Below are 129,056 nucleotides of genomic sequence, written 5' to 3'. Positions count from 1 at the left end.
CTCTTCCCTATCCCTGGGGTCATCATTTGAACAAACTTGAACCTACACTACCTGAGGATGCTTCCATATCAATATGACTAAACATAGCTTTTCTGTTCTTGAGAAGAAATTTTTTCTATATGTTCCTATGTAAAACTTTCGATCCCCTTATTGGGCCCCACCCTACCCTCGGGGGTCATCATTTGAACAAAATTGAATTTACACTACCTGAGGATGCTTCCATATCAAAATGACTAAACATGATTTTCAGTTCTTGAGAAGAAGATATTTTCCTATATGTTCCTATGTAAAATTTTCGATCCCCCATTATGGCCCATCCCTATCCCCTGGGGTCATCATTTTAACAAACTTGAATCTACACTACCTGAGGATGCTTCCATATCAAAATGACTAATCATGGCTTTGCAGTTCTTCATCAGAACATATCTTCCTATATATTTCTATTTCAGACTTTTATCCTCCATTGTGGCCCCACCCTACCCCAGTGGGTCATGATTTGAACAAACTTGAATCTACACTACCTGAGGATACTTCCACATAAATATGATCAATCAGGGCTTTGCTGTTCCTGAGAAGAAGATATTTAAAGATTTTTCCAATATATTTCTATGTAAAACTTTGATCCTCCATTGTGGCCCCGCCCTACCCCCAGGGGTCATGATTTGAACAAACTTGAATCTACACTAACTGAGGATACTTCCACATAAATATGATCAATCAGGGCTTTGCTGTTCTTGAGAAGAAGATTTTTAAAGGTTTTTCCTATATATTTCTATGTAAAACTTTGATCCTCCACTGTGGCCCCGCCCTACCCCCAGGGGTCATGATTTGAACAAACTTGAATCTGCACTACCTGAGGATACTTCCACATAAATATGATCAATCAGGGCTTTGCTGTTCCTGAGAAGAAGATTTTTAAAGGTTTTTCCTATATATTTCTATGTAAAACTTTGATCCTCCATTGTGGCCCCGCCCTACCCCCAGGGGGTCATGATTTGAACAAACTTGAATCTACACTACCTGAGGATGCTTTCATATAAATATGACCAATTAGGGCTTTGTTGTATTGAGAAGAAGATTTTTAAAGATTTTTCCTATACATTTCTATGTAAAACTTTGATCCTCCATTGTGGCCCCGCCCTACCCCCAGGGGTCATGATTTGGACAAATTTGAATCTACACTACCTGAGGATGCTGCAATATAAATATGACCAATTAGGGCTTTACTGTATTGAGAAGAAGATTTTTAAAGATTTTTCCTATATATTTCTATGTAAAACTTTGATCCTCCATTGTGGCCCCGCCCTACCCCCGGGGGTCATGATTTGAACAAACTTGAATCTACACTACCTGAGGATGCTTCCATATAAATATGACTTATCATGGCTTTGCTGTTCTTGAGAAGAAGATTTTTAAAGGTTTTTCCTATATATTTCTATATAAAAATTTGATCCTTCACTGTGGCCCCACCCTACCCCCGGGGGTCATGATATGAACAAACTTGAATCTACACTACCTGAGGATGCTTCCACATGAGTTTCATCTTCCCTGGCTTTGTGGTTCTTGAGAAGAAGATTTTGAAAAGATGCTACTAATTTTTCACTAATTCTTCATTATCTCCCCTTGAAAGAGGGCGTGGCCCTTCATTTGAACAAACTTGAATCCCCTTCATCCAAGGATACTTTGTGGCAAGTTTGGTTGAAATTGGCCCAGTGGTTCTTGAGAAGAAGTCGAAAATGTGAAAAGTTTACAGACGGACGGACGGACAGACAGACAGACAGACAGACAGACAGACGGACAGACGGACAGACGGACTACAGACAAAATGTGATCAGAAAAGCTCACTTGAGCCTTCGGCTCAGGTGAGCTAAAAAATGAACAACACTCCCAGTGGGGAAAATGCAGGTTTTTTGTTATTTTTTTTTTTTTACCTGAGAAAATATTGAACTTCATTATTGTTATACGATGAGATAAGTACTTATGTTTCATTATAAAAAGATTGATAATTTTTTTTTTTTTTTTGAAAAATATCACAAAAATAATGAATATTCATTGGCAACGGTCACATTGTCATTAATTCATGAATAAGGTGTACAACATTTAACCATGTGATGTAGAGTGCTCTGACCAAAGTTAAATTACGACAAATACCATCTATATTGGTGATGAGAAAATTTATGGAGCAACATGTATACCAGAAATAGAGATTCTTTCCAAATTTATGCCCTCTTTCCAGATTTGTATTGTTTGATAGATTTTTAGAGATCAATCACTGTCTGTTATCTTCACCTTTTTCATAGTGACTTGGATTCACAATAAACATCTACAGCCTTGTAAGGGTGGAAAAGACTTACCAGATTTTCAAGTCTATACCAATAGCTTATCTTAATTTGATCTTACAATGTCGAAGTGTAGGGGAAATCTACCAAATTCAGATAGAACAGCAAAACTAGTTGCATATTTATGTACACCAAGTTTTAATTTGCAAAATTTCAGTTTATCACAGAATGATTTGGATAACATCCTGTTTATTGTACCGCCAGGGATGCTATTTTTTTTTTTTTTAGTAAATGGATTAAGATAAACCCAAATTTCAATTTCAAATGCATACAATAATTAAAATAGGGTTAATTGAATAATCAAAAAAGTGAACAGTGGTTTTAATGTCTAAATTTATTATAACTATGAATTTTTTTCCTCCTTTTTTTTAAAAATTAATTAATTAATTTATTGTTTTTGATAAAGTTAATATACTTCGAGCAATAGATAAAAGCATGAGAAATGATACACTTATAGGTATTTGTATTTAGATACACTATATGACATAACAGTGTATTTACATATAAAAAAAAATTTAGTTTGTTTACAAATTAAACCTTATTGCGTGGCATAATTCATTTTTAAATGTATCATTTTTATTTATTTTTTTTACTTTTCGCTGGAATCTAACTAAGATTGCTGCGAGATGAAATATTTCATTACAGATATATTAAACTACAAAGCAACATATTTGGTCTTTGTTCGCAAATGTATACGAAACACACGGTTTTGTTTTAGAAGGAATTAAATGGGCTATTTCAACACCACACTCCACTCCAAAAATACTCAATGTGCCCCAAATTAGCAAAATTCTGGATCCACTCCGAAAAATTCCGTTCTATCAACAGTGAACTAATTACATGCACAGCATTAATATTCCTGCAAAAATAAAAATATTAAACAAGCCATCTCAATTGCACATGTAATAAAAATTAATCCTGTGTTTTCATTCCAGGCACAAAAGTAAAAGGCTGCTAAATTAATTTTGTCAAGTAGGTCACGTCTGCTGCAGTTTGGAGATCTTTAATCTGCGACTTTAGAACTTTACACATGTTAGAGATACTTGAGGCACATAATGTCCGCTGTGATGATCAGTCTAAACATTATAGAGTTTACATAAGTTGTCTATCAATCTGATTTTGTGTTCTCTGTATATACTGACATGCAATTAAACGTATGTCTGATTATTAATCCCGTTATTATGGGGTTCATATTGTCAAAGCATGGTGTTTATGCATCATTATAATCACGAGGATACCTTCAGCCTTTCCCTACAAACTGATGACGTATCTAAGCTATTTTAGGAGCGAGTTTCCTATCTTGAAATTAGAATATATGTACTATTTTCTTATTCGCAATATCTGTAATCTTGTTTTCTTATATAAATATTTAGGCCTGCCGTTTACTGAGATTATACATTGCATTTTTAAATCTTTACACCCTGCTTAATTTGTAGGTTAAAACTGTAATTTCAACCTTTCTCCCATTTTCACAACATCCTGCATTTAATCGAGGACACCCCCTTGGTAGCTGTTTGTCATTTGTATGTATTAATGCGCCTCTGGCGCGCTGACTATGAGGAGTTGATAAAATCAACTCCCAATAAAAACATTAAGTCACATATAATGTTTATATTCACGTTTGATATTGTCAAAATTTTACACAATAAATGTTGTCTAATTTAGCCTTTACTAAACAGTTCTAATAGATGTAATTAGAATATAAAGTCCACCGACAACCTGTATTATACGTAATAACTCTTTACATGCCCCTGTGCTAAAAATAGTGCCAAGCGACTTTTAATACAATAAATAAAAAAAACGGGGCGGGACACTTTGAGAGGGGCAAGAGAGGCCATAGGGAGTTATGGTATAAAATTTCATTGCAGAAGCTCAAAAGCTTCTTGAGATATCCCCGGAAACGAAAGTGTTACACACAGACGGAATTTGTGAATTTATGACCTTGAACTTTGACTTTTTGACCTCAAAATCAATAGAGGTCTTCCTTAGGCCATAGGGAGTTTTTATGTAAAATTTCATTGCAAAAGCTTAAAGAATTCGCGAGATATCGCATGGAAACAAAAGTGTTAAAACAGACAGAATTTATGAATTTATGACTTTGACCTTTGACCTTTTGACCTCAAAATTAATAGGGTTCTTCTTTAGCCCATAGGGAGTTGCTATGCAAACTTTCATTGCAAAAGATCAAAGGGTTCTCGAGATATCGCGCGGAAACGAAAGTGTTACAGACAGAAATACAGACGGATGGACGGACAGATGGACGGACAGACAGACCCAAATTAATATCTCCCACTTTCAGTGAAAGCGGGGGACAAAAAATCCTTTCAACTAAGAATTCCCTGTAAGTGAGTTCTTTATAACCGAGTTTTGCTGTAGAAAGTCATTCTACAGTTTATTTTGTATCTTAGACTCCATTTGTATGTGTGCTCGAGTTTATTGCTAAAATTGATGCTTTAAAATACAGTTGAACTTTGGTATCTCAAACACGGATATCTCGAATGCCATGGATATGTCAAAGTGATTGGGAAGTCCTAACCACGTATTTCTCAAGTATTTTACCCTTGATATCTCGAACCCTCGGATATCTTGAAGTATTTTCTTGGTCCCATCCAACTCGAGATCACGAGGTTTGACTGTATATGATGTTGTTCACTTGTATAATTGTATACTTTTAAGGACCCTCTATACACTAATAAAAGGAAAATATATTTTGGACATTGAGAAAATTATAGTGTGTAAAGGTGTAAATATTGAGCTTATCTATCACATTTTCAACACAGGGTACCTTAATGCATTTACCCCCAGGAAAAATGGTCAAAGACAATGAAGTACTGATGAACAGAAATCACTGTTGCTTACTTAAGTGGGCAAAATACCTGCAAAAGGAGTGTTCTATCTATTCCTCTTGGCCTATTAAATTGTTATGAATGTTTGATTTGACCACAAATTAAGTAATAAACTGTACATTTCAATTTATTTTATTCTAGTCAAGATCAAAGGGCAGATTACTGCATAAAAATACCACAAATTCAGAACTCTTTAGTGTGTAGTGTATAGAGGGCTCTTAAATCTTTATTCAGAATTTTTAATGTAGCCATACATGTGACAGAGTTGAACAATCACAACTGGAGATTTGAAATTTTTCAGCTGGAGTGGGTCTCAAAACTGGAGATTTTTTGACATTTTTTTAAATTGCAAAAGACTATTCTACCCCCTAAACTTAGGAAAATTTATCTTTAAAAATCACACTGTCATCAGTATCAAAGAAAAGGTTTAGAAAATTTGGAGAACTTCAATCTCTCACAGTTTATTACTTCAAAAATTTCATTTTATGAAATTGTTGTCTAAGTTTAAAAAAATATATGATAAAGTTTTTATTCAAGTGAATTGAAATTTGGTATTCAAAATAAACCAGCTCATTTAAGTTAAGAAATTACATTAAAAATTTGGTTAAAATATAGTATTGATTTGGTACTGATATCATGGATATATTAATTTGTAAGTAAAGTAAAACATGTATAGGTTTTATGTAACAAATTATATGTCAGTAATTTGTTTTTAAATAGATATTTTATTGTCAATTTGCACAGTCAGATAAAATGAAAATATACTCTCTAAAAAAAATACAAGAAATCAGAGTCAGGCATATTTTTGTTGTTTTAGCAACATCCTGTAGTGTGATCTTTTTTTTAGGTCCAGGGGCAATGCCCCAGTAGGGGGCCCAGGGGGGGGGGGATTTTATGCTATTTTGCTGTGAATTTCAAGTGAATTAATGGGTCTCTGAGGGCTTTTAAATTGCCACTTCTGAAACAATCAATTTCAGGGTTTTTTTTAAATTTGAAAAATAGAAATACTTTTTATTTTCATAAGGATTCTCTACAAAGTTCTGAAAAATGTCATTGGAGAATTTTTTTAAAGACTTCATACTCACAGAGTATTGATAAACAGAATACTAAATTCCTCACCCCTTTTCATTTTATTGGTTAAATTCTTGAAAGTTGTTACTATACAGAGCTAAAGGATGCCAACTTTGGTGCAAATTACTCTACTGAGCAGCTTAAATAAGTCAATTCTCAGACCTGGAGCAGTTTCAGAAATTAAATTTGGTTCAAGTGGTAGGGACTATTTCTTATTCAAAGAAGTCTGAGAAAAATATGCAAACAACTGAAATAAGAGAAATTTTATTTAGTGAAATTTGTCAAATATCATTCAAGTAATTTTTGAAACATCTACCATTGAATTTAGGCAGTCTGAGTCACACTGAGAGAATGATTAACTTTTAGCTCTGACAATGAAGGAGTTTATGAAATTTTATTTGAAGTAAAAAATGTAAACTTCCGTTTTTTTAGGTCAGTTGGTCCAATCTTTGCCTTGGGAGGAATTTTGAGCAAGCGTTTGGTGGTATGCAAAATAAGTAACCTGTACAATTTTTGATTCGGAATTATCAATCAAATGTTTTTTAAATTCAATATTACATATTGGAATATATCTTTAATATGTTGGCCCACACTTTTGCATCTTTTGCATTTTGTAGCCCCATATCTGTAAGACATGCATCAGACTGACCCCTATCTAAATTTTTTGTGTGTCATTTACAAATGCTGTGCGCCAATGGTGCAGCCCAAAGTGATCCCTGTAAATGTTGCTCTTAAAACATAAACCTGTTAGTGAAGGTAACATAAGGTGTCATTACTTTGTATAAGTGATAATTCATTCGTCTTCCAGGGTTCTTATTAATGCAAGAATCTGCAGTATAGACAGGAAAATTATTTGGGACAAACTGTGCGTCTGCAGGCTTGTTGGTAGACATGCATGTCCTTGTTAGCTAGAAAATTTGAGTTTTAAACAGCTATTTAACAGTTATTAAACAGCTGTTTTAAATGCAGAATTGCCAATGCCGGCTGGTTAAGTACGAGGTGTGCAGAAAGGGGAACAAAATGAATTTGTGGGGTAAATGAAAGGTGAAAATGTCAGGAATTAATCAATTAAGACTCGGTGCTATCCTGTTGCTTTGCGTACTACACTTGTGAAGGTCACTGGTAGGATTTATGCCCATTTCTCATTTATTTTCACTTTTTTGATACCTGCATGTGCAAGAATCTAGATAATTTTACAGGCCTTTCAAAATGTGCCAGTACCCGGTACTTTTATCCGCCTGAAATTATGAATGTACCAGCCAAAATATTCGTTGGAGAAAAATTTGATAACTTTAACTTTAGTTAAAATCGCTTCAAAAGGTACCTCCTATTTTTGAAAAAGCTTCCATCTTTTGAAAACCCTAATATTACTTCCTTGTTCATAAATTACTAATACTCTATCGTAAACAAAGCAATTACTCGGGTTATGTTTAAGTGATATGACCTTATTTTGATTACCAATTACTTCATATACGTGTTCCTCCCAAGAATGTTGTTTTCTATGGTGACTTTACAGATTATCTTTTCGACGTCTGCGTGTTGGCCTTGACCTTTGGAATGTCATATGACAGTATTTTTGTGTTTCGATCCCGATATTTATTTACGCTTAGCTGGTAACGCCACTCGGCACACCTCGGCCGATTACATTTGATGTAGGGTAAAGTAGTCAGCCGAGGTGAGCCGAATGCTGGTAACGCCCACTTTTCTAACTAATGTACATGCATGTCTATGATGCAATATAGTTCTTCAGTATATACACTGTGCACAGTTCTTCAGTATGTTATATATATATATATATATATATATATATATATATATATATATATATATATATATATATATATATATATATATATATATATATATATATATATATATATATATATATATATATGAAAATTAAAAAGAACAAGGCAACAATGTTAGTAAAAATAAATAGTTAAAATAGAAATACTTTTTATTTTCATAAGGATTCTCTACAAAGTTCTGAAAAATGTCATTGGAGAATTTTTTTATAGACATTACTAACATTGTTGCCTTGTTCTTTTTAATTTTCATATTAATTACCGGACACTGTGATATTTCTTTTCATTTTTTGGATATATATATATATATATATATATATATATATATATATATATATATATATATATATATATATATATATATATATATATATATATATATATATATATATATATATATATATATATAGCCAAACCCCCTAACGCCGTCACTACCCTAACTCCGTCACTTTCGGGAAACTCCGCGGTGTTTGTAAACGAGTGCGATTGTGACGTCTTTTTTTACATGCTGAAAATCTACAACAAATGCCGAGATACAATAACAGGCAAATTCAAGAATGCATCAAAAATAAATAACAATTACACGTGATCTATTGTATCTATCATTTTTTATGTGAAATCAGTAAGTACTTTTTCCTTTATGCGCTATTCCATCGATACCTCCGACATGTGCGTCAATATGCTAATTTTTACATGTCAGTCATACTCATGAAGGTCTTTGCCAAAGGATTAATATGACATACCATATTGAATATGATTAAAAATATTTTATTTTTCGTCTCAATTTGTCCTGATATGCTACATGTTGGAGATAACGTAACGTGACGTTATTACATTATAAAATACGTTATATTAACGTTATTTTTTCTGTTGTTGATACTATTCTTAAAATATAATTTAATACTATTTTAAATCGTCAAAACTAATTTTCTATGTTTACAAGTTTAAGATGAAGGGAGAAAAAACTGAACTGGAAAAAAAATCTAATTAATACGTTGACATATTGTAGAGGGCCCTGGTGACGGAGTTAGGGTTCACTTGACGTAATGTACACGGATGTGATTCGCGTTCTATTTATAGTAGTTTTGTATAAGCCCACTTTCTGAATTTTTTAAAATAGTTCTGAAAACAATGTTTAAGTTCATTACTAAGTGTAGCAAACAAGAAACAAATCAAAAAATAATTCAGAGAGTAACCTGACGTGTTTTCCGCTTATGGTGACGGAGTTTGGGTAGTAGGGGATATATATATATATACATGTATATACATGTATATATATATATATATATATATATATATATATATATATATATATATATATATATATATATATATATATATATATATATATATATATATATATATATATATATATATATATATATATATATATACATGTATATATATATATATATATATATATATATATATATATATATATATATATATATATATATGGATAGGGGATAGGGGATATATATATCTATATATATTTATATATTCATATATGATATACCCTTTCTTTTTCTTAAGCTTACAACTTCGGGAACACGGAGTGGACCACACTAAAAAAAAACATGTCCCCAAATAATTATATGAATTTCAAAGTATCGATTATTTAGATAAAATAATAATTTCACACTTCTAAAATATTATTATTATTAAATCAGTGGCGGATTCGGGGGGGGGGGGGGGGGGGTCCCGCTCTAAGTTTTTTTTCACAAGTGTCATTTTAACAAGATATTGCATAAATGAGATTGACTATATCCAAACCCATTGTTTTATATAAAAATATGTAGCCAGCACGTAACAGGAAATCCCTTTCCGCTTGAACGCACACAATACACAGGTAGGCATGGTCCGTATAGCCAGTGATGATACAAAGGTCATAAACAAACAACCCCCAGTTACGAGATTCACAATTTTATGGGTTCAAAGTAGAAAAAACTGCCTTTATTTTCATTTAATAATGTTTAAATTCAGGAATAATTGCAAAAAATATACAGGTTGCTATATTTCAAGATGTAAGAGATAAATAAACAGAAGTATATGTCAGCATAAAAATTGTATCATTTTGAGTAAACAGTAATATAAAAATAATGTAAAAACTGGTTGTAATACATAATAACGATGTTGAAATTTCCATAATAATTGCTACTTTATAACAGAGACATACATGTACATTACCTACATGTACATTACCTACATACATGTACATTACATACATGTACATTACCTACATATACATTACATACATACATGTACATTACATACATGTACATTACCTACATGTACATTATATACATGTACATTACATACATGTACATTACATACATACATGTACATTACATACATGTACATTACCTACATGTACATTACATACATACATGTACATTACATACATACATGTACATTACATACATATACATTACATACATGTACATTACATACATGTACATTACATACATACATGTACATTACATACATGTACATTACCTACATGTACATTACATACATACATGTACATTACATACATGTACATTACATACATGTACATTACATACATGTACATTACATACATGTACATTACACACATGTACATTACATACATACATGTACATTACATACATGTACATTACCTACATGTACATTACATACATGTACATTACATACATGTACATTACATACATACATGTACATTACATACATGTACATTACCTACATGTACATTACATACATACATGTACATTAACTACATAAATGTACATTACCTACATGTACATTACATACATGTACATTACCTACATGTACATTACACACATGTACATTACATACATGTACATTACATACATGTACATTACATACATGTACATTACCTACATGTACATTACACACATGTACATTACATACATGTACATTACCTACATGTACATTACACACATGTACATTACATACATGTACATTACAAACATGTACATTACATACATGTACATTACATACATGTACATTACATACATGTACATTACATACATGTACATTACATACATGTACATTACATACATACATGTACATTACATACATGTACATTACCTACATACATGTACATTACATACATACATGTACATTACATACATACATGTACATTACCTACATATACATTACATACATACATGTACATTACATACATATACATTACCTACATACATGTACATTACATACATGTACATTACATACATGTACATTACATACATGTACATTACATACATGTACATTACATACATGTGCATTACATACATGTACATTACATACATACATGTACATTACATACATACATGTACATTACCTACATATACATTACATACATACATGTACATTACATACATATACATTACATACATACATGTACATTACATACATGTACATTACCTACATACATGTACATTACATACATGTACATTACATACATGTACATTACATACATGTGCATTACATACATGTACATTACATACATACATGTACATTACATACATACATGTACATTACCTACATATACATTACATACATACATGTACATTACATACATATACATTACATACATACATGTACATTACATACATGTACATTACCTACATACATGTACATTACATACATGTACATTACATACATGTACATTACATACATGTGCATTACATACATGTACATTACCTACATGTACATTACATACATACATGTACATTACATACATGTACATTACCTACATGTACATTACATACATACATGTACATTACATACATGTACATTACCTACATGTACATTACATACATGTACATTACCTACATGTACATTACATACATACATGTACATTACATACATGTACATTACCTACATGTACATTACATACATACATGTACATTAACTACATAAATGTACATTACCTACATGTACATTACATACATGTACATTACCTACATGTACATTACACACATGTACATTACATACATGTACATTACATACATGTACATTACATACATGTACATTACCTACATGTACATTACACACATGTACATTACATACATGTACATTACCTACATGTACATTACACACATGTACATTACATACATGTACATTACAAACATGTACATTACATACATGTACATTACATACATGTACATTACATACATGTACATTACATACATGTACATTACATACATACATGTACATTACATACATGTACATTACATACATGTACATTACATACATGTACATTACATACATAAATGTACATTACATACATGTACATTACATACATGTACATTACATACATGTGCATTACATACATGTACATTACATACATACATGTACATTACATATATGTACATTACATACATGTACATTACATACATACATGTACATTACATACATGTACATTACATACATGTACATTACATACATGTACATTTCATACATAAATGTACATTACATACATGTACATTACATACATGTACATTACATACATGTGCATTACATACATGTACATTACATACATACATGTACATTACATATATGTACATTACATACATGTACATTACATACATGTACATTACATGTACCATAAAGAAAATGTTTGAATGAAGAAATAGGAGAAGGAGTTATTGTCCTTAGCAACATTTTTTAAAGATTGAATAAATCATTAAATAGAGAAAATATACGGGGTTTTTTTTTTAATTCTTTTACTAAACAATAATTTGCATTATACCTATTTAAAATCATTCATCCAAAAGATATATTTCTATTGCGTATGCATCTAAATTAATATCAGTTTTTGCAAAACTCTATGACATCACAGGAGGGTGGAATTACCAATTGTACAAGTTTACAGTGCACTTAAAACATGACTGTGACGTAAACCTATTGTTTGTGTTGTCCATTCTATAGCTTAATGTTGAGCTAACTCCCCAAACAGTCCATTATGTTACCTGCAAGTGTCCATTCTTTTTGGAAAACTGTCCATTCTTTTAAGAATGGACAGTTTTTTTCCTAAAAGAATGGACAGTTTAAACAAACAGAATGGAGAGTTACAGGTAAAGTTTGAAATGTGCCAAAGAGGGAAACAAAAGCAAATATATTAAATACGATTTAATTTACATGTAAATAACAAAAGGAACGCGAAGATTTAAGTTAATCCAGAACACAGTGTCTGGAGGGCACCCGCTCGATTTTACACATTTAAATCCATGAATAATGCACATTACTTCAATACTCAATTTTCACAAAACTTGAATTTAAATGACACCGCGACATTTGATTTAAATTTCGGAAACATCGTTCCCTCCATTTTTCCATTTTTAGATTGAAGTACGGCTAGTATTAAATCCACTATCCAGAAAACAGTTTGCACCTAGAACACTACTCTGCTGCAGTGAACATTTCCGTAGAATTTAATTAAAATTGAAACATTTCTAGATTTGATTTGAAATACATTTTCAGGTCAAAGTTTGGCTCCTGGCTATCCAACACTCAGAACACAATTTGCATTTCACCATTACACTGCTGCAATAAATATACTAGTATCCTCAAAAATTAAATTCAAATAAAACATTTCCAGATTTGATTCGAATTCGATTATCTGTATCTGTCGAAGTTTGGCTAATTCTTTCTTTTACTCTTACTATTCTCTGTTCCTAGGTCCAAATATCACTGATTTTGTGCATCTTTTGGTTAATTCGATTTTGATTTTTTCATTTATATTCTCTCTTTCGGAGGAAAATATGTATGTCTTTACGACGCAAACTCTAAACTGATTTTGAAGAGTCGCATTCTTATAAAAATACTAGTATCCCCCGAAATCCACCTGTAAATGTCCATTTTTAAGACAAAGACCTTTTGTTATTTGCATCTGCATGGAAACACAATGGCTATTCAGCAAATTGCTGAGCACCCCAAGCTTACCTGTGACTGTCCATTCTGTAAACAGTGAAATTGTCATAGTTTGTGTGCTACCTGTTTTGTACCTTTTTTTAAAAATTCGCAGAACAAAGGAAATCATGTTTTAAGTAGGAGAAAGGCCGAAAACTGTCCATTCTGTGAGAGAAAGAACTAATCTACGGCCCGAGATTAGTTCTTTCTCTCACAGAATGGACAGTTTTCGGCCTTTCTCCTTTACGTAATACAATATTTTGAAAATTAGATTGGCTTTACTATTGGGAAAGTAGACCCTCCAGATGTGACGGTTTACCGTTGTGAACCTTACCAAAAGAGTAAAGTTTAAGGGGACGACCATTTGATGTTGGAAGGGGGAGCAAAATTTTCGAGTCAAATTATTCATTTTCTTGCCAGTCGAGGACAGATTATTTATTTTTCAACATTTTTTGAGGTCAGTTTATTTATTTCAAAAATCTGCCACCCCCTCCCCCCCCCTTCTAATCAAATGGTTGTCCCCAAATCATGCTGAAGTGAAAAAAAAAATGCATTGAATAGTGTTCCATGTGTAGATGGAAGTTACAGTGTGATAAACTTGTTAAAAACAAAAGTTCTACAAATATTTAAAAAAAAAAATAAAATACCATCAAATGATGTATAATAAAACCTAGTGAACGTTTACAACTTCGTATAATTAATTTTGGTAAAACTATTATGTATGTCCAGTAGAAGCCCTGTCAAAGCAAGAAAAAAAAACAGGTTCAATCTAAAATGCTGGAAAATTTCGAGACATTTTTTACAAAATTTTCTCGGGGGAAGGCCCCCCGCACCCCCCTAATTGGAGGTGGACACCCCTCCCATATCCTCCTCCTTCGGCCGTTTGGGCCCCCCCCCCCGAACTTGTGGATCAGCCACTGATTGAATGCAACATTATTTATCTGAGGCCTGATGTCCTTCTACGAGATAATTTGCAACTACTGAGACACGCATGCATAGAGCACTACACCGTACTTTGTTATCTTATGTAGACACGTATCAAAATGCTTGCAATAATACCTCAAATGCAATGCTCTGAAGCTTCGTCGTTGAAAAGGGGGGGGGGGGGGGGACTCAAGCTATTTTCTACCTTACTTTACCTGGGTTTCTGGGTCATCATTGAAGTATAAAAGTGTTTTTTATATGCGAGATTACAGTACCCATGAGGTTAAAATAATGATACAAGTTTTTTCAGAATGTAGATATTTATATTTGTGAATTTTTATTCTTGAACAGATTTCAGAAATGAGTCAGATGTCGTAATGTACTTTAAACGTCACATATGCCCCTTGCTTAGGGTATGTGTCGGTTTATCATACATAAAAGCAATGTGTATACATTTTTATGACATTATTTGTTATGAAATGAATAACATCAATGTTGATGAGTTTAGAGAAAATAATTCTCGACAACTAAATGAAATATTTAAAAGACTTATAAGCGTAAGATTTTTATGCTCAGAGTTGTACAGAAATTTTTATTATTGCAGGAACATTGTCAATTTTTTTTTAAACTGGATAATGAAATGAAGAGCCTTGAACACAATCAGTGTATTACAGTACTTAGCTAAAATCATTTCGGTTCAAGTACTCTGAAGTTGATATATGTAATGCCGGAGTTCTATTTGACAGTGCTCATGTAGGTCTTCAGAAGTTCCTGTGCTAAACATGCATCACTCTGCTGGAAATTGCAAAATTTGATCGGGCTCGGTATTCCAAATATACTAAACAGTATTGAAAAACCTTGATCAAGTTGAGCAGATGTTGGCCTATTTTGGTGCTTTTTTTACTTTTACCTTTACTGTGGACAATTATTTACCTTTGAAATGACAGAGAAGATACTTCCAGTCGATAGCAAAGTCCATGAACTCAAGTTAGGTTCAAGTTTTGATCCAAAATCTCGAGTTGCCTTTCACTCTTTCCGCTGTAAGTAGATCCGTTCATGCTTAGATGCTATTTTATGTTTGAATACTAACTAGAAAAAGTAAGATATTATTTACTTAAGTGGAAGCCTACACAGGTTTGAATAGATTGAATACAATATTCTGACGAAGTCTTTTGCACAACAGTCAAGAGGGGGTGGAACTGAAATATATGTTATTCTGAAAATGATTTCTACTAGTCACAAATTAATTTTTGCTGTGACTAAAATTCGTATTCTTAAGAAAATGGCGAAAAACAGTCATAAAAATTTAGAGTGTTACTGAAAAACCAAGTTACCTCTCTTTAAAAATTGTTAGATTCACTAACCGAAAAAAGGATATGAAAGATTGTAAACAAACTTTATTACTCTAATATAGTTGACTACAGTACTTGTTATGTTGAAAGTGGAAAATTCTCAAGCTAAAGAAAGAGTGGAAGTGTTATTGGCCAATTTTTAATTTACAAAAAATAGTCAACTGTCAAGAAGACAAAAATGATGATGATATTTCATCTTTTTAAATTGTTTTATCAAAACGAAGATTCCAGACACATTGAAATATTCTGCTTGTTTTATGGAGCATACTACTATTTTTATGGTTCAAACTTTTTGTCAAGGCATTTCTCTACATGTACGTATATTGCCAGAAAAGGTACTATATTAATTTTTAGTATTATTGTAGAAGCCATGTGAAGTGGCAAATTAATTCTACCAAAATTCAACACTTTACTAATAAAATAATAAATTTCACCTTCTCTGTTGATGTAAGATGTTGTAATAATGGGTAGTAATTAGTGACCCGTATGAAATGAAACTCACATTTTAAACACTTTTCTTTTAGTGGTAAATTTAAAACTCGCAATATAACTGGGGTAGAAAAATTAACAAAGTTCTTTGTTTACAGTGTAAATTATATATTACGTACATATTGTATAGTTGAAATGTTGAATAGATTAATTTCTTAAATTGTTTTCAAAGCAATGCAAATTATGAAAAAAAGTGTTTCCTAGTTTACAGTATTAAAATTATCAAAAGTTACTAAACCATTTATCATGTTTATGTCTTTGATAAACATTAATAATTGGAAATGAAGTCAAATGAATTTATTAATTGAAAGTTATTAAAAATTGTTTCCTAGATCCTACATCTATTAACAAAAAAATACTAAAAAGTGACTTAAGATGTAGTGATAGGCCGATTGTCGACGACGATCGATTGTCGGTCGTTAGGAGCTCTTCGATGCTACAAATCGATTACAAAATAAATGTCGCCGACATCGCTGACAAAAATTAATATTGTAAATAAATACTTAAATTTTATTACCAAATCCATGTGCAAAGAGTTTTAAAGTAGTGATGAATGATTAAAATATCGAAGGTGTCCATGCCATGTTGATATTTTTACCGCCATGATTGAATTTAGGGTCAGACTAATAACAGAAAAACGGTCAATATTATCTAAGAGGTTTTACTTAGAACTAGGTTTTACTATACACAGAAAAACATAAACAGTACAGACGATCTGTAAACGTAATTATAATCAGGAATTCAAGTCCAAATTCTGGATACCTACTTTTTAAACTTTTAATTATTAGAAATAAATACTACATGTAATGCAAGGTAAGACTAATATCAGTAATATTCCCATTCAATATTTTAAGTGAGATTTTTTTTACAGTAAATTCCCATTCAATATATTTGTTTGTAAAGTAAAGAAATCCTATTTTCCACTTTATTAAATGAAAAAATTAATAAACATTTATGAATATAATTAATAAAATAATTTTTTTTTGTAAAAACTTGAACTTAAAGTGTTAAATCTGAATAAGTTTAACTTTTTTAGCTCACTCAGCCGAAGGCTCAAGTGAGCTTTTCTGATCACATTTTATCTGTAGTCCGTCTGTCTGTCCGTCCGTCTGTAAACTTTTCACATTTTCGACTTCTTCTCAAGAACCACTGGGCCAATTTCAACCAAACTTGCCACAAATTATTCTTGGGTGAAGGGGATTCAAGTTTGTTCAAATGAAGGGCCATGTCCTCTTTCAAGGGGAGATAATAAAGAATTAGTGAAAAATTAATAGCATCTTTTAAAAATCTTCTTCTCAAGAACCACACAGCCAGGAAAGATAAAACTCACGTGGAAGCATCCTCATGTAGTGTAGATTAAAGTTTGTTCAAATCATGACCCCTGGGGGTAGGGTGGGGCCACAATGGAGGATCAACGTTTTACATTGAAATATATATGAAAAATCTTTAAAAATCTTCCTTCTCAAGAACAGCAAAGCCCTAATTGGTCATATTTATATGGAAGCATCCTCAGGTAGTGTAGATTGAAGCTTGTTCAAATCATGACCCCCTGGGGTAGGGCGGGGCCACAATGGAGGATCAAAGTTTTATATGGAAATATATAGGAAAAATCTTTAAAAATCTTCATCTCAAGAACAGCAAAGCCCTAATTGGTCTTATTTATACTAAAGCATTCTCAGATAGTGTAGATTCAAGCTTGTTCAAATCATGACCCCGTGGGGTAGGGCGGGGCCACAATGGAGGATCAAAGTCTTAAATAGAAATATATTGGAAAATATCTTTTGATGAAGAACTGCAAAGCCATGATTAGTCATTTTGATATGGAAGCATCCTCAGGTAATGTAGATTCAAGTTTGTTAAAATGATGACCCCCGGGATAGGGATGGGCCACAATGGGGGGTCGAAAATTTTACATAGGAATATATAGGAAAATGTCTTCTTCTCAAGAACTGAAAATCATGTTTAGTCATTTTGATATGGAAGAATCCTCAGGTAGTATAAATTCAATTTTGTTCAAATGATGACCCCCGGGGGTAGGGTGGGGCCCAGTGGGGGATCGAAAGTTTTACTTAATAACATATAGAAAAAAATTTCTTCTCAAGAACAGAAAAGCTATGTTTAGTCATATTGATATGGAAGCATCCTCAGGTAGTGTAGATTCAAGTTTGTTCAAATGATGACCTCTGGGATAGGGAGGAGCCACAAATGGGGATCAAATTTTTACAAAGGAATATATGGGAATTTTTTTAAAAAGTCTTCTCAAGTACAGTTAAGCCATTTGTTATATTGACATGGAAGCATCATCAGGTAGTTTAAAATTCATCCCCCCCCCCCTCCCGATAATCTTTTCAATACTGAACTGATTTGTGCTTTTGCCTAGCCAGTGTGCGCAGGTGAGCAATGTGGCCCATGGGATTCTTGTTATATTTATTTCATTTAAGTTAAAAATTCGATTATAATTGATTATTAATCAATTATGCGCAGCCAATTATTACCGATAATCGATTATGATTTTTTTCCAATTTCCCATCACTATTAAGATGCAACAGAAATGTTAAGATGATATTTACAATAGGGCCATAATAATAGTGAACAGACTCTGGGCGAACGGATTCATGTGAACAGGTAGATATTAGATAGGGTGAACAGACCCAATGCAGAAGCATGGGGAAGAAAATGAATTTTTTCATTGTTTTGGTAGAGCAACAATGTATAATTTATCATTTACAATGGCTTTGGATAAGCAGTAAGGATTTTCTTTGGTAATATCTACAGTGATAGCAGGTGCTCCCTGGGAATTTGTCACAGAAATCCTGAAACTCCCCATGTTGAAACTCAGATTGAATCTAATAAATAAAACCTCTCATATCTGGAGATGTGGTACACTGAGGTCTAAACTAATCATGAAATATAGCAGGAGAGCCTGGAACCTTCCAAGTCTGCCACCTTGTTATACAATATGTAAACAAATAATAATGTGACATCAGTCATTACTTTGTACAACAAAGTGTCTTAAGTGATAATATATATATGTGTTTTTCAGATGATTTCATGCCAGCATCGGTCGATACGTCACAACAAGGGCTGGTGGATGTCGGGGAGGGGCACCAGGTGACTGTGGGGTTGCCGCACGTTGAGGTAAAGATGACACTTCTATATTTAAAACTACAAGGAGGTAAAGTGTCACTTCTATTTATAAACCTATTGTTACTTATTTTCCCACAATTTTTTCTGAGTTTACGGTAGGGATGTCAACGAATAGTCGATTATTCGACTATCAGTCGAATGGACTGACGATCGAATAATGAAACAACATTCAAATATTATTATAATTAAATAAGTGCAATAAAAGCTTGATGACAAGATGGAATTCTCATCACAAAATTGAGAAACCGTCTTTCCTCAGAGACAGTCAATAAGATAATTTTCCTCAATATATCCTTTCCATGCATGTATAGAAACTACAGTCATTTAAGTCTGCGCTATTGCGATAATTATTTGTTAATAACAACTGTGTTGTTTTTCTGATAAATTACCCACCAATATATTGGGCTTTGTTTGTAAAGTTATTTATTGGACTTGATCTTATACCATGTATCAATTATCTTTCGTTATTTCAAGATTGATCAAATGCAAGGAACAAATCATAGCTGTGACATGTTTTGACACTTTGATAATTATTTAAAAAATTCGCTTACATTTTAAACTGTATAAAGCCATTTTGTCAGCAGGATCAGTAATCAATAATTGAATAAGCAGTATCTAACTGTTTAACAATTTCACAGGAACCTAACGTGTGGATAGTGTGAGATCCCCCCCCAACCTCCCCAAATTTATTACGTAATAATCTTTAAAAAATATTGGCTGACAATTTTTTATTATTTAATTAATAAAAAATCTGACTTCATGTACAGACCGATTTATGAATTCGATTGACAGGAAATCATACATACTGGAGAATAAGGTTTCTAAATTTATTTCATATAATCATGCTATCCACAAGTTACGTTGCATTCATTTGGATGTTACTTTTTAAATAGATTTAAGTCAAAGGGTTTTGAGTTATAAATACGTCATTATCAGTGAAGTTTCAAATAAAATTTTATTTTCAGAAAATGTTCCGAATATTCGACTATTGTTCGAATAAGGCAATCGAATAATCGACTAAGGAAAAAAATATTTTGACATCCCTAGTTAAGCGCAATTGAGTTAAAGTTTTGGGCCATGGGGACTTTATGTTGAGATTAATAACAGATTTTAAAGGCCAGTGGAAGAAGATGCATGGTTTAAACTATCCAGTTATCAGTTTTCACTTCCTCTGCAGTCTGCATACATTTAATTTTACTGAATACTCATTACTTTAAGATAACTACTTTGTACTGTTGAGGTTGACTTAAATTTGTTAATCTCCAGACTAATCTTAAGTATACATTCTACAATGCAATGTTCTATTGCAGTGAAGTAAAACTTGAAATTTTAAAAAACTGATTTGATAATTCAGATGTGAAGATAAATGAGAAATTCTTGACAAGCTGCAAAAATTTACATGCAATCATTCAAATCAAAACTTACTAAATATCAGCTCATTTCATAAAGAAATTAGTCTAAAACTTGTTGAAAGTGATAAATTTGTAAGTTTTACATGGACAGATTACCCTGTAGCCATATCAACTGAAGTTTTTTTGTGAAATTGTACTCCTAGCAAATGAAATATTTTGATATTGAGATTGGTGTGGCCAACTCACTTTGACATGTTTCCAGGCATTTGAGAAATCATTGAAATACCATTATTTGAGATATCAGTGTTTGAGATATTGTTTGGGATATCAGTATTTAAGTTTTCTTTTCTATATTTAAGGTCAGTTTTTGAGATATCAGATGTAGAGATATTATTGTTCTATGTATCATATCAGTGTTTGAAATATAAGTGATCAATATACCATATCAGTGTTTTAGATATCAGTGTTCAAGATATCATATCGGTGTTTGAGATATCAGTGTTCAAGATATCATATCAATGTTTGGGATAACAGTGTTCAAAATATCATATTGGTGTTTGAGATATCAGTGTTCAAGATATCATATCAGTGTTTGAGATATTAGTGTTCAAGATATCATATCAGTGTTTGAGATATCATTGTTCAAGATATCATATCAGTGTTTGAGATATTAGTGTTCAAGATATCATATCAGTGTTTGAGATATCAATGTTCAAGATATCATATCAGTGTTTGAGATATTAGTGTTCAAGATATCAGTTTTGAAGAATGATTCTGATACTTAACGTATAACTCACATAGCATGACATTAAAATATGTGATACATGGATACTTGATCTCCTCATTATAGGGCTCAGGTACCTCACACACCATGTACAAAGGGAACAAGCGCCCGAGTCCCAAGGAATGTGTCCTCATTATAGACCATCAGACGGGGGCATTCACTCTGGAGAGACTCTCCAACACCGTCAACTTAAAAAAGACCAGGTTTGTCTTGTAATCACTGTGTAGGATATATTATGTTGTTTTCCTAATATGTTCAACAACTATTACTGATGCATTGTTACTCTTCTTAAAAGGTTGAAGGTAAAAGTAAGATTAAAACTAAAAGGGTGTTTCTTTTGAATATATACTTTTTTTTAAAAAGTCAGTTGCTAAAACATTTGCATGTGCAAGTTTTGCAGTATTTTGGTAACCAATCCTTCTATGTGCAAATTTTTTTCCTGAAAATGGACAATATGATACTTAAAGATTTGTTATGAGCTCTTTTTCTCCGATGACCAATTTCACAAAAATGATCCTAACCTGAACATTTCCATACAAGTATTTTCAATGATTCGCAGTTTGTAATTTTAAAGGACAGAGAAATGACTGTTTTTGCCTTGATCAGGAAAATGCCTATATTTCTTGTCAACATGCACTTTGATTCAGTATTTTATGAAAATAATATAGCAAAATATTATGTTATAACAGAATGGAGGGCAGTAGCAAAATAACCCAGAGTAGCCGACCTTTGACCCCTGTGGATGTCAACAAGAGATCCCCTGTCAAACAGAAAGCTGTGGCCTCGTCCTCAATCAGTGTTAGCCCCCCGACCCCCCAAGTGGAGTCCCCAACAGTCACCCCAGTACACGATGACCCAAAAATGGAGGACTCTCAGAAACCAGAACAGAGTAAGACAGACTTTTTCATGAAATATTACAATGTCCAATTTAGGGGACCCTTTTAAGAACTTCAGTTATTTATTAAATTAAAGAGTTATCATTGTTGAAAATCATTTGGACCCTACCTTGAGCATCTTCGCTAGCCAAGGGTTTCCGATCCGAAATCTACTCTACAACCCAAGGGTTGTAGAGTAGATTTCGGATCGGAAACCCTTGGCTAGCGAAGATGTACCTTGAGGTAAAGTGAGAACTAAAGCTAATTTTCCTCTGTATGATTTTTTTTTATTTTAAAGCATTTCCTTTTAATTTCATTTTTCTGAATTGCATGTTTTATCCACTAAGACTTGCTGCTATAACAATCCAAGGAAGTACATGATACACAAATCAAGGATACCCCATGTCACTTTGTTGAAGTATGTTTTCTGTTTAGGTTGGATTGGATTTATCAGCAGTAGTAGTGACTCATCCAGCGAGTCTGATAACTCGGCCAGTGACTCAGAAGATGAGTCCAAAACAAATAATGGTGAGTATGCCTATACAAGTTACCCAGTATATCAATTAAACCAATTTTCTTTACTGATTATAGATCACCTGTGTCTCATCGTAGCTCTTGTGAACAAAGTCTGTCAATCATCCCTACGATTCCTTGATCTTACAAATATTTCTTCTTTTCCTTCTGAGCTTCTAAACCAAAACTGTAACAAAGTATACCTTATTTTATGGATTTCACATATTCTTAAATTAAGATTGATGTTCAAAATCAAGAGGACATAATGTTATCTATGAAACTGTGAATAAGGTTACATCAGTTTTAGTTCCGGCTTGATAAACTTTGGACCAAAACCCAATTGAAATAATTAGCATTAAAAATGCAGTTTCCAATAGTGCATTTAGAAATACTGTAAACATATTGCATTTGGTTGTGTATGCTATGTAGCACCTTTAGCAGAAAGCAGCTTCCATTAAATCATGTACATTAATTATTGTCTTGTTTATACTTACATGTAAGCAGATTAAAAATATCAGTCAATGAACTCTATGCTAACTTGTTGAACAATCAATTTCAGCCTAATATCCAGGCTAAATATAATACAATTACAGTACGTTACCTGTATAATGTAATACTTATTTTTAAATGGTTGTACATCTCTTTGAGGTTAAGAATTTATTTTGAAACAGAGAAATCAGGGCAGGGTTTGTTTGGATTTGGTTTGTTTGGTGTTACCTGTATGATGTAATACTTATTTTAAGATGGTTGTACATCTCTCTGATGTTAAGATTTTATTTTGTAACAGAGAAAGCAGGATGTGGTTTGTTTGGTGTTACCTGTAAGATGTAATACTTATTTTTAGATGGTTATACATTTCTGATGTTAAGTTTTTATTTTGTTACAGAGAAATCAGGGCAGGGTTTGTTTGGATCCCAGGCTCCATCTCTCTATCAATCAGCCCCTCCTTCCTCCAATATCCTGGGTAAGTCTAAAACAACTCACTTCTGATATCACATGTAAGTGTTTAAGACCTGTTACCCCCCCCCCCCCCCAAAAAAAAAAAACAAAAAAAAAAAAACAACAAACAAACAAACAAACACAAAAAAAAGTGAATAACAACTTCAACATTCTGAGTACAAAATGTTGAACATCTTCAACACACTTAATATATGTAATTGCAGTGTGGTGACCTCATAAATCATAAATAAATGTGTTTGTGCTGCATTTTCACCAAAACTGTGTCACTGTTCATAAATATCATTGACCCTTGCGCCTCAGTAGAGAATCAAATTTTTATAGGAAAAATCAGCATTAAAAAAAAGTTTCAAGTATTGGAAGTTATTAAAATGTTCTTGTCTCTTTCTGATTCAAATGATGACATGATCTTACTTTTCAAAAGTCTCTTTGGAAGTATTTGAAATCAAGGTGTACCTTATTTCAGACCATTTCAAGCAGTCTGTAGAGTTACAGTCTTGTCAGAGACTTCTGGTTAGCCTATGAGTGACTTAGGTAAATTCTGATCAGTCTTTCTTGCTTTATACAGGTAAAGATCTGGAGTTGAGTGACGATGACAGCGAGAGCGATTGAGGGCCTGGAAATTCTGGGAAGATTTGGAAAAGTTGTTAACAGTGATGTCATTGAGGACCCCCAGTACTGCTTTAAATGGACATCATTCTTATGTTGTTGCTTTATACACAATGTAAGGGTAGTGTATTAATGCTGAGGGATAGGAAGATTGGTAGAATGGTAAAAATTTTCACAATGAAATGTTTGGTTGGGCTGTTTGGTATTTCAGTGTTGTCACACCAGCCTTACCTAGTCCATTTTAATGTCAGTTGACTTCATTCTGATGTACATATTATACTATTTTATACCTCATGTTACGAGATACTTGTATGGATAACACTGACTTGAGACTGTGTTGTGACCATGCACATCATTTTGATTAATCCATAGGCTCAAATGGAAAACCAGTTCAGTGTAAATGGAAGATTTTTCACATAATTTTATTTTTATGTGTATTATGCAATGGAATGGGCTGAAGACTTTTTTTTTAGAAAATGGTTTGATATTATGTCCCTCTTCCTTGAAACATTATCTTGACCACGTATAGGACATTTCACGGGACAATACAAACACAATTTGTTTTGTCAAAACTTGACTGCACAGATGAAAATTTTTTTTGCTTATTTAATTCTCAGAGGTAGCATTCAAATTCTGTACAGTTTGTTGCATCCATACAATGACTTGTATTAACGATAAGAGAGATCAATATTTAACAGTTTTATTTCTTGCCATTTTGATTGAAATATACATGTATATGACATGTTCATGACATGCTTTTAGAAAAATCTGACCCCCCCCCCCCCCAAAAAAAAAATGTCCATTATTCTTCATATCTTTAAGACATGTCAGGTGGTAGTTTTATGCTTGTCCATTGTCTTTCATGCATCAGATGTTTTATATTTTTGTGACAAGTTTTCTTGTTTTCTTTGAAATAAAGCAATGAAATGTAAAAAGTCCAGTTGATGTTATAATGATTATATTTTGCCTTGTGAAAAGACTATTAATGAGGACAACATCTACAGCTATTTAGGGCAGCTAGTGATCCTATATAAGGAACACCCAAGTTACCTATATCTAGACCATCTCTAATAGAATCCCACTGCACCTACATCAAGATAACCTGTAATAGAATCCCACTGCACCTACATCAAGACTACATGTATTAGAATCCCATTGCACCTATATCAAGGCTACCTTTAATAGAATCCCACTGCACCTATATCAGGACTATCTGTAATAGAATCCCACTGCACCTATATCAGGACTACCTATAAAAGGAATCCCACTGCACCTATATAAAGACTATCTGTAATAGAATCCCACTGCACCTATATAAAGACTATCTGTAATAGAATCCCACTGCACCTATATCAGGACTACCTATAAAAGGAATCCCACTGCACCTATATAAAGACTATCTGTAATAGAATCCCACTGCACCTATATAAAGACTATCTGTAATAGAATCCCACTGCACCTATATCAAGACTACATGTAATAGAATCCCACTGCACCTATATCAAGACTACATGTAATAGAATCCCACTGCACCTATATCAGGACTATCTGTAATAGAATCCCACTGCACCTATATCAGGACTACCTATAAAAGGAATCCCACTGCACCTATATAACATGTATAAAGACTATCTGTAATAGAATCCCACTGCACCTATATAAAGACTATCTGTAATAGAATCCCACTGTACCTACAATAGCTACCTGATGAGCTGAGTCAGTGACTCTTATTCACTTATAAACACCACAAAAACAGGTATAAATGTGGTAGTGTAAGATACACGGCTTCCTACTAGCTTGGGCTAGTGGGTTAACCCTTTAGCTCAATTGGTAGAGCACTGGACTGGCATTCCAGAGGCCCCAGGTTCAATCCCCAGCAGAGGCACATAAATGTCTCTGTTACATTTGTTGCTCCATGTTGGGATCTGGGTGTGTTCTCTGGCAGGTGAAAGTGATTGCCCCCAGAACTTTGCCCCACAGGCGTTGACATTCCAAAAGAGATGAGGGCATTTTATTCTTTGGAGGGGGACAATGTGGTAGTGTCAGATGCACGGCCTCCTACTAGCTAGGGCTAGTGGGTTAACCCTTTAGCTCAATTGGTAGAGCACTGGCCTGGCATGCCAGAGGTACCGGGTTCAATCCCTAACAGATGCACATAAATGTCTCTGTTACATAAGCCCAGGCTCTTATGAGCCCCATGACTTGGAAAGGATTTATCTGGACAAAAAATATGGGAGAACCCTGATCCATGTCTGGTTACGTGACATCCTGTAGGTGAGAGCTTTGTACTATTAATAAGATCCAATATTACTGTAGACATAATCCAGGTCTCAATATAGGTAAGTATAGGGTGCATTATTACAGGTAACAGGTGCCCTTAGTAGAGGTGATCTTAATGCTCCCCCTGGATGGAACACCGGTTCTTCGCAGATTAACTCCCAGGGTAAGCCGATACCCATTTTCAGGACTAACAACACAGACTAAGTGCTTTCGCCAAATACACATAACATACAGCAAGATTTGAACCAGCGACCTTTCAGTAATTATTGGCAAAGGGGCTACATTTTTAAAAGTTTTCAAGTTAAATACATGTAAGAATAAATCTCTGCATTTGTGGAAGTCCTAAGGCAAAATTCCAGTATTACTTGGGAGGCTAGGTAAACCTCATGCAAGTACTAAATGAAGAGGTCATTTTCTAGAACACTAAAATATCCCAACCACACATAATACCAGTAAGCATTAAGTGTGATATAGTGATATTTTAATTTAAGTGAATATCAATTATATCAGCGAGTTTTGCATGGACATGGTTTTATTGGGGGGGGGGGGGGTATGGTAATATCTCGCTCGACATGTGCATGGTCTATACTTTTTTTTCGACGGTCTGTAATGATAGCCATTAACTACTGCCAGTAGCTGTTTTCCGTATATTTTTATTCATTTACCAAGAGTAAAACGGTCAAGTTAAAAATCTCGCATGCATTGAATATGTAAACGATATTATGATTATTTTATCGTCTTCTGTACTCATTATTGCCTATCTCTTTGTAGTTGTGTTAGAAATTACACATGGAGAAACGAAACGTTATTTTAAATATATGAAAATTATGAGTAAAATGTTAAAACTGTCTTTGAACTATATGAAAGTCTTAGTTGTTGTTATGTTTCAATGTAATTTTCACTTCTCACCAAATAATCATTACTTGTATGATAGGTATTCCCCAACATGGGAGTGTGTGAGATATGAAAGCGAAACATTTTTATTGTTGCGGATGTTAATTATAGGTCCAAAATTCCTAAATAAATACGAGTCTATTTTAAAAGAAATTGCTATAAATATGATGTAGCTGTAATTGACGCAAGGATATTTTTTTATCTACACGTCGCATTTATTGCGTTGTCCGTCATCGTGATATGCAGCATAGTCTGCAAAAATTATGAGCGTGATCAGAGTTATTATTACATGGAAAGGTTATTCTTTTTGTCATCTGAAATCTCTTTTCATATGTTTTGGGTATATAAAAAAAAAACTTTTCCCTTTAATGATATAACATATGTATTATAATTATAGTGAATTTTATTTCGATTAATCGCCCATCTTCTTTGACACCATGCAGCAAGAACATTTATCGGGGACGTAGCATCGTTTATTGAAAGTTTGGGGGGCAGTCAGGAAAAAAAAATCAACTTTAATACCTGAAAAAAAAAAAAAAAAAAACTTGACAAGCAAAAATAAAAGGAGGGGGGTTCCAACTTCTTCCAGTACCAAGTTATGTTTAGGAAAACAGTGGAGGGAGGGGGGCTAGCCCCCCCGATGCTACGTGCCTGTTTATATCAGTAGGTTCTTATTCGACAAAAGCTTGAGTCGAAGCATTTTACGCAAGAGCTAGGTAAGTAAAAATTAACGAAACAAAAATGAACGACATACCTAAAAACAGGTAAGAAAGTGTAGGTGTTGCATTTTGATCTTAAATGTTACATATAGGAAGGTAACAATCAGTAGGTATGGTATTTTAATCAATATATACGATTAGCATTATTTGATTGTATTGTCACGATATATGGGGTATAAATATGTCTACATGATGAAGAAAATCAAGAGGCGTGCTTCCTAATGTAAACAAACATGGCGGACTTTTTCTTTTATACCCCCGTTTCGAAAAGTAGGGGAATAAAGGCGTCCATCCCTTCGTCCGTATGTCTGCACGTCTGTTACGCTTGAGGGGCATCCTTTCTCCATAAATCCTCCTATACCACTGAGTAAAATTTGATAAGACTTTTTCAAGTGATTTTGCGGTTGCAATGTCTTGTAGGAAGCTAGGTCATGCCGTTCTTTAATGGTGTTACTAAAGAATGACCATTCACTTCTTTTAATTCTTTTAACACAAAATGTAAAAGTATGAATTTATTTTCCACAATCATTTTGCTTATTATTTACTTTTAAATATAATGCCCATTCTTGTTCTGACATCAGTCTTGTTTTATCCATGGCTAAAATTGGGATAGACAAAGTGGTCTGTTTTTATTTGGATTTGGGTAGTGGGATTCAACTTGAGATAGATTTGGACCATCACACAAGGATAATTTTGCACACTGCTCAGAGTTTGACACTAAGGCACGTCCGACCAACCCAGTCTAGTAAATGAGTGTTCTGGTCGTGTAAAATGTATGTGAACTAGACCGATTGGTAGGGTTGATAAAATAACTATTAAACATCATTTCAGTCTTTCAAATAGATATTCAAAAATTTTAAAGAAATTATATTATTTGTACAATTGTAAACACAGCCATCGCAAATCCCCACATGACACAATCTCTATTTTTAGCCATGCCCGCTGTACATAATAGACAAGTTGCGGTTGAAATAAGTATTGTTCAGTATCAATATGGTATAAATAGTTACCGAATAATATTTTCTTTATTTAATTTATTAATATTTAGGATAATAATTTCGGTAAAGTTTATTGAATGTCTTTATAAGGCTTATAATATTTGCATGTCCTGATGAACCAGACTCAAATTGGCTAGTCTAGCTCTCAAAATCCTGACACGCACGAGAGACGGTTTCAAAAGTTACAATTGTTAAGATTAGTGATTTTAAGGAGTTTGGACAGGGCTAGTGATTTTATGGTCAGGGCTTGTAAAAATTATGGAAGGTAGCCCGACATGTCTAGTACTTGTTAAAGTTAATGTCAAACCCTGCTGTGTGGCAACACACTTTGAAAAAATTACGCACTTTGAAAAAAATTTTCAAAGTGTGTTAAAATTGGGACAAAATTGTGCCGACGCTGGATCCGCCTTTGATCTACCCTAATCGAGAATGAGGAGAAGACAGGTAGAATGTCCCTTAGCCCAACTCTTTATCTTTCCTACCCAAATATATGTACAGTATATACATAACTGGTATGACATTGATATACTTTTTCTCAATAAATTGAAGTGCAAAATAGATGAAAAAATTGAGATAAGCTCTCCTGAAGAAAAAACAAAAAAACAAACCCTATTATATTAAAGAAGAGGCCCATTTTCAATGGAAAAATCATATTTGCTCCCTTTTCCCTAAGAAAAATGCAATGCTTTAAGTCCCTTATCGACCCTACATCTACCGAACTTGTTACAGACTGGATAAAATTTTTAAAAAAAGGAAATGAAATTGTGTATTAAACAATCATTCCTCCATTATTTCCAGAAGACCAATTTCCCTTTTATAACATTTACTAGAATCTTTGGGAACAAGACAACTCCTAAAAATCTTTCTACATCTCAGATCCTGAAGTGTTGTCATCACCAAAAAGTTATCCAAACAGATTTTCATAACTATTTATTATATCTAAAATTTGCAAGAATATTGACCAAGCCGTGCACATTTAATTTTTCAAAGTGTATTAATATGGTCAATATTAAAGCATTTTGAGAAGAAATATATTTTTTTCAAAGTGTGTTAACTTGGTCCCAAATTTAACGCACTTTGAAAAAAAATTTCAAAGTGCGTAATTTTTCAAAGTGCGTTGTAACACTGCCAATTAAAAATAATTACTGTACCACATGTGAGATTTAGAGGGGTCAGAGACTGCCTAAATGCTTTTTCTAATTTCAAATGGTATTTGCGTATATTGGTACCAGGTACATTTGCTACCAGGGTATATTGGTACCAGGGTTCGTTGGTACCAGGTACATTTGGTACTTGGGTATATTGGTACCAGGGTTTGTTAGTACAAGGGTATATTGGTACCAGGTACTGTGGAATCATTTTAATTCGTGGGGGTCAATGTTCATGGGCAAGCAAAATTTTACTTGTTCGTGGGTACTTAATTTCGTGGGTTACTCATTTTATACAGTAGATTCAATGAACCAAATGAATATGTTTACAAAATAAACGTTCGTGGGGATGTAGATTTGTGGGTAAGGGTGATCCACAAAATCCACGAACATTGTTCCCCCATGAACATTAGTGATTCCACAGTGATTCATTTTGGTGTGCGTGCTGCGTAAATTACGCACAAATTTTGCTCAGGATGCATTATTTCAATAAATGTGCACCCAATGGACGCAAAAAAATTTATAGAAGAACATGTATTATTTTAAATTGTTTTGGTATAATCGGATTCTAAACTTGACCGATTGCATCATATCAACGTGCTAAGCGATATGCATGAATGATTTTAACAGGTATAAGGTTGCCAACAACAGGTCAGACTTCGCAATTGCTGTTAACAAGCAGTTATCAGAAAAAAAATTTGAAAGTTAGATAGCATAGTTGAATTATCACCGATTATGTCTATACTTGTATACTGTGGAACATTTCTGAAGCGAATACTCTACCTTTGTATTTAAAAGCTGTAACCTGTATCTTTTTTTTTTTTTCAATTTTTCCTTACAAGCTAAGAAGTATAAAATTTAATCATTTTTATTTCTAACTATTTTTATTTTTTGGTTAAAATTCTTTACTTCATTCTGTTTCTGTGTATTTTATGACGTATAAAATGTGTGAGATCGTATACATGTACAATCTAAAAATAGAACCAAAGTGCGCAGTTGACAATATATTATTTTTATGACACAAAATAATTTACTCTTACTTGAACAATTAATTTATAATAAAAGTATAAACCACTCACAGCTACAATAAAACGTTTTCACTTTCGTGCAATACCCTTTATATTTCACCAGAATTTCCTCTGTAATATTTAATATACGGTACCCTTTGATTTGGACGCACTGATTTTGGCATGGGATTCATTGTTGTCATTAAGAGGGGTCCTTTGGACCCATTATAACCATTTTCAAAATGAATCACTGTTCCACAGTATATTTGGTAATCGGGTAAACATGTACAGTAGGCAAGTTTCTTTTTTTAAATTATGTGTTATGTTTCTCAATATTTCAGAACTTTTGTAAATGAAAGGTTTATACTTTAAAATTGTTTGTTTTATCTTACAGATGTGATGAAATCCTACAGATGTTTATGTGTCATGTATAAAGACTGGAATGGAGGAGGAGGTATTTAATTACATCACTAATTAAGCATTATTTAAGGTTCATCAATACTCTGATCAGAGAGATAACTCTTAATGACATAAATGTCTATTAATTCCTTTATAAGCTTGTCAAGTTGAAGTGTCTTTTTTGTCCAATTTTGCCCCGTAAGCTATATGCAATAATTGTTTGTATTTTACTAAAAAAATACATTTCTTTTGGAAAATCATAAGAGTTAAAGAAACATTTTATATGAGTGAGCAGAGGGTTTATGAACTTTAAGTAAAGGAGTTCTTGGTCTTATCTTGTCAAGGATGATAACTCCTGCATATTTGAATATACTGTTCATGTTGTCAATACATTTTGAGCAATGTTTATGAGAGAGAGAGAGAGAGAGGACCACTGAACTGACATGATTTTTCCTTTCAATGTTTAATGATAAAGTTCATGAAGTAATAAGAATGGAAATGGTACATCATACATGTAGTAAACATTTAACAAGCCTATTATATTAAATTGTGATGAAGGCTAGTTTTAATTAATGCCAATATTAAACATTTCAAGTAACTGTTTTATTAGAAGTTAAAGACACTATAATTCTAGATAACTAGATAATGGGCATATCTAGTTATTTAGATGTTATGGTATTAAGTAATTGGTTAATTAGAACTTTAAAATGAGTGCAAAAGTTGTTCTGTATTAATTCACTGATTCATACTAACATATCAAAGTCTCCCTTTTTTAAAGCTCACAGTACAGCAATTCAATCTATAAATTGTGAATGTCACTGCTTAGGGGGTTAAGTACAAGTGATTTACATATACTAAAACTCTCAAAAAATTGAATGTGGAATTCTGTCCATGTGATGTCATTAGAATGACCAATTGGCCCTCAGTTTGTGATTCTTATATTTGGCCAATAGGAAAATAGAGATAAATACAGGACGTAAATCGGAGCTTAGATTGTACACCTCAGACTCAACATTTTGTCAATAAATGAAAAATTTTACCATGTTGTTCTGGCTTACTGTAATTTAATTATTTCTAGAGAAATTTTCATGTTTTGAAATATAATCCCAAACAGACCCATTTGTTCAAGTTTTTTTTTAAGTAGACGAAAATGCTTAAGGCATTAACTTTAAACTATTAGTGCAATTGGTGCTTGAGATTTAAATTGACTTTAATCAGCAAACATACTTCACGAGAAGCAAATAGCAATGTTTCAATCTAATTTTATAATTTACTGACCCTTGCTGCAAAAGATTAAAGGATTTAATATATCGCCCTATCACCCCATTAAGAGAACACACATAATTATATGTTAGCAAAGTGGCCAAATTAACATACTTTAAATAAGCCATCATAACATGCACTGCGTAAAATGACGAGATTGTCTGGCAAACAGAATTCCAAACCAAGCTTTATAAACTTCTCTGGCTTATTTTCCAATGTTTATATTTTGGAGCTGAACTGACTCCCCGTAGAGTTGGAAATGTTTTGCATTTTTTTCTGTTCATCTCATCTGCTGTGTCTGGACACCTCGTTTGTGAGTAGCGCTGAATTATGAAGTGATATAAACTAAGTTTGGGGTTTTTTAATGATGATTCTGTGATGGATAGCTTTATTGTCCAGTACAGGAAAGCTAAAGTAGCCTCTCATCGGAGAACAGTTCATGTAAGTGGACAGTTTGTATATTAATACTAGAATCCTTAGTGGATGATAGTAGCAGCTATATTATTATATCAAAAGTCTACCATCCTCGCAAGCCAGGGGTCCTGAGTCAACATGTTGCCGTTGGACGGCAACGTGTTGACTCAGGACCCTTGGCTTGCGAGGATGAAAGTATACATGCAAGCTGGGGCAAAATTTATATTCTTACATGTTGCAACCCCAATGATTTTTTATTTGCTGAAGGATCTTGTATAATGACTATAAGAGAAAACTACTTGTACATTATCTGAGTTTTGAAAGTTTATGTTGTTAATAATGCATAAATCTCCCTAATGTTATCATAATGTTTAATACAATTACAAAGAATTTCCTGTTTATGTATAGAAAAATGTAAATATATATTGATAGCCTGGGTACATAGTTGAGAAATAATTATGCTTCCACCTCTCAGAATTTCTGTTTCAAAAAGGATATTGCTGAATGGTTGATACATGTAGAGAGTTTAGAGATGGACCTACCTGTAGACAGTACCTGTACAAAACAGTCCAGGTGGCTTAGACAAGGCACAGGCACGGATTCTGCTCCATGCCTTAGACACAAGGGTTTTTGTGTGCAAAAAACACCTCACTTTTAGACTCAGATTCTGTGTCTGTGTCTTGCCTTGTCTTGTCTTGTTAAATGTGTCTTGAGTATGCGGCTTTTCAAAAACCCATACAGGTTCCATGCCTTAGCCATGCCTATATTCCACCTCAACCTTTTGTACGGGTAATGGACTTAACATTTATCATGCTAGGTATTTCTTTTCTTGTACTTGACCACCTCTGATCGCATGACATCTTTCACGATCCGTTGCTTGAACACCTGAAATACACAACCTACATGGACTAATTATGTAACATGCCTCAACCCATAAGGAACCAAAATTGATGTGTTAATTAATTAATTGGAAAAATCACCTTAGGTCTAATTGTGACAGGCTCTGCAGTGTAGTATTTAGCTTTGTAATCACAGACATCCCTAGCCTCTAGTATATTGGTGATTTATAGTGAGTGCATTAATTGGAGTTATTTATAGGGTAATTATCTTTTTAAATCTATGCCTGCATGATCATATACATCTAAAAATTGAGATAATGATATTGAAATTGATATACTGATTCACAGTAAGGTTGAATGGGGCTGGATACATGTACATCTTAAAGCATCTGATATATTAATTGTTTGAAAATCTAAAGTGAAAATTATGTTTTGGACTCTAACTGTAGAAGTAAATGTCAGTTTTTTGACGGCTGACGGTTTGATCTCTCAAGGACCAATGGTATGTTAACCTGGATATGTAGAATGGTTGGAAACAGACACATTGCTTCTAGCTTTTGGTCTGGACTACATGATTTTTTCTTTCTTTAGCTCTTGCTACATGAAATTTTATTGACTATATAGCTTTGACCAGTCATAAGCAAGACTGTAAATTCCTGTGGTGTCTTTAAATGTTTGAAGAGTTTAGGAATTTTAATATTTCCTCCTTAACCCAATTTTAACTTAATTATGTGTACGTAGTCGTAACCCTTGTTAGGAGGTTATGTATTGAATTAATTATGTGTACTTAGTCGTGATAGAACAAAGAACTTAATATCATTTGAGTTTTATGATGGATTGTTGCTGTATTATATAATTATAAAATATTCAGTGTATTCTTATTGAGTTGTGTTTGAGTGTACTTTACTATGTTTAATTGTTGTTATTCGATATTGCATGAATGAATGCCAAATGTAAATTCAAGCAAGCATGACTGTAATTGTTTTAAAGATCAAAGGGACCATTTAAGTCAGATAAAAGCACTTGAGAGACTTTTTTCTAATTAAATTTGGAAGGGCGTACCAGTTAAGGTATTTAAAATACATGTGGATCTGCACTAATCGGAACATTATTTCAATAACTTGGATATTTAACACGGACTAAATTCTATATAGATGTGTATCTCTTTGTCAGACATACCCTGCTCTTGTTGAGAACGCCAAATCTTACCCCAGAGACAAAATAGCTCTGTCTACACCTTCTGTGACAAAAAAACTATCTGTCAAGGTTGCACGTTGGTAGGAAATTAAACATTTTTCCTATTGAGACCTTTAATCGGTGTTGATGTGTTTTGTGTATACAGTCTGACTCTGGACAGTAGATTGGTTAGGAAGAGGATTATCCCATAGACTGTCGAGGATTACTCAATACATTACGACAGAGGCCATGCCCCTTATTGTTCAGGGTGACTCTGGACAATTACTTACTCTTTAAACAGGTGAAAATCCCAGGTGAGGGCTTTAATTACCTGTTGTTACTCAAGGTGTGATTCTAGATTGTGTCGGATGACTCAGATTGTAAAAGGAGATAACTGGCTGCTTTGTTTTGAACATGATTCCAAAGGGAGATAAGAATGGTTATGTGTGGTCTGAAAGTTTTCACTTGTCTGGATATATTTAGAACTCTGGGTACTTAATACACAGATCAGGTAAGACTTACTAGGTTATTAATTAATAGTGGTCTGTGATTAGTAGGGATTAAACTTTGTGTGCTGAGCTCACTATATGGACTGTATGAGCAGTCAGTGACCATACGAATTTTGTCATGTTCAGCAAGGTAACTGTATTTTTAAACCAGGAGTGTTAATTTTCCATATACAGTCTAACCTTGTTATCTCGAACTCAATGGAAGCAGGAAAAATTTTGAGACATCCAAGGAAGATATCCAAGGATTTGAGATATCCAGTGTAAAATACATAACAAATGTACGTGGTTCGGACTTCCAAATCACTTCGACATATCTGATATTCCAGATATTAGTGTTCTAGATATCAAAGGTTAACTGTATATGTTCTATTTTAATGCAAATTTGTAGCTAAATAGGGGAAATAATTGTCTATTATTGATTCTATTTTGAAAAGCAGATCTAAATGTTCAGATGTGCTGTGTACAGTGCATACATCATTTAGCCTGTCCTTTGAGCAGTTAAGGCACATACATTGACTATACAGCATTGAAAATGATGTAAAATCGATATTAGGATTTCAAGCATCTCGATCTGTTTAATACAGGGATTGAATATTGCAATGCAATATTTGTCAGTGATATATTCTCTGTGCAATATATATTAATGGAATAATTATCAATATATTGCACAGATTACACCTGTTTCTGTCTTCATTCAGCATCTGTCTATAATTCTGGTGTGTGAATCCTGCCTGAGAAGATCTAGGAGATTTATATATCTGTCTGTATTAATTGGCCCTCTACATACTTGAGATATCATTGGAATTTTAAGTTTGTTTGGAGAAGGACTTGTTTAGTCAACACTTACGTACAGTCACTATTGTTGTTTTTTTTTTTACCTGAAGATTTAGGGATGCATAGAACTGAGAACAGAATTGAGTCTGTATATACTAGCTATTGCATGATCCGGGTTTGAACAAAAAGTATAACATATACAAAAGGACTGGATACAAGTTCTTTCATTTGACAGTAGATCCTTTCCTTATTATACATACAAAATGAATACAACTGGGAATGATTATCAAACAAATAATCGAAATATTAAATACAATCATGTTGAAAAAAGTTATATGTATTATAACTTTATAAGTTATATGTATTATAACTGTAACATAGTTATGTATATAAGATATATCAAAGACACATACTCTGAGTACAGCGTCTACGAGAGCTCTAATGTTATATAGACAATGATTACAAGGTTTGTGGAAGAGAATTACATGTACATTATGTAATAAGGATTTCAATTTTTTTGCATTCTATATTATACATAAGGGTTGTCCGTAAGGTCCGGGGGCTGGGGAATTTCCCCGCCTATAATGATGTAAACCCCAGGTTATTCTGTTATTCCCCCTCAAAACTATATTAGGGATGGAACCCAAAATCCCCTTCTACTTTTTATGTCTCGCCATGAATATGGCCGGGGCATATAGTGTTTGTCATGTCCGTCTTCCATCCTTCCGTCACACTTTGCGTTTAGCTCTGTTCAAAGCTCAGTTTCAAAGAAACTATCCAAGATATTTTTATCAAACTTCATATGCTGATAGATATTGATGAGAGCTATGCAACTGCATCAACATTTTTTGACATTGACCTTTCTTTTGACCTTGATCTCACTTTTCTTAAATTAGTGTTTAGCTCAGTTTTAATGAAACAATTCAAGATATTTTTACCAAACTTTATATGCTGATACATACTGATGAGAGCTATTCAACTGCATCAATATTTTTTACTTGACCTTTCCTTTGAACTTGACCTCACTTTTCTTAAATAAGTTTTAGCTCAGTTTAAAGATACCATTCAAGATAGTGTTATCAAACTTCATATGCTGATACATACTGACAAGAGCTATTCAACTGCATCAACATTTTTTGACCTTGACCTTTCCTTTGACCCTGACCTCACTTTTCTTAAATTAGTGTTTAGCTCAGTTTTAAAGAAACCATTCATAATATTTTTATCAAACTTCATTTGCTAATACATACTGATTTAACCTTTTCAACTGCATCAACAATTTTTGAACTTGACGTTTCCTTTGACCTTGACCTCACTTTTCTTAAATTAGTGTCAAACTTCATATGCTGATACATACTGATGTAAGCTATTCAACTGCATCAATATTTTTTCACCTTGACCTTTCCTTTGACCTTGACCTCACTTTTCTCAATTTGTGTTAAAATGTTGCATCACTAATATACCTTCGGCGGGGCATTCATGTCCTATGGACATATTTCTAGTTAAATATTCCCTGCTTTTTCAATACTTAGGGACAACTCTGATACATGATGAATTCAAAGATACATGTTCTGAATTAGATTGAGAGAATCAAGTTCTTCATATTACCAACAATTACTGTGGAAATCAACAGGTGTAAATATTAATTCATGAACCAAGAGATAAAGTAATATTAAGTTTTTTTTCCCCCTATGCATATTTTGTTAGAAAATGAAAGGAGAAGGGACTACTATAATATCCTTATTAATTTTTGGCTATTCATGCTTTATGTAATGTAATCCAAGTTATTTTTCATATGCCCTTTTTTGCTGGATTTACACACTTAAACATGATAGTGTGATTCATTGGTTAGATTTAATAGAAGATAGACTTCTTTTTCTAAGCCCCCCCCCCCCAAAAAAAAAAATCTGGGAAGAAAGAGGTCATTTAGGTGAATTCATAATTGATCTTATTTCATGCAGATGAAAAGTATGACAATATCACAAATCAGTATTTAGCCGGGCTCATCGTTCATAGAGCAATAGCCGGCTTTTGTTATGCGGTGTTCAACCGGAAATGCTGCTTCCTCACCGCCAAATCTAATTAACGAGTAAGAATATGGTACGTAAGCTCAACCACCTTTGAGGCAATACAAACACTAAACTAAACAAATTTAACTTAACTAAGAATTTCTCTAAATAAAAGAAAACAAAACATTAATGGTAATATACTTTCTACATTCTTCTTCGATTAATTATTTGTTAGAAATATGCGGAAGGTTTTCATCAGGTCTCCCTGTCTGCGTCACATTCTATAAATAAAGGTTGTGTTACCAGGCTAACACTAATGTGGGGAGCACGTGACCCGTTGCACACCTTGATGCAAAACTCCCCGCTGAGGACTCATCTGTACATAAACGTTTGACCTTCGATCTGTATCAATGTTCATTTACTTATGTATTAAACAGTGGTATAAGACCCAAAACAATAAAAAAAAAAATGTTAAATTCAAACTACGTTTTATTTTTTTTTTTTCAAACATTTTTAATTTATACTATATGCAATGTATTTTTGTGTTACATATTCTTCCAGTGTCTGAATTGTTGTTTATCTGTTATCACAATGTGCATGTATGTTTCATGTAAAACGGTCTTTGGTCACTACTCTGTAAATGAGCCCGGCTCTCTGTACTTCTGAGTACTTTGATTATTTGATATTAAGGAATCTTACAGTTATAAGAGTATTATATAGAAGTTTCAGGGTTATGAGAGAAAGGGTCTCCAGGGAGAGGGGGAAAGAAGAGGGACAAGAAAGAAGAGGGACAAGGGGGAGAGGGGGAAAGAAGAGGGACAAGAAAGAAAAAGGGAGGGTGATGGAAAAAGAATGGGAGTGAGAGAGAGAGATAAGGGAGAGAGAAATAACAAAAGAGGGAGAGGGTGATAGACTGAGAGAATTAATGAAAGGGTGAGAGAATAAAGGAAAGAGAGATAGAGAGAAAGCAGATGTGTAGGGGAGAAAGCAAGGGTGAAGTATGAGTCAGATACATCTGTTTGTGGAAGGATTAGTAGAGTTTATGATAATCTCAGTGATGTGTAGATTCCAATCTCCTGGATAACAGCTCCAGCAGGTGTGTTTTATGGAGGAAGGGTTGAGTTCTGAATATCACTGATGGAGAGTTTATACAACAGAGACTGTATGATGTCTGACGGAACCCATCTGAGAATCCAGACTGTTTGTTGCATGTTTTTAATCCAGATAAACCTCACCCTCTGCAAATGAAGCCAAGACAATATTATGTATAGCTTTTATTCAGAATTTTATTTCTTAAGTAGAGTCAAACCTGGTTATCTCAAACTCAATGGGACTGAGAAAAAACTTTGAGATATTCAAGGATTTGAGATATTGAGGGTAAAATACTTAAAGAATATGTGATTAGGACTTCCAAAATCCCTTGGACATATCCATAGTATTCAAGATATTGGTGTTCGAGATACCGAAGTTCAATTGTAGTTCTCATTGTAAAAAAAGAATTAATGAAAAGATATGTCATTAATTATAATGTGAGGATGTAAATTTTAAAATCATTGAAAGATATCTTCCTCCCTCCTTGATTTAAAAAAAAAAAATGGAACAGCAATTAACAGAATGTATGATGTTCATTTATAGAAGGAAAAAAAGTAACAATGATTTTAATTAATATATATTATAATTATATTGAATTCATTTGAAGCAATTAATAGCTTTTTGAACAATATTGTAAATTAAACCTAACCTACCTAGAGCATATATGCATTAAAAAGCATTAGACATTATTGCCACACAGTATATTCTAGTCAATAAATACTTGTATAGATATATGTATGTAATATTTTTAACATTATGCAATCAGTAACAATTTAACTTGAAGTTAACTCTTAATCCCAGTGAGGAATTTCAACACAGGAAGTTCTTATTTTACAAGATGACCCCATTATTTTACCCTTTAAAAATATTGTGGGAAAACCTTTTGGAGTTCTCTCCTATTTTAAAGTGGATTCACCTGTAGGAAAAATACCTGAGAAAATTGTTTGGGGTCTGGTCTTCTGTTAAAGCCCACACTCTCTTTATACATATAAGGCCTGAGGAATGTATGCATATAACACTGTGGTTTATGAATGAGTCGCCGAGGTCAATTTTATTACTTAGAAGATCGTGAGGTTTTTCGTTTATGCCTAGATGAGGGAGATAAAAAGATCAGGAATATATCATTAGAGTTTTAATTAGACAAGGACAGTTGTGTGTTTATGTCAGCTGTTGTGTGCATATCCAGTGATGTTTTCACTTAACAAAATGAAGAAGTCAGTCATGAGTCCCTGGCTGTTTGTGAAAGCTTAATTGGCATGTCTGCCATGTTTATGTGGAATAAAAAAGTGGGGGAGAAATTCATGATTTTGTGAAACAACATTTTCATTTTCATTGGAATGGAGAGCATCTAATTTGTGTGGCCATTATTTTTTTTTATTTAATTTTCTATGGTGCTGAATTTTTTCCATCAAAGATAGATACACAGGTTTTCAATGGTATAAATCTGATAAACTGAAACTGAAATCAAAGCAAGTCATTTCCTTGTGGATGTTAATTTGATTTACCTGGACAAGGTGAGTCAGATGACTTCAGTGAATTAGAGGCTTATATCATTTAATTATGACAGGTACATATTTATTTATAGAAACCTTATCCATCAAAATACTTATACATTCAGGGTTGGAGACTAAATACAGAGTTAAAAAATGTATTCTAGCTGACTTCATTCTAAATGAGTAACTTTCTTTTTATATGTCTTTCTCCACTGATGACGTATGTCAGTGAGCCTTTATAATAAATACAATTGATATTGGTATGCTAATTAAAGGATGGATTTATTGCATGAGAACTTACATGTAGCTGATCATTGTTGTCCAAAGAGGGAAATTTTAAATCAAGGTATGAAGTCGAAGTTGGAAAAAGGTTACGTGGACCGATTAACGTATGAAATATTGTACCCGAGTTTGCTCACTCTCCATCAGATCGATGTTTAATGTACATGACACAATAGTTACAACATTTCATACATCATGTGGATACAGTTGTCATCTTATGTCCACACTGTGGTTGACTTTTGTCTTGCACAGAATGAAGTACATAGTGTAATTGTGCACCTCTTATTTCAAAATTTGATTGGACAGATATGTAAGGTTTCCTATAGCAAAACATGGACACAGCCATTCTTTCTATAATATTGGAGATACCCATCTGTTCTCTACAAGTTTTCTTATAACACTGAATGAAATTTAATGAGACTTTATCAGAATCTTTATTACATAGTGCCATATTGTGCAGCTCCTATTTTACATTTCAATTAACCAGATATTTGGGGTTTCCCATAGCAAAAAATGAGCTGTGCCAATATAACAAATATGGGAGGGGGGTATCATTTGAGCTCAGTGCTCACAGAACCTCCATTTTTTTTATATCATCAGACTCAAATTTGTTTTTCAATTTTAATTGATTGGTTTAAAACTTTCTACTCTGTTTACCATTCATCTGAATATTGAGGCAATATGTGGTACATATGTATCTACTATTAACAATGCTATAACTATTACTTGTACAGGTGTTTTATTAGAGCCCAATATCAAAAGTTGACTGCATGTATTGTATTTTTATTATACATGTATTTTAGGATTGATTTTAATATGTATAATGAATTTTTATGTCATAAGTTTTTAACTAATTTTATCGAAGTGGCAAAAATCCATGTTTTCTTAATTAGTCCAGATAGGATAAACTATTGCACAAATCATAATGAGAAATGTTGATTTACTATGTACACTCCATATCAGTTGCTACATGTATAAAATTGCTTGGTCTTTAATAACTAGTGCAAAATCCTCAAGGGATGAAAATGAACATTGGCCTTTCTGAATTGAAAAACTTGGCAGAGTCATAAAGATACTCAAAAGATTAAGTCTTGAAATTGCTGTAATGTTATGCTTTGAGTTAAACATCCATACACAGATACAGAAGTTTATATTAACTGTAACACCTATAAGATTATGATATCTTGGATTGACCCCTGTAGCAAAAATTCAGACTTGTTGAAATCCGTCGGTCCTGTCGGCAAGGCCGGTAAAAATTTGTCTGGACCGACAACTTTTAAGAAAACGTCAGTCCAGATGACCGTTTGAAAAAATGCAAATTTAATAAAGGTCGGGGTCGGGATGCGCAGCTGAAGGTCACAAACACAGGAAAAATGGCCGCGTACGCGGCGTGTTGACGATAGCCAATTAAATTTGTTATAGCAAAGTCATAAAACGTGTCATTTATGTCTTTTATTAAAGACTTTCTATCCCAAGGAAGGAAACTTGTAAGATTGAAAGCTGTTGAAAATAATCCAGGGCATTTTGGTGCTGTTATTCATATGACTTTCACAGCGTCAAAATAAGGTACATGTATCTGGTCTGACAAAACTTTGACTGGTCCGACAGAACATTTGACTTTGTCAGACCAAATGTCTGACAATGATTTAAAAATTTTGACAAGTCTGAAAATTTTGACTGAAATTTCCCAATGCTGCCGGTCACAGCAGCCTAGTGGTAGGGCGCTCACTTGGTGATCAGGAGGTCCGGGTTCGATTCTTGTTCGTCAAACCTAAGACGTAAACATAGGTAGTGACTGTTCCTTCCCAAAGCGCCCGGCACTAAAAGTGAAAGTAACTGGTCTTTCGGATGGGACCTTAAAAACCGAGGTCCCGTGTCACGGTAGGCGTTGGCACAATAAAGAACCTTCACTGCATGCTCAATGACCCTGAGTGCCGAGTATAGGTCTAAATTTGAAGCTTTTCACCAGCATACGGTGACGTCTTTATATGAGTGAAAAATTCTTGAATGGGACATTAAACAGCATACAATCAATAAATCCCAATGCTGCCTCATGTACTGGACTGGCCCTTCCCTGAAGTATGCACTTATGTTGCTATAAGACAAATAGAATGTTTCTTTTTTTTTAATCTAATTTTTATTAAGACATGCCCATTTCTTTGACATTATGAATTGTTAATCAGCACATAAAAAACTTCTCTGAATAAGCTTGCACCAATCTTAAAAATATTACAAATGAATGCACTTTTTTTTTTACACATTATTTTAATTCCAAAAATTTAATGTAAAACACCCCATTTTCAGTATTTTATTTATATTCAAATACCAATTCATTATTTGGTGTTTTTTGTGTATTTTTTTAATGATTAAAAAAAAATTAACTGTGAGGATCGAGAATTTGCTGATATTAATGGGCAATGAAATGCATGATTTAATAGTAAGATTTTTAACATAAATTCAAATATTTCATCTGCAATTAAAGTGCCTCAGATGTGACTTAAGTTAGATAAGATTCTCATAGAATGAAGGAAAAAAGATTTTAAACTAATGCAATATATATATAGCACATTAAGATACAGAAACAAAGAAAAAGTAATGGTGCCTAGCCTAGGATCATTTGTCTTGATCGATACAAGTAACATTTTTTTCAAATTGTTATTTATTCTTGAATTGTTTAGAAAAGTAAAGTGGTTTTTAAAATTGCTTTCAGATACCTTATTTGTAGATATTTCTTATAGCAATAAAAACAAAGTGAATGTTTGTTTGGATGGTTGAATTTTTTGGAAGGAGTTACTTAAACAAATGAATCTGCCACCTTTTTTATAAGGCTGTTGAGTACAGTGTAGAATATTTCCTACGTTACTAATGAAGTGTGGCTCTTGTAAACATTTGTTTTTACTAAGTACTTCAGATAATTGAAGCTGAGAGGGGATTGTGGGGTAAACATTAGGAACAACACAATGTTATCTGGTAAACTATGTACAGTCAAACATTGTTAATCTGGACGCATGTGTCCCCGAGCAAATTGTCTGGATTAATAAAGTGTCTGGATTAATGAAACATGCCTTTTTGTATTTTGTCATTCAATGTTAATTATATTCCCCACATTAATTTTGTCTGGTAGTGAAGTATCTGAACTATTGGCGATACAGACGATTGAATGTATTTGGGTGCATAGAATTATGAGAGATGTTTAGAATTAAGGTTTCTGCACTCCTTGGACATTCTTTGAGAAACTGTTTACTGTAAATCTGCTCCTGAAAATTTCATATTTTTATTAGTGAAGATTATATACAACAGTAACCAGATTTCATGAAAAAAAATTTTCTCTCTTATAAATACCATACACCTGTCTCGCGAAAATAAGGTTTTTAAAAAATTTAGTAGTGATCTACAGTACATTTGCGATTGTTGAGAGATTGTTTTGAGTAGATTTGTTTTGAGAAGACTGATGGAGTCTGATGAGATCACTGGGAGATCACTAAGAGATCGTAGCAAATGCTGAGTGACCATTGAAAGGTGGATGAGAGATCATGTCAGTGCTCAGTAATCTCTCTCTTTGTAAAAAGGGTTTAAGGCAGATTTGAGTGTACTTTATAGTTATGCCTTCGAATTTGTTAGTGATTTTATGTTTTACACACACACACTCTCACTCAAGCACACAACACACTCATATACAATGTAAATATTAGCAAAATATTTGGATTTGAATAAGGTTTTTGAAATGTTCAAAGTTTTATTAAGGTAGAAATTACCACTTCTTTGTTAAAATTCGTTTATTAAGGAAGATTTGACTGTACTTTATAGTTACACCTGTAAATTTTGTAGTGATTTTATGTTTTACACACACAATCACACACACAAGCATACAACACATACATCCTAAAATTTCAGCTAAATATTTAGTTTTAAATAAGACTAAGTTGTATTAAGGTAGAAATCACTTCCATAATTGTTCAGAGAAAAAATGGAGTAAGGAACCTGCTAAATTTTAATCAGAAAAGGTGAGAACAGAGTTCTTGTAAAGAGATAAATTTGCTGTTTTCCCAGGATGATTCATAATGGTGCTAAGAAGGTTTTCTCTTTCATCTTAAATAATATCTTTGTTTTCACAGCCAGGGGGCTCTTTTTTATGCATCCTTGCAATAACAGAAAAGATTTACAGTGATACTTTAGTTTGTAAGCAGTAATTGTTGGTCTTAATGCTCAGAATTTGATGTTTGAATCATAAACATTACTCATTGATGAAGGCTTAATAAGTTGGTTAAATTACTCCTTTTTTTTTTAATGTATACATTTTTTTAAATGTAGTGATCCTTCATATTAAGTAAATGATATATATTTTGCATTGAAAATCTTGAAATTTTTTCAAACTCCATAATAGGTGCTTAATAATAACTCCATAATAGGAATTAGTGTCAGTCATAACTTGCTGATTATGCACAATTCAATCTTGATTTCAATATCTGCAGATACAGAAACTTGACGTGGGTGAGCATTGTGGACTATGGGCCTGTATAACGTAGGGATTTTTATTTTCAGACAAAGCTGTCTCTGTAATCTAGTGAAGGAATTTAAACATAGTGTTAACCTAGTCTTTCACATTTAAAAAGACTGAAATCTTCAGTTTCTAAATAACACAAACACACACAACAAAACTACACCCTCCCCCCCCCCCCCCCCAAAAAAAAGTTTAAAATTCTATTTGATCAGAGTAGCAGAGAATGAGGCTGACAGACATGTGAAGTGGGGTATTCCTTTTGTTATCAACATAAATCAAATCCACTGCTGCTGTGCCATGGATCTGAGAACATGGAAGAATGCCTAAACATCTGCTGTTGTCACGTCATCATTCCATTTTTATCTACACGCTGCACCAAACATGCAATCAGATTATTTCTCCTGTAATTAATAAGAAAAATATTGAGTCTTAGGGGATGACGAGACTCATTCTCCCCTATTAAAAATAAGTAACATATATTACCGTAACTGCACCCGCTGGTTCCAGTCTTGTCCTTCACAGCAAGTGAGCATCCTCCTCTCGTGGATGTAAATATGGTGAGAAAATACAATCGCTACGATTGCAGGCTTATATATTTTTTTTTTACCCCCACATTGAGAGACATTCATCGCATAACATTGGCTAAGATCAGAGAAAGATGAGTGTCTTCACACGTAATAGTTTGACAAACACCGAGTCTACGAGCTTTTCACTTGGCATTCTCTTCTCTCTTTCCCTCCTCCACAACAGAGATGTGACGGTTTGGGATATCTTGTCCGTGAGTCACACCCCCCTTTTATCCACACTGACGTTACGTGGGAGGATATTTCTACCCATTCTTTTCCTGCTGACAGGGATTTCTGACAAAGTCTTTCTCTTTTTTCGTGATTTTTGAGGGTGATAAGACGTGATCAATTCTAAAACGAATCTCACTTTTTTTAATTGAAAATGAGTTACCATGAATGGGTAAGTTGATGCGTCTCCATTGTGAAATTTTATAATTTTGTTTTGTTTTTTGATGATGGGAGTCTTGTTTACATGGAAGTATCCATTGTCTCTTACAATTAGCCAACAGTAGTTCATTGCAGATTTAGTGCCAGAATCTCAGTACTTTTCCTGTAAATTTGGTTTCACTTTCAAAATTTTTGACTGAATTGCAGTTTGGATTTGTCTGTGAATATAACATTCAAATGGCAGTAAATCAACTTTACAAGTTATTTATTGATTGACCTTCTTGTTCTTAGCTAATATGTGGGAAGAGATTTTTTTATTCTAATATGTGGGAAGAGATTTTTTTATTCTAATATGTGGGAAGAGATTTTTTTATTCTAATATGTGGGAAGAGATTTTTTTATTCTCGTGGAGTGCTTTTGTCTCAAGTTCATCATTTGGTTCTATATAATTATCAGTTAACTTATTAATTTGGTTACAGCTTTTGATTTAGGTCATATTTGAAAGATCATGGTTCAAAATTGAAAACTGTTTCCAAGGTTACAGTTATGTCAAGGTCAGAGAACATGAAGAACTGATGCACATATTGTCATGGACAATTTCTGGGTCATCAGTTTATCAGATTTTGACTTTATATGGTATACATGACTAAGTCAGGTTCAGTTCTGTTCGTGTCTTTATTTTATACATATTGTGTTTAATAGAATGTCTCTAATAAGTCAATCACAAATATTATGAGTTATCTCTTAAATTGCTAAAATTAATTACTCTTATGATAAATGCACACTTATGAATAAAATATAGTTAAAATTGCTAAAATAACCCATTACATGGTATAATAATTATTATTTCATTGTTATAACAGAACTAATTTTTATTCATTACAGAGTGATGGTGATCCTGGTATAGTGGTGTCCACATTATACAGTATAATAATTATTATTTCATTGTTATAAAAGAGCTTTAATTTATTTATTACAGAGCGATGGTGATCCTGGTATAGTGGTGTCCAGATGGCCTGCTCATAAGACAATCCTGATTCCTAAAACTGAGCAGGGATACGGCTTCACCCTCAGACATTTTATCTTCTATCCCTCCAGCACTGCCACACAGGATCAGGTGGGTTATCAAAAGCCCCAGCCCCCCCCCCCCCCCCCCAATCACTGTATTAGCCCACCCCATGTTATGGCAGGTCAGTTATTGTGTAATCACTAATTTTCATGGGGATTTAATTTTCGTTGTTTTCGAGGTATAAAAAGACCCACACACTCCTGTCCACCACGAAATGTAAAATGTCATGTGCATAACTGCTCAACAATTCTTCATCCACTAAATCAAATTCCCATGAACCCACATTTTTTTCTAAAACCACGAAAATTTGACTCCACAAATATATGTAATTATAGTATAACAAATTGTCTTTAACAAGGCTAGTAATTTGTGATGGTTGACTATACTAGCTGCTTTAAATTTTAAGCATCATTACTGATGCAAAATCCAGCTGTCATATAATGCCAAGGTGTTTGCACTTCAAGAACAATGTTAAAATTGCAAAGAATGGAGATCGGACTACTAAGTGTTTTGAAGTTTGGCATAATTTGTTCTGTGCTGTACGCATTAAGTGAATAAGCTGAAAGCATGTGTTAAGTTGTTTTACAAAAAAAAATCTTCATCAGATTTGAACGCTTTTTCTGGTTCATGGTCTTCTTACATCATTCCTCAAAAGATAAAACTTCAATGTTTGATCAGTCATGCCTATTTAGTTTTAATTGTTTTAAGATGCAGATTTTTAAGATCTTATTGGGTTGAATCATAAAACATTTTCGTTCAAATCTCTTATAAAAATAAGATGATACTTTCACCTCGTCTTATCAAAGATTTCAGAATCATCAGCGAGTCTTTTATATTTTTGGCAGAGTTTGACATTTAATGGTGGGGGGAAAAATCAAGATTTTAATCTTTGAAATGCTACAAGTTCTTGAGGATATTTCAGACATGGTAAACCCATAATAATATGTAGATCTGTGAGTCAAAACAAAAGTATTCATGATATACAGATAGAAGCAGACATTGAAGAGTTTGAAATTCTTGAATTTTATTGGGGGTGCTTCTAAGGATTTAGAAAAAACAAACCGGTGCCAATAAGACAGAAAAGTTCTTTCTGTATTCATTTGGCATTTTTGTTGTCAGCATTTTCAGGTGTGAATTCAGGTGGGGGCACTCCCACTGTGCGGCCCCTATAAAAGCAAAAGCAAAAAAAAAAAAAAAAAAAAAAAAAAAAATCAGATATTGTTTAATCTATTAAAGATAAAATTTCAGTCATTTTTTTGTCAAAATAAGGTTCTTATTGCTAATTCTCATGAACTTACAGTGGCTTTGCCCCCGAGGTCCCTCATCAGACACTGTCCTTTACCCCTTTACCCTATCTAATAATGCCCCTCTAACTCAAAAACCCTGGATCCACACCAGATCTTATAAAAGTGATACACAATTAAATTTAGTCCTGAGCTTGTGTTGGTTGGGATTGAAGTTAAAAATTTTAAGGCGGCTTATCATACAGAGATAACCAAGGTTAAGGGAGATGAACAAAGTTTTAAGATGAAGATGAAAGATCAGGGTGATCAGAGAGTTTGTCATGATTTAAAGTCAAACCTTGCCTCCTTTATATCTTCAAACAAATTTCACAAAGTTAAAAAAAAAAAGATGAAAGATTATCAGTGGTAGATAAATGTAGAGATACAAGTCTATTTATCATTCCAGAGGGATATTTTGTCTATGATATGCCAAAACATTAAACTGTTCAAACGTAGTCTGACTTGGTTCAGGCATTCCATGGCTAAACCAGGAACATCAGTCTGTAAAAATTGGGCTCAAGGAAGATCACGGAGCAGACATTTATACGTTCCTGGCTTGTAAATCACTTATAAAATTATTTATATTTTCACCTACTTTTAACTAAAAGAAAAATATCTGGATAAATGCCACAGGGCCTGGGTAGAGGCTTTTCTTTTCCCCAGGATCTGGGCAGGAGTGAGGCTTTTACTCACCCCAGGGTCTAGGTAGAAGTGAGACTTTCCCTCACCCCAGGGTCTGGGCAGGAGTGAGGCTTTTCCTACCCCAGGGTCTTTGCAGGAGTGAGGCTTTTCTTTACCTCAAGACCTGAGAAATATATGGTTGATAACCCAAGAGCCTAGGCAGAAGTCAGGCTATTCCAAACTATAAAGACATAACCTTCCCATGTTGATTGTCCCAGACCATTGGGAATGTGATATATGTTGGATTTTCAGGTCATTTTAGTTCACTGCCTGACAAGGTGACCTTCACAAACATTAGTGTGTTACACTAGAATTAATCCATTAGGTGTTGGCATCAGACCATACTGTACAGCTGGAAACAACCGGAGAAAGAAACAGAAGGTGTACGAGTTCAAGAAAACACTGTCAGATTATAGTTAGATTATACAACGTGCATTTCAACAGTCACTGTCCTATAGCTAGCAGTATATACTGCTGTGTGTGATGAAAGAGTTTTTGAATATGATCCAATAAACATGGTGGTACAAAAAAATACTTCTAGCATTATTTTTAGTTTACCATCTTCATTAATAGAGGAAGTATAGCATCGGACTTATTAGCCCCCCCCCCTTTCTCAAACACACACTGCACTCACTCCACAATGAAATAAACTTGGATGTATGTAGGGGTAATTATTTCACTAGTAAGGCTTCTCATAAATTTATCTGATTTTAATTAGACCTACAGATAATTAAAATATTAAGATGCTAAACATTTTGTGAATGTGATTATACTAAAAATTATATATAAACTTTATCACTGTTCACAGGTAAAAGTTGATGGACTGCATGTATTTAGTTTTTCAAAGTTTTACTGAATGAAGGAGACAAATGCTCAATAATTCAGTTTCAGGATTACAGTTGTAACTTATTGTTCTAACGTTGTTTTTCTTTTTGGTGTTGTAGAATACAGAAAGAGAAAAAAATGAAGGTATGTGCTTTAATTCATACAATTCTGAGTTTTATCTTCCCACTTTGATTATACTTAGAATTATTTGCTGGAGCTTTATTGTCATTTTTAAGGCAATATTTGCATTTTCAGTGCCCTGAGCTTCATAAATTCAATTTAGACCTAAAATGTCATTAAAAAAATTGCTGGCTTGATTATTTAATTTCTTGCTGAAAAGTTGTAATTACATATTGACATGATCAAGGAGGTCAAGAAAAGACAATAAGAACAAGGTAGAAATAGTTTGTCTTGGCAGAGTTACCCCCCTTTAAACACATAATAATTCACTGACCTCTGTAACAGATTTAATGCCATAGTTGACATTTTTGTGGCTCTGTTTAGGGTATAATCTGATTATCTATAGATAATCTGTGACACCTTGTCAGGTAGTTTTCTGTAAGAAATATTTTGTACTTTGTAAATTGGAGGAATTCTTGACTGACTAGTAGATAGAGAGATAATACACTTATGTCTGTGATGTTACAACTTTATTTTGATCTATTTCTGATGTCACCTACTTTATTCATGCAATTTACTTAAGAAAATGTAGTTGAATGTATCGATTAGTATGTAGATGAATGACATTGTGTAGATGAATGTTTAATTGAATCTATGGATGAATGGAATTTTAGGATGTAGACAAATGCTGGCACTTTGAATGTTAGATCTTCAAAGTTTCAGATATAAGTATGATATAATCTTCAGATATTTCGATCGATTGATAGAGAGAGAGAGAGAAAGAGAGAGAGAGAGAGAGAGGTTTTAATGGCAGAGCTAGTTCTCCAAACTGACCTGTGGACTCTGATACTTTTTCAAACCAGAATCTATTTAAACTTTCAAGATTTCTGTTTTAACAATATTTTTCTCTTCAATAAACAACATCATTTGCCCATTTGTTTGCAATAATAGATTTAGCATCTTGCAAGCACATTTTTCATCATATCCATGGGCAGTCGCCTGTTTTAATCTGGTACAGCTGTGCATAAGTTTTTTTTTTAATGTAAAATGAAGAATTATATTTATTATTCTGTGCTTTTATTTTTAGATTTTAAAGAGACATATTCTGTGTGAAACATACTTAAGTTCTGGACTGGAAGTTTTTGTTTCAATTGATGTAAACACATTTAAGACCATTTTAACTAATAGCCACCACTTTGAAACATCTCTGCATGAAAGGAGTCACCAAAGTGTTTATTCACAATTACAAACTCTATAGTAAATCCATCCCTGATTGATAGATTTGATTATAGACTAGTCATTCCATCCATCTACATTATAATTAGCCTCACTCCGGGTCCCTTTGATGTTTGAGTATTGCTTATTGCAGGTACCTCTTACAAACGTCTTAGTTTCGTGGATCCTATGGACACAATCTTCGTTAAAAATGTCCGAACCTACAGCCCAGCTTACAACGCAGGTTTAATGACTGGAGATCGGGTGATAACCGTGAATGATCAGCCCGTATCCCAGAAGTCTTATGCTCAAGTGATCGGACTGATACAGCAAAGCGAGGGCATTCTTAAGCTAGAGGTGCTGCCAAAAGACGAAGACAGAGAGGACACGGATCTTCTGGTGAGTCTACAGGGTAGCTCAAAATTAGAGATATTAAGAGTGATAAACATGCTCAACAAAATAAATATTCTTGTTATAAATACCTGTTAAGAAATAATTTGCTCCTTGATTGCCATTTTGTGGAGAGGAGGTGATTTTTTTCCCTTTCTGCCATATGCAGATTTTCAATCTCCATCTTTGACAATTCTCTGTCCTAAATGAGACTTTTGTCTGACTTTTTCTTGAGGTTATGCTGCAAATGCAACTCGCACATTTATATGAAAATGTTAAATTTACCTGTTGGTATTAAAACCGTGGTGGTATAGGATCAGGTAACGTTGAGATTCAAACACAGGATTTTTCTTTAAAAGGGAAGTAACTCTTATAATTCTGTGAATTCCTGCCTAGTGCCTGGTCACTCAGTAAACGTATCTATTTATATTTACCAACTGCTTGTATTATCTACATAACATCACTGGAAAATTACATATATACAATTATGAAGATAATTTGTCATATAGATCTATCATAATAAAAAAAATAAAAACAGCATCCAAATAAGGTACAATGATATATTATCTTAATAAGAAAACCTATTTCAAGACTGTGTGTGATATGTCTACACTATATATAGAGTGACAATGTGAATCATACAGCAAGAGCAGTTACCTTTCAGGTGTGTGTAACTTATCTTGTAGCATTTATCTAATTTACACAACAAATCATAGATTTCTTTGTATCTAGATAGGAAAAGTTTATCAGATGTAACATTTCAAGTCTAGAGCATCACATTTCTATTTTCAGACTTGTAAAAGTCCAGAACAAGCCCAGCAGGCAGAACTGTGTCAAAATCAAACGGATCATTTTACCGAGTCCAGAACAACACCATTCAGGAAATTTATTTCAAGTGATGATTTGCGTGAAAGACCAAGGTCTCTTCTAGCCCGAGAGGAAATCGCTCCAAAATCGGAGGATAGGATTCTTGTTAAAAGCATGGATCCCCCAAGTAAACTAAAGACCTCGACTTCTTACACTTCAGGACTCAGTGTTTTTCGTGAGCCTTGGAATTCCTCGGGGGGTGGTATAAGGGAATCCCCCTCCCGTGAGTTTTCAGAGAGGAGGATGGATTTCGAGACAAGAGCGAAGGAGAATCAGGAGATTCCCCCGAATAAAGCGTATTCTTTTGGATTATTTTACAACGATAAAACCCGATCAGCAAGTGATTTGACAACGGCTGTGCCGCGTCGTCAAGAACATGTGCTTCATCCCACGGATTCTCAGGAGAATATTTCCAAATCGAATGTTAGTCAGAGTAGAGTGATTCCCCTTGAGAATAGACATACAAGGGAGATTACTCAGGACAAAACAGGGTATACCTCTTCACGTCATAGTTTTCCAGACTCTAATTTGAGTCGAACATCTTCATCTATGTCATCAGGAATACAAAACACATCGAATACTAAGTCTGAATACCACACAACAACAAGGCAGTATATCCCAGTGGTTTCAGCTCAACCCTCTGTGTTGCCACACAAAATGTCGGCAAGTGTCGACAGTTTAGACTCAAGTTCTAGTTATCACACTCCAGAGAGAAAAGTCCGAACACGGATATATGAGCAACCACAGCAAGGGGGAGGAAGGACATTTATTGTGAAAATCGGAGACAGACATTATGAAGGGGGAGTCAGTCAGGGGAATGCACAAAGTGACCTGACGGGAAATGCTGCCAAACAGGTTCCTCGGTATGGCACAGCCTTTGCATTGACCAGATCCCCAATGTCTGGCGGTGTCGAACAAGGAAGAGTAGTATCCCAGAAGAAATTCATGTTCGAAAATGGCAAAAGTGATCAGATTCCGGCAAAACCAGCCGTGGATCGTTACAAAACGGAAATTGATAAGATTACATCTCACGGAAAATTCAGCAGCGTTGCCACCAGGGTACAGAGTTTTGAAAAGGATGATACACCACCGAGTTCAAATATTCGAATCCGTAGGCGCTCATCACAAGAACGGTGTGTTTCCATGCCACCTGAATCTTCAGTCCAATCAAATCATCCCTCTCAACAGCCATATCAAGAATCTGCACCAATCAGAATTTATGTCTCACAAGGGTCAGGGAATGCTTCGGGCTCACCTATAGTTGAAATAGTTCCTATGTACCCAAACAGTGGCAAGAAAACGGTGACCTCCCCAAAGGAAGTGACATCACAGCCCGTCATTCATATCAAGCAATCGGATGACGTTGACGGCGCAGCACTGAGTCGACATAAGGAAGAAGAAGACGTCAGCCATTCTTCTAAACCTGTCCGAAAACCCTCCTTTTTAGCTGCTATCAATGGATCTCAACAGAGGTGTAAGTATTTAGAATGCCTTTTAATGTTATCAATAAGTAGTTAGAGTTATTGCCCTTTGATTGTGCTATGATAAAAATAGTTCACTGTGGTGATGGGATGGGGAGAGAGAGAGAGAGAGAGAGGGAGAGAGAGAGGAGGGGAGATGGGAAGAGAAATGGACAGTAAATTCTGGCAGAAATAATTGCTGTAATGTAATATGCAATCTCTTAGGATCTCTCTCATCCCCTGCCTCCTCTTTCTTCCCCTGACTTTTCTCTCTCTCTCCCTGCCCCTTCTCTCCCTCTCTCCCCCTGACTCTTCCCTCCCCCAGCCTCTTCTCTCTCTCCCTGACCTCTCCCCTGCCTGTCTCTCTCTCCCTGCCTCTTCTCTCTCTCCCCTGCCTCTCTTTCACTCTCTCTCTCTGCTCTTTTTCTCTCTGACAATTTTCATGATGATGCATGAAAAAGAAGATTCATCTAATTTGAAAGATTGGGTTGTCATCTTAAAGATTTAAAACCACATGACCTGTTACTGTGATAAGTGAAGGCAATGTGACAAATAAAATTGAATACGTGATACAATAAACCATGAATTCGGCTCCAGAAATATAATATAAAATGTATGTATCTTCTAAGGGGCTTGTGTCCGAACAAGTCATGATGTAGGAAGAAAACAAGGTGCTTTGTATTATGACCCCAACAGCAAAATCTAGGTTTGTTTACATGTGATAGAGACTTCAGATTTGTGAATGTTTGATTGTAACAAAACATGGTACATGGATGTATTAATGATTTGTTAGTAATTAAGCTTGGGAGGGACCCACGTGAAGCTCAATTGTACCTATATAATGTTTATTAAATAAAACAGTAGATATAAACTAAAAGAAAGGAATAGTAATTTTCATATAATACTTGTAATGAAAAAAAAAATATTCAGTAATTTTTTAACTATTATATTTTCATTAATGCAAAATTATTTGTCAGTTCATGTCAGTATATATAATTATATTTCATCAACTCTTTTGATAATAATTTGTTAATTGACCACCCTATACTGTGTATAAATTTACTTTCATTTTGAAAGTGTATCTACATCCATCTGGTGGTACTTGAATGACTTTAAATATATTTTAAAAAAAATTTCCTGTATGATATGTAATACCTTATGCTATATGTGTGTGATGGCTCTCTCAGGCTAGAGGGGGAAAAATATGTTATTTTAAACATAGGGTGAATCATATTGCTATTTTACATTCAGACAAACTCCATTGTAAGAATGGGTGAGACCCTGAGAAAGTTTTGCTGATCCATCCATTTGAATGTCGTGTGTACATGTATACGATGGTTAGAGATGTTTTGTATTTTTAGCGTATAAGGAAGGATACACGTTAGTTTTAGATGCCCTTATACACTGGCATACGGATTGAAATTGACAAGTGTTAGTCTCTCCAAACACAAGATGGGCTCAACATGTGAAAATACAAGACCACATTATCGTGTTTTGTTTTGTCTGACATAAAGGAAGGGAAACTTCGACATGATTTTTAATGTGACCCTAGCCTGTGATTTATGCTTCACCCAAATGTTACGACTTGATTTTTTTTTTTTAACATTGTGTAATTCGCTTTGATAAGAAAAGACATGAAGGAGAAATTATGTAGTGTGTAGAAAATTTCATTTTGTGAAAGTTGGGTTTTTTGCTGATTATTGAAGTGAGATTAAAATCTGTTAGATTAGTGTATATATGGATTTATCCCCCCAAAGGCCACTGTGGTGCAGGGACTAATTAGGATGTGATTTCATCAACTTCAAAGATATTTCACAGGACATGCAGGCCAGCTTTCATGTCTGATTTAGAATCAAGGTGAAAGCAAGGCCAATGAATTGTAATGTCTATATACTGAAGACAGTGAAGGATATATTATACATTCAAGAATTTGGAACATGTGCAGAATGCATAGTGACCATTCCTTTGGCCGGTTAACAAACATACTTTCTGTTTGAATGACCCCTTTTGACACCTGAAATGTCCTCATTTCAAATATTTTGAAAAGAAAAAAAAATTAATTGAGATAATTATTAAGAAACACAAGGAAGCAATGCTGTTGGGGAGGATGGCTTTGGACTGTGACAACATACTGGATCTGTTTGACCTGAAAATCAAAGAAATATACGTAGGTCTGGGATTGGTACCATCTGACTCCTGGCCAGAGCGAGTCCTCGAGTCACCTGAGCGAGTCCTCGAGTTGCCAGAGCGAGTCCTTGAGTTGCCAGAGCGAGCCCTCGAGTCGCCAGTGAGAAATCTCGAGTACTTGATTGAAGGTTCCTGGTTTGATTCATATTTATCCAATTTTAGAATTTTGTTTTAGCTCTGAAGTTCCTTGTTATAATTATGTAAATCATGCATGTTCAGTTCAATGTTGAATCCATGTTGTTCCTTTTTTATGTACCACTTATTTCATTATGCAGGGTTTTTTTGTTTTAACTTTTCTGTTTTTTTAATGAATTAATTTTTCCTTTGTGAACATATATTCCTTTAAATATTTACTGAACCACACATCTATGTGATAGACCCTTGGTATTTAAAGATATGTGTAGAAAAAACACAGGTAAGTCCTCGAAACATTTGAAGGTCATATATAACGTAGATTATATAACAGGGTTAGTGACTGTCTGCAGGCCTAAGTAAACCAACATTTAACATGTCTAAAAGAAAATTCCGACTTTTTTTACAACTTGGAGCCCAAATCCAAAATATTTTTTACGCAAAGTCTCTACACTTCTCAGATTTATTTTTTTTTGGTACAAAAATTGTATATGTACAATGTACAGTGTCACATATTTAAGCACAGTACTTGTCATTTTGGAAAAGTTTTTTGTTCGTTACACTGTATACAGACATAAACAACTTGAGATTGGTTTATAATATATACAATGTAGATTTTACATTGTAGAAAGAAGTCTGGGGAAAGGGTCAAAAGCTAAAAGTAATTTGGTCCAGAATTTGTTTTGGTTGAGTTTTGAAAAGTAATTTTGCTATGTACCCATATATAGATGCCATATTGTACAAGCACTTTGATAAATGAAGATCGCATGGGTATTTATATTGAAAGATGCAAATGGCCACACATGACAAAATTTTGAAAAAGTGAATGATCCTGCTGAACAATCAATGTTCTTTGTTTGGCATAAAAGTATGATGTTTAAAATTCTATTCTTTCCAGATTTTTTTGTAAAGTCCATGCTGTATCACATTGTTTTTATCTGTTGATCATAATAATATATATGCTAGCTACAATAATACAGACCTCTCTGATGTTTTGATGTTTTCATCCCCCCCCCCCCCCCCCCCCAAAAAAAAAATGGAGAGCCGGGCTACATTATTGCAGCTAAATATATGGATAAAGATGTTAAAATCATCACTACATTGTAATTTACTTAAAGTATCTGAGGGTTTATCAATTACCTTGGTACTTTTCTATCAATATCACTGTAACTTTGTCTAAAGAAGAAAAGATACATTTGTGTACATAGTAATTCCCCCTATTCAAATACATTGCATAGTATGCAATTTTGAGGGGCACATCTCTGTGAGACTGAAAGTTTTATAAAATACTTAAGTATGCAGAAAGTATATAATGCATAAAAATGTCTCTCCTTTTTTTAAAGATTAAAATAGCTTTTATTTAAGTGTAGATTAACAAAAAAATAATTAGATAAGATATTTTTAGTCACTGACAACTTCTGAATTGCCCCGAAAAATTTAAGAAGCAGCAGTTTATAAACTGACTTGATTACATTTTATTTACTGACCCAAAATGTTTGTCTTGTATGCAGTGTCATGTCCTCTGCAGTTATCTGGAAGCTTAAGGTTCATCGATACTCTGATAAGAGAGATAACTCTTAATGACATACATGTAAATGTCTATTATTCCTTTATAAATCTGTCAAGTTTAAGTGTCTTTTGATCATAAGAGTTAAAGAAACATTTTATATGAGTGAGCACAGGGTTAAAGAACCTTAAACACATTATGACAAGAAACCGTCAAAATAAAAAAGAAAAGGGTTGACTGAGTATAAGTGAATTCCTTTTGAGATTTCCCCTGTTAGTACAAGTACACATGACTTTAGTATGAATAAGTACTTAGTTCAAGGAAGAACTGTTGTGGCAATATGTACTTGTATGTGTATTGAACTTAAAGTCTGTCCTCTATTTCCACCCATGAGTAATGACTGTCAATTTAAATTGTATTAAATTTATAGAACAGAACAACAATTAAGTACTACTACAAATTACAGATTCATATCAGAGAGAATCTTTTTCATATTTCCTGAGAATTCATAATTTCTTCTTTAGTTATTTTTCAGTGTATCACATTAAACTTCTAATCAGTATCTTTTACAATACAGGAATGTTGCCATTATACTAGTATTTATATACATATATCTACAGGGCCAAACTAAATCTGTTTATTTGTCTGTTTTATCTCAAAATTTTTATTGTACATGTTTATATCATGTATCAAAAAATAAATTCATAATGTGAGTTAATGTATTGATTTAAGACACACATATACACAAGTAACATAATTTTCAATGATTTATATAACTCACAGTTGCATTACACCGATTCTGTATTTCAGAGTGATTTGAATCAGGTATAAGATATAATTGATGCAACCCATGTTTATTTCTATCAATTTGATATAAATTACTGTTATAATCAACTTGCATCCCTAACGTTTATTTCAGATTCTGGGACGCGGTCCAGCTCGGAGCATCTGTCGAGTCCAGAGCCCTCAAATGTCAATCATTCCAGCCCCCCCTGGGGAAGTCCTCTCCCCTCTAGCTCTTTCTCCTCAGAACCAGGTAATCAGATTAATTAATTAGCTTCTGAAAGTGTGGTGTCTGTATCTACCTGTTATGAACAGTCATTATAGGTGTACTGTGTGTAGGGAATTCCCCCCCCCCCCCCCCCATCCCTTTCTCCTTCGTGGGAAAATTTAAAATGGGCAAAATTCAGAGAAAACAATGTTGTATCTTTAATGAAACTGTATTTGGGCAAATTTAGAAGGGCAAAATACTTTGCAACTGTGAAAGTTCAAAAATAATGTGGGGCAAAAATAATAACCCTGTATACAGTATTCCCTACAGTGTGTACATATTTGGCTGCATTTCAGTTTAGTGTTGTTTTAAATGTGTATAGTTTTCATTTTTAGCTCACCTCGACGAAGTCGAGATGAGCTTATGCTATACCCCCGGCGTCGGTGTCGGCGTTAGCGTCGGCGTCCCAGGTTAAAGTTTTAGGAGCAAGTCCCATTCCCAAGTAACTATAAGCCCTACCTGGACCAAACTTGCATGGATGATGCATCTAGGGATGGACACTACCAAACTTGCTTCGGATGCTGGATCTGACCTAGATTTTCCGGATGAGTGACCAGGTTTAAGTTTGAGGAGCAGGTCCATTCCCAAGTAACTATAAGCCCTACCTTGACCAAACTTGCATGGATGATGCATCTAGGGATGGACATGGCCACACTGACTTCGGATGCTGGATCTGACCTAGATTTTCCAGATGAGTGGCCAGGTTAAACTTTTAGGAGCAGGTCCATTCCCAAGTAACTATAAGCCCTACTTGGACCAAACTTGCATGGATGATGCATCTAAGGATGGACACTACCACATTTGCTTCGGATGGATCTGACCTAGATTTTCCAGATGAGTGACCAGGTTTAAGTTTGAGGAGCAGGTCCATTCCCAAGTAACTATAAGCCCTACCTGGACCAAACTTGCATGGATGATGCATCCAGTGATGGACACTACCACACTTGCTTCGGATGCTGGATCTGACCCAGATTTTCCACATGTGAGACCAGGTTTAGATTTAGGAGTAGTCTCGTTCCCAAGTAACTATAAGCCCTACCTGGACCAAACTTTCATGGATGATGCATCTAGGGATGTACACTAACCAACCTGCTTCGAATGCTGGATCTGACCTAGATTTTCCACATGAGTGAATTTTAGCCATATTTTAACCAAATTAGCATGGATGATGTATCTAGGGATGGACACTTCCAGACTCGCCTTGGATTCTGAATCTGACGTACATTTTCCAGATGAGTGACCAGGGTAATTTTTTTGGAGTAGCTATATAATATTATGGCCTGTTATGATTAAAGTTGCATAGATGGTGCATCTAAGGATGAAAACTTCCAGACTTGCTTTGGATGTTGGAACTGACCAAAATTTTCTTGATTACTAAACAGGTCAAAAGTTTTTTGAGCAGGTCTATAATTAAATCAAACTTGCATGGATATTGATCTTGGGATGTAACCTAACTAGAAAAAAAATATGTGAAATTTGCCTTACATGTAGATAACATTCGTCGAGGTGAGCTTCGTAATCTTTGATTACCTATGTTTTGAAATATTAAGTTGAGTAGTAATGCAGTGTACTTTTATCATTGAGCATTTGTTTAACATTCTATTTTACTTTTTTTATAGTCTTACATTCTGTGCTGTAACAGTTTAAATTCTATTCTACACCATCATGGTTAAACAATTCTATTCCATTCTAAAGGACTGTTTCAGCTTGAAATTGCATTGTACATCATCATACTTTAACACTTTTTTTCTACAGTATGGGTGGGGGTGGAGTGGATTGTGGGCAGAGGGGAATTAGTCCTATTTGGACAACTCTAGTTTCTTTTGCTTTGACCTGGATGTGCTTTTCTTAATTTGCATTTTCTCATCAGAAAGTAAAATTAAGTTGATAACAGAGCTTGTTTTTCTCTTTGCATGGCTTGCATATCTTTTTCTTGCTACAGTCCATATAAAATCATAAAATTCCTATCTGCTGTTGTGGACAAAGATGGATGTTCAGTTTTAATTTGTAAATACTTCAATGCTTTTATTTTGTTTACTTTAAAATTACGAATATTTTACTGAAAAACCACCGGTTGTCTGTGGAAGGCTAGAAATTAGACTTGTATTTGACACTTTATTTATGGCCATTGAGCAGTCTTTATGTGCCAACACAACAATACTGTACAACCTGTCCCATTCAAATGATAAGTTTCCATGTCTTCTTCAGTGAAAGATAAATCTAGTCTTAGACTAGCACTGGGGAAGCTGACATTATATTTAGTATCATAGACTCCTTATAGCAGACATAGTCTTTTCATTGGAATCCTTTTGTCAATGTCAAAAAATGGAAGATTTGAAGATTTGAAGCATAAAAAGCCTTTGATTGTGTTGATGTCTGTTTTAAGAATTACATTCCTGAATATTTGCTGTCATGCCACATTCTTTTCCAGATGTTTTTGCCAGCTCTATTTGTACTGAAATAGCTCTGACTAGTACCCCAGTAAAGGAATCAGCCCAAACAGTTGTTCTGAGAAAAAAGCCAAAAAGTATCCACAAAAAATCTAACTTGTGTTGCACGATTTGTTTTGTTGAAAGTTAAATAGTCTGATCTCTAATACAGGATTAGGAAAATTCATTTGCATAAACTAACATTTTTTGCTAACATTGATGTTGTTGCACTTGTAATTTTTAACCCTTATGTGTGAATGGCATTATATCACAAGTTCTTCCCTTTTCTCCCCAATAAAAAAGTTATTTATGGTAATCATGCACCATTCACTGGTCTCTGTTGATTTAGCGGAAGTCTTAATTGCAATATTAATTTTAACGAGTCAAATCTTATAATATACAGTACTGTTTATGCTTTACCCACAAAGAAGGAGAAGCATTTGGTAGGTTTTCCCTCCCATTTATTTTGTGGAATTTTTCTCATGTTTCATCACTGGTACTAATTTACTGTAAGGTTTTAGTTACTTAGAACTGTAAATGAAACAAAATTACTAAAAACACATGAAAATTTGTGTCTGTAAATATTTTAATTTCAGCTATTAACCACAATCATAATAGTTAATAATAATAGCGATTCAGATTTTTTGTGATTAACTCTTCACTGCTATTCATTTTATTTAATATTATGTGTTAAATTTGCAAAATTTTGCATTTCAATTTGGAACACAATACCAAAGAGAAAAGATTTTAATATTAACAACTTTATTTTGAATTCTGTGATTTAGATCAAATCCTAAACTTTTACAAAAGCGTCAAAATCCCAGAAATCACATATATTGAAAGGTACTTCATTTTTTCCCTAGTTCTGCCTGTGTCTACCTCAGATGACCTTCTCCTTCCAAATACACCAATCAAAGACGTTAACTCCACCGTGGTACTACGACGCAAATCAGAAAGTAAGTACACCAATCAAAGACGTTACAGACCCTGAAACGTGCTACTACCCCACACGCACGCTGCACGAACGGTACACGCTCGCTACACGATTTGCACGAAACGCTGCACGGTTTACACGAAAGCCTGCACGAAACGCTTTGTACACGTTTCTCACACGCTTTGTACACGATTCTCGCACACTTTGGCCTCAATCTGGATTTTCTATTCGGAATCTCTCGGGCTTTATTTCAATTATTACGGATTAATCAACGAGTAGTTAAGAATTACAATCATTCAGATTAAGTTAAGATTAAAACTCGCTACATGTACACCAGTACTATAATATTAACAGATAAAATACTCAATGTTCAGTTGTAATTAATTAATAGTTGTCAATGAGTATGTGACCCGCCCGGTGAAATGCTTATCATCGTCAAACTTTTTATTTCACTAGACTCTAAATTACGCACTGAAAAAAAATAATTATATCTGTAATTCATAATCTTTTACAGCATTTAATGTTTTTACAATTATAGTTTGATATTAAAAAGTCGTTCCATTACTGACTTTATTACTGACAAATAAACTCAGTTTCACAGTTATATTTGAAAAAAAAATATTGATTAAATTGCGTATGATATCTGTAAACGGATTGATTTTCTTTTCCTTTTTTTTTTTTATTATTGATTGATTTATACATTTTTTTGATTTAATAAGAAAATAATTTCATTTGATTAAATTAGGCTCTGTTTATAATTTACAAATGTAATATGTACATTGCATCAAACAGGAACATTGTACAGGAAGGGGGGGGGGGGGGGTTAGATTACCGTGATCTTACTGTTGTATCTTCAAATCTGTACATGGCTAAATATAACGGACACTTGTTTCAGTAAATAAACAATCGGCAAAAAAATTATTATAGAAACAAGTGCCCGTTCTAGGGAAAAAAAAAGATATTCATGTCTCCAGCGGGACCCGATACATGTAATTCATTAATATGCACTTTATTCAGAATGGTAAATATATCGTTTCATTACAGAGTTAAAATTTAATTTATCATTAAAATCTTATATGGTAGAGAAGCCAGGGAATATGTATTGTAATTCTTTCATTCTATTTTCCGGTATTGTGTTTATCAAATATCAATATACCCACCACCTTTTAAAATCCTTGATTTCAAACCCCGTCTAGAAAAAAAAAATCAATAATTATGTAATCAATAGTCGCAGCTCTTAACAATACATTCAATATATATGTATACATGTCCTATGTCCTAAAAACTAAACAAAATTATGCTCTACAACTGCGTAATTAATAAAATCCAATAATTATATTATTATAAAGGATTTATTTCCTTATATTATTTTATTCACGAATACACTGGCAAATTAATTCACTGTTTACAGACAATCGGATAAATTTAAGAAATAAAATCAACGGGTATTACCGTTTAATTAATCGATCGTTATTGTCGGGTGTCATCTTAGCTATGATTGACAAAAGATAATAGCAGAACAAGTTTTCAGTCCCGGCACGTACGCGGAGTCCGTGATCGCTGTTGTAAATGACCTTGATCACAGTCGTAAGAAGAGTGCTGAAAGTGTGAAAAAGAATTAGTTACATGCAACACAGAATGACATGTTGATCCAACAATAGTCATATTTAAAATAAAAGGACTTCCGAATGAATCCTACACGTTTCTCACACGATTCTTGCACGAAAGTCGCACGTTTCTCACATGGTTCTTACACGAAAGTCGCACGTTTCTCACACGCTTCTCGCACACTCGCTACACGGTTTGCACGAAACGCTTTGGAGCTTACACGAAACGCTGCACGGTTTACACGAAACACTACACAGTTTGCACGAAACGCTACACGGTTTGCACGAAACGAAAAGCGCACGAAAGTCACACGCTTTTCTGGGGTAGTAGCATGTTTCAGGGTCTGTAACTCCACCGTGGTACTACGACGTAAGTCAAAAAGTACACCAATCAAAGACGTTAACTCCACTGTGGTACTACGACGTAAGTCAAAAAGTACACCAATCAAAGACGTTAACTCCACTGTGGTACTACGACGTAAGTCAGAAAGTAAGTACACCTAGTCTGACACAAGTCAGAAAGTCAGTAAACGTGGACAGGGGCAGGACCAGTGTATACTGTAGTATTCTGCAGGAAGTCAAAAAGCAGGAAACTTTTACAGCAAAGAACATGCCAAATAGTATAATTGGACAGCAGGTACATGTATATGTCTGTTTTGGTACAGTTAAACCTTAGATAGTTTTTGACATTTTTTCTATCCACCCTCTTCTCTTCATTAAGTTTATATTTATAATCGAGATGGTTCAACTAGGTTCTGTTACAAAAAATATTTGTTTTAATTTTCAGCATCTCCTGAAGATGAGGCAATCAAATTGCAGAGACGGACATCGTATCTCATGGCAACAGCCAAGGACAGGGACTCACACAAATTGTCATTGGACAAGACTCACTCTCCCAGCCAATCACAGACAGAGATACATGTTCAGTGAGTAAAGTAGGATTTCATTGGTCCATACGACCATGACATTTTGAGACAGAAGTGCATTAGAATTTTTATAATCACGGAGAGTCAGTTCAAAGATAAATTATATATATTATTTACTTAAAAATTATCAAAATTAAATTAATTTGCTTGCTCACTTATATCTAAAACAAGCAATGGGAAAACATGATTGAGGTGGGGTGGGACTGGGGTTGGGTTCGTAAACGATGTAGTTGGAATAATATCTTTGATATGGGGTCATTAAAATCTGAGTGTACTGTAGATTCCTTATTTTAAGCAAATACTTAATATCAAGAAATGACTCAATATCAAATGGAGAGTACAATAATTCTAACACTATTAATACTAACTTTTTTTTTTAGGATTACCCCTCAAAAGCCCTCCATGAGGAAACTAAAGTCTTTCTTTGGGGAAAAAGTAAGTAAACAAATTCCAAGGGAGATAATCTTGCATCCTGCAAAGTGACAATGCATAAGGGGAGTGATATTATATGTTCGCAAAATGAAAAAGCATAGTGTAGGACGTATGTTTCCAAGGTTTTAAACTTTAGGAAAGAGATGTTTTGCTTGAGTGACAAATGTTAGGCTTGAGTGACAAATGTTAAGGAGGTGTTATTATGCTCCAAATATGAAAAATCATTTGGGGTCTTATAATGTTCCAAAACTGACAAATTATAGTGGAAGTGATATTTTCCCAAAGTGAAAAATCTTGGAAAGATGTTCCTGAATTGACAAATTTTCTTACTGCCTAATTTTGTCTAACAAAACTTCCATAAGTAATTGTTGCACTCTTTAAGGTCAAAAGGATAATTCAGTTACCTTGTAAATAGAGGGAAAAAAATTTTAATCAATTTTTAAGATTTTTTTTCCTTGTAAATTTGTGCTTTTTGCTGGGGGCTTTCATTAATTTGAAAGATTATGATGAAATGCCAATTTAACATAAAAAAAAAATCACTCTTCAAAATTCATTATGTATGTTTAATACAGAACCTGTCGAGAAAAAGCAACATTTCTGTCATAAGCTTTACATAACAAGCATAATAGAGAATTAAATTTTTTTTTTAATATTAGCCAGGGTATTTTTGCCAATTTTCCAAACCTTTGTGAGTGGATTATTTCGAGCAAATATCAGGAAATTATAAAAATCATATAAAACTATGGAAAAAATCTGTTTTTAAAACAATTTGTATGGCTTTTTTGTCACAAAATATGTGGTGTGATTATAGGAATTTCTACTTTGAAGTATTGAGGCCTCAGAAAGAGATGATTTTCTTTTTAAGAGTTGTCCATAGTATGATTGACCCCACTGATTATTGAGGCTACAGAGAGGGAAATAATCATTTTTAAATGGACCTTTATATTTTCAGACACCTCGGATTATTGAGGCCACAGAGAGGAGACAAGATCCTGCTAGTCCCCTTCAGGTCGTCACAAAAAGTGGTTCCCTCTTCTGTAAGACAGACGTAACGGACGGCAAGGTAACAATAGTATAGGCACTATAATACACCCTCAACCTACCACCCCCTAATTCAAAGTAACACCACCATAAGCACTACAATATACCCCCCCCCCCCCCCCCGGGTACAATTTCAAGGTAACACCAAGTTAAACACTACAAAATATCCCACCTAAGCCCCCCTCCCCCTACAATGTACCCCCCACCCACCTACCCTCCCCCATACACACACATACACACGCATTTCAAGAAAACACCAACATAAGCACTACAACATACCCACCCACACCTAACCATCCTCCCCAACCATACAGTACCAACCAGACCCAACCTGACATAAAGCAGTCCCAGAGCAGTCCCGGGGACTGCTTTCTGGGACTGCTAAAGCAGTCCCAGAGCGGTCCCAGAGCAGTCCCACAGCGGTCCCAGAGCAGTCCCACAGCGGTCCCAGCAGTCCCAGTGGTCCCAGAAAGCAGTCCCAGCAGTCCCAGAAAGCAGTCCCAGTGGGCGGGGTTAATTAATTTAATGGGCGGAGCTTACTCAGAATGTGATTACCAATAAACAATGTAACTATATAAAAGGCAGTTGAAATTGATGAGCAATTCTTTCTGAGTAGTATCAACAAATATTTACAATTCTTACGCGACAGTCATTTCTGAACTTTTAAGAAAATCACAGTACGCGTATAGAAACAAATTAAAATTATTGAATGAAGAAGACGCTCACATATATCAATAACATGAATATTTAAACACAATTATTTGGTATATTAATTTTTAACCAAAATTAACCAATTTCTTTATTTTTTGTGATTGATATTGGTTTTCATATTTATTTTTTTATATAGAAAATTAAACTTGAATTGTTTATATTATACCAAAATTAGCTTTAAATAGATAATAATAATTATAGAGCAAGACCGATTCCCATACTATACTCTGAATGCATTTTTCTTAAGTATTGGAGCTTTTGAAAAATTCTTTGTTAAACATTGCAGAGTATTATATTTCAGTCATGATTATTTTCAATGACTTCTTAATTAAATTATCTTTAGATTCTCAGTTTTAAGTGTTTTATTTTATAAATGTTCAAGTGTACATCTGTAAATCACGCAAATGGAACCCTCAGATTATGTTCAAAATTAATTAATCCCGAAATAAATTTATACACAATTATTGAAACTAAGATTTTTTGCAGGACATAGATTGAAATTAGTGTCAATGTTGACCAGCGTGTTCAATGATGTGTAACACTGATACCCAAATAACATGCATTGACTTTCTGCTAATTATGTCCAAAGGTGATTGAAACCTCAGGTGTTGACACCATTTTATACAATCCAGCTGTATTAACTGGCCAGGTAAACACAAACAAAGAAATAAGAAACAGGTCACAATTCCCGATATTTTCAAATGTTTATTTTTTAAATAAATGTACTCTTTTAATAACTTGTTTATAAATTAAAAACTAATTCATAAATAAATCCCCGAATAATTGTTCACATTGTTTATGTGACAGAAGAATGGTAGAATAATTTTATTTCATGGTCATTAAATAAATTATTAGATTTTATTTGAGGGTGATAAAAAATGGCATGGAGTGCTCTTTTTTAAGCATGGTATTAGCTTTTTCAATTAAGAAAAAAAATCCAGTACAGTACGTTCCTCTGAATACATGTATCTTACTGAAATGACAAGTTTGTTTGTTTTTAAATAGTGCTAATGCAAACTTTGAGTACATATGTAATTTGAAAGCATTAATTTATTAAATAGGCCTAGATATTTTTTTTTCAAACACCTGTATTGAAGTTTAATTTAAGGAATAAAAATCATCCCCTGACTTCCCTTTTAACTACTTTTATTTTCTTAAAATTAATTCTAGACTACAATTGTGTAAATTTACAGCCCTCTTAAGACATTTAGTAATTACATGTATAACTATCTCTATTTATTCAATTTTTGTAAGAAATTAATACTTGTTTTTTTATATTTGTTTCTATCTTAAACACCTCTCTGCAGAAAGTAAACAAAACAACAACAAAGAGCTGCAAATTCAGAATACACAAGGGGCGAAGCTATCATGTCACTCAGAACCTTTTTCACGCATGAGTGAACAAAGCAGTCCCAGAAAGCAGTCCCAGGGACTGCTGGGACTGCTAGGTCTGCTTTCTAGAGCAGTCCCACAGCAGTCCCATAGCGGTCCCAGAGCAGTCCCACAGCTGTCCCAGAGCAGTCCCACAGCAGTCCCAGAGCGGTCCCAAAGCAGTCCCTGGGACTGCTTTCTGGGACTGCTTTGGTGTCAGGTTGGGTCTGGTTGGTACTGTACCAAGGTAACCCTGACACAAGCACTACCAACTTAACACACACCAACCTGCCCACCCGCCCCAACCATAATAAGGTAACACTAACATAGGCAACTACAATATATCCCAACCCAACCTGCCCCTCTCCTCCCCCTACAATACATCCCAACCTACCCTACCCTTTCCCTACAATACCAAGGTTACACCAACACCTACAATATACCCCAAACCTACCCCAACCCAACCCTCCCCATACTGTGTCAAGGTAACACTAAAACTAGAGAACCCTCATCAACCCCCCCCCCCCTCCCCCCCCCAATATTAATGTAAAACAGGAAAAATAGACTGACTGTGGTCACTCTGATACTTTAGGGATTAATTGGCACACACTTTTTGTTTTGCATATGATCTTTTTTAACTATTAATTGAAAGAAGATAAAGGGAACATGTGAGATTCTCAATCCACTTTGACTTATTTGTGCCTATGTTAATGCCTCCTCCTATATGCCATAATATATGCTTCATTATGCCTCCATCATGTCTTGGTATTCCCCATCTGTGCTTCAAGTAGCATTCATTTGATATCAAAAGAAAACCTTTGGTTTAAATGTTACTAAATGAGTAAAGTTTTATATATAATAGAAGAGAAGGGGAGCGAGAGAGGAGAGAGAGAGAGAGAAAATTCTTTTTATCATTATAGACATTTTAAAGTATTGTAAACATACTTTATTCCACAGGGTCATAATTCCGCGGAATCACAATTTCTGTTCAATCCGCGAGTATAAAATTACGCGGATATCTTGGATCATTGGTATATGTCCTCAATGAATCTTAAATTTCCGTGGATAAATTGTGACGGCTTACATAGAGGAAATTAATCCCACATGGAAAAAAGAACGTCTACAGTATTTTAACTTTTTTTTTGTATAAAACATCATTTCAATACTACATATAGATATTGTATTTTGTACAGACTCAGTGTGAGCCGTCTTGTGTGAGGGTTTGTATATTTATCCTATATCTGATTTTTATAGGGAAGATGAGTTACTCTCTGTGTCAAAAACTCAGGAAGTGTGATTAGGGCCGAATGCTCCATTCATCGGCATTTTTTCTGTAGGCTTTGTTATTTCAGAGGAAGGCTAATTTCCTCACTGGTGAAATATTGCCAGAATGATATGCACATAATACTTGGATGTAATCTGCTGCAGAATGCATTTATTTTTTTTGGGGATATCATTTTTTGGAGTCGAGAACAAGCTACAGAGATTTCCTGTTTGTAGTGAGTGATGGAGGGATGAGTCATTATTTGCCTCTGTCCTAACCCTAACCATGACGACTTCATGTGTCACATTATTGATTGAATGAATATGTCTTGGAAAATTTTACAGAGGAGAGAAAAAACACTTGTAGCTGTTTGGAAAACAGATAAAATATTCAGAAGATTCCTCACACTGTCTGTGACTTCTGAATTTCCTTCCTTCTTGTAACTAAAATAATGATTTATATTGAGTTGGTGGAGATCATCAGAATTTTGAATGAATTGAATTCAAAGTTTTACTCTGCATTTACAACAGTCTGCTTTTCATTACCTTGTATCACACAGATAGCCAAGAAAATTATAGTCATATACAGGATGCATATGCAAGAAAATAAAAAAAAAAGTTACTTCATAGTCTGAATAACAGAAAGTGTTCAATTAATTCACTAGTAAAGTGATATTGGTCTATCATTTTTTCATACTTTTACCGGTAGCCCTGCTTGTTGAAGACTAGAACATATGCTAGCCTTGATACACACAGACATAATTCTACACATCAGTCTGAGTGTTCATTTTACTGATTGACTGTGCCATTCTTAATAGAAATAAAAAAAAAATCTGTGAAATATTGTCACAATACCCCCCTCCCACTGATTTTGTCTCAATGCATAAACTATGACTCTGCTTTTTATAAGTACATTGTATTGTTATAGTAGTATTTCATTTTGATTTCATCCACATGAAATACCAGAAGCACCCCCCCCCCCCCCAACTCCCACACAGTCACAGACCTGCATCTTCAATTGAAAAATTTAAAAATGCCTGTATGATATTTTCTGAAGATTAGACACATTGAGATATATTTTTCAAAAAGACTTTTAGTATGCTGATGAAAATAATTTGATTATATTCTTTACACTGATAGAAATATTTTGATATTACATAGATCATGAGATTATGTCATCATCAAAATAGAAATCTTTCTCTTTGTTTGTAACATAGTTTATGTCATCATTATTTTTTTTTTTTTAATGTTCACACCCCTTCAAATTTTGGGGCTAATTAGGTCATTAAAAATAGAGAATATTACATACTGAAACCATATCATATGTCATATCAGCCCGAGTGGCCCCATATCAGCCCTCGGGCCTTCGGCCCAAGGGCTGATATGAGGCCACTCGGGCTGATATGACATATGATATGGATTTCAGTATGTAGTATTCTAATTATCATATATTTAAAATACTTAATATGCAAGTTCACATAAAGTTATTGAAGAATGTTTCGTGCATCTTTATGACCTTTTTCTTTAAAAATCTAATAGAGCCAATTTTAGGTCTTTTGAAAACAAATTAACTCCACAAATGTTTTTAAAAAATTATTTTACATATACATTTAAATGAAATCAAGTTAATTAACTTTTAAACTCTATACAAATGTTACTTTCGGTTTGATATGGATTTTTCCATGCCGGTCCAATACATGATATGGACTTTCGGACCGGTCCTTGATATTGGGTATTGTGACGTCACTCATATTGCGCAGTGTAGAATTGGTGTATTTACTACTAAGTATATGATAATTGGTAATAGCATTTACACGGAGTATTATATCAGCTCAATAAAAGCAACATTTAAAAAAAAAAATTCTCTGTTAAGACAATTTTGACCTTAAGAAAACTTGATAAAATAAGATATTACCGGTGTATGATTAAAATCTTTATATGATTGACATTTTAGAAAGCCAGTGACAGGTCTTGGAAGCCAGTGTGGGTGGAGCTTAGAGGTCATGCCCTCTACATCTCAAAGGAAAACAAGGAGAAAAAAGATCCTGCTGTGGTATGAAGTCCTCTAAATCTCTCTTTCTCTCTCTTACCTCTCTCACTCCCTCACCTCTCTCTGTGTCTCTCCCTTCTTTCTCTCTTACTTCTCCCCCGCTCTCTCCTCTCTCTCTCTCTCTCTCTCTCTCTCTCTCTCTCTCTGATTTTCTTAAATGAAAATAAAAGAAATGATAATTCTCTTTATCTCTGACCTTTTAAATGAATATATTTAAAAAAAATGATGATACAATTTCAGATTCACACCTTCAATTTTGATGACCAGCCAATTTCTATCAAATCCTGCTTGGTGGACATAGCACATGATTACACGAAGAAGAAGAATGTGTTTCGGTTGAAGACCTTTAATGGCTCAGAGTACCTGTTCCAGGCAGAGGAAAATGGTGCCATGTTGGACTGGATCAAAGCAATTCAGTCCAACAATAATCCAGATGCAGATGTAAGTCAAAAATTGTAATGCAGTGTTCTGAGTTCTTTTTGAAGTATTAAAATTGAATTGTTCTTCAGTGTTAATTTGTCCAGTTTAGGGATTGTAATTTTGTTCCCTTTCTTTGTTTTTGATGTTGTTTTTTGTGTTTCTGTATAATATAAATCCCTTTTGTTCACTATGGTTTGAACTCATTGACAGCTTAACATGTGATTTGATACTGACATTATTTTTTTAAGTTCCATGTTAAGGTCACCTGACTTACCAAGTTGACAGACCCATCCTGTTTTGTGCATCTCTCATAACATATAAACATTTTCGGCATTTTCTATGAATTGGTTGAACCAATTTGTAACATCTTTGGATAGAGGGGTAGGGTGGTGATGGTTGTGGGGTCAAATATTATTAATTTTATAGCCCCTCCCCCCTGGGGCCAGAGGGTGGGTCTACAGCCATTATAACCTATGCAGGTTTCAAAAATCTTTTTTCCTGGACATCCAGCAGGTAAACTGTTTGCCTGGAGATAATGATCAGCTAGCACTCTGTCAAAAGTTGAAAATCATGGGTTTAGTGTCAAGACCCTGGACACTGCAAACTCATATTGTTCATATATTGAAAATATTATGAATAATGAACAAAGAGTCCTCACCAAATAATATAATTCATGTTAAATGAGTGCAGAGTTCAAGCTTCCAATGGGGCTGAATTGTTTAATTCTAGCCTGAGAAACTCAGAATCTCAGGTGACTGTCAAGGCCTGTGGGCCTTTTGTTGACATTTTCACATAATAAGCCTGATTTTCAAAATTTTAAGCCATATATCCATTGCATGCATCCAAACAATTTATGAATTTTTTGACCAATTATCAGAAATTTTAAATATAATATTGCATTTCCCTATTTTAGAATCAATCTTATGTAAGTATATTTTGATTAAAAAATATCAGCCAATCTAGATGAAACTTGGCTCACAGAGCTACACATTCCTTCTGATAAAATAAATTTCTTTTTAGTCACAGGTCATTTGCATGCCATTTGTGTTCCTTGAGTGATTATTGCTTTAGAAGGCTAAATCAGTGTAAAAATTGTGTCTTTGTCAGTAGCTGCTTTGGCCAATCAGCTGTCTTTGTTGCTAGCTGCTTTGACCAATCAGCTGTCTTTGTTACTAGCTGCTTTAGCCAATCAGCTTTTTGCCGATTTCTCTGGCCAATCAGCAGCCTTTGTTGATAGTTCTACCAGGTTCCGCCTTCTATTGCAGTGCAAGTCCAGAGTTTGTTTTGCTTATAAGGAATGTGATGCAGTTCTCCAGATAATTAAAAAGTTATGCTGTGTATACTAATAAAATTTTTCAGATTCTTTTAACATGATATATATTATTGTTTTACAATCAGAATATTTATTACTTTTTCATATCTTTGTTCACTATTCAGAGATTATTATATTTTATATTCTGCTGATAGAGGAGACATTTAAATAATGATAATCAAGGGGTTTCACTTAATAACATAGCACTCTATCATTATATGATTATGCCGGACCAAAAGAAGTTATGATCCATATAGAAGCTATGCAGCAAATACAAAAAAAAATTATGTTAGAAATAAAATTTTCTAATGAATCTTGGTAAAGGTTACCCTGTAACATATAATTCCACTATAGAATAACTACAATGTATCAATGCTGGATTTACTGTGGAATCATCAATGTTTGTGGGAGACCATGGGGTTAATGAATTTCATGGGTTACAGTAACCCATGAATTTACATCCCCATCAACGAACTTTGTCATAGTATATCAAGTCATTGCATGTTTTGTAAATGCGAGTAATTCACAAAAATATGTCGTCATGAACCAGTAAAATTTTGGTTACCAATGAACATTTACCCCTACAAAATAAAATGATTCCACAGTATTCATGGATTCTCATAATAAACCAAATATTAAATTGAATTTCCTCTTCTTTTGAAATTTTTTAAATATAAATGAAAATGCTAAATCTTTGTGATTGTTTACAGGAGAGAGGGAAGATGGAGACTGACCTGATCCTTCGCAGCCGGAACCAAATGGAACTTCAATCTGCCCCCGCCCTTACTTCCCACGGATCCACCACTTCACTAAGGACCTCCCCACAGGTGGCCCCCAAAGCCCCCAAACAGAGCAGCAAGACCAAACTGATCAAAATACCTCACTCTCCCAGCATCAAGAGGAAGGGGAAAGGTAAACTACTTGATACAAGTGATATATAGAATCAAAGGTTGGGATAAGGAGCCATTAGGCAAAAACATTGAGATTTAGGGCCAGTGTCCACAGGATAAAATTAACATGATTCACTCCAGTAGATGTGGATTTACTTTTTCCACACTGGGGTTTAAAACACAGCAGTACAGTGGGATAACTCAATCTCTGTGACATTATATGTATTGTCTAACTCTTAATAAGTCACATGGTTAAGTTTGGTATTCTTATGATAAGAGTAGAATTATATATAATGCATGGATTAAGTATTGTGGATTAAGTAAATCAAGTAAATTAATCCAGGTTAACTTAATTCCAAGTGTGGATCAGTCCTTAATTTCCATATATTGTAATGACATTTTGACTGTTGAAGTAAATTTTTCAACAGAGGGTGTAGGAATTATGTGGCAATCCATGTAATAAAAGATTGCCTTCCTTGTGAATATATTATACTGTAAAATAATATTTCGATTTTAAAATGTTTTAAAAGTTCTCTCTGTCTTCCTACAGAGGAAGAATTATTAGTGAGAAAAAAAGTAATATGGTTTAAGGGAGAGAACTCTCTCAGGAATTAAGAAAAACTGAGGAGTTTTTGTTTTACAGAATCCAAGAGTTGGGGATTATCCAAGTTTAAGAGTTTCCGTAAAGGCAGCAGTGTGTCTTCCCACCCTGGAGATTCTGAAAATAATGATATGTTTGGAGTACCTCTGGAGTATTGCATACCTTCACCTAACAATGATGTAATTATATTTTACTTCTCCAAAAGTAAACTTTTCTGATCAAAAAGAGTCTGGTATCCTCAGGTTATTTGTAAATGATTCACATTCAATTCAATGAATTAAGCTTCTTCATAATCTTAGGACAAATATAACAAACATACCACTGGTTATCTTTGGTTGGAAGGGATTGTAATGTTGCAACAATAGAATAATTATTTTTACATGCTAGAAAAGTAAATCTGTTTGTAGGGCCACAATTAGTAATTTAAAATGCAAAGATCCCATGGCAATGAAATATAGGCTCCAGTTTGTTTTATATCATAATTCCCTAGGTGTCTACATTTTAAAAAATCTGTTTCTCAAGTACAGCAGGACAACAAAGTGTAATATTTGATTGTGTGCATCCCCATACAATGAAGCTTCAAGTTTTTAAATTATGGCCCCTGCGACAAGGGTGAGCCAACAATCGGGGTTGAAGTTTTACACAGAAATATGAGTAAAAACTTTTTCAGGAATAATATTTGTACACTTAATATCTAATTTCAAAAAATGCAAATAAATATTTGTTTAATTCATAGACTTAAAGTTGGTGGCTATGATAAGGCGTGTCTCTTAATTAATATCTACAAATTTCTTAATTAGGAAGAGATTGATGGGTCAGATGAGCATTGTGGCCCTCAGGCCTCTTGTTACATCATATATACATTAGAATGAGAAATATGTGTACTGATTTGTTGAATATCAATATCACTAACATTTTCTATACCATTGTCTAGTTTGTGCCAATGATTGTTGACCTTTGCACCAAAATCGTTGAAGCACGAGGGTTAGAGGTCACTGGGGTGTACCGTGTCCCAGGTAATACGGCTTCCGTTAATATGATGATGGAGGAACTAAATAAGGTAATTCGGGGGAACCCTTTTTAAAAAATTTATTATACTTGATCTTTCTCTTTTATATGACAACACTCATGTAAATTTGAAAACTAGATTTTACATTGAAATTTTTTACGTTTGATGATAAATTTAAAAATACCAATCAAAATCCAAAGTTCTTTCATGTACTTTAAAGCAAAAGGAGTGAGGAAATTTCTTCTTTTTTAAGTTTATGGAAAAAAATACATGCACGAAAGTCAGTATTGTAACAGATAGTAGAAGGATAAGTAAGCTGTGTTAATACTTTGACAGGGTATAGATAATATGAACGTGGACCACGAGAAATGGTGCGATGTTAACGTTATTAGCAGTCTACTGAAAACCTTCTTCAGGAACCTCCCTGATCCTCTCATTACCTCAGGTACAAAATGATCTCTGTGTTCTGTATATCTGGATATTTTCTGCAATACTAAATTATCTCTGTATCTTTATAACTGGATATTTTCTACAATACTAAATTATCTCTGTATCTTTATAACTGGATATTTTCTGCAATACTAAATTATCTCTATATCTTTATAACTGGATATTTTCTACAATACTAAATTATCTCTGTATCTTTATAACTGGATATTTTCTGCAATACTAAATTATCTCTGTATCTTTATAACTGGATATTTTCTGCAATCCTAAATTATCTCCATATATTTATAACTGGATATTTTCTGCAATTTGTAATTTTTATACAGTAGAAACTGTCTAATCTGACACCTGTGTAATCCGGTTCACTGTGAATTCTGACCTTTGTTTAAATTCCCATTTTACTAGCTTTCATGTTCTTTACACTGTGTAATCCAACACCCTGTCTATTCCGATACAAACTTTGTCTCCATGTCTGATTAGACAGGTTTCACTGTATTGATTTAGTTTTCAGTAGAAACATTTGATCCTGACAATGTCGTGTTGTTTGCAAGTAAAATATAAATAAAAACTTTAGCTAAATGTTATGAATTTCATTTATATTTCAAAACAATTTTTTGAGAGTTTGTTTGTGAAATAATTTATGTTTGTTTATTGACAGCTCTGTACCAGGACTTTATCGATGCAAACAGAATTGAGGATCTCGAGATGAGAATGCTGAAACTGAAGCGACTCATACACACTCTACCAGAGCACCATTTTGAGACGTTCAAACATATCGCAGAACATCTCAATACGGTCGCCAGTTTTGGACATCTAAACAAAGTAAGATTGTGGAGGGAAATTATTTCTGGTATGAATTATATGCAGATTAACATTGTATATCAGGTTTTTTAAGAAATGTCAATTTGTGGGATGTCCCTTCCACTTAATTTCCTAAAAGTCTGTATTGAGATGAAGAATTGTTATTTATTTATTGAAATTCTTATTATTTTGTTCAAAATAACATTATTTAATCTTTACTATTTTATCCATAGAACAGTAAAGATTCTTTGCAATTTTTATTAATAAAAAGAAATAATCATTTACTGTAACTGAAAAAGTCAGTTGTTATTGTTTTATGATTTTAATTTTCCATTCATTTCAGAATAAGTGAACTTCATTGACACCAGAATACTGACTTTTCTGTCTTTGTTTTAGATGGATGCTAGAAATCTGGCCATTGTATTTGGTCCGACCTTGATAAAAAAGAAGGATGACGACATGACGTCAATTGTTAGGGATATGTCTGACCAGTGTAGGATCATAGAGAGTATCATACTACACGTAAGTTATCTACATACAGACAGACACACATACATATACACATACATACATAGGGATATGTCAGACAAGTGTAGGATAATAGAGAGTATCATACTACACGTAAGTTATCTACGTACAGACAGACACACATACATACATAGGGATATGTCTGACCAGTGTAGGATAATAGAGAGTATCATACTACACGTAAGTTATCTACATACAGACAGACACACATACATACATAGGGATATGTCAGACCAGTGATCTATGTACAGACACACACACACACATACACACATAGGGAAATGTTGGACCAGTGATCTAATTACAGACAGACACACATACATAGGGAGACAAGGAAAAAATTAACCAATTTCTGCTTCTAGCATTGAGACTATTATGTAAAAGTAATAAATCCCATATGACCTGTGGTCATAGGTCATGAGCAAGAAATAATTGCAGTCAATTCCAACCATTGGTTTAAAGAAACCTGAGAAGGCAAAGCTTAAGATATTTTTCTAAAACAACCTCATAAAAAATATATAATATGCATGCATATATAGTATTAAATAACTATTTTGTTGATGGTTGTATTTTATTTACTTTTCAGAATGACTGGTTCTTCAGTTCGTGGGACCAGGATAGTTACGTCCCCGTAGAGGAGGGACGAGAGGATGACGAGGCCCCCTCCAATCCCTCCGTCTCCAAAATGAGCTGCGATGAAGACGGTAGGTCAATAGAGAATAAAGGAGGGGGGGGGGGGTTGAGAGCAAGCCTTGCTAAAAGGCATTTGTGTATAATAAATATATTCACATGTTAGAAGGAACTTATGGTGTATGGCATTATACTGCAGCAATTTACCATACATGAAACAACATAATGAGTAAGTTATTAGATACATGTGCATGAAGATCTTTGGAAATTAAGGGTACATAATGAATATCTAAGAAAAAGTACAAATTCTTAGGAATATGCTATCTAAATAAAGTTATGGCAATAATTAAAAATATTTCACTCTCGAAAACTTTCATGAGAAATCACCTTACTTCATTGCACTAGATGACTGTTTCACATTGATACACAGAGTAATATGAATGATGAAATCTTTAAACACAGTGAAAGCAGATGGGGTTCTATGTTTTTCCTGGGTAGAAAGTTTAGTTTGTATGAGAAAAGAGTATGTTTTTTCAGGCCTACTGTACCAAATTCCTATATACTTGTGAGTAAGATCCTCAAAACAAACTGTAACCTGAGAAACAAACAGAGCATGTACATAATGAAGTACTTTACACTTGTAAGGTTTAGTACATGCCTTATGTATACCACTGAAAAAAATATAGCCAGCTTAATAATCTAGAAACATTTATTTGTTCATACACTTACCTTGATATGGAAATTTTCAAACCTGCTATGAACAATTCTAACAGTGATTGTGTTAATTATGATAAAAATAGATGAATAAATACACATACAGGCTGTGTAGGGTTATATGAGCCTCCCCTTTCTATATCTGGAAGTTTGTTTTTTTTAAACCAAGATAAGTTGTATATATGTATACTGTTTTACAGTAACTGTTGAACTTTGGTATCTCGAATATTGATCTTGAATACCATGGATATGTCAAAGTATCTGATGTCCCAATTACTTTTTCTTTAGGTATTTTAACCTTGATACTTCAAACCGTCAGATAGTTTTTTCATCTTCGAGATTTTTATCAATCAAGTTCAATGATCTTCAACTGTCTTCATTATTTTAAAGATGGGGCAAAAGCAGAAAAAAGGGGGATATTGTGTATTTTGAAAATCAAAACAATTTAACATGAAGTAATGAAGATTTTAATCAATTTTGTTAATGATTTACAATATTAATGCATTTCTTTCTCACAATAATCAGATTTATTGCTATAGTAAATGTTGTTATAGTGTATAAGCAAGAGCTATTAATTTGGTAATATATGATACGCTTTGTAAAGTGTCTTGCTTAAGTTTTGATTCTTCATGACTGACTAATGTTGAAATCATTGAAATACAAAATAATACACTCTTTTGTTTGCTTTCAGATAACACCATAAACCCACGGGATATTGTTTCCTCAATAGTGCAAGCAGCCAATCAGAAAATGCGTAAGAAATCCGCTCCTGCACTAGGGGAAGATCTCAATGCAAGTCTAACGGATGGGGGATTCCGAGAGAGAAACATTGACTTAGAAATCAAACACAGAAAAATGAAATCGCAGGCAGAAATGAAGGCTAGAAGCAGTCCGAACTTACCAGCAATGGCAGCCAGTCATCAAGACACAAGAATTCCATCATCTAACCGGTCGTCAGATAACGTTCCGGAGCGTCGTCTGGCGATGTCTCAGGAGGGAATTGACTCTTCAGAGTGGGAGGACATGCAGAGAGAGAGAACGGGATCAAATTTATTTTCCAAAACCCGGCACTTCTCCTCAGACTCCCTCGACACTCGAGAGGAGATGGAAATGTCACAAAGTGCCAGTCCAACGTTCAGCCATTCAACAATCGAGGCTCTCCGAAAAATTGAAGAAGAAGCTAGGGCTCTCAGAGAGAAAGAAGAGAGGAGACAGCAGAGAGATCTGGAGAGGTGGAAAATAGAGCGACAGAGACAGGAAAACAGTCGAAGGGAAATGGATGCAGAAAAAAGCAAAAGCAATGAAAATCTGTTGGACTTTCACATCGGATCAATTTGGCATTCCACATCTGATATTTTTAACAAACTTGCAAGAGGTGAGTCAAAGGAAGTTCTAGAGAGGAAATTACCTGGAGGGAAATACGATCGTAATTCAACAGCTAGTGCATCTGACAGATCAGAAGGCTCTAGAAAGAACAGCACGGGGAGTAATTCTGGAGGGAAATATTTCGTCATTCAAAGTCTAGGTTCTAGAAATAACAGTCGTGATCGGCTGTCTCAAGGAAGTGCTGAGTCCCCTGTGTTTCCTAGTAAGCGAGCCGGTTCCATGGAACGGCTTTTAGAATCCCCAAAGAAAGATTATTTATCTCCTCCACCCAGAAACTACCCAGGAGAAAAGGGACAATCTAGACCTGCTGGAAGAGATAATCGAGATCGTCGAAGCTCTCGAAAACGTCTTAGTAGAAGTGATTCGGCAAGAAGAGGCTCTCTCGATTCTCTGATAAATCTAGGTCGTCAGTGTTCTCATAATTCCTCAGACTCGGATGAAGGCTCCGACCTTCTTTCTGATCTCACATCAACTTTTGATCAAAAACTTCAAATTTTAGTGAATCCCAAAAATGTGCTTAGTGGAAGTGGTGTTAAAATGACTCAAGAAGTGCTGGACAAAGAAAGTGCTATTTCATGTCTTCCTCCCCAGAAACCATTGGCACAAGCACAATGCAATAAGTTTGGTTTGTGCAGTAGTAATGACATGCTTGAAAAGCAATACAGGGACCCAAGTCTGCACAGATCACCCAAGGATGCAAAAATAGGAATAGCATATCGATTTGAGAGAAGTCCACTCAGTAACACAGCTACCACAAGTCAACAAGACATTGTTGATGGAAACAGTGATCTAAACAATGTAATGTATCCTCGCGAGGAGACGAGACCTTCAGCGACCACACTTCTACCTGTGTCTGCTCACGTACAGGAAATCAGAACAATCACTAGCAATATGTATGGATCCAAAGAATTCCGTGGTAAAACAGAGAGGTCGGAGATCAGCATACCTCTGAACAGGCAGCAGGAGAAGGGACCCCAGTATCAAGGTCGTTACGGAAGGTCATCGAGTACGCCTAAAGACCTCGAGTTGGATTTAAATATTTCAAGAGCTCAAAATTCAAAGGAAAGTAACTCTCAGAAACGAGTGTTTTCACCTCCACCAGAGAGACGAAAAGAAAAACGCCAAAAGCGACGGCACACTGTGGGTGGGACAGATGACCTGGAACACTTCAAAGCTCTGATGACAGTCGTTAATCCTAAGGATGATTGGTCTCCAAAAATATCTGCCTGGGATCAACTTCAACCTGTGGTGAAGGACATGCCTCAGGGGTCACAACGGTCCATGTTGTCCTGGTTACAAAACGAGAGGCTGCGAGAAAGTTCACCCGATTTATCTGCCGAGCAGGAATTAAGGCCAAAGTTTTATTGATGACACATTAACATGTATATTCATCACATTTCATCTTAACCCAATATTACATTAGAAGCCCTGGCTGCCTTGTTATGTTTGTTTTCTCCATTGTCATATTCATGCTTTTGATTAAAAGCATGTATACCATGTGATAGGCAAATCAAAAGAAATGAGAATCAAACTGTTTCTTTTTAATCACAGAATTTTCACATTTTTTTTTCATCAGGTGAAAAACTTGTAGAAAGCTTTTTGTGCACCATTTCTTTCATTGGGGAGGGGTGGGGGCTTAATTTCGGAACTTACTCATTATGTTTCTGATTTTAAATGCAATAATTATTAAGAAATCACACATGATACTTTCTTCTGCATTTAAAAAAAATATAGAGTAAGAATGTGACACAACACAATTGGAAGTTCACGTTGCCATTTTGGGACTACAGAATTCGTACAAGTATTTTTCAGCAAGACTGAAAGTTACAAATTTTTTTTTTTTTATAATAGTCGGAATATACAGGTGTGCAGGTCACATGTTTCTGCTATACGAGTTATGTACGCACAAACTGAGATTATGTTACTATTGTTTATATTTAAACAAGAATTTTATAACCAAGGGTCTTACTGCAACATGAAGCTTCCATTGGTAATGATGTCCAAGATATTATAAAGTCTCCAAAGTGAAGACGCTTTTTAAATGTTTTTTTTTTTTAAATTTTTTTTTTATAATGTACATACATGCAAGTTAAAATAGTACAAAGGGAAGTAACCTGACAAATTCTTGACAAAGTTCATCTTGGCTGATTTTATACACCCAGTGCTAGAAAAGTCTTATTTTATAAAGAAGAATCAATGGTTGAAATATTTGTATTCAGAGAACTTGTACTCTGAGCAGCCTAGCAGGTGCTTTTAAGCTCTTTTTTTTTTTTATCACATTGTACATTATGTCTATTCATCCATGACAATGTTGGATCAGATTTATTTTTGTACACTTTTATCATGTTGTTACCCTGGCTTGTTTTGTTGACACACCACAATGGCTGCCAACTTTTATAGATTGTTATAGTTACATGCTGTACAGTGCACACACACAATGAAAGGATAGTTCTAATATTAAAATTTATACAATTTTAACTTGTGTTTTTTTGATACCACCCTGATTTTCAAGTTTTGGTGGTGTATACTAAATTAACTTTGCCTTTCTGTGTGTCAGTTTGTAAATGCAAGGTTATGTTCAGCTTTTGGTTAGAAACCAGCTCATTACAACGGGTGTCCAAACCAAACTTCCATATACAGTATACATTAACCCAGATGTTTGTGTTTTTGAGCAAATTGTCTTGGTAAATGAAGCATTCAGATTACTAAAACGTATCTATACAATATGTATTGATATGTACTGATAGACCAGTTTTCGTCCAGAAGGTGGAGTACATATATATGTATATGGATTACTGGCAGTTGGATTTCGAAGGCTTGACTGTGTAGTCCCATCTACTTTTTCTTCAAGCATTTAACCCCGATATCTCAAATCCTCGGATATCTTGAAGTATTTTGAAATTCAGGGTTCCATCAAGTTTGAGATAATGAGTTTTTACTGTATATTGGTATGTATAAGTTATATATATATATGTTACATACATGTAGGTCTATCTCAAACTTGGCGCAACATCAAACACCATTCAGAATTCAGAATTCTTGCATAGTTCCATGTATATTTATATATATTTCAAAAATGAGTGCATCTACGTCCCACAGTGGGATTCGAACCTGCGACGTAAGGATTAACTCCTTACTTTCGCGACTCTAGAGCAGACGCTCTAACCACTGCGCCACGCGGGCGACTTAATGTGATGTAAACTAATGCATATTAAAGTTTTATTTCTACAGTTAGGCTATTATGACGTCATTTGCAAACGTCACCTTATGCAGAACAGGATCCAGTTGACATTATACAATTATTGACTTTTGATGAGGTCTACTTGTGACTGATGCAGACCTGGTCAGTATTGGTTGACTGAGGCCGTAGGCCGAGGTTAACCAATACCTGATCAGGTCCGCATAGTCACAAGTAGACCAAATTCAAAACCAATAACCGTTTTATTAAATGATCAGGAATTTTAACAACATTTTTGACACTTTAGTTCTTGTCAACAAATATAAACACTCATTATATAATAACAAATTATAATTATATTTTAACAGCTTAACAAATGTTTAAAAGTGGACAACAATATTATTAAACAATAAATACTCAACTATTTACTAAGAAAGTAGTGTAGTTTCTTCAGTGGCGTCTGTCATGTTTACATTCACAACGACACATGCTTCAAAACGTGCAATTTGATTGGTAAAAAAAAATGTAAGCAACTCTATGGTTGGTCAAGAGGGAAAACCTGAATAAACCTCCCAGAACTTCATTTGAGGTGAACTCACTCTAAGGTTCACCTCGGGAAAAGGCGTCTAGACCAATCAGAGAGCATCAAAATTCCTGATCATTTAATAAAATGTCATGTGTCTGTATACAGTTTTGGAGATTAGCACATTTTTTCTTTGTTTTTAACTCAAAAATAGCATAAGTACCTATGTCTGACCACTGACATGTGGAATGTGACCTAATTTTGCCATTATGCATGAGCTAATGTGAAGTAATTTGATATGCAGTAAATTAATTTGAATTAAACTAATTCAAAATAAATTCTCTGTGTGAACTCGTTTCAAATTAAATTTGCAGTAACTTAAATTTAATTTGAATTAAACTCTCCGTGTGAACAGGGCATTAGATGATGGGCGTAACATTTGTTTTGACATTTTCTTTACTAGTAATGTGACTCTTCACTCAATTTGCATCCATATTTCAATCAATTTTAATAGCTAACCTTTCAAATTGTTGGTAAATGAAATCAAATTTAGACAGTATGCTTTTTTAGCTCACTTGAGCTGAAAGCTCAAGTGAGCTTTTCTGATCACCCGTTGTCCATCGTCTGTCTGTAAACTTTTCACATTTTCAACTTCTTCTCAAGAACCACTAGGCCAATTTTGACCAAAGTTGGTACAAAGCATCCTTGGGAAAAGTACCCCCCCTTCCAAGGGGAGATAATGAAGAAAAGATAAAAATAGGGTGGGGTCATTAAAAAATCTTGCCAAGAACCACTGGGCCAGAAAAGCTGAAACTAATGTGGAAGCTTCCTGAGGTTGTGTAGATTCTAAATTTTTCAAATCATGACCCCTGGGGCTAGGGTATGGTCACAATAGGAAATCAAAGTTTTACATTGGAATATATAGGAAAAATCTTCTCAAGAATCACTAAGCAAGAAAAGCTGAAAATTATATGGAAACTTCCTGAGGTAGTGTAGATTCTAAATTGTTCAAATCATGGCCCTCGGGGGCAGGGCGGGGCCACAACAGGGAATTAAAATTTTACATTGAAATATATAGGATAAATCTTCAAAAATCTTCTTCTCAAGAACCACTGGGCCAGACAAGCTGAAACTTATGTGGGAAGTTCCTGAGGTATTGAAGATTCTAAATTGTTCAAATCATGGCCCCTGGGGATAGGGTGGGGCCACAATAAGTATTACAAGGAGGAAAATCTGGTGAAGAACAGCAGGGCCAAAGTTACTCAGATGAGTGTTATGGCCCATGGGCCTCTTGTCTAACTTTCCTTCCCCCCCCCCCCCCCCCCCCAAAAAAAAAAAAGAAAAAGAAATTACACAATCTTCATTTATTCACAATTTCCAGTGTTTATAGTAATGTAAAGCAAAATACAACCCTGCTCGGTTACAATGCCAGCAAATGATTAAGCTAAGTAATCATGCTATATAGCAGTGACAATAAGCACTGCAGGTCTCTCTCTAGTCCTTACTCATGGATGAAGGCTAAAACATGATAATCCTCAGAAAACAAATGCGTGTGGATGTAACGGTTGTTCACCAACCACTAAGAATTACACCAACACGTAAGATGAGTGTGGCACATGAATGTTTTTCTGTGGTAAATCATGTGACTGGATCTGCTAAATCTGATTGGTCAAAATACAGAGATACGAGGCAGATGAAGAGATTTAATGGAACTAAACGGGGGTCCTCAGGGCTTTCCTGAAAATGCAAATTAAAAATCAAATTTTATAAATAAGATCACTAGTCAACTTAAATTATAATAATTATATGCTGATTATTCATGCTTATTTAAAAATCAAAATTTAAAGAAAAAATATGTAGTAGGTTTCTTGTTACCAAGTTAGCCCATGATGTATTTAGAGGATTGTTTCACTATATACATGTACTATTCTTATCAAAACTTCTAAGTAAACCCAGCACTCCATTTAGCAGCACTGGTAATCTAGCACAGGAAAATTTAATGAGGATGCTTTTGGTAGTAATTGGTCATTTAACACCCAACATGTTGAAATTGCTTTTAAATCTAATGAACTGTGATAAATGTGTTGTTTTTTTAAGGCATTTTCAGTAATCATAAAATTCAAGCAATAGAAAAACATCCATGACTACAGTACCGACCAGACACAACCTAACAGAAAGCGAACCCAAAGCGCACCCCGGGTTTGCTCTCTGGGTTCGCTTGGGGTTCGCTATAGCTGACCCCGAGCGAACCTGCAGTGGACCCAGAGCGAATGCCGAAAGCGAACCCCAAATTCAGTAGCAAACCCAGAAACCAACGCGTGTTCGGTGTTGCATAACAGAGCTGTCAATCAGGATTTGCGATAAGATGTGTTCACCAATCAGCGCGTCAACCTATCAGCATGCCAGTTTGTCATTAGATGTAAATAAAACATTGTACAAGCAAAGCGTGTTAAATGTACAGTGTGAAACTATTATTAACATGATTAAAAAATTATATTTATATTTTATTATTTATCCAGGTAGCATGTTATGTTTATACATTAATTTTCTTTATTTTACATTTTTCAAATCCATTAATATTTATCAGACCAAACATACTTTAATTTATAATTAAAGAAAAAAAAAGAAAATAATGGGTTTTTTTTTTAAAAATTGTTACTAAAAAAAGATACTGTACAAGATTATGTATATGTGCGTGCTTTCATTCAATTATTCTATTTTTATAATTCTAATTTACATTTTCGTTTAAATCCAGATCAACATCAAAATTATTGATCTTCTTAATTGAAATAAAAAAAATAAATGTACAGCATAAATGTACAGGTATGTCCAATCGTAAACTACTATGGTATTTTTTTTTATTTATCTTTTACAAAAAAATAATGCCAAGCTGATTTAGCTTGTTTGTTTGCTTGTTTGTTTTTTTAAAACTGAAATAAAAGAAAAAATATGAAGCGAGATTTACATAATTGAACGAACTAATTATCGGTAGTAAATAAGCAATATAGTAAGTCATACAGTATTGTATTCTCTTAAAATAGGGTAGCATTATTTAGTCCGCAAATGTACAAGACATGATTGTCGGGATTACTTTTTATCCCTGATACTTATCATTATTATTTTATAATTTCTGCAAATGAATGAATGTAAAAAAAAAATGCTGATTTTTGAAATTAATAAATGGAAAGATGGATATAGTTTTAATTCATTCTAAGGCCATTTTTAAAATCTTTTACCCCTTACTGCATATCATAAAATCCAATTGAATCAAAACTCACGGCCAACCTATATCATGTGATAGAACATGCAGCATTTTATCATAAATTACATCTTTACGTATCAAAAAGATAAAAAAAAATACCCACGTCAGAGAATTAAATGAATAATTATTTGTAATCTAAAATAACTATAACACGACTGTCTTATTTACATGTAGTTTCAAAAATATCCATTTCTAAATATATTTTTTTTCAGTTTTCCAAAGTTGATGAATTGCAGCAATAATTATTTTTAATCTAAAACATCTATTAATTAAGCCTTAATATTTCGTTTTAAAAATATCCAATCCTAAATATTTTAAACTATATTTTTGTAAAAAATCGTACATTTGGGTTAACAATCGTGAATAATCATGTAACATGAAGAATCGTGTCCGTGAAGGATGGTTCGTGTAACAGGTTTATCATGCGTAAATCGTGCGGAATCGTTTGTGTAAACGTGATCGTTCATGTATGTTGTCAACAATAACGTTGCAGCCTCTGTACATGCACATGCATCACTCACCACAAAAACAACAATGATCGATTTCATTACATAATTTAGAATATACAAGGGTGGGGCTTACTGGCGGCAAGATTAAAGCGGGGTCCGCTTCATGCACGAGTTGGTAAAGCGAACGCCAGGTTCGCTCTAGCAGATCCAGAGCTGACACCGAGCGAATGCAGAGCGAACCCAAAATTTCTGAAAGCGGACCCGTAGCGGACCCCGAGCGAACCCGTGGTGTGCTTCGGGTTCACTCTGGTGTTAGATTGTGTCTGGTCGGTACTGTACCTTGATACATAATTATGTATCCTATCATTAGAATGAGGGGTTAGAATCTTGAGAGTTGATTAGTTTATACAGTTGAACTTTGATATCTCGAACACTGATATCTCCAATACCATGGATATGTTGAAGTGATTTGGATGTCCCAACCGCTTATTTTACCCATATGATATCTCGAATCATCAGATGTCTCGAAGTTTTTTCTTGATCCCATTAAGTTCGAGATAACAAGGTTTGACTGTATATGTAAATTAATATGTTTCCTACAATTACTTTACAAACATTAATCTTCAAATCTTATGTTTTGTCATGGGGGAGGGATATTATATTCTTGAGAAAACAAGTGTTTGACTATGAATAATACATATAATGTACTAACAGTATATCACATCTGGAGATTTTACCAGGTTGTCTCCAGATAGAATAAAGTAATGATAAGATGAAATAAAATATGATTACTTAATTAAAAAGCTGAATTGTACATGCTTTCTGGAATATAGTAAAATTGGTTTAGTATGAATGTGGATATATAGCAAATTTATGGATATAGTGAAGATTTTTAAGATCCCTGGCAAAATTTTTGCAAATCCTTGTGTAGTGGTTTGTGCCGTGGAAATCGGCCTGGGTAGCTCAGCAGTAGAGCACCTGACTAGTGGTGCAGGGGTTCCATGTTCAATTCCCTCTCCAGCCATATATTTTCTCCTTTTCTGTTACATAATTTGGTGCCCTTGACCACCCCTGGACGTACAGGTGAAAGTCTTGCCAGGGGCAATATGAACTTGGGTGGTGTCTTTGTAGGCGAAGAGAATTTAAGGAGGGAGGAATGCATTAGTTTGGGCGGTGGATATTGGCCTGGGTAGCTCAACAGTAGAGCACCTGACCAGTGGTGCAGGGGTCACGGGTTCGATTCCCAATCCAGCCATACATTTTCTCCCTTCCTGTTACACTAGTCTTGTAAAATTTTACAGTTAAAATAAACTCTGATATAACAAATTTATGGATATAACATATGATTTTGTGACCCACAGAGGGTAAAAATAATGAAATATATATCGTTTATAATGAATTTTTAAAGATATCAAAATTTAAAAATATTGAACTGACATTATATTTTATAAGTATTCATATTTAAATTCAATTCATCAGAAAACATTAATAATCCAAGGTAAGTCTTGTGTTTAATACTCCTCTTAACATATTTGGAGGTCATACTTGCTGGAAAATAGTATGTTGCGAATTCCCTATAATTGCTTTAAGGAATTTGCTCTATGAATATAACAGATTTCAGATGTAGCAAAGTAAAGTAAATTTACAGGTCCCATGGGCTTCCCTATTTCCAAGTTTTACTGTGGGTTTTTTTTTCTTTCTAAATCACACCAAATATACATGTATAGGTGACAGTGACTTAAAAAAATATATATACAAAACAAATGCATTACAATGTACACATGTACATTGTAACCTATATATACATACTAAAGTCGCTCTCAGATTTCCACAGCTACGAGCCAAGGATCGAATCAAAGCACAAGCTTCTGGAGAGAGGGGTTTCTGTAGACTGGCCAACAATGCATAAAACCACGAACCCTGAACAAAAAATACAATGTATTATATAACATCATTCTGCAGACTGGTCAACAATGCATAAAACCACGAACCCTGAACAAAAAATACAATGTATTATATAACATCATTCTGTAGACTGGCCAACAATGCATAAAACCACGAACCCTGAACAAAAAATACAATGTATTATATAACATCATTCTGCAGACTGGCCAACAATGCATAAAACCACAAACCCTGAACAAAAAATACAAAGTATTAAATAATATCTGTAGACATGTTAGACTAGCTTATTTGGTGTATATACAGTGTTTGTTGTTTTACGATCCTTGCAGAACTTTTCACTAATATGAGACATCACCAGATGCTGGTGAAGGGCTCCAAATTTCAACATTTCTGAGCACTTAGCAAAGGAACAGTAACTGTTTCAACCTTTTTTTTTTTTTATTGACTAAGGTTTGTCGCAGCCAGGGCTTAAACCCATGACCTTTTGACTATAGAGCTTTTCACTGACTGAGCTACCATACCAGTGATATATTCAGTGCAGGATTGTCCTTAAGATTGAAATAGCAGGGGAAATTTAAAAAGTAGAAGAGGGTTTGGGGGTCGTCCCCTAACAGAGGGTTGAGGGGGAATACCAGAATAACCGGGGGATTATGTCATCATAGGCAGGGAAATTCCCCGGGTCTTAGGGACAACCATGTCAGAGTATGAGTGGTTTAAGATATTGTATATGATCTGGTTCCAAGAACATACACTGAGAAAAGACTTAAGTCAAAATTTAGATTTTGAATATTTCAATCTTTGCTTAACAAATATATTTAGAAACTTCCAGTTTTGATATTCCAGTACAAATGCATATTATAATTCTTTTATTTTTCAAAAATTATTTCAAAATTTATACTAATTTCAAATTTTGACGTATGTCTTTTTTCAGTTCTATGGCCCCGCTCCCAGATTTAAGACATAAATTTATCAAAATCCAGAACTGATTACCTACCTGTTTATCTGAAAACCCAGTAGCTTCAAACCAGTTAATGTGATATTCTAAAACCTTGATCACAGTCGGCTGAAAAAAAGTTAATTAGCTGAAACATAAAAAACCTTTAATTATGCTCGTATACTTACACTAAACATTTCTCCCCCATCTCGATACACTATCTATAAACTGTTTAACACCTATGGATATGTCAGAGTTAAAACTCCCATTTACCATTTTTTCTTTATGTATTTTAACTTCTCCATCTTAAATCATCAGATATGTTGAAGTTTTTACTCCATCCATTTGGGTTTGAGATAATGAGATTTATTGACTGTATATTATTCCACCACAAATCAAGATAGATCACAATTTCTACTAAGGAAAGTTAAAAATCTGGAATCATGAAGAAATCATGAATAACAGATATAATTCAATACCCCTATCACTTGGTGGGCTGGACTATCTATATTCATGTACCTGATCTAACGCTGCAACAATGCTCATCAGAGGTAAAACTCCTTCATGTTTAGGTTTGACCTCTTCCTCCATGATGACCTCCGATTTGACCTCTCTCTGAGAGACACCTGGTGGCTGAAGTCTTCCAAAACATAGACGACACCAGCCTTCCACGTCGTTACATTGAGGCTGTCCAATAGAATCTTCAGTCAGATTTCAGAATATCATATCTTGTTTTATGTATTTTTAATTTGTGACAAGGTATTCAGATACACCTTATGAATGAAATCACAGATAATTTTAGGTATCTCTATTTTGGTTTGAAATACAATTAGGCTATCTAAATTTGAAGGTTTATTTAAAGTGAAAATGATTTCTTAGAATATATATTGAATTTCATTATTTTTCAACCCGACCATCTCTCTATAGTAATTAATTCCTATGACAATACTTAGAAGCATTAGTACCGTAAATCTTTATTTTGTCAACACGTACCAGTTTGTCTCTTTTTAGTAACCCTTTCTTTGCCATCAGAACTTTCTGTCTTTGAAGTTTCTATAATATTCAAAGTTTCAGGCTATAGTAATCAAACCCTTAAATCAGTTTCTCCAAAGCAAAATTTTTAAACTATAATAATTTTGTAAAATTCCCATAAAGCTAAGACAGATGCCATATATACTTGCCTATAAGTTGGCCCACCTATAAGTTGGTTGTATTTTTTAAGTAACCTTATATTAGAGGGATTGACCCTCTAAAATACTAATCTTTTTATAACTGGCCTATAAGTCGGACAAAGAGTTTTGGACCAAAGTTTAACTCCCAAAAAAACGACTTATAGGTGAGTATATATAGTAACAGAATTATTCAACTGAAACTTCTAGCAATCCATTCTTGCATATGTTTTAAATGAGCAGTAAAAATAAGAAAATAAAACTTTTAAACATTACATCATTTGAGCATACAGTAAACTAATTAAACCTACTACATGTAACTCAAACAGTAGACTTAAAATGATGTTTTAACTTCGTATACAGTTATTCTGCTTTAAAACTTTTACTCCTGCAGCAAGAAATACCTAATTGTATTGATATGCCATGGATGTACATCAACATTAGACCTTAGAGCCAACTACATTACATCTAAGTGGAAGCAATCTAACTGATACAAAAGAAATGTCCTGAGGAATCTGATGATGTTTGAATACCTGACGAAGTTCAGCAAAGTTGGCTGTTTGCATCTTCTGCCATTGTAGATCAGGGGTATAACCCTTTGGTGCAGGAAATCGACCACCATACTGAAAAACAATTACACGTCACTACATAAACTGATAAACGAGGGAAACAAAATATAACAGAATACTGTAAACATACATCTTTCGATGGGGTTGTAATTTTACAGATTCACAATGTCGGTGAAATCAGTGTGTAGAAACTGATATTGTATCTTTAGTGGTTAGAAAGCAAGGTAATCTCCATTTTAGTTGACCTGTGACAAATTTAATCCCATACAGAAATAAAATGTGTTTGTGAAACACTAATGCCCCCTTATGGCATCTCAAGGCCAAGGTTAAAGATTTTTAAATGTAGATCAAACTCCTATGTCAAGGTCAAGATTTCAAAAATGTTGGTACCCAAAGAAATGTCGTTTTGAAAGGAATACACATGAATGTGAAATATGAAAGCCCTAGCACCAACCAATCAGATAATATGGTGAAGATTTAAGTTTTTCAAAAGTAGGTCATGCTCCAAGGTCAAGGTCATGATGTCAAAAATATTGGTACCAAAGGAGAGATCTTGACACAAGGAATACAACCGATCAAAATTTATAGGCAAAATTAAAGTTTTTACAAATGTAAGTCAAACTCCAAGGTCAAGATCAGGAGGTAAAGAATGTTGCAGTGATTGGGAAGGGCTTGCACCGCATGCCATAGTCGCATTAAAGTGAAAATTGGCGCATTAAATCAACCATTGGTGGCGCCAAAGTGCACATTCAATTTTTAGCGATGTTAGTTGGAAATACATTGCGTACGACCTTCTTGCTTGTTTTACTTTCGTTTTAATTGCAGTCATTTTAATACAACAAATCTCATTGGTTAAAACCCAGCAAAAACTGCTTCCTGTTACATGAAGCGCTTTATTTAGGAGAACAAAGGTACAATACCTCACTCATTTCCAATGTTTATTTGAAATGTTGACGTTATTGATCCAAATTACCAGAAAATTATATTGCTTGCGAGTTCCTTTAAATGTGCTGCACTGCATACGTGAAAAATAAGATTTGGTTAATAAAGAAACGTGTTTTCATTTGATTTCACATTTGTTTGTCATTTTATTTTTTTTAAATGGCCCTTCAGAATATATAGATGGCCCATTCATTTTCAAAATGGCCCATTAAAAACTTTGACAGTTGTGCCATCGTCCCATTGACCTTAATGGCCTTCCCAATCACTGATGTTGGTAACGATTATTGTATATTTAATGAAATATTAAAGCCCTGGCACCAATTGTTCAAAAGTTATGGCCAAGTTTAAAGTTGGTAAAATTTTGAAAAAAAAGTTCAACTCCAAGGTCAAGGGGCCAAAAATGTTGATACCCAAAGAAAGATCATGTCACAAGGAATACACATCTAAAACATGAAAGCCCTAACAAATTCAAAAGTTATGGGCAAGGTTAACGTTTTTGCAAACAAAAATACAAAGATAGATGGAAGGACAGACAAAAAACTGTATGTCCTCAAATCTTTAGTTACAGGAGCATAAAAATTTGTTTAAATTAGTCTACCTTATAACATAATTCATGTGATTACCATCACAAACATTCCAAAATCTACTAATTCAAAGAATGATTTAATGAAATTACACATACTTCTACCTGGTAAATGAAACTGTGTCTTCCCAGCTTGTCTTTATGAGAACACAATAACTTGTAGAAGACATTGATTTGATATATTCTAATTGTTACCTCTCTGATCCTCACAGTATGTCTGTGGAGGAATGGAGACATGTCTATATCAGACACTACAGTCTGTAGACAATCCTTGATCTTACCTCTCTGATCTTCACAGTCTGTCTGTGTAGGAATGGATATGTGTCTATATCAGCCACAACAATATGTGGACAATCCTTGATCTTACCTCTCTGATCTTCACAGTCTGTCTGTGGAGGAATGGAGACATTTCTATATCAGCCACAACAATATGTGGACAATCCTTGATCTTACCTCTCTGATCTTCACAGTCTGTCTGTGGAGGAATGGAGACATGTCTATATCAGCCATCACAATCTGTGGACAATCCTTGATCTTACCTCTCTGATCTTCACAGTCTGTCTGTGGAGGAATGGACACATGTCTATATCAGCCACTACAATATGTGGACAATCCTTGATCTTACCTCTCTGATCTTCACAGTCTGTCTGTGGAGGAATGGAGACATGTCTATATCAGCCACTACAGTCTGTGGACAATCCTTGATCTTACCTCTCTGATCTTCACAGTCTGTCTGTGGAGGAATGGAGACATGTCTATATCAGCCACTACAGTCTGTGGACAATCCTTGATCTTACCTCTCTGATCTTCACAGTCTGTCTGTGGAGGAATGGAGACATGTCTATATCAGCCACTACAATATGTGGACAATCCTTGATCTTACCTCTCTGATCTTCACAGTCTGTCTGTGGAGGAATGGAGACATGTCTATATCAGCCACTACAGTCTGTGGACAATCCTTGATCTTACCTCTCTGATCTTCACAGTCTGTCTGTGGAGGAATGGAGACATGTCTATATCAGCCATCACAATCTGTGGACATGCAATCCTTGATCTTACCTCTCTGATCTTCACAGTCTGTCTGTGGAGGAATGGAGACATGTCTATATCAGCCACTACAATATGTGGACAATCCTTGATCTTACCTCTCTGATCTTCACGGTCTGTCTGTAGGGGAATGGAAATTGTGTCTATATTAGCCATCACAATCTGTGGACATGCAATCCTTGATCTTACCTCTCTGATCTTCACAGTTTGTCTGTGGAGGAATGGAGACATTTCTATATCAGCCACTACAGTCTATGGACAATCCTTGATCTTACCTCTCTGATCTTCAAAGTCTGTCTGTGGAGGAATGGAGACATGTCTATATCAGCCACTATAGTCTGTGGACAATCCTTGATCTTACCTCTCTGATCTTCAAAGTCTGTCTGTGGAGGAATGGAGACATGTCTATATCAGACACTACAATATGTGGACAATCCTTGATCTTACCTCTCTGATCTTCAAAGTCTGTCTGTGGAGGAATGGAGACATGTCTATATCAGCCATCACAATCTGTGGACATGCAATCCTTGATCTTACCTCTCTGATCTTCACAGTCTGTCTGTGGAGGAATGGAGACATGTCTATATCAGCCACTACAATATGTGGACAATCCTTGATCTTACCTCTCTGATCTTCACAGTCTGTCTGTGGAGGAATGGAGACATGTCTATATCAGCCATCACAATCTGTGGACATGCAATCCTTGATCTTACCTCTCTGATCTTCACAGTCTGTCTGTGGAGGAATGGAGACATGTCTATATCAGCCATCACAATCTGTGGACATGCAATCCTTGATCTTACCTCTCTGATCTTCACAGTCTGTCTGTGGAGGAATGAAGACATGTCTATATCAGCCACTACAATATGTGGACAATCCTTGATCTTACCTCTCTGATCTTCAAAGTCTGTCTGTGGAGGAATGGAGACATGTCTATATCAGCCATCACAATCTGTGGACATGCAATCCTTGATCTTACCTCTCTGATCTTCACAGTCTGTCTGTGGAGGAATGGAGACATGTCTATATCAGCCACTACAATATGTGGACAATCCTTGATCTTACCTCTCTGATCTTCAAAGTCTGTCTGTGGAGGAATGGAGACATGTCTATATCAGCCACTACAGTCTGTGGACAATCCTTGATCTTACCTCTCTGATCTTCACAGTCTGTCTGTGGAGGAATGGAGACATTTCTATATCAGCCACTACAATATGTGGACAATCCTTGATCTTACCTCTCTGATCTTCAAAGTCTGTCTGTGGAGGAATGGAGACATGTCTATATCAGCCACTACAATATGTGGACAATCCTTGATCTTACCTCTCTGATCTTCAAAGTCTGTCTGTGGAGGAATGGAGACATGTCTATATCAGCCATCACAATCTGTGGTCATGCAATCCTTGATCTTACCTCTCTGATCTTCACAGTCTGTCTGTGGAGGAATGGAGACATGTCTATATCAGCCACTACAATATGTGGACAATCCTTGATCTTACCTCTCTGATCTTCACGGTCTGTCTGTAGGGGAATGGAAATTGTGTCTATATTAGCCATCACAATCTGTGGACATGCAATCCTTGATCTTACCTCTCTGATCTTCACAGTTTGTCTGTGGAGGAATGGAGACATGTCTATATCAGCCACTACAATCTGTGGACAATCCTTGATCTTACCTCTCTGATCTTCACAGTTTGTCTGTGGAGGAATGGAGACATGTCTATATCAGCCACTACAGTCTGTGGACAATCCTTGATCTTACCTCTCTGATCTTCACAGTCTGTCTGTGGAGGAATGGAGACATGTCTATATCAGCCATCACAATCTGTGGACATGCAATCCTTGATCTTACCTCTCTGATCTTCACAGTCTGTCTGTGGAGGAATGGAGACATGTCTATATCAGCCACTACAATATGTGGACAATCCTTGATCTTACCTCTCTGATCTTCACGGTCTGTCTGTAGGGGAATGGAAATTGTGTCTATATTAGCCATCACAATCTGTGGACATGCAATCCTTGATCTTACCTCTCTGATCTTCACAGTTTGTCTGTGGAGGAATGGAGACATTTCTATATCAGCCACTACAGTCTATGGACAATCCTTGATCTTACCTCTCTGATCTTCAAAGTCTGTCTGTGGAGGAATGGAGACATGTCTATATCAGCCACTACAGTCTGTGGACAATCCTTGATCTTACCTCTCTGATCTTCAAAGTCTGTCTGTGGAGGAATGGAGACATGTCTATATCAGACACTACAATATGTGGACAATCCTTGATCTTACCTCTCTGATCTTCAAAGTCTGTCTGTGGAGGAATGGAGACATGTCTATATCAGCCATCACAATCTGTGGACATGCAATCCTTGATCTTACCTCTCTGATCTTCACAGTCTGTCTGTGGAGGAATGGAGACATGTCTATATCAGCCACTACAATATGTGGACAATCCTTGATCTTACCTCTCTGATCTTCACAGTCTGTCTGTGGAGGAATGGAGACATGTCTATATCAGCCATCACAATCTGTGGACATGCAATCCTTGATCTTACCTCTCTGATCTTCACAGTCTGTCTGTGGAGGAATGGAGACATGTCTATATCAGCCATCACAATCTGTGGACATGCAATCCTTGATCTTACCTCTCTGATCTTCACAGTCTGTCTGTGGAGGAATGAAGACATGTCTATATCAGCCACTACAATATGTGGACAATCCTTGATCTTACCTCTCTGATCTTCAAAGTCTGTCTGTGGAGGAATGGAGACATGTCTATATCAGCCATCACAATCTGTGGACATGCAATCCTTGATCTTACCTCTCTGATCTTCACAGTCTGTCTGTGGAGGAATGGAGACATGTCTATATCAGCCACTACAATATGTGGACAATCCTTGATCTTACCTCTCTGATCTTCAAAGTCTGTCTGTGAAGGAATGGAGACATGTCTATATCAGCCACTACAGTCTGTGGACAATCCTTGATCTTACCTCTCTGATCTTCACAGTCTGTCTGTGGAGGAATGGAGACATTTCTATATCAGCCACTACAATATGTGGACAATCCTTGATCTTACCTCTCTGATCTTCAAAGTCTGTCTGTGGAGGAATGGAGACATGTCTATATCAGCCACTACAATATGTGGACAATCCTTGATCTTACCTCTCTGATCTTCAAAGTCTGTCTGTGGAGGAATGGAGACATGTCTATATCAGCCATCACAATCTGTGGTCATGCAATCCTTGATCTTACCTCTCTGATCTTCACAGTCTGTCTGTGGAGGAATGGAGACATGTCTATATCAGCCACTACAATATGTGGACAATCCTTGATCTTACCTCTCTGATCTTCACGGTCTGTCTGTAGGGGAATGGAAATTGTGTCTATATTAGCCATCACAATCTGTGGACATGCAATCCTTGATCTTACCTCTCTGATCTTCACAGTTTGTCTGTGGAGGAATGGAGACATGTCTATATCAGCCACTACAATCTGTGGACAATCTTTGGCTTCCTCTCTGTAACAGAGCCATACATTATGAAAAACACGTAAAAAAGACTGTAATTCTTAGTACATATACCTATCTGCTAGACTATTTCATATATTAAATGTATTAAGCTGGTGAAAAGCAAAGCAAACACTACAAAGCTATAGATTTTCAGACACGTCTCTATTAAACTTAATCAGGGACAAATAAACTAACAGTGATTTCTACAATAAACAAAACATTGTAAAATTAACACTCTAAGCAGGTCTGGTACAATTGTTAGATTTAGCTACGTAGCTTGAATTACCTACATAGCTTTATTAACCTACTTGAAGTAGCTTTCTTTAGCATGTTTGGCTACTAAATCATGTTTATTTCTTAAATTAGTACTTTTTTCAGGATTACAAAAAATCAAACTTTCATCATGTTGATCATGTTCATGCAGTGATAATTTTTCAACTTTGAACTGATCTGAATACAATTCATGGAAAAACTTAAATTTACATAATGTATTCCTATGTAAAACTCTGATCGCTTGCTTATTGTGGCCACACCCTACCCTAATTAAATTTGAACAAATCTGAATCTACACTACTTGAGGATGCTTCTATGATAATATGACTAATCATGGTTTTGCTGTTCTTGAGCAGATTGAAGATTTTTTCAAGATGATTCCTATACATTCTTATGCAAACTTTGACCCTCTGTTATGCACCCAGCCCCTGGGAGGTCATAATTGGAACAAACTTGATTCTACAGTACTTAAGGTTGCTTCTGTATAAATATGAGTAATAATGGCTTAATTAGTTGTTCTTGAGAAGAAGATTTTAAAAGATATTTCCTATGTAACATGTATGTTCAGGTTCCTACAAGGGATATATAGGTTTTCCTTTTATTCTGTCTGAGTTAATGATTGGAATTCTTCAGATTTATCATGTTTACTACACCCAGAACTTAACATCAGTTCCCTAGGATACATGCCACTGGTTTTTATAACTTTTATACTTTTATTTTGCTCTTACCCACAACTTCTTATTTCTAATTCAACATCCAAACTTCTTCAGCTAGCTTCTGAATGCCTGAATTTCCCAAAGTTTTCCATTATATACCCTTTGGTTTGGCTAGTCCAATCCAAGGGTTGTCAGGTCATTCCACTATTTGAAGTCTTCAATGCATTTTACTCAAATGCCCCTTAACCATTAGACCTATATATTCCTACATGTATGTAAAACTTTGACCCACTGTTTTGGCCCACGTCCTACACCCAGGGGTCATGATTTGAACAAACTTTTATCTACACTACCTGAGGATATTTCTGTATTAATATGACTAATAATGGTTTAACTATTCTTGAGAAGAAGATTTTTAAAGATATTTCCTATATATTCCTATGGTAAACTTTGACCCCTGTTGTGGCCCTACCCTACCCCCAGGGGTCATGACTGGAGCAAACTTGAATCTACACTACCTGAGGATACTTATATTATAATATGACTAATCATGGCTTTGCTGTTCTCGAGAAGAAGATTTTTAAAGAACAATTCTATATATTCCTATGTAAAACTTCGATCCCCTGTTGTGGCCTTGCCCTACCCCCAGGGGTTATGATATGAACAAACTTTAATCTCGAGTACGTAATGAAGCTTTCACATAAGTTTCATCTTTTCTTGCCCAGTTGTTCTTGAGAAGAAGATTTTTTAAAATATGCCACCAAATTTTCATGAATTCTTAATTATCTCCCCTCGAAAGAGGGTGTGGCACTTCCTGTGAAAAAAACTTAAATCCCCATCACCCAAGGATGCTTTTTGGCAAGTTTGGTCGAAATTGGCCTAGTGGTTCTTGAGAAGAAGTCGAAAATGCAAAAAGTTTACATACGACGGAAGAAAGACGACAGATGGACGCCATACACTCTTTGATCAGATTTTTTTTTAAATCAAGGTGACAAATTAATTAAGAAAATAATTCTTACTGGCAGTATTGAATTCAATGTCATGTATCCATTTCACTATTATGCAAAGGTTGGAAGCCATAAATTAGTCAATATCCACAAAAATAATTTAATAAGACTAGTGTAATTATTATATGATTGAGTAATTTCCATCTCTCTGATTGGCTGAGATCCAACAATGTTAGAAAAATACTATGTTAATATATTGAATTCACGTGACCTTCCAGGTCAATATAAGGAATTATTAGTCCCCTACCGGTGAAACCGGAGGAGACTATAGGTTTCCTTTGAGTCTGTCCGTCCGTCTGTCTGTCTGTCTGTCTGTCAGTCTGTCAGTCTGTCCCACTTGGTTTTCCGCACTTTTTTCCTAAACGCTTGCAGATATTGAGCTGATTTTTGGTATGTGAGTGTATCTTGATGAGTTACAGATCAAGTTTGCATTTCGTTCCGCTTCATTGATTTTTTTTTTTTTTTTTTGATTTTTCATTTGAAATTTTGACGGAATTATGGCCTTTTCAATTTTTAAGGGTTTTCCGCAATTTTCTTCTAAACGCTTTCAGATATTGAGCTGATTTTTGGTATGTGGCTTTACCTTGATTAGTTATAGATCAAGTTTGCATTTTGTTCCGCTCCATTGATTTTTGACAGAATTACCATGACATTTTCAATTCTTAACGGGAACCAGATTACACTTGCCGGTAGGGGACTAGTATTGCTAATGCAATACTCTCATAATGCTTGTTTATTCTACATTGGACCAAAAATAGATAGAGAAATTCCAAATTGATGCAAATAGTTTTTGAAAGTTATTTCACTTACCGGTACACCTGACTTCCACTCATATGAACATAACATTAAGGCACATAGATTCTTGGGTGAGGTGGGGGGGTTGCAAGAGGCCTGCCCCTCTCCCTACCTTTTGAGAATGTAAAGTTTTAATTTAAATTTTAAGGATAAAAAATTTCACTGAAAGCCCCCCTCCCCTCTTTTATGGACCTTTACGTCCCATCAAATAGAATTTTGAGTAGGGAGAATTCTTTTCCTTTGGAAGGGGGGGGGGGGGGGGGCTAGTCAAAGATTTGTTTCCAGGTAATATGTCATTTTTTTCCTTTTAATGCCCCCTTTCTCAAAATCAATCATATATATGTGCCTTACATTTATTTTTTCTACATTGTTCCTAAACTAGAATAAAAATTTCCAAAATAATACAGCTGGTTGTTTTCAACCCCGTTTTCTCATTATGTTCAGCTAGTACTTCAGTAGATGTGAACAAGTAAGATGGCATGGATTGCTTAAAGAGTGTGTGTCATTTAATCATTGAATTATATAATAAAACAATTACTGCTGTTTTTTCAGTCAATACAATGATTTAGCCACCTTCGAAGTACAATATTCACCGAGCTCAAAGGGCGAGGTGAATATTGTACTTCTCAGGTGTCTAAATCATCGTATTGACCTAAAAAAAAAAAACAGCAATAATTGTATATTATTTATTCAACAAAAAATAAAAATTAAGTCACAATGTACTAAATACAGTCATTATGCGGCTGTATATTTGGAGAAAGCGAACGACAATCCATTGTTTGTTTATATCACATATGCAATGTAATGCATGGTTGTGCCAAAAACTCCGTTTTCAGTGTTCACGCCGTTTGGAGAGTTCATCTAGACTGGTTATCATATTAAAACAATTAATCCACAGATTTATAACATTCTACAGGGCTCGACATTAACGCTTGTCCGCTTGTCCGGTACCAGTGAAAAAAATTACGGACAAGTGAATATTGCCAGGCACTTGTCCGATTGGACAAGTGCATTTTAATGTAAAGAAGTCTTCAAATAATAAAAAGAACGACTGTTCATCTGTTGAAAGTTCATCGGTAAGGACAGAAGGCCAAAAGCAGTACATAAAAAACGAACTTCGATCCCGATATGGATTGCTATGTAATCGAGTTCACACTCGATCGGGATCGAAGTTCACTAATTGCATACTACTGCAAAGGCATGAAAGTTACGTCGAGTTACGAAGTTTAGATTCTGTTATATGTTGACAGTTTCATTTGTGAACATTTATGTTGTTGTTAGGATAGAAAGTCTAGACGAAATTTTGTTTTTATGTATTTATCAATAACATCACGAATCAAGCACATGTAATGGACTTTATTGTAGTTTTCAAGTTGACAGTATTGTATCTTTATTGAACAATTTTTGGACAAGTGAAGTTGAAGTTCGGACAAGTAAATGTCTTGGTCACTTGTCCGAATGGACAAGTAGGAAAAAAAGTTAATGTCGAGCCCTGTTCTACATACCTCACTCTGCGCAAGTATTCATTTCCAGACGTCGGCGGTATGTTCAGGTCAAAATCGTCATTGTCCTCGATGTTGACAGCAAGTGCCTGTGGTTGTAATTCATCATCAACTAGGCTGTCGTCGCTTTCCATTATCTCACGTTCTCAGAACCGCGTTCTCGGGTTCTGTAATGATTGTACTTTCGATTTTAAATGAAGCCCAAGCCCGATCAAAAATCTGCAAAGAAATCGTGTACGCATGTGAAGGGATCATTTGTAAACACAGGCACTTGTTTCGTATACAGGGCACCCCCTACTAATTTTTATCATTAGGGAGTGCCCTGCATACGAAAAAATTGCCTATGATTTACAGGCAGACAATTTAGTCAGCTGACCACAAATTTGAAGTCTTTTATTAAATCATTGTCAAATCCAAATAAATCATTCATTAACTTTTAAGTGTTCTATAACATATTGATATTTTTTTAAAATTAGATCTTTGAGAAATTTTAAAATATCAATCATATCCTCGAGTGGCATGGTCCAATAGTATTTGATTTTAACTACAATATTATTTTTTCTACTGACATTTATTAGTCCCCTACCGGTGAAACCGGAGGGGACTATACCCAGCAGGCATTTCAACGTTGTTTCAACGTTGAAACAACGTCGTACCTCAACGTTGAAATGACGTTGAATTTTAGTTGGATTTGAAAGTTGAATGGACGTTGAAATCCGACGTTGGTTCAACGTTGATATTTTACGTTGTTTCAACGTTGAATTAACGTCTACGGACGTTATATCAACGTTGAAAAAATGTTGATATATGAGTGGTTTTGGTTGATATTTCAACACATCTTTTACTTTGTAATATATTGAAAACCTTATCAAATTTGTTTGTCGTAATCTTTAACTCTCAAATTGAATTTGCTCATCTATTAATTGAACATAGATCCATTACACACACTGGTGTGTATAATTAATTCCATGTATAACAGTAAACACATTGAAAGGAAATTTCCAATCAATTTTCTATTTATTTATTTCTTTTTACATCCATGAAAACATAATCACAATTTATTCCCATTTGTCATCACTTAATGGCAATTGCATGTCACATATGGTTCAAGTCTAGGTAAGAATTTCACAAAAGTATGAATCCGATGGAGTGATAATGTATTTTTTTAACTATTCTTGGATGGTATTGTGAGTACTCCATCGACGCGGACATGTTCTGTATACGTATTTCAAAATTCACATGATTTTAGATTGGTAAGGAAAGGACAGGACGGCTATAATTCAACATCTGCAAATAAAGAAAATACATTATTCAGCAGTAATATACATGTACAAGACTATATGTATAATTTGATCTTATATGTATGTTTAGAATATGATTTATTCAATGCGGATGTTCAACCCACTATGTGCTTAATCCTCTGCTATTCAGAGCGTATGTGTGTCGCATTTTGAATCGTGCAAAATTTATGAAGGATCAAACGCCAAATATTTCATTAAAATTATTTTCAAAACACATTTGAGAAGCAAAAGTTGCATGTCATTGTAAAAAAAATCATTTAAATAAACGGGTACTTACATTCATTGGGGATGTAACGATCCAAAATGTGGAATAGACATCAGCGTTTCACGAGTCTAGAAAACAAAATGGCGTTCTCGATCTACACAGCTGGACAGGTTCTTTGTTTCAGTTCGCGCCAGTAATTTAATACCAAAGTGGTGAGCATGTTTTGGACATTGATAAGTTCGGACATTGAGGTTTTGAGGTCAAACCACATTCAAATAGCTACCGCGCCCTTGCATCCGATTTGTTTTTACATGCATGCATGTACTGAGTAAAATAAATGCATTTATTGTCACATCTTAATCAAACACAATATATGTAGTATTTTGTTATGAACATTCGTAATTAATTGTTCTTTTTTCAAACATGATTATATTAACAACACATTCAAATAATTATTGCATAAATGACAGCAACTATTTCGTCGGATTATCATTGGTTATACAACGTCAATCTGACGTTGAAAATAAGTTGTGATTTCAACGTCTTCTTTTCAACGTCATATGACGTTGTTATTTGGTTGATCAACGTCATCAACCAAGATCAACATATTTTCAACGTTGGTACAACGTTGTATGCCTGCTGGGTAGGTTTCCTCTGAGTCTGTCCGTCCGTCTGTCAGTCTGTCCCACTTGGTTTTCCGCACTTTTCTTCTAAACGCTTGCAGATATTGAGCTGATTTTTGGTATGTGAGTGTATCTTAATGAGTTACAGATCAAGTTTGCATTTCGTTCCGCTTCAATGATTTTTGACGGAATTACGACCTTCTCAATTTTTCAGGGTTTTCCGCACTTTTTTTCTAAACACTTGCAGATATTGAGCTGATTTTTGGTATGTGACTTTACCTTGATGTGTTATAGATCAAGTTTGCATTTCATTCCGCTTCATTGATTTTTGACAGAATTATGGCATTTTCAATTTTTAACGGGAACCAGATTACACTTGCCGGTAGGGGACTAGTATTGCTAATGCAATACTCTCAGAATGCTTGTTATACTTGTTGCTGAACATTATATTGTAAAAAGTGCAGGCGATAATATATCGGTAAATTATTTAGCCTCAAGTACACGTACAATAATTAAGTTTCCGTGGAAGTATTGACTTTGTGTTAAAAACAATATTATTAAGTCTTATTTCTAAAGAAAAGCGAAATAGCATGATACTTCCTGCAAGAAACTGAATGATTGAAATATTTGGTAAAACCTAGGAGCTTCCGGGGCTTAGCTCCATGGGCCCCCATCAGGGCTTTGCCCTGGATCCTCTCCGTTCTCTGTGTACAAGTCACTTCCGTACTGGCTACGCGCCTGAAAATTTTACATTACATTGAATAAACTTGACTTTCAAAGTCTGCTTACAGGCGCGGATCCAGGATTTTTTTCCAGAAGGGGAATAAAAATCCCTTTTCCATTTCTGCAGTCGTTGTCGTTTAGCACACAACTAGAATTTTCATCGTGGTTTAATAAACTTGTATTTTATTATACTGTTAATAACGTTTTTACTATTAATAGCCACAATGATTAATTAAACAACTTGCCCAAATCTGAAAGAAAAAACTTTTCGTATGTGTGTGAGAGGGTGTGTGTGTGTGTGTAGACACTTTCCTTAGCCGCCCGCGTGGCGCAGTGGTTAGAGCGTTTGCTCTAGAGTCGCGGAGTAGAGAGTACGAATCCCACTGTGGGACGTGGAGACCGGTCCTTCGGATGATACCGTATAAACCGAGGTCCCGTAGGTGCTGGTTATAGAAAAAGATCCCTCACAGCTCAATGGCCCTAATTGGCGATTATATGTCTAAATTTGCAGGGCTCTTCACTCAGTGGCGTACATTTTCTTCTGTTCATATGTGTAGGCTAATATGAAGTCAGACTTCATCTGAGACGCAAAGCGTAGGGCAAGGTCGCTCCTAGTACATGTAGCTCCCTTGAATGGGGGGTTGGGGCCCACCCCGAGAAAAAAAAAATGACAAAATTAATACAAATCGCGCGATTTTCTCATAAGAATTTTTTTAAAAGTATAATTATTTGGGTTTGGTAAATTGGGCATATTTTTTTCCTTAATCAAAACTGAAATTTTATGCGAACTTTAAGACATCCCTAGTTGCCATTTGACCGGTGAATTGATATGAACATTTTTAAACTTACCATGAAATTAAAATCGTCGTGAACACTTATACCTTCAATTTTTAATACCTTACAATGAAACCCTTTACAGTGCTTAATAAATATGGAAATTTAAGCTTTATAACAAAAAGATTATTAAAAGTATATTCCGGTTGTGTATGTAATAGATCTTTTAATTATGTGACAGAACTACAATTTATAGTTTTATGAAATAGTCTAGTATCGACTATGACATTTCAATTTCACCTTGAATGACTATATATAGTATTTGAGTTTGGATTTATAAGTGCTATGAATATTACTTTTTAGTTTCGACGTCAAAATAATGTACATGTACATGTATATAAGTTGTGAGAATTAAAGCAAAATCATCTATACACCTGCATGTCTTGTAGACTGAAAGAAGGCCATACATCAGAATAATTAAAAGGAAATGGATGTACACCTAATGATAATGATTTGGTTACAGTACACTTTCTGAAAAGTAATGACCAAATTACAAATGTAATATTTTATATTAATGAATAACCTTAGTGCATGCACAGCATGAACATTTATAAAATACATCATAATTGAATCAAATATTAAAAGAAAAACACATGAAATGTTCAGATGCTTGAACAGCAGACCTGTATACTAGACTGTAATGGTTAATATACAAAGTTGCGAGAAAGCAAAATAATCTACATACCTCTCGTAGAAGTTGTGTATTCTACGTCATAAAAAAAAGTAGAAATATGTCCTGATGGCATAAAAGCCCCACCTAGGGTTCATTATCAATGCAACATAGAAGTGTGTATTAATGTGTGGCGTTTTATGAGAATAGCTGAAATAGTTTCTTAAAAACTGAGTTTTATATACAATAAAAAGTGAGGTCAGAGGTCATTAAGAAGGTCAAGGTAAGAAAATTTGGATAGTTGATAAATTCTCACCAAATTATGTACCAGTGCATTAACTTGCATAAAAATATCTGGCTTCTTTGAAACTGAGCTAAGGGGAAAATAAAAAATTAAGGTCAAAGTCATTCACTTTGGACACAGCTGAATAGTTCTCACAAATATCAGTGCATGTCTACATAAAACTAGTTATAATTGTAACGGGAACCGTTACAGATGTTCCCCAAACGCCCCCCAACACCCTTTTGGTGTCTTATTTCCTGTAAGCTTCATTAAATAAGCCAATGAAGTATATTGATCGTTTTTTGCATTTCTCGCGCGCGCACGTGCATGCATGTGCAGGATGACCATGTCATCTCATCTATACTATTAATGCATCTTTATATTCTCAGTATCAAAACATTTCATCAAAAAATAAATAAGTTCCGGCTATATCAAGTATATTGGTCATCTTAGCATTGCATGCATGCGCACCTGCATGCATGTTCCTAATGACCATGCCATTTTGTCTACACTTATAATTTGTCTGTTTATTCTTAGTATCAAAGCTTTTCATAAAAAAATATAAAAATTATGACTATATTAAGTATATTGTCATTTAACACACTGCACGCGCGCGCATGTGCATTCATGAGCACGATGTCCATATTGTCTACACTTTTAATATATCTGTATATTCTTAATATCAAAACTTTTCATAAAAAATATAAAAATTACGGCTATATTAAGTATATTGGTCATTTAACACATTGCACGCGCACACGTGCATGCATATGCATGCACGCATGCATGCATGTGCATGATGACCATGTCATCTTGTCTACACTTTTAATATATATAAATAATTTGAGTATCAAAGCATTTCATCAAAAAGTATAAAAGTTACGAATATATCAAGTATATTTGTCATTTTACGCTCTGCGCGTGCGCACACGTGCATGCATGTGCATGTTGACCATGTCATCTTGTTTACACTTTTAATATATCCTTATATTTTGAGTATCAAAGCATTTCATCAAAAAATATAAAAGTTACAGCTATATCAAGTATATTGGTCATTTGACGCATTGCACGCGCACGCACGTGCATGCACGTGCGCGCAAAATGACCTTGATTCCGCAAATCTACATAACATGCCTATTAACCCTAAAAAGGTTTCACCTCAATCGGATGAGTAGTTGACGAGATCACTCGTGGACAAAAAAGTACCCAGGAAGAAGAAGAAGAAGAAGAAAAATAATAATAATAACTAGATGGTTCTCGTTGCGAGCAACGAGTGGGTCTTCCGTCTGATTTTGGATAAGATTCGTCAAGATCTTGACTGAGATATTCGTCTATAAAAAATTAAAGGATGCATATTGTTGAAAACATTATTCTGATAATCTTTTGTTCAATATTGCTTATCAAAATATTTCCCCTTTTCGAGATATAAAGTGTCAAAGATTTAGCATTCTGGCCCATTAAGGTCCCTTATTACGCAACATATGATCAAAACTTTACAATATATAGCTGCAAAATATTAATATGAACATTTTTGCTTCAGTAATTTATAGCAAAATATTGATCATTAAAAAGTTATAGATGAAAGACTTTTGGCCCTTCTGAGCCCCTAATTTGAGGGGTCAGCCCCTTTTTCTTGATATCAAATAAAAAGTCTTGTGATTTTGAAGACTTTTTGTTCAACAACTTTTCAGAAATTTCCTTTCGTTTAAGAGATATATAGAATAACAATATTTAGGGGCCAGCCCTCAAAGTCCTTAATGGGGATTCCTTGCAAAAATAAAAAGGGTGAATATTGTTTAGAACATTATTTTGAACATCTTTTGTTCAATATTGCTTTTCAAAATATTTCTCCTTTTCGAGATACAAAGTGTCAAAGATTTAGCATTCTGGCCCCTTATGGCCCCTTATTACGTAACATATGATCAAAATTTTATAATATATAGGTGCAGAATGTTAAGATGAACATTTTTGCTTCAGTAATTTATAACAAAATATTGATCATTAAAGAGTTATAGATAAAAGACTTTTGGCCCTTCTGAGCCCCTAATTTGAGGGATCAGCCCCTTTTTCTTGATATCAAATAAAAGGTCTTGTGATTTTGAAGACTTTTTGTTCAACAACTATTCAGAAATTTCCTTTCGTTTAAGAGATATATAGAATAACAATATTTAGGGGCCAGCCCTCAAAGTCCTTAATGGGGATTCCTTGCAAAAATAAAAAGGGTGAATATTGTTTAGAACATTATTTTGAACATCTTTTGTTCAATATTGCATATCAAAATATTTCTCCTTTTCGAGATACAAAGTGTCAAAGATTTAGCATTCTGGCCCCTTATGGCCCCTTATTACGTAACATATGATCAAAATTTTATAATATATAGTTGCAGAATGTTAAGATGAACATTTTTGCTTCAGTAATTTATAACAAAATATTGATCATTAAAGAGTTATAGATAAAAGACTTTTGGCCCTTCTGAGCCCCTAGTTTTAGGGGTCAGCCCCTTTTTCTTGATATCAAATAAAAGGTCTTGTGATTTTGAAGACTTTTTGTTCAACAACTATTCAGAAATTTCCTTTCGTTTAAGAGATATATAGAATAACAATATTTAGGGGCCAGCCCTCCAAGTCCTTAATGGGGATGCCTTGCAAAAATTAAAAGGGTGTATATTGTTTAGAACATTATTCTGAACATCTTTTGTTCAATATTGCTTATCAAAATATTTCTCCTTTTCGAGATACAAAGTGTCAAAGATTTAGCATTCTGGCCCCTTATGGCCCCTTATTACGTAACATATGATCAAAATTTTATAATATATAGGTGCAGAATGTTAAGATGAACATTTTTGCTTCAGTAATTTATAACAAAATATTGATCATTAAAGAGTTATAGATAAAAGACTTTTGGCCCTTCTGAGCCCCTAATTTGAGGGATCAGCCCCTTTTTCTTGATATCAAATGAAAGGTCTTGTGATTTTGAAGACATTTTGTTCAACAACTATTCAGAAATTTCCTTTCGTCTAAGAGATATATAGAATAACAATATTTAGGGGCCAGCCCTCCAAGTCCTTAATGGGGATGTCTTGCAAAAATTAAAAGGGTGTATATTGTTTAGAACATTTTTCTGAACATCTTTTGTTCAATATTGCTTATCAAAATATTTCCCACTTTCGAGATATAAAGCGTCAAAGATTTAGCATTCTGGCCCCTTATGGCCCCTAATTATGTAACATATGAGATTTTTATTATAATATATAGTTGTAGGTTGTTCAGATGAACATTTTTGCTTCAGTAATGTATAACAAAATATTGATCGTTAAAGAGTTATTGATGAAAGACTTTTTGCCCCTTTTTGCCCCGATTTTGAGGGGCCAGCCCCTTTTTCTTGACATCAACTTAAAGTTCTTATGATTTTGAACACATTTTGTTCAACAACTATTCAGAAATTCTTTTTCGTTACTGAGATATATGCAAAAGAAATATTTAGGGGCCGGCCCTTCAACTCCTTAATGGGGACGTTTAGCAAATATTGAAAGGTTGCATATTGTTTAGAACATTATTTTGAAAATCTTTTGTTCAATATTGCTTATCAAAATATTTCCCACTTTCGAGATATAAAGCGTCAAAGATTTAGCATTCTGGCCCCTTATGGCCCTTAATTATGTAACATATGAGATTTTTATTATAATATATATTTGTAGATTGTTCAGATAAACGTTTTTGCTTCAGTAATGTATAACAAAATATTGATCGTTAAAGTGTTATGGATTTAAGACTTTTTGCCCCTTTTGGCCCCTAATGTGATGAGTCAGCCCTTTTTTCTTGATATCATATAAAAGATCTAGTAATTCTGCACAATTTCTGTTCAATGTGTCTTAAGAAAATATTCACAGTTTTGAAGATATGATAAAAAATGTCTCGAAAATTCACTCCTTATTCATGTCCTAAATTTTGACCCCTACCGAGCTTCCATACTAGGCACTTCCAGAAAATTTGAAAACTGAGGTGCACAACTAGAACATGTCCTCTATTATCACTGAAAATTTCAGCACTCTAGCTTTTGTCGTTTTTGAGTTTTTGTGTAGACAAAATGGTCACTAAAAATTCGATTAAAGGGCGATAACTTCCGACCGGAAGTGAATTTTCAAAAAATAAAAAAAATGAATAAGGTTTAGATCATGATACATCATCTCTGAAAATTTCAAGTGAATCCATCCAACCATCTCTGAGAAATCGTCTGCACAAAATTTGGACAGAAAAAAATAATAATAATAACTAGACTCTTGTTGCTATGGCAACAAAAAGGTCTTCCGTTCCTATATGATACCGTTTGCATTGATTTTTTTTGTAGAGAAACGTGTACAGTATGTAATATTTAAGTTGTAAAGAATTTAAAATTTGTCCCTTCGGTACTTGCAGTCCATTGATTTTTACTGCAAAAATGAATGTATCTGTTGTCCTTATATAAGATATTGTATGCATGTTTTTTTTTCATTAGTAGAAGTATATTTAAACTATTTTAAATTTAAAAGTTAAAATGGGGGAGGGGGTTTTATCTAGAAAACAACTTGTCAGTTCTTACAGTACTTTGATTTTCACTACAAAAATGAAAGTATCCACCGTCCTTATATATAAACATGACAAATTTAATACATGTAGTGTATGAATTGAATTTTGCATTTAGAGAAACATCTATATATAAGTCGAAGTAAAAAAGAATAGTAAATATCCTTTCAGTCCTTGCGGTACTTTGATTTTTATTGGCTAATGAAAATACCTTCCATAGGTAACTTATTCTATGCATTGATTTTTATGTATAGAAAAACATGCCTGTTTATACTACACTGTAGTTTGAAAAAATTGGGTATCTAAAACAGTCCTCTCAGTACTTCAGGTACTTTGATATTTACTGCAATTAAATGTAGTCTTCATTCTTATATATGATACTGTATGTATTGATTTTTGTATGCAGAGAAACATGTAAACATAACCTTCATGTAAGTTAAAGTAAGAAATGCGCTATCAGTACTTTTAGTACTTTGATTTTTGAAAGGAAAAAGAAAGTAGCTGAAATCTATAAAACGGGTGACCTGATTTCAAAACAAATTATATATTTGGCACTTATAGACCTATCTCTATTACGCCTAAAAATATCTTGAAAATATGCTTAAAAACAAAAAAGTCGAAAATTGACCAAAACACAAATTCACTTCCGGTTTAGACAGGAAGTTCCAGACACAAACAAAAATCACGTAGAAACAAAAAGAATGTCATGATCTATCATTCCTGTAAATTTCACATCTTTACCTCAAACCCTTTCTGAGAAAAACACCGGACAAAACTGCAATTTAAAATTTGAAATATGGCCGTAACTTCGGACCGGAAGAGAATTTTTCAAAAAACGGAATTTTATATAAACTTCATATATCAACCTATTATCCAGTGAAAAATTGTGAAAATCTATCGAAACATCTCTGAGTAATCGCGCTCACAAAATTTGGGAGGAATAATAATAATAATAATAATAACTAGACTCTTGTTGCCATGGCAACAAAAAAGTCTTCCGTTCTTCTAAATCAGTAAGAATTTGCTTTTTTCTGTTTAAAAAACATACATATCATATTTACTGTGAAAGAAAAAAATAACTGGGAAAAAGTCCTTTCAGTACTTAAGGTACTTTGATTTTCATTATCAATCTTGTATAATACATTTGGCACCTATAAGAGATATACGTATATCATTAGCAATTTTAAAAAAAATTGTTTGCAATCATTTCTAAGACAAACAAACAGACGAACGAACACCGTACTATCATAAACTTCACTGTGTGTATGTTTTGGCATAATTGTGATGGTGTTATGAAAAAATATAATGAATTAAGTTAGTATCACATTAAACGTAAAGTCACTGAGTTTTGTAAAGTTATAATATCAAGATTTGACAGCATACCTATAAGACAGATTATTCAATTACAGTAATTCTTCAGCAATCGATTGATTGATTGATTGATTGATTATACGTATGTTGTTTAACGTCCCTCTCCAGAATTTTTCACTCACATGGAGACGCCACCACTCACCGGTGGAGACTGCAAATTTTTGTCCTATACTTTGGCACTTATCGCAATTGAGCAGTGGGGAATCTTTTTTATGCCAGCACCTTCTACGACAAGGGACCTCGATTTATACGATCTCATCCAAAGGACCGGTCTCCACGTCCCACAATCGAAGTTCATAATACCGAGATATTTTATTTTTTATTTTATTCTATTTTTTCACAAGTTTGTTACATCAGATTTACTTAAAGATCATACTTCAAGATCATTTCGAACTCAGGCTACTTAATTGCAGTGCATACAGCGTCAAGTGATTTTGATTGACAGGTCAACACACGTGCACTTCGTGTGATACTTTTTAAGTTGAAAAATATACAGGATGTGACCATGACTGACTATGAAATCAGAAAACATTTAATAAAGAATGGGTGTGATTGATAAAGAACTAATTTTTGGTCTATGTAAATGGATAGGAGGATCGGGATTAAGAGGGAATCTCTCTCTCTCCCCCCCTCTCTCTCTCAGACGTAAATTGAACATTTCATAATGACAAATCTACCATTATAGAATATGAAATTCTGTATACATGTAAATGGTAATTATATTCACATGTTCCAAATTTAAATCTAAAACGAATATATAATTCAAATGCCTAGCTGCATGAACGTCTCCAAATATTAATCAAGACGGGGGGGGGGGGGGAGGCTTCAAAGGAATTAGATAGTTTTATGTTTTATGAATTATAAGGAAAAGTACGGACGTCAGTTGCATGTACATGATTATATATCATTGCATAAAATTGTGTTCATTCAGATATACTTATCCCACATATCAACAGACTTGTACAATTTTTTTATCATGTTTTTTTTTTTCAAAAGAAACACAGCGTACCATTATTTCACACACTCTTTAACTCTTTGAGTATTTCACAAGAATCCAAGAATCGCCTTTTCACATCTTTTATAATTCCTTGGGTATATAGAGTATAGATCATGTGTCATAAATAATTTAACCTTTTATCAAATATATATGTAATAACCAAATCTAATCTATAGATTGATTTTCTTTCTTTTCAGTGGCAGATATCAATTTATTTATAAAGGCTTTAAAACAGTACTGTATTACAATTTTCTATCGCTTAATTCCTTTTTTGAGTGTATGTAATATTTTTTAATATCGAAAGTAAAACTCGGAAATCGGGATAATTTCGCATTCAGATCATAGAGAATAATAAATCGTCTACATTATAGAAGGCTTATAACTATCGTATTCTGAACTTAATATACGAAATAGATAAAACTGCATTCCTGTCCATCACTATAAATGTATATTCAGTGCTTATAATATATTTACTTGAATTAGCTACCTAGCATATATATATATATATATATTAATTTTTTTTAGATATATTCATGTGTAAATTAACTAACTGTCAATACAGACTTACACTACACTGGCAACTTCAAACTTTACATGCACTGGAAGCGGTAACCAACGTCCTCTTAAATTTTGAAGAGTGAATATAGAACGTCTAAATATTTTGATATGGAGAGTGTATATGTCTCTAACGTCATCGATACTATTTCCGCCTTTATCTCGAAAGTTCTATTCTCACTTACAAGTCAGAGTTATCTTTCTTTGCCCATTGTCTACACACTAGGTAAATAGGGAAAATGAGGGTACCGAAAATCTGCAAAATGTGGAATCTGATTTCCAAACAAATTATATATTTAGTATTTGTAGAATAACCTCTGTTATACATAATAATATCTTGAAAAAATATTAAAAAACAAAAAAGTTGAAAATTGACCAAACACAAGTTCACTTCCGGTTCGGACAGGAAGTACCGGAAACACACGAAAACAACTTCGAAACAAAGAGAATGTCATGATCTAATACCCCTGTAAATTTCACATCTTTACCTCAAACCGTTTCCGAGAAAAATTCCGGACAAAAGTCCATTTAAAAATTGGAAATTCGGCCGTAACTTCGGACCGGAAGTAAATTTTTCAAAAAGCGGAATTTTATATAAACTTCATATATCAGCCTACTATCATGTGAAAAATTGTGAAAATCTATCCAACCATCTCTGAGTAATCGCGCTCACAAAATTTGGGAGGAATAATAATAATAATAACTAGACTCTTGTTGCCATGGCAACAAAAAAGTCTTCCGTTCTTCTAAATCTGTGAGAATTTGCTTTTTTTCTGTGTAAAAAACATACATATCATATTTACTGTGAAAGAAAAAAAAACTGGAAAAAATGTCCTTTCAGTACTTAAGGTACTTTGATTTTCATTATCAATCTTGTATAATACATTTGGCACCTATGAGAGATATACGTATATCATTACCAATTTTAAAAAAAAAATTGTTTGCAATCATTTCCAAGACAAACAAACAGACGAACGAACACCGTACTATCATTAATTTCACTGTGTATATGTTTTGGCATAATTGTGATGGTGTTATAAAAAAATATAATGAATTAAGTTAGTATCACATTAAACGTAAAGTCACTGAGTTTTGTAAAGTTATAATATCAAGATTTGACAGCATACCTATAAGACAGATTATTCTTTAGCAATCGATTGATTGATTGATTATACGTATGTTGTTTAACATCCCTCTCGAGAATTTTTCATTCACATGGAGATGCCACCACTCGCCGGTGGAGACTGCAAATTTTTGTCCTATACTTTGGCACTTATATTATCGCAATTGAGCAGTGAGGAATCTTTTTTATGCCAGCACCTTCTGCGACAAGGGACCTCGATTTATACGATCTCATCCAAAGGACCGGTCTCCACGTCCCACAATCGAAGTCCATAATACCGAGATATTTTATTTTTTATTTTATTCTATTCTTTCACAAGTTTGTTGCATCAAATTTATGCAAAGATCATACTTCAAGATCATTTCGAACTCAGGCTACTTAATTGCAGTGCATACAGCGTCAAGTGATTTTGATTGACAGGTCAACACACCTGCACTTCGTGTGATACTTTTTAAGCTGAAAAATATACAGGATGTGACCATGACTGACTATGAAATCAGAAAACATCCAATAAAGAATGGGTGTGACCGATATAGAACTAATTTTTGGTCTATGTAAATGGATAGGAGGATCGGGATTAAGAGGGAATCTCTCTCTCTCCCTCTCTCTCTCTTTCTCTCTCTCAGACGAAAATTGAACATTTCATAATGACAAATCTACCATTATAGAATATGAAATTCTGTATACATGTAAATGGTAATTATATTCACATGTTCCAGATTTAAATCTAAAACGAATATATAATTCAAATGCCTAGCTGCACGAACGTCTCCAAATATTAATCAAGACGGGGGGGGGGGGGGGAGGCTTCAAAGGAATTAGATAGTTTTATGTTTTATGAATTATAAGGAAAAGTACGGACGTCAGTTGCATGTACATAATTATATATCATTGCATAAAATTGTGTTCATTCAGGTATACTTATCCCACATATCAACAGATCTGTGCAATTTTTTTTCATGTTTTTTTTTCAAAAGAAACATATAGCGTACCATTATTTCACACAGAATCGCGTTTTCACATATTTTTTTTTAACTCTTTGAGTATTTCACAAGAATCCATGCCCAAGAATCGTCTTTTCACATCTTTTATAATTCCTTGGGTATATAGAATATAGATCATGTGTCATAAATAATTTAACTTTTTATCAAATTTACATGTAATAACAAAATCTAATCTACAGATTGATTTTCTTTCTTTTAAGTGGCAGATATCAATTTATTTATAAAGGCTTTAAAACAGTACTGTATTACAATTTTCTATCGCTCAATTCCTTTTTGAGTGTATGTAATATTTTTTTTAATATCGAAAATAAAACTCGGAAATCGGGATAATTTCGCATTCACATCATAGAGAATAATAAATCGTCTGCATTATAGAAGGCTTATAACTATCGTATTCTGAACTTACTATACGAGATAGATAAAACTGCATTCCTGTCCATCACTATAAATGTATACTCAGTGCTTATAATATATTTACTTGAATTAGGTACCTAGCATATATATTATTTTTTTTTAGATATATTCATGTGTAAATAAATTAACTGTCAATACAGACTTACACTACACTGGCAACTTCAAACTTTACATGCACTGGAAGCGGTAACCAACGTTCTCTTAAATTTTGAAGAGTGAATATAGAACGTCTAAATATTTTGATATGGAGAGTGTATATGTCTCTGACGTCATCGATACTATTTCCGCCTTTATCTCGAAAGTTCTATTCTCACTTACAAGTCAGAGTTATCTTTCTTTGCCCATTGTCTACACACTAGGTAAATAGGGAAAATGAGGGTACCGAAAATCTGCAAAATGTGCAATCTGATTTCAAAACAAATTATATATTTAGTATTTGTAGAATAACCTCTGTTATACAAAATAATATCTTGAAAAAATATTAAAAAACAAAAAAGTTGAAAATTGACCAAACACAAGTTCACTTCCGGTTCGGACAGGAAGTACCGGAAACACACGAAAACAACTTCGAAACAAAGAGAATGTCATGATCTAATATCCCTGTAAATTTCACATCTTTACCTCAAACCGTTTCCGAGAAAAATTCCGGACAAAAATCCATTTAAAAATTGGAAATTCGGCCGTAACTTCGGACCGGAAGTAAATTTTTCAAAAAACGGAATTTTATATAAACTTCATATATCAGCCTACTATCATGTGAAAAATTGTGAAAATCTATCCAACCATCTCTGAGTAATCTCGCTCACAAAATTTGGGAGGAATAATAATAATAATAACTAGACTCTTGTTGCCATGGCAACAAAAAAGTCTTCCGTTCTTCTAAATCTGTAAGAATTTGCTTTTTTCTGTGTAAAAAACATACATATCATATTTACTGTGAAAGAAAAAAATAACTGGAAAAAGTCCTTTCAGTACTTAAGGTACTTTGATTTTCATTATTAATCTTGTATAATACATTTTGCACCTATAAGAGATATACGTATATCATTTGCAATTTTAAAAAAAAATTGTTTGCAATCATTTCTAAGACAAACAAACAGACGAACGAACAGCGTACTATCATAAACTTCACTGTGTATATGTTTTGGCATAATTGTGATGGTGTTATAAAAAAATTTAATGAATTAAGTTAGTATCACATTAAACGTAAAGTCACTGAGTTTTGTAAAGTTATAATATCAAGATTTGACAGCATACCTATAAGACAGATTATTCAATTACAGTAATTCTTCAGCAATCGATTGATTGATTGATTATACGTATGTTGTTTAACGTCTCTCTCCAGAATTTTTCAGTCACATGGAGATGCCACCACTCGCCGGTGGAGACTGCAAATTTTTGTCCTATACTTTGGCACTAATCGCAATTGAGCAGTGAGGAATCTTTTTTATGCCAGCACCTTCTGCGACAAGGGACCTCGATTTATACGATCTCATCCAAAGGACCGGTCTCCACGTCCCACAATCGAAGTTCATAATACCGAGATATTTTATTTTATTTTTTATTTTATTCTATTCTTTCACAAGTTTGTTGCATCAAATTTACTTAAAGATCATACTTCAAGATCATTTCGAACTCAGGCTACTTAATTGCAGTGCATACAGCGTCAAGTGATTTTGATTGACAGGTCAACACACGTGCACTTCGTGTGATACTTTTTAAGCTGAATAATATACAGGATGTGACCATGACTGACTATGAAATCAGAAAACATCTAATAAAGAATGGGTGTGACCGATATAGAACTAATTTTTGGTCTGGATCGGGATTAAGAGGGAATCTCTCCTCTCTCTCTCTCTCTCTCTCTCTCTCTCTCTCTCTCTCTCAGACATGTAAATTGAACATTTCATAATTATAGAATATGAAATTCTGTATACATGTAAATGGTAATGTTATTCACATGTTCCAGATTTAAATCTAAAACGAATATATAATTCAAATGCCTAGCTGCACGAACGTCTCCAAATATTAATCAAGACGGGGGGGGGGGGGGGCTTCAAAGGAATTAGATAATTTTATGTTTTATGAATTATAAGGAAAAGTACGGACGTCAGTTGCATGTACATGATTATATATCATTGCATACAATTGTGTTAATTCAGAAATACTTATCCCACATATCAACAGACCTGTACAATTTTTTTATCATGTTTTTTTTTCAAAAGAAACATATAGCGTACCATTATTTCACACACTCTTTAACTCTTTGAGTATTTCACAAGAAACCAAGAATCGCCTTTTCACATCTTTTATAGTTCCTTGGGTATATAGAGTATAGATCATGTGTCATAAATAACTTAACCTTTTATCAAATATAGATGTAATAACCAAATCTAATATATAGATTGATTTTCTTTCTTTTCAGTGGCAGATATCAATTTATTTATAAAAGCTTTAAAACAGTACTGTATTACAATTTTCTATCGCTTAATTCCTTTTTTGAGTGTATGTAATATTTTTTAATATCGAAAGTAAAACTCGGAAATCGGGATAATTTCGCATTCAAATCATAGAGAATAATAAATCGTCTGCATTATAGAAGGCTTATAACTATCGTATTCTGAACTTAATATACGAAATAGATAAAACTGCATGCCTGTCCATCACTATAAATGTATATTCAGTGCTTATAATATATTTATTTGAATTAGCTACCTAGCATATATATTAATTTTTTTTTTAGATATATTCATGTGTAAATCAATTAACTGTCAATACAGACTTACACTACACTGGCAACTTCAAACTTTACATGCACTGGAAGCGGTAACCAACGTACTCTTAAATTTTGAAGAGTGAATATAGAACGTCTAAATATTTTGATATGGAGAGTGTATATGTCTCTGACGTCATCGATACTATTTCCGCCTTTATCTCGAAAGTTCTATTCTCACTTACAAGTCAGAGTTATCTTTCTTTGCCCATTGTCTACACACTAGGCAAATAGTGAAAATGAGGGTACCGAAAATCTGCAAAATGTGGAATCTCATTTCAAAACAAATTATATATTTAGTATTTGTAGAATAACCTCTGTTATACATAATAATATCTTGAAAAAATATTAAAAAACAAAAAAGTTGAAAATTGACCAAACACAAGTTCACTTCCGGTTCGGACAGGAAGTACCGGAAACACACGAAAACAACTTCGAAACAAAGAGAATGTCATGATCTAATATCCCTGTAAATTTCACATCTTTACCTCAAACCGTTTCCGAGAAAAATTCCGGACAAAAGTCCATTTAAAAATTGGAAATTCGGCCGTAACATCGGACCGGAAGTGAATTTTTCAAAAAACGGAATTTTATATAAACTTCATATATCAGCCTACTATCATGTGAAAAATTGTGAAAATCTATCCAACCATCTCTGAGTAATCGCGCTCACAAAATTTGGGAGGAATAATAATAATAATAATAATAATAAAAAGAAACAATACAATCACTATAAGTCTTCCGTTGTGAACGGAAGACTTAATAAAAAGAAACAATACAATCACTATAAGTCTTCCGTTGTGAACGGAAGACTTAATAAAAAGAAACAATACAATCACTATAAGTCTTCCGTTGTGAACGGAAGACTTAATAAAAAGAAACAATACAATCACTATAGGTCTTCCGTTGTGAACGGAAGACCTAATAACTAGATGAGATCTCGTTGCGAGCAACGAGTAGGTCTTCCGTCCGATTTTTCGATAAGATGAGATATGATTTTGTTTATGATCTTTGTTAAAAGATAATAATATATAGACTTCCCTAATTAGATTTCATTCTTTTGATTTATATAACATTATCAAAGAGCTATAGATGACATGCTTTTGGCCCCTCTGAGCCCCTAGTTTGAGGGGTCAGCCTTTTTTCTTGATATCAATTGAAAGATCTTGTGATTTTGAAGACTTTTTCCCAAGAAATATTCAGAGATTCCCTTTCGTTGTGGAGATATGCTGAATGGAAATATTTAGGGGCCACCCCTCCAAGTCCTTAATGGGGCTGTTTGACAAAAATTGAAATGGTGCATATTGTTTAGAACATTATTCTGACCATCTTTTGTTCAGTATTGCATATCAAAATATTCTCCCTTTTCGAGTTATAAAGCGTCAAAGATTTAGCATTCTGGCCCCTTGTGACCCCTTATTACGTAACATATGATCAGAATCTTATCATATATTGTTGTAAATCATTAAGATAAAAATCTTTGCTTTAGTAATGTATTACAAATTATTAATCGTTAAAGAGTTAAAGATTAAAGACTTTTGGCCCCTCTGAGCCCCTTACTTGAGGGGTCAGCCCCTTTTTCTTGATATAAAATGAAAGCACTTATCATTCTGCACAACTTTTGTGATATATGTTTTAACAAAATATTTACAGGTATAAAGATATGATAGAAAACTTGTCAAATTTTGCGAGATGCTTGTGAGCCTATTTTTCGAGCCCAGGCGAGCTTTGGCGCCTTTTGTGCTGGAAAGTTTTGGACGCAAAAAAGCACATCTACAATCCCTCCTCTACCTTCACTGAGAACCTCAACTTAATATCTTTATTCGTTTTGGAGTGATTACCAGGACAAGCCGATCCTCTGAAAATCAGATAATTGTCTATATCTCACGACCGGAAGTGACGTCATCAATACAAAAAATTTCCAATAAGGTTCAGATCAATATCTATCAGATCTGAAAGTTTCATGAAAATCGACCGAGTAGTTTCCGAGAATTCGCGTGCACAAAATCGGTAAGAAAAAAAAAGAATAATAATAATAACTAGATGAGATCTCGTTGCGAGCAACGAGTAGGTCTTCCGTCCGATTTTTCGATAAGATGAGATATGATTTTGACTATGATCTTTGTTAAAAGATAATAATATATATAGACTTCCCTAATTAGATTTCAATCCTTTGATTTTATATACATTATCAAAGAGCTATCGATGAATTGCTTTTGGCCCCTCTGAACCCCTAGTTTGAGGGGCAGCCCCTTTTTCTTGATATCAATTGAAAGGTCTTGTGATTTTGAAAACGTTTTGTTCAACAACTATTCAGAGATTTCTTTCCGTTGTGGAAATATGCTGAATGGAAATATTTAGGGGCCACCCCTCCAAGTCCTTAATGGGACCGTTTGACAGAAATTGAAAGGGTGCATATTGTTTAGAACATTATTCTGACCATATTTTGTTCAGTATTGCTTATCAAAATATTCCCCCTTTTCGAGATATAAAACGTCAAAGATTTAGTATTTTGGCCCCTTGTGACCCCTTATTACGTAACATATGATCAGAATCTTATCATATATTGTTGTAAATCGTTAAGATAAGCATCTTTGCTTCAGTAATGTATTACAAATTATTGATCGTTAAAGAGTTATAGGTGAAAGACTTTTGGCCCCTCTGAGCCCTAATTTGAGGGGTCAGCCCCTTTTTCTTGATATCAAATGAAAGATCTTGTGATTTTGAAGACGTTTTGTTCAACAACTATTCAGAGATTTCTTTCCGTTGTGGAAATATGCTGAATGGAAATATTTAGGGGCCACCCCTCCAAGTCCTTAATGGGGCCGTTTGACAAAAATTGAAAGGGTGCATATTGTTTAAAACATTATTCTGACCATTTTTTGTTCAGTATTGCTTTTCAAAATATTCCACCTTTTCGAGATATAAAGCGTCAAAGATTAAGCATTCTGGCCCCTTGTGACCCCTTATTACGTAACAAATGATCAGAATCTTATCATATATTGTCGTAAATCGTTAAGATAAGCATATTTGCTTCAGTAATGTATTACAAATTATTGATCGTTAAAGAGTTATAGGTTGAAGACTTTTGGCCCCGCTGAGCCCCTAATTTGAGGGGTCAGCCCCTTTTTCTTGATATCAAATGAAAGGTCTTGTGATTTTGAAGACTTTTTGTTCAACAACTATTCAGAGATTTCTTTTCGTTATGGAGATATGCTGAATGGAAATATTTAGGGGCCACCCCTCCAAGTCCTTAATGGGGCCGTTTGACAAAAATTGAAAGGGTGCATATTGTTTAGAACATTATTCTGACCATCTTTTGTTCAGTATTGCTTTTCAAAATATTCCCCCTTTTCGAGATATAAAGCGTCAAAGATTTAGCATTCTGGCCCCTTGTGACCCCTTATTACGTAACATATGATCAGAATCTTATCATATATTGTCGTAAATCGTTAAGATAAGCATATTTGCTTCAGTAATGTATTACAAATTATTGATCGTTAAAGAGTTATAGGTTGAAGACTTTTGGCCCCGCTGAGCCCCTAATTTGAGGGGTCAGCCCCTTTTTCTTGATATCAAATGAAAGATCTTGTGATTTTGAAGACGTTTTGTTCAACAACTATTCAGAGATTTCTTTCCGTTGTGGAAATATGCTGAATGGAAATATTTAGGGGCCACCCCTCCAAGTCCTTAATGGGGCCGTTTGACAAAAATTGAAAGGGTGCATATTGTTTAAAACATTATTCTGACCATCTTTTGTTCAGTATTGCTTTTCAAAATATTCCACCTTTTCGAGATATAAAGCGTCAAAGATTAAGCATTCTGGCCCCTTGTGACCCCTTATTACGTAACAAATGATCAGAATCTTATCATATATTGTTGTAAATCGTTAAGATAAGCATCTTTGCTTCAGTAATGTATTACAAATTATTGATCGTTAAAGAGTTATAGGTGAAAGACTTTTGGCCCCTCTGAGCCCCTAATTTGAGGGGTCAGCCCCATTTTCTTGATATCAAATGAAAGGTCGTATCATTCTGCACAACTTTTCTTCTATATGTTTTAACAAATTCTTAACATGTATGAAGATATGAAAGAAAAGGTGTAAAATTTTGTGAGATGTTTCTGAGACATGTTTTGAGCCCTACCGAGCTTCGGTGCCTTTTGCGCTAGAGAGATTTGGACACCTGCCTGCAAATCTACAAACCTTCCCCTACCTTCACTGAAAATCTTGACTCAATATCTGAAGTCGTTTCGGAGGAGTTTCCAGGACAAGCCGACCCTCTGAAAATCAGAAAATCCTAAATATCTCGAGATGGAAAGTGACGTCATCAACGAAAAAATTTTCCAATAAGGTTCAGATCAATACCTATCAGATCTGAAAGTTTCATGAAAATCGGCCAAGACGTTACAGGGAACTTGCGTGCACAAAATCGGTAAGAATAATAATAATAATAATAATAATAATAGGGAAAAAGAAACCGAACGAAAACAAGAAGGTCTTCCGTTGGAGACGGAAGACCTTAATAATAGGGAAAAAGAAACCGAACGAAAACAATAAGGTCTTCCGTTGGAGACGGAAGACCTTAATAATAGGGAAAAAGAAACCGAACGAAAACAATAAGGTCTTCCGTTGGAGACGGAAGACCTTAATAAGAAACAGAGTAAAAACAATATGTTCCCCAAGTTCGTTTGGGGAACATAAATATCTTGAATATTTTTTTTTTTTTAAACTGAGCTAAAGGCATAGTCTTACTGAGAGGCAGATGGACGGAAGACAGACACGTCCAACACTATGTCCCGCTATATTCATGGCGGTGCATAAGAACGTGGTTACAATGATGTACATTAAGGAGCAACATATTTGCGTTACTTCATTACACGAGATGTACAATTGACTTTCTGAAATGTCATAACCAAGTATCGTAAAAGGAATTTGTCCGTCATATTCTTTTATCCCTATATAAGCCGTTCACTCAGTCACTGTTCAGTGTAAACAGTTGTCACCTGTGTAGACGGACGTATGCTACATAGCTAAATTGTAAAACTCTCGGTAGCGACAAATGTAACTGTCTGCTTCTTCGACGGCAGGAGAGATAGATACCAAAGAAACTTACAACAGTTGCACCGGTCAGTGCAGTATACAAATCAAACACAAATACACGTAAACTGCAATAAAATGTAAACAAAGGTAATATAAGATAATCAGTACGAACACGCAACGTCCATCCCACGCAGGTACCCGTGACAAGAAAGAAGTCAGGTGTAACGAATGCGAAGGGTACAGTGTATACTCCAGTGCTGATATCGGAGATAGTAAATCTAATTTGGCGTATGCCTATTTACGAGCCGTGTTCAGCGTTAACGAATATCTCTAAGACATGCCACTATCTGGTCATTTATAATGTACATAATTTTGTAATATTGAAAGAAAGGGGGGAAAACTGAATCAAGAACATGAAGAAGGGCCGGATGTCCCATTAACAAGGTGGGGGTGTTTGTTTATGGTTGGACTAGTCTACTTATGGGATCTTAGCAAATTCATTGCTTTAGTGTTGTCTGCCCATATATAATATGTTATTTAAAAAAAAATGAGATAAAATTTGTAGTTAATAAAAAATCTGAAGCTTAAGAAAGGGGATAAAAGAACAAACTCTATTTATTTCCATAGAAGTTATCACACCCATTCAATAAGACAAGCCAAGAAAAAGGCGCGAAGATAATTTACTCGTGACATTTGGCGCGAAATGATTGTGTCACTAAGGTCGTAGATACTTAACTCTACCAAAATTATCAGTAAAATTCATGTATCTGGGTGCAGGGATTTGCTCCCAGAGTCCAGCCAAGTTGGTCATGTATAGTGAAATTCAACGGTCGATCTATTTGTGGTTTTGTTAGAAAGTGCACATGGGGAAATGAGACGTTATAAAACTTCTTTATTAGTTCAGTAAAATAATTAATTAATGATAACATGTATAAAATCATGAGTAAAATAATTTAAAAACTTGATTTAAACTAAGTCTTAATTGTTGTTATTATGTTTCAATTTCATTTTCATTTCTCATCAGATAATTATTAATTTATGATTATATAAAAAGGGATTACAAAATGTACTCCCCTACCTGCGAGTGTGTAAGATATGAACGCAAATCGTTATGATTTTCCGGATAATAATTAAGTGGGAAAAGTGCATGATGAATAAATATTGAAACGTTGTTCAACAAGTAAAAATTGTTTTGAATATGCTACAGCTGCGAATGTCACAAGGATAATTTTTTTTCTACATTTTGCACCGCGCCGTGCAGCATAGCCTACTCTGCAGAAATCATCGGCATCATTGCGTGACAAAGGTCCAGGGTATAACGGTTCGACTTGAGATCTGAATATAAATAGGCCTACATCTTCATTTTGATTACAATAAATTCTTATCATTTATCACTGCCTTTATTTCATCGATGAATCAAGTTGATGAACAAATGTGCTAAATTTTCTATTTATTTATTTATTTTTATTTTATTTATTTATTTATTAATTTGCTTTGAGGACAAAAATGATCCCTCTTTCAGCTTTGAATATCTTGTGCTTTCCTGGGATGCTTAATTGTGAAAGTACTTTTTGAAATCTTGTGCTTTCCTTGGATGCTTAATTGTGAAAGTACTTTTTGAAATGCTAAATTTTGTTTGCGGCTGATTTGATGCTTTGCATCAATTTCACTAATAGTGTACCCTATATTCTAAAATCCGAAACTTCTAGGAGACGATAAATGTTATAATGATTATAAACTTATCGCCAAATAATTGAATGTTTTGTTACGAGAGACCAGAGTTCCAGTTCCAAGTAGTCAAAGCCAAAGCCTGAAAAAGTCTCTGACGGGACTGTAGCTCTACTGGTTTGTACGTATAACAAAGGAAGAGAAAAGTAGCACTTGAACTATGCAACAGCATTGAATATAATAATGATCCTTGGTTTAGTCCTCGAAATCAAAAACGGATATACAGAATTATGTATCTTAGTGTAGTCGACTTGTGTGCTAAGTTATATTGAATCAGATCAAAAATGTGGGAGTAGAGTTTTAAATAATTTCACAGCTAGAAATTTCTATTTTTAGTAACCATGGCAACACTGTAAACCGATATACAGAATTATGCATCTTAGTGAGGTCTATTTGTGTGCCAAGTTATACTGAAATCAGACCATAATTGTAGGAAGAGTAGCATTTTCAAAGTATTTCACAGAAATTTCTATTTTTAGTAACCATGGCAACACCGTTCATCAAAATTAAAAACCGATATACAAAATTATGTCTTGTTATGATTTTGTATAATTGAGGGTTTATAAATGACAATTGACAAATTATGAA

The 129,056-nt window shown here is 34.3% G+C and overlaps 3 protein-coding genes and 2 long non-coding RNA genes across 7 annotated transcripts; 2 read left to right on the top strand and 3 right to left on the bottom strand.

The window, feature by feature from the left end:
* The first annotated feature begins 15,759 nt into the window (after nucleotides 1–15,759).
* Nucleotides 15,760–25,914, top strand: LOC133202261 (ELL-associated factor 1-like). Its single transcript, XM_061338058.1, has 7 exons — nucleotides 15,760–15,941; nucleotides 19,786–19,880; nucleotides 22,092–22,228; nucleotides 22,715–22,914; nucleotides 23,336–23,428; nucleotides 24,300–24,377; nucleotides 24,939–25,914. Exons 1-7 carry the CDS (start codon nucleotides 15,842–15,844, stop codon nucleotides 24,980–24,982), a joined length of 747 nt encoding a protein of 248 aa, XP_061194042.1. The 5' UTR covers nucleotides 15,760–15,841; the 3' UTR covers nucleotides 24,983–25,914.
* An 8,131-nt stretch (nucleotides 25,915–34,045) lies between these two features.
* LOC133202257 (rho GTPase-activating protein 21-like) lies at nucleotides 34,046–84,496 on the top strand. Of its 3 annotated transcripts, none has more exons than XM_061338053.1 (20): nucleotides 34,046–34,128; nucleotides 48,709–48,846; nucleotides 51,707–51,731; nucleotides 53,077–53,321; nucleotides 54,105–55,653; nucleotides 60,385–60,501; nucleotides 63,809–63,901; nucleotides 66,274–66,412; nucleotides 66,793–66,847; nucleotides 67,797–67,907; nucleotides 73,185–73,283; nucleotides 73,521–73,721; nucleotides 75,723–75,924; nucleotides 76,546–76,682; nucleotides 77,438–77,563; nucleotides 77,849–77,957; nucleotides 78,618–78,781; nucleotides 79,157–79,282; nucleotides 79,875–79,992; nucleotides 81,324–84,496. In XM_061338053.1, exons 1-20 carry the CDS (start codon nucleotides 34,066–34,068, stop codon nucleotides 83,384–83,386), a joined length of 5,880 nt encoding a protein of 1,959 aa, XP_061194037.1. In that variant the 5' UTR covers nucleotides 34,046–34,065; the 3' UTR covers nucleotides 83,387–84,496. The 3 variants fall into 3 exon arrangements, with proteins under 3 accessions (XP_061194037.1, XP_061194039.1, XP_061194038.1); XM_061338055.1 differs by lacking the exon at nucleotides 34,046–34,128 and adding an exon at nucleotides 41,973–42,014; XM_061338054.1 differs by lacking the exon at nucleotides 34,046–34,128 and adding an exon at nucleotides 47,518–47,742.
* Nucleotides 40,044–47,366, bottom strand: LOC133202264 (uncharacterized). Its single transcript, XR_009723234.1, has 3 exons — nucleotides 47,260–47,366; nucleotides 47,062–47,177; nucleotides 40,044–40,646 (listed from the first exon to the last, which is right to left on the bottom strand). It is a non-coding gene; the product is annotated as an uncharacterized LOC133202264 (long non-coding RNA).
* Nucleotides 84,497–87,068: 2,572 nt separating the features above from the next.
* Nucleotides 87,069–104,489, bottom strand: LOC133202260 (gem-associated protein 2-like). The gene is made up of 8 exons (XM_061338057.1): nucleotides 104,325–104,489; nucleotides 100,010–100,097; nucleotides 93,972–94,061; nucleotides 93,263–93,322; nucleotides 92,789–92,956; nucleotides 92,330–92,398; nucleotides 91,240–91,350; nucleotides 87,069–87,456 (listed from the first exon to the last, which is right to left on the bottom strand). Exons 1-8 carry the CDS (start codon nucleotides 104,453–104,455, stop codon nucleotides 87,358–87,360), a joined length of 816 nt encoding a protein of 271 aa, XP_061194041.1. The 5' UTR covers nucleotides 104,456–104,489; the 3' UTR covers nucleotides 87,069–87,357.
* An 837-nt stretch (nucleotides 104,490–105,326) lies between these two features.
* LOC133202267 (uncharacterized) lies at nucleotides 105,327–105,969 on the bottom strand. The gene is made up of 2 exons (XR_009723238.1): nucleotides 105,900–105,969; nucleotides 105,327–105,608 (listed from the first exon to the last, which is right to left on the bottom strand). It is a non-coding gene; the product is annotated as an uncharacterized LOC133202267 (long non-coding RNA).
* Nucleotides 105,970–129,056: the final 23,087 nt, after the last annotated feature.

The sequence above is a fragment of the Saccostrea echinata genome, unplaced genomic scaffold, assembly GCF_033153115.1.
Source record: "Saccostrea echinata isolate AGI-Se365-2 ecotype Australia unplaced genomic scaffold, CSIRO_AGI_Sech_v1 ptg000046l, whole genome shotgun sequence".
Classification (NCBI taxonomy): Eukaryota; Metazoa; Mollusca; class Bivalvia; order Ostreida; family Ostreidae; genus Saccostrea; species Saccostrea echinata.
This window is presented reverse-complemented; position numbering and strand designations above follow the sequence as displayed.

What these genes read in the sequence shown, in the direction of transcription:
- LOC133202261 (XM_061338058.1), top strand. Translation starts at nt 15,842, where the DNA reads ATGACAGAGAAGATACTTCCAGTCGATAGCAAAGTCCATGAACTCAAG. An exon ending in TGCCTTTCACTCTTTCCGCT is followed by an intron (nt 15,942 to 19,785) that starts GTAAGTAGATCC and finishes TGTGTTTTTCAG; the next exon opens with ATGATTTCATGCCAGCATCG. An exon ending in TGGGGTTGCCGCACGTTGAG is followed by an intron (nt 19,881 to 22,091) that starts GTAAAGATGACA and finishes TCCTCATTATAG; the next exon opens with GGCTCAGGTACCTCACACAC.
- LOC133202257 (XM_061338053.1), top strand. Translation starts at nt 34,066, where the DNA reads ATGGATAGCTTTATTGTCCAGTACAGGAAAGCTAAAGTAGCCTCTCAT. An exon ending in GAGAGGACACGGATCTTCTG is followed by an intron (nt 53,322 to 54,104) that starts GTGAGTCTACAG and finishes TTCTATTTTCAG; the next exon opens with ACTTGTAAAAGTCCAGAACA. An exon ending in CAATGGATCTCAACAGAGGT is followed by an intron (nt 55,654 to 60,384) that starts GTAAGTATTTAG and finishes CGTTTATTTCAG; the next exon opens with ATTCTGGGACGCGGTCCAGC.
- LOC133202260 (XM_061338057.1), bottom strand. Translation starts at nt 104,455, where the DNA reads ATGGAAAGCGACGACAGCCTAGTTGATGATGAATTACAACCACAGGCA. An exon ending in AAACTGTGAAGATCAGAGAG is followed by an intron (nt 94,062 to 100,009) that starts GTAAGATCAAGG and finishes ATTGTTTTTCAG; the next exon opens with TATGGTGGTCGATTTCCTGC. An exon ending in CTGGGTTTTCAGATAAACAG is followed by an intron (nt 91,351 to 92,329) that starts GTAGGTAATCAG and finishes TTTTTTGTTCAG; the next exon opens with GGTTCGTGGTTTTATGCATT.